The sequence below is a fragment of the Erithacus rubecula genome, assembly GCF_903797595.1.
Source record: "Erithacus rubecula genome assembly, chromosome: 4".
Classification (NCBI taxonomy): domain Eukaryota; kingdom Metazoa; phylum Chordata; class Aves; order Passeriformes; family Muscicapidae; genus Erithacus; species Erithacus rubecula.
In genome coordinates, this window is record NC_136686.1 from 35,669,821 (window position 1) to 35,813,999 (window position 144,179).

The following is a 144,179-nucleotide window of genomic DNA, read 5'->3' on the forward strand; positions in this document are numbered from 1 at the left end:
CACTGCACTTCCCAACCTGCATCCTGCAGCACATCCCAAAGAGCTGAGTTGAAAACAGACCTTCAAATCCAGCAGTCTGTGCTGGACCCCTGTCAAAGGGCTACCTTTATAGCAGAGACTATGGGTAATGATCTTCTACAATGGCCCTGGACTCTCTCATGAAATTCCTCATCTGCTCTGAGTTTGAATTAAGCTATTCATTCAACAGTTAAATTTTCTAACTTTGTGAAATATTGTCTGTTACTGGCAACAACACAGAAACACAAAAGCATGAAAAAAGCAACAAAATGCTTCTATTACTACAACTTTTAAAATGAGCTAAGAAACTAACAGAGAAAGATACTGTATAAACAAATTGATTTAATTGCACTACATGAAAGAGAAGGCAGGTCTTACTGAAGTGGAGCAGTAGACACATGCCAGAACAAAATTCCTCAAAGCAATGGCATATAAATATTGAATAAAATGCAAAAGCCAACTCTGCAGATGGCTCTGGGAAAAGCAGCCGCTCTGGCTGCAAGTATGTTTCAGAGAATACACCACAAAACCTGGAAATCTGCAAAGCCAAGGAGGAAATCAGTGAATAATCCACTAGAGGGAAATCCCCAGCTTCCACAGTCAAGTCCAGGGATTACAAAGACATTTCTAAATCAATGAGGAATGGGATGAGACAGAAGACTGAATGTTAGGATTTTGAGTTGTCCCCTTAGCATCACATGCTGCCATAGCAGGCATATACCTTCTGCTGGCCTTTGGATACCAATTTAGATATTTAACTTGGGGTGTTAATCTCCCATCAGAATAATTTAATACCATCTCTGTAGCCATTACTTTCTTCCAGAGGCCTTTGCAAAAGGCATTTCCAAGAGATTTAAATATCTGGTTGCCAATCAAGTGAGCTGCATCCACTCGATTTGCTCCTTGCCTTTTGCTCAGAGAACCAGCTGTACAATTCACTCACAAAGCTTCTGGAGCAAAGCAAGAGAGGATTTTGTTAATCTGGATTTGTGAGCCCCAAGCTACTGGTTTAAAATTCCGTGATGAATCTGTGTCACTGTGTATTTCCTTCTCCCTTGGGAAAACAAAGGATGGATGTAGAAAGCCAGGCTTCTTCCTCTTAACCATAAGAAGCTACCAAATAAAAATAAATGAAGAGAATTTGGCATCACCTTACTCAGATAACCAAACCAGCCCACACCAGCAGCTTTATGTGATTTGCAGAGTGAGAATAACTAATACATACACTAAAAAATAGCAAACAAGCCCCTGAATCAGACACACAATACAGCATTTCTGTGGGCTGCTGAGGCAAGAGAATCACAGTGGATGCAAGCAAGGCCACAGCACTGAGACATGAATGAGACAAAACACAGTGTCCTTTGCAGGACAGCTCTTTCAGAAGTTTGCAGGCTTTCCTCTGAGAGGCTGAGAGCTCACAACCTCTCAGCACCCAGTAGATCCAGCACTACTCTCTTCAGTAGGTTGAGACAGAAGGTACCAGAGTCAGCTGGAGAGCAGGCACCTTCAAAGTGGTGATGCTTAGCCCATAGAATTGGAAATTTTTCTTACAAGAAGTAATTTTCATCTACAGGACTGGAGATGCTTGAACATACACAACCAACACCAATTGGATCGTTCATACAGACTAATGTGCCAAGAAACATCAAGCTCCTTCCCCTACAAACATATTTCCTTAACTTCATTTGAAGGAACAGCTATCCCAGTGTGGACTGGGACCAGAGGACACTTCAAAACTCTCATAGCAAGTAAGAAGGGAAGCAGCAAATGACCTCCAGTCACTCTGCTGCTCTTGCCATGCATCACCCTCATCACTGGGCACCACAGTGTGTACAAGAGGTCTTAGAGAAATAAATTCCAAAACAACAATACAATTAATCTGAAAAGGACACTGGGCAATACAAGCAGGTTTGTCATCGTGCCTTGTGCCAACTAAGCTTTCAGGCTTTCAAACCCAGCACTTTTGTCATTCTCAGGAATTTCTGCTATGTGTTAAAATCACAACGAGCCCCAAGGTATTGACACCTAATACTGAGAATATCAGAGATTAGTACAATGCACAGTGTGTTTAGAATTGCAGAATTGTTAATGTAGATTAGAGTGCTCTGCCAGTAATCACTCACTTTCCTGATGGAGCCACATGGCTTTTCTTTTTTGCTGCACTCCAGCAAAAGCCAAGCTGTACAGCTGGTCCCGGGGGGGACATTGTGGGGACAATGACAAGTGCCATGAAACTGCCCTGGCCCCAGCCCCTGACTATGGCACACAGAATGTGCTCTGGGAGGGTGCCAGAAATGCAGAACTCTGTGTGCTGAGCAAAAGGACTGGAGCTGGGACTCCCATCACACACAGCCAGGGGCTGGGGCAAGCAGAGAAAGCAGGTCCAGCAAGACTCCATGCCCACAGTGCCATGTGTTCCCTGGAGCATCCCCCTGGGGGATGGTGGCACTGGGATAGGCAGCTCAGCAGCGAACACCCACAGCCCTACAAGGAGCCCATGCCCTGCTCTGGTGGGGTGAGTCACACCAGAGACACACAGGCTCTCCTCAGCAAGCACTCAGGCACTGCACTCTTTGGGCAAGCTGCTGGTAAAACATGTAAAACCATTTCTGTAAAATCCCTGCTCCTTACAGACTGCAGCATTAGTGAAGAAGGTAGCTGAGAAGGGACAAAAAAACTAGGGACTGAATACCACTGAAGCAATAAAGCTAGATCCAGTATTTAATAATCTTTTCCAATAACTGTTTCATTTTTTTAGAAGTATTTCTGAGAGATTTCTACATTTTAGCACAGTGAGTGGATGATGATGAAAAGTTTTCTCTAGACAGAAGGTAAAGTTCGAATTTTAAAATTAAGTTCTACACAGTGGGAAAAAAAACCAAATCAGCACAATGTTACATTTGTCTTAAAGATGAAAGAAAAAGAAAAAGAAAAAGGAAAAAGAAAAAGAAAAAGAACAAACAAAACAAAACAAACTCCCAAGAGTTAAAAGTCCCAAACCAGTAAAATTTTATTATTTTGGAAATATGCTCTATCTAAAGTAAATATTTTAAATATTTAATATTAAACATTAGCAAAGATCACTTTGTGGAGATGGAAGTAACATCATCAAGGAGTTTTATAAACTGTCTCCATTACTGGGTAGCTACTCTTCAGCACTAACAGCACAGCATATTTGGTGCAGTGTAGATTTTCTTGGTTTTTTTGGTAGAATATACTTATTTAGTGCCATAGCAGAAGAAGCAATTAGCTGGCATTTCACAGGGCAATCTCCCAAGAACCATCCTGAGACAAGAGCAGCTCCACCACAGATCAGACCCTGGAAGGAGATGCAGCTGGGTGCCCCCGCAGACCTGCAGGTGTGTCAGGTTGCCCCACCTGAGACCTTCTTGCAGGTTTCTCTTTCCCATGAGCAGCCTTGCCACTCACAAATGCTTCTTCTTTTTTATTGCCTCTGCCCTGACAGCCAAGCTCTTGGCACAGATGGTCAGGACCACGATGAGGACTCCAACCAGGAAAGTCACCACGGGCCAGAGGAAGCAGTGCAGGAGAACAGTCTCATCGTGGGTGCGCTTCAGCATCACATCATCCGGCCTGTGGAGGGGGTCAGGAGAGGGAGAAAACACAGATCAACATCATATCAGCAATTCATCATGAGGGGAAGTCATCTAACATGGTAAGAGGAAAGGTGCTTTATTTGCCAAAGTGTTAGAAAATTATTAAGTGGGCCATTTCATTCACTGCTTGCATTTGCCTTTTTATCACCAACACTCATTGCAGATTGTGAGAGCTTTCACTTGCAGTGTTTACAGACTGACAAGTCCATTTGGATTTAAAAATAAATAAAATTTAAAAGAAAGAAAGAAAAAAAAATGTTGGTGATTTACATCTTCCAGGGAATATGGCCATCCCAAACAACCATGAGAGATACAGGATCACACTGACTGTGGATTGCAAAACCACTCTGGCTAAAACATAATACAAGGCAGCATTTATATATACCTACCCCAAATGTTATCAGGTCCTGTGAAATGGATTTAAACAGTAATTAAAGCTTTGTTTTTAGCTTTGGGCACTGGTGTGTCCATGGAGCTACATGGAAGCTCCTGATGAAGCAAGTCCTGGTTGTGGTTTGGGTCTGGGCAGGAGCTGGTCCCTGTCCTCAGCACAGGGCTGCTGGTGGCCCAGACTAGCCCAGCTGCTGACAGACAGCAGCCTGCACAAAATCTACCCCAACAAGGACTACAGCCTGTCCTGGGGTGGCCAAGGCTCCCAGCTCAGCTCCTTCCCAGCAGTGGCTGCTTCAGCAATAAACTGTGGTTTGGGGCTGCAGACAGCAGTGCTTCAGTAGACTCGAGTAGGCTCCCACGAAGGTCTGAACCTCCTTGCCTCCACCAGCAGCATCTAATACACACTCAGGGTGGGGTCTGTGAGAGGTTTATGCATTTCCAAGGATAAACAGAGGGAGGAGGAGAATGGCAGCAGAAGCATCTCAAGAGATTTGGAAATTTAACTGTGCCATGTATCTGAAAGATCTGCTGTGCATCTGTCTCTTCCAAGTCTGGGATGTTGTTTGGGAAATGTGATGGCAGGTTTTCCTCAGCTCTGACTCTTTCTGCTCTCCCTTGTAGTTTAATAGTTATTAAATCAGTCCCATGACATTTGCACTTTGCTCTTGCTGTCCTATCTATAGCCAGAGACACACAGTCTGCTGGAAAACTATTTGTGAAGGAGAGAAACAGAACTCTCTCCAATTAAAAAATATCTATAGTCTTGACTCATGTTGGTCCTCACTTACATTGAACATTCCCACCACTTGCTGCTTTGTCAATGCCATCTGACACTCCTTGGAGCAACAATCCTCACAGCCTAAAATCCTGGCAACACAGGCTCATCCAGTAACATCTTGGGAATCCAGGTCCCCTAACACATGGCACATGGGAGCAGACACCTGTTCAATGATGTGCTGTCCCTCCCTCAATAGCTTTGTCCTGATCAGAAAGTACCACTGAGAAAGAATTCTCTGTCAGGGAAAAAGAAGGAATTCTTCCTTCACTGAGAAACAGAATGGAGATTCTTGCAAATCTATAGTTTTACCCATCTTTAAGGAGCTACTGGTGCCAGACTGCCAAGCTACACCTGATGCCAGATTTAATTACATCTACATTTGCATTTGGGGGTCTCTCACCCAAAATTACTATGTGGAGAATCCTCTGCTCTGTGCCAGTCTGAAAGTCCCCAAGGTCAGCACCATGCATCTCTCATTGTTTCCATAGTAAGGAGCAGAATAAAATTCTGATTGTGAGCAGCTTAGCTATATAAAATTTGAAATTCAGCAGCATAAAAAGATATCAAAAGAATCCCAGGTGTATTCAGTAGTGGAAGGCATGAACTCTGCACAAGCAAAATCCTCCAGATATATAAGCAGGCACAGGTGGAGACTATAAATTGAATAAATCAGTATTAAATTGATGGGTACAACCTCACCAGCCTGTGCACCTAAACAGAGACATCCTTTCAAAAGAGGTATAATGCTCCCTCACAGTTACTGTATCATCACCCGTGAATAGCAGTGTAAGTTGGCAAGGATGACACACTCAATCTTCACAGCTCAGAACTTATCATTGAATTTTAAGTATTTTTTAAGTAGATGTTAGTTGAAAATTTGGGGACAAGCAAAAACCTAGAAAATTGGACTGTGTTAAAGGAAAGACAGTGACTGGGGAAAGTAAGATATCCTTTTGACTGAATCTTTAATGTTTTGAAAGACATGGGTACCAAAATGCAGCAGCAATGGATATCAAACACTGATTATATATATGACTGTGACTTAGTAACTTAAAAGGGTTTCCCTTTTGGAAAAGAGTTGGACAAAGTCTTTAAGTAAATCCTGAGCTGAGGTTTGGGTTCAGATGGGTATTACTGCTATTTTTAGGTCCAGCAAGAGTCCCTGCCCACTGGCATGGCCTCACCTAGATTCCTGTGTGCAGTTTTGGGTGACACAATATAAGAAAGAGGTTAAGCTGTTGGAGAGCAGCCAAAGGAGGCACATAAGGAAGGTGAAGGGCCTTGGGGGGAAGCCATAGGAGTAGTGGCTGAGGTCACTTAGTTTGTTCAATGTGGAGAAGATCAAGGGGAGACTTGTTGTTGTTCCTTCCTCACAAGGGGAAAAGGAGAGACAGACACTGATCTGATCTGATCTGATCTCTGTGGTGCCCAGTGACAGAACCCAAGGAAATGGCAAGGAGCTTTGTCAGGATAGGTTCAGGACGGATATTAGAAAAAGGTTCTTCACCCACAGGGTGGTTGGGCAGTGGAACAGGCTCCCCAGGGAAGTGTCACTGCACCAAGACTGAGCTCAAGAAGCATTTGGACAATGTTCTTGGGCACATGGAATGACTCTTGGGAATAGTGCTGAGGGTCATTACCTGGATTTGATGATCCTTGTGGGTGCCTTCCAATTCAGAGTATTCTGTGATTCTGTGGCACTTGAAGCACAGTAAATTAACTGGTTTGGGTTTGCTTGGCAAAGCTAGCAGTTTTGACTTTTCATGCTACTTTTTTAAAGGTGAACCTGCCTTTCACAGTCTGAAGGTTTGTTGTTTTATTTGGAAACAGAAGAGGAAAGGTGGTCTGTCCCCAGGGGAAGACTTCTCATGGTGAAGACCTGTCTTTGCTGGAAAGCCTAAGAGCACCACTCCCCTGGTGCTGGGGCAGTGGTGTTGAACCCAAGGGAGGTACATCATGCCTAGAAACACGTTTCTTTGCCCTGTGAAAATCAGCAGATATAGTTAAATTTGTTGCCTTGCTCCTGTAAGTACAGTGTTTTAATAAACTCATCTTTGCTCTGTGACTTTATATAGTACTTCAGTTCAAAAATGTTGGCAGAGAAATTATGCATATTCTCCCTAAGCTTTGATTATTGGCAGTCTCTTTTTCCTAGCAATGCTGCCATTCAGGTTTCCAGTAAATGCAAAGCCTCTTGAGGGAATGCACCCAAAATCCTAACACCAGTTATTTGTGCACAAAACAGTGGCAAAGGTAGTGGGACAAAAGGAGGAAAACCCCCAGTGACTGCAAACCAAGGTCAGGCATTCAGACCTGGTTCCTGCTGTGAGCAGTGATGGCCCCTGTGCAGCATCACCACTGCCCAGCAGCAGTCCCAGGGTGAAACAGCAAACAAACTGAAAAAAGAATCCCTGAAGAAGCCTTAACCCTGAAAACACAGCTTTCCCTTTCACTGCACAGGCAAGGAGTAAAGAATTTTGTTTTTATTGCTAAAAGGTGAGACCAGGGTTTTTAGCAGAACCTTGTGCTCAGGCCTCGACCCTTGTGGAGCTTTGAGCAGGGCTGACTGGATTAGTTGCATTTTGCAACACATCCCTGTTAAGTTATGCCAGGTAGATCAAATTAGATAAAATAGGCCTCCATCAGAGCCTTCAGAGCAATTGCTGAACATCATGGGGAGAATTGCAGAGATAACCAAAAAAGTCATGTAGGACCAAAAGGTCACAGGCACATAAACATTTCAGTCATCACTTCAGAACCACACTGTGAACCTTATGCTGCATCACAATAGCTGACAGAGGTGGAAGCTCAGGATAGGGAAACCTTACAAACATTTTGTATTGAAACAATCTGGATTTAAAGACATTTGCAACACACTGATTCTTTTTCCCCACAGATATTCACATCCCTTCACTCTGACAAGCAGCTGTGTTTCCCTTATTGTTGCAAGATGCAGAGATCCTCAGCTGGATGGCTGCATGCAGAGGCAGCACAGTGTCTTACTAACACTAAAGACCTTTCCCCATCAGACCCAAGCTCCACAGGTGGAGGGAATTTATTTAGAAAACTGTGAAGTAACAGAGCAAACTAAGATTTACATTCCAACATTCTATGAATGAGCAGCCCTACTACCTGAGCACCCTTGGCTTACACACATAATTATTCTGAGATAAGTGGGACCCCTGCAGGGCACCCCAACAACATACAGGTTGTCACTAATCACTTGAATAGGGTTTGCTCTTCAAATCTCAGATGAATTTGTGTACAGCATCCTGCAGCAAACACAGAGGAGTTTAAAGCATGGCTGGCTCATCTGCTGTGCCACAGCAAAGGAAATAGAGTTCTTGTGTATGGGACAGGCCCAGAGTTAACAAGCAATAGCACTACATAAATCAGCCACTAATTAGAAATTACTTGTCACAGATTGCTCTGTCTGTCTCTACATGGCATGAGACAGTGAGGTCTGAGCTCACAGCAATCTTAGTTTCTCTCTTTCTGTTCTTGTTGTGGGTGTCAGTGAGACCTGGAACATGAGAAATAAAGAGACAGGATCTCCCCCCTCCTGCCTGTTCCTGCAGCCTCCCACTTTAGGGCATGCAGCTGTGGCCCTGGTTTGCATGAGGTCCTGGTTGCAGACTCCTGGGACACTTGGTGTGAGATCCAGGACACCAAAGTGCTGGAGTTCTGTGCCTTGCCAAACCTTTGGCAACAGCCTGAGAACTTCATCCTTTTTGAACTGTAAGAATGGCATCCCTTGTTTTCATCTTTTCAAAGAAACCTGTTGAAACCACCAAACTGAAAGGGAGGTGTTACCCAACAGTACATTCTGCAAGCAGCAACAGTTCTGACAACAAAGGTGAAGAAAATTTGAAGAGGAGATGATGTTCATTTATTGCCTGTGTATTTACCTAGAATTGTATTCTGCTGTTTCAAAAGAGGGAGTATTAATATTACAAATAGTACATTCTCTAAGGAACTATTTACTGTATGTTTGCACAGACTGACAGAGCAGTTAGCTTCTCCACACAGTGAAAAAAATACTGTCAGAAAATATGCACACTTCTATTTTGAAGGGAACAGATTTCTCTCTCAGTTTGTTATGGGTTCTTTTTACTGCTTTGCAGGCTGCTTAGTCATCATTGCTCTAAAAGTATACCCAAGCAAGCACATTCCTAGTCAGCAGAACTTATCTCCCAAGGCTCATTGCTATCTCCAGAAGAAAATAGATGGTGCACACATTTCAGCTTAGACTGTCTTCTCGTATCTCTGGCAGCGAGCCTCTCTTATACTGTGTATGAATTGTTGTATGATCAGCAAAAGTCAGTGTTTCAAGGCAGTCATTGTGCTGGCAAGAACTTTTAGCAGTACAGGATTCAGCACCTTTAGGGAAAAAAGCCCTTCCTGAGTGCTGTGCAATTCTTCAGTTCCAGCTTACATAAATGTCAGACACTAGGCTGCATGCAGACTCAGAAAAGCTTTGTCTTTGCTTCACCAAAATCTACTGTGAGAATCGGCTCACATAGCTCTGGACACCTATCACCCTGCATACCTTTACAGGAGAGAAATAAACATCTCTTGGCATCTGACTTGTAGCAGGCATTTACTTTGGGGTAAGTTTCTCTCCACTGACTAAAAAAGTTAACCTTCACATCACCCTTTCCACATCAGTTTAGATGTATCCTAACCAAGACTTCTCCTGCAGACAATCCCTTGTTTCTGACTCTCCTGCTCCCTTGGGCAATGAGTGCTGCAAGTCCCAGTTCTCAGGAGTACAAGGAACTGGGAACACCTGCCTGTCCATAAACCATAATCATAACTCAGCTCCTGGTTACCAGATCCAAGCATGGGCACCTTGTGGACAAGAGGATTCCCAAGAAGGTCCCTGGCAGGTCTGATGTCATCAAACTGTGCTGTAAGTTTTAACCTCCACATGCTGTAAACAGCATTTCTTTCCCCCCTAAAGGAAAAAATTTTGCTATAAAGTTTTGGTGGTATCCCCCTGCAAAGAGTTAACCAGAACAATGAACTCATCCTGGACATGCTGGCTGGGTCTGCAGTCTCTCCTGTTACAGCCAGCCTAAAACAAACCTGAAGCCCCCAGGACACCCACAGGACAGTCAGGCATTTCTCCACCTGCCATCCATTTTCCTCCTGTTTGTCTTTCTGAACTTAAATATCTGAGGCCAACACTCCAACACTGAGCCCTGAAAGGCACCTGCAAGTCACAAGCTATTCCCTCATCTATTTAACTTCCAAGTGTTTGTGGGACAGGACTAACCTCCTCCTGCAGCCACATTACCTTTTATTTCCTACCATATCACCATGGGAAAAAGGCAGGAAAAACGACTCCCTCCCCTTCCCTTACTGGAGGAAGGAAACCACACATCACTCTCATACACATGGAAGTCACATCTTCACTGGCAGTAAAAGTAAGAACTGAAACAGAAGGGGTTACAGCTTTAGAAGGGCTTTAGATTACAGCTTTCTACTCTGCAAGAATGTATGATACAGATTTGTTTCTGTATATTATACATATTTGATCCATTAATCCTCTATGAACACTGGGTTAGTTTGTAGTATTAACTGATCTCTCCTTCTCTTCCATGAGCACAGTAAGGTTTCTTTTCTGTAGAGGAAAGGAATGTTAATATCCACACCAGAAATCTGTCATTTGAGTATTACAAGCCAAGATGCTATTTGCCATAAAAATGGCATGTTTTAAGGAAAACTTTTATATTTTATATATATTTTTACTTCAAGTGGTAAAAATATTCCTTTCCTTTCTGTATGGCTTTTCATCAACAGAGCTGCCTTGCAAAGTTCTGCACTGAGCTCTGTGTGATAAACTGCATTGCTCTGGAGGGGGGTCTCTGTGTGTGGATATACATATGCATGTATTTATATATATTTTCAAACAGAGCCAAGGGACAGATGTTAAGCAGATGCATAAGCACTCCTGCCTAGCCAAACAGAGATTACTCACCTCAAGTGCTGGTTAAAATAGCATGTAAATGGTTGAGAACCCACTTTCTCTTTCCAGTATTTCTGCTTGTACGTGACGTTCTCAGAGTTCTCCTGATCATCTCTTGCACAGGGAGGGATGTATGAACACTGCCAAGACACATTGCAAAACTGAGTTACTGCTGTGCTCAAGAACACAGGGCATCACTTCTCTCTGTGATTTCCTCACAGTACCAGCGTGACTGAAATGAACAGGGAATAATAAACTAAAACTCCAATGAAACAGAAAAGAAGTATTAGCTGAACTTAAATTGCTAATTATTCTGTTCAGGTACTGGAAAAGAACATAGTAGCATTCAGAAAGAAAATATAGACTTTACCATGTTTGTTCCACTCTTAAAGCAAACCACCTCATAAAATCTTGGGGTTTGGCATGATGAATGTGAAAATGATCATTCAATTTTGATGTATTCCCAGCCAGCTGCATGGATTGGATTTGAATAACTTCCTGTTTTCAGTGAGGCACGTAATCACAAGGTTTGTTAAATATCATGCTAATAAATGATCCAGAGTCCAGCAAGCTTTCCCAGGTGATGGGATATCTGGCTGATGTCCACTGATAAAAGAAGCTATTCTTCCACTGTTACAACACAAGGAAAGAAGAAAAAAGTTCACAGCCCTGCTTCAGCAGAAAGGTTCAGCATCTGCTTCTGCTGTACAGAAGTCAAGGGGAGTTGAACACGCAGCTGAGCTATCTGCAGATCTCACCCTCAGACATCTGCTTCAAAGCCCAGAAATCAAGGGAAATTCCTCTCCCTGTTTGGTGGCCTTGGGACTGGGTTTTTAGAGGTTTCCCTTCAGGTCACACACACACACACACACACACACACACACACACACACACACTCAGACCTTGTTTCCAAGTCTTTGACACACCACCCTAAAGTCCTAGGCACAGCAGTTAAACAACAGTGCACTGAATCAAGTGTCAGCACTATCAGTGTCCAAGCACAATCCCTCTCATTTTTACCAGGCATCCTTGTAGGAGATCATGACAGGAGGTGTTGAACCCCACTGAGTAGCACAACTTAACTTATCCTCCCACAACACAGAGGCCTTTCACCCTGCAGGACACACGGACACCAAGGCTCCAGTGCACACACACTGAAATTTTAATTCCTTTAAAACTGGAAGCTGCAAACAGGAAAGAAGTGTGACTTGGAAGGTAGCTAAAAAGCCTCCTCCTTAGGAAGGGTGAGGAAGCAGGAGGTGAAGGGTATAGGAAGCCCCTGAAGGGGGGCCCACATATGATCACAACATTAATTTCTCCTCAGTATCCTGAAGGCAGTAACAGCAGAGAGTGAGACCCTCTCTAACATGAGAATGAAGATCACCATGTCTCACTGTGCCCAGTGAATGCTTCCTCTCCTTCTGCTGAGGTTTCACAGGGACCTACCTTGCCCCCAGCTGCACACTACACCTAAGATGTACAGACCTATAAGTCCATGCTCACCATACAACAGCCTGAGGATTTGCCATTCAAAGGGCAAAGGAGAAATCTCAGCATTTTATTTTATGTAAAATCAGAACACAGGATTTATCACATACTGTTATTGCCATCTTAGATAACATTCCTTGGTCAGCAGAATTTTTGGTTTGATTGCCCATTTTGGAAGCATCAAACACCCCCCTTTTTCCTCCACACTCCCAGTGCACAAACACATCTGTGCAGCAGCTGGGCAGAGTCAGCAAATTTGGCACGAAGAGACCTGAGAGCACTGCAGGCTCTGCTCTGACCCCCTGACAGCACCAACATGCTGCATATCCCAGCTGGTCCCCTCCTCCCTGCCTGGCCCAGGGTCCAGCATTTCCAACATCCTCCACTCTGATGTTTTCCTTTAGGGAGCATTTCCTGCTTTGGATATGGCACCATATCCCACCAGTTGAGCACTCACTGCCTACATCTGACTGTAATCACCATCTGGCTCTTCCTGAGCTCCTAGCTTGTAGGTAGCCCCAGGTTTAGGGGCTCTAGAAAGAGTTCCCAAACCAGCCACTATTTAGCCAGCACACAAAATGCAGAACTTGGCAAAACAGCTGAGTACCAATAGACATTATCTTGCCTAAACTCACCAAGCTATCTCAAAACTCCTTTTGTTAATGTCTCCAGTACACATATTTCCTATATCCTCTGAAATGTTTCTTCCTGCTGGCTGAGCCTACTGCTGTCCTCTGCTATGAAAGTGCAGCTGCCCCACCAGTCCTGGTTAAACTTTCTCTGGATCCTTCAGACACCTTCCACCACCACAAAATATTACTTGAATCTTCACAAAGTTCAGGACCTGGTGAACTCTTTGTTAGCCCCTCCTGATTTTCAGGCTTGGAAACAACCAAAGAGGTCTCTTTACCCAAGAGGTGTCATTTTGAACAGGCAAGTATCAAGCTTTAACACTCTCCCAGGACATTCTGTCACAGAGTGCTTCACATTTTTCCCCAGCAATCCCCATGCTGTTAGCTCAATATAAAGATATTAAAAATGAGTTTTCAGGATAGGGATTTCTCTTGGTTTCGTAGGAAACACAAAGGGGACAACCCAGGTCTTGCCATAAATTGAAGTGGCCTCGCTGCTTCAGCCTGTTGAGGATTAATAATCTTGAAGAGAGGAGTGGTCCCTGTCCAAATATGAATCCCAGTCCCCCCCTAAAACATCAACTCAATGTGACAAAGGCCTTAAAACACAGAGAACACCCAAGGTGCAACCCCAGTGTGAACATATCAGCTGCTGCACAAACACTGGAGCTTGTTTGCCTCCCCAAGATGCCAGCACAGTCCCCACCAGCCCAAGGTGCTTCTTGTCCCTTTCCAATCCACATAGCAGGTGGATCTCTCTTTACTCAGCCTCCCAAGCACACTCCTGGGGCATTTTCCTTGACCAGCTCTATCAGACTCCAAAGCAAATCCAGCAGGCAGATTAAAGGGAATCATATCCTCACAATTTTTGCTGCTGTGAGTTGGTGGATGAATGTGAAATAACTTCCACTTTGGCAATATGCAGTTTCTGAAACATCAATTCTGTAACCCTCCCTTACAAGACATGGCACGAAATCCTGGTGTCAAAACATAAACATGTCAACAGAAAGCAAGCTAGGACACCAGTAAAAATGTCAGTGAACAGCTAATAGATCTTTACACCAAGGTTTTGTAGGATTTGTATCTGTGTTTGCTGCTGGATGCTCCCACTTCAGTGCCCCTGCAGATGCCTGGGAAAATTCCTGGTCCTTTTGGACACTTAATGGGCAGATATTCTTCATATCACAGAAAAACAACAGGTGCATGAACTCTTGACTATGGTTTAAGTTCCAGGTTGCATTTCATGCTTTTCTAAGATCAATTCCTGCCTAATCCAGTTTTTAATGAAAAAACAAACAAACAAACAAAAAAAAAAACAAACCCAAAAAAGACAGACTACATAGACCATAAGACGTCCCAAGAAAGTTTCAAATGCAAAGAGACATCCCAGCCCAAAGCAGAAGCAAGTCAGCCCAACAGAAGACAAACCATAGTTCAGGAGCAAGACTTCAAAGTCAGTTCCAAGTGACATGTGGAGGAGCATCCTGCTGGCTCCTGGTGATCTATGGCCAGAGCATGTGCCATTTGTTTGGTGTGGCAAAGCCCCACAGCACATCTGGAGCAGAGATCTGCCTGCAGCCCAGGGTGGACCCCACAGCACAGCACAGGGATGCCCAAAGGAGGCTGTGGCTCTAAGGGGAGCCCACAAGGGAGCAGGGTCCTGGCAGGACCTGTGACACTATGGGAACCCCATGCTGGAGCACTTCAGAAAGAGCTACAGCCTGAGGGAAGGACTCACACTGGAGGAGGGGATGGAGGGAGAGACCCTACACTGGAGCAGGGAAAGAGTGTGAAGAGGAAGGAGCGGAATGTGTGATGAACTGACCACAGCCCACATTCCCTCTGTGCCAGTGGGAAGGAGGAGGTAAAGAAAATCAGAAGTGAAGTTAAACTCAGGAAGAAAAGATGTTTAAGAGAAAGGCATTTTTAGATTTGATTTTATTTATGTAGTACCCTTCTCTGATTTAATTGGCAATAAAGCAGATTAATTTCCCTGAGTCAAGTCCATTTTTCCCATGACAATAAAGGGTGAGTGATCTCTCCCTGTCCTTATCTCAACCCACAAGCCTTTTGTTATATTTTCTCTCCCCTGTCCAGCTGAGGAGTGACACAGCAGCTTGGGTGGGGACCTGAAGTCCAGCCAGGGTCAAACCACCACACCAAGAAATACATGAGCTACTTCTAACTTTGTGTGTGTGTCCATTCATTCCTGAGTTACCTTCATGTCATGGAAGGGAGGAAGCACTGACACAACCATCCCACTGGGGCAGGTTGCTCCATCAGTATAAAAATCTGCCCCTTCCCAGCTGAGTGTCCTGAGGGAATTGGAGCTGAGCACCCAGTCTGGTTTCCCCTGCATCTGTCAGTGCAGATGGTCATCATCAGCACAACCCACCAGGAGTGATCAAACCCATGACCCCTCACAGGGGCTCGAGGCAGGGAGTGGTGCCTCAGGTGAGACAAGTGGAGGGTTTATCCAGGGCCCCTGGCCTGCTTCCAGAGGAATTGATAGGCAGCATCTGCATAGTTTGCCTGTGTCAGGTACCAGCCCAAACACAGATCTGAATGCTTCACCAGAGGCACCAGACTCTCACAAAATTATTGTGAAATTATATCCTCTGCCATGGATCATATTTAAGAGAGTCCAAAAATTTAGCCCAGTTCTATTTGCAAGTGCACAGAAGAGATGACTGCACATCATCCTGTCAGGTGGAGCCATTGCACAGAGCAGTGTGACAGGAGCAGGGGCAGGTGTGGAGTGCAGACAAGGGGCAGCAGGGACAAGGATGGGGAGAACCTGCTGCACAGCTGCTAACATCTGTCTTACCAGTCACTCCCCTAAAAGCTTCTTTAGCAAAACGGAGCAACTTCTTCCAGCCCTACACTTCACTGCAGATGTAGAAAGGGAAATGTCTGAAAAGGCAGAGGGCAGAGCTCTGCAGCAGCTGACCTGGGCCTGTCATTTTCCCCAGGCAGAGCTGGTTTGGTCCCTGTGCTGGCTGTGTGCACCACTGACATGCCCAGCGGCTGGAGAGTGATAGAGACAAATTGACTTTGGAATTAATCCTGCTTAACCCTTATCTCAGAGATTATTATTGCTATCAAGGCAGCTGAAGAAAGGCTACTGTCACTCCAACAAATTTCTTCCTCTGAGACAGCAATCAATAAAAAAAGAAGAGAAAGAAATCCACAAATCACTCAGACTGAACACAAATGTAATCGTGTCCGGTGCTTTATATATACATTCCTGGATTAACTCTGACCCAGCTATATAATCTTTTAAGAGCTAAAATGAATCCTGGGCTGTACAATGATGTGATTATCTCAGAAAGTAAGAGAAGAAGAAAAAATTTCCTTTTACTGCATCTAGAAGAAGATTTTTCCTCACTAGAACAGACAGATTCATATCTGTGATCTGTTTATATGTCAGCCCACTCTACTACAAAAAGCAGAAGATCTGTAATCAAAATCAATCATTGGGGATTTTTTGGGGGAGTGAAGCTGCAAACTGATTTAGTATTGTTGTGTATTGTAAGGAGCCTGAACTATTCCTTTTCCACTGTTAATTTATAGGAAAAAATTGCTACCCTATAAAGAGAAGCAGTAAAGCATTTAGTAAAATTTTAAACCTGTTCAAAACAAAGTCTTTTTTATTTCTTCTAGCTAGTTGGAACTGATTAACATGTTGTATGTATGTCCAAGTGCATGAACACAAGGAAACATAGTGCAAAAGTAGGGAAAACAACTAGAGCACCTTTTTTTTTCTACTCAGTTTTCCAGTGAGATAAATTCAATTACTACCAAAGAATACAGTTACGTCAAAAAAAATGCATCCTTTCTGCTTGGTCACGTCTGGTAAATCAGATTTAATCCTCAGCAATCAGTATCCCAGGATAAACAGCCCACAACTAAAGATGCAAGGTGGAATGTAAAAGAAAACAGATTATATGTGTAAAACCAGGAAAGTACCACACTACCAACAGCCTTGTTTTCTTTTTAAAAGTTAACATAAAATTAATTGTCAAACAAAAATAGTTTTTTGAGTGACGTTTACAGACATTACTTCTGAAGTTCAGAGTACCTCCCTGCAATTTCAATTCAGCCCCTGGGCAAGTGCAGTTCTTTTCTTCCCACCACACTTCCAGAAAGGCAGAAAAAAATAGGGTCAAGAAGCAAAACCAGAACAATATTAAACACTTGGACTGCTCAGAAAGGTGTTGTGGTCACGGTCCAATCTGAAAGCCACTGCTGAGCCTGCAGGTGCTGCCAGAGCTGCTGAGCCCAGGCACTGTGGGGGCAACAGCACTCACCTCCCTCCTTCCAGCTCCCAGCTCCCATCCCTGCTGGAGGTGGCCACAACAGAGCCTTAGGGCTGTGCTGGGGGAGAGCCACCCCATATCAAAAGAGTGGCTTTTCTCCTGCATTTTACCAGTTCTCCCCACCCACCTGAAAATGGAGAGGTAGATACGTCCTAAAAGAGAAGTTTAGAGACAGCTAGGACACCTCTGCCACCACAGCCCTCTCCACAGGGAGCCTGGCAGCAGCATTCCCAGGAAAAGTCTTGCAAAGCTCCCTCACAAGCCAACATTTCATCTGCTTTGCAATCAGGCTCCATCCAGCACTGCAGCTTCAATCACTCATCACTTCTGAGCGGTGCCAACAATTTAATCCAAATCCTGTCAGATTTACCATCCTGCTACTTACTCTGCTGATTTTTACCCCAACCACTCTTCCAAGCTGCCAAGGCAAAAAAAGCAACCCTCAAACCCTGAGGGTGAAACAACTTGCCTTCCAAGGGATGGAGCACACCAGCTCAAGTATGACTGAGGAGATGTGAGGCTGGACACCCCAAGTGGACACCCAGGCGTGCCTCCCAGCCCCTGCACAAACCCCTGCATCATGCTTAGCATGGCCCTTGGCACTGTGTTATATCCACATCTTGGTCAAAGAGCTGAAATTTCCTTCTCCAGTACACTCCCAGTTTCAAGTTCGTTCAGGAGTAGGAGGATTCCGGCACATTTTCTTTCCCTTTTTCAAACTGCTTAATAAGGTCTCATGCGCTCAAGAGCGTTCTGTCAAGGCTGTCTTTACCCAGCATAAAAAGAAAAAGGAGAAGGCAGAATAACTGCCTTTAACGAAAGAGAAAGCACAAGTCACACATTGCTTCAGACTTCCCCAGTTTGCTGGAAGATGCAACTTTCACGAATTCTTCATTTTCTCCTTTTTCGTGTAGGTGACGGAGGAGTGAAGAATCCAAACAGCACGGAGGAAACTTCTGTTGTGGTGCAGTCCCTTTCTCAGTGCCCCGGCGGCAGCGGCTCCATTAACATTCCTCCGTGCGCTTTGGGGAAAGGCGCTGCGAAGAACTCCGCTCTGCGGGACCGCAACTCTCCCGGAGCTCCGGACGGACGGGAATGGGGCTGGCCGCGAAGAGTGAGTGTGTGAGAGTGTGTCTGTGTGTATCCGTGTGTCTGTGTGTGTGTGTGTCTGTGTGTATCCGTGTGTGTGTGCATGTATCATACCAAGTGCGGTATACAGCACAGTGTAATACACTATACAGTATATTGTACATTATACACAGTATGTTATACCATGCTATACAGGATCACAAAATATCCCGTTTGGAAGGCACTCACCGGGATCATCAAGACCAGCTCCTGGCCCTGCACAGGACAGCCCCGAGACACACCGTGCGCTTAAGAGCGAACACTTTGTGAACTCTGTCAGGCTTGGTACTGTGACCGCTTCCCTGGGGAACCTGCTCCAGTGCCCAACCACCCTCTGAGTGAAGAGCCCTTTCCTAATATCAAGCTTAAACCTTCCCTGAGATGCTGTATATACGTATATATATATACATACACACACAAATATACATATATAAACACAGCATACAAATATAGATGTAGAGTGTATAGAGTTTACAGATTTACACTATAGACATATATAGACTTTCCGCTGAGCAACAAGCAGAGCAGCATTCAGACGGATGCTCCCCCACCTCACTTAGCCCCCGCTACCTCCCAAAAGAGAAAGCCCCGCACCGAACAGAGGGCAGGCGGCGGGACCACCGCCCCATTTCGGGAGGAGCGCCCGGGGCTCACCTTGGGGTTGGTGCGCAGCTGGCGCTCGTCCTCATGGAGCAGAGCGGGCGCGGAGGAGCGGGAGGTGCGGACCAGCACCTGCAGGCAGGGGTAGCGGGCGGTGCCGCGGCAGGCGGCCCCGCAGGAGAAGGTGCAGGCGAAGCGCTCCCCCAGCTGCCGCACCGCCAGCACCGTGCAGTTGGCGGAGCCGCCGCCGCCCCGCTCCTGCAGCGCCGGGCGCAGCCAGCAGCAGCCCAGACCCAGCAGGGAAAGCAAGCCGGCGGCGATGAGCAGGAAACCCAGCCGCATGCTCTTGTCCTCCGCCTCCGTGTACTCGTAAGCCGCCCGGCTCCTCGCCATCGCCCGGCTGCCGCTGGCATCCGCCGCCGGGCATCAGCCACTGCCATCGGCTAAAGCTCCCGCCGCTCCCCGCCTCCCTCCCCGCCTCCTCCGAGGCTGACTGCGCGTGTAACCAGCACGGGGAGAAAAAAAAAAAAAAAAAAAAAAAAAAAAAAAAAAAAAAAAAAAGGAAAAGAAATAGATAGATAAATAAATAAAATGCAAATTTAATCCCGTCTGACCTAATTCAGGGCCCTCCGGGGGTGGAAAGGGACAGCTTGCAACGGGATTATCTGACCCTGGAGATTTACTGTGTGGAGGGCTAGTCCGGATTAATACTGGGTACCATCATGCAATGTACGATATCCAGAAGAGGGTGGGTGGGTGGGGTCCTTTGGGTGCATTGTGGATCCCCTCCAAGGCAACATCTCACCACTGGCTTGGTTAAGTCCTGGAGATCTTGTCCTGTTTAGTACCCCCAGGCATCAAAGTCTGCTAGGTCTCTATGCACAGAAGAGGAAACTGAACTGAAATGAAATTAAATATCTACAAGTGAAGGCAGCTTCTATTTTACCTTACTAATTGAGAAGCGACATAATGGGAATAGAACAAACGTTAACCTTTTTTGGGTGCAGGGCACAGTGTTCTGGCCAGCTCCAAAACCAGCATCCTGCACAGCAGGGACAGATAACAGGTAAGATGACAGCTATCACACACAGGAATGGCTTTGAACAGGAAGGTATTGACCTTTGAAGGTTCTCCCTAAGAAGTGCTCTCTTCCAAGAAGGCTTGCAAGAAAAGCAGCTGATTCAAGAAAATATATTTATTTGGCAAATAAAATTTGGTTATTACCCAGCATTTCCCACTGTGGCAAAATAAGAAGCTCCTTGGTGCCAAAATACCATATGCAGTACTTATATTTGCATTCTGTCATCTTTACCACAGGCAATTAGGTAGAACAAAGTGTGAGTCTCAGAGCTGATAGCAGAACTTGATGACACAGCAGACAAGAAGGTAGAGAAACACAGAAAAAGTTTGGGAAATAGCACTACCATTTTTCAATCACTTCCCCACTGCAGAGTGCAACGACAAACTTTTATAAATGAAGCTGATCCATAGGTTCTCCAAATGCACTACTGAGCAAGGTTTGGCAGGAAGGCTATTAAGAATGTGCCATGAATATAGATGGATGTAAATACTGTCCCTGCTTGCACAAGTGCACTACCACACTCCTCTCAGGCCAGCTGCTTTGCAGCAGCCTGCCTTGATTATCAAAGGATTTCTAAAAAAAGTATACTAGCTCTGAGTCTGGATTATGGTTTTTTTACTTAAACCTGCCATAGGTGTTTATACTAGAAACTGAACCTATCTTGCTCAGTCCTTGTCTCTGTTCATCCACTCCCATCATCAGGTTTTGCTGCCAGGACTTTTGGTGACAGCAGTCTCTAACGGTGGAGACATTGCATAGAGTTTTCATAATATAAAAAATAAAATTATAATCACATCAATTGGTCACCACCTGAAAGGGAAGCTCTAGCTCTGCTTTCTCAGTGTAAATGAGCTATAGCTTATTTCTGTCTTACCTCCTCAACAGCTGGCCTTCCATACTTGGTTCAACTCCCTGCAATCCCTTGTACATAATAAAGTGCTGTCAGATGGAAATTAAGGCAATAGCTCATTGAGTGGCAAAGCAACCTTGAGTTAGTCCTCCTGCGTGCTTCCAATCCCTACATCATCCACAGCTGGGGAGATGCTGAAGCTGTATTTTAACTGGGATTAGCATTCACCTCAGCATTCACCAGGTGATCTCATAGATTTTGAATTTCTGCACAAAGACTCAGTCAAGACAGTTTATTTGTATCAACTGGAAGTGAAGTGTTATCATCAATATGCAGCAGAGTAAAGGGCCTGTTGTGAAGAGTTTAGCTCTGCTGTCACCTGCTGAGGGCAGGATTGGGGATGCTGGCTCCAGAACCACGGGCTGCACCAGGAGCCACAAGGGCAGAGAAAGCTGGCATAGGAAGCTCAATGTCTGTATGAAAACTTCAATAGCTGAGCAGGTTGCTGCCTGCTCTTGTGGGCCCTTCCTTGCCCCACAGCCAAGGGACAGCCTTACCTGTGGCCAGCTGACCCACCTGGTGTGGCCAGTGCTGAGACACCTCTGCCTTGGTCAGGCAGGTGGAGCTGGGCAGCCACAGTGCAGCTCTGCCACCACACCCCCCCAGGCTGCTCATCAGGATGGGGCTCACACCTCCCTGCTTCCTTGCACGAGCCTGGGGCTGGTCCTTGGGGTGCTGACTGCACCTCTTCCAGCAAAGTGCCAGTAATGAACTGCCTTTTACAGTTAGACTGCAAACGTCTATAGAAACAAGTATTGGTTTTTAAAACCAATACTGTGATGCTCACCAGAAAAGTAAACTCGCCTTCCAAGTCAAGAGAGATCTCTGGAACAACCAAACCAACCCTTTAGTGGAGAATAACAGCTTAGGGAACGCTGAAGGTTTTCCACAGAGGTTAATCAATATCTGATGAGAGATTTTAGGATATCTACCTCCCTTCCACTCCTCATCAGGACTGTTTACAGATGATGCAGGATGGTCCAATCATGAAAACTGGCTACTTCACTGGATTGTTTGCTGACCCAGAGGGAGTTCAAGAAGGTGATTTTACAGAAAATTATTTTGATAGTTTTAGCAGGGAAACCCAACATATACCCACATATATTAGCTCATTAATACCAAGACAGTATAAAACTCAAAAAACCCTGAAGCCTAGAAAAATAATACATCAACTTGGTTAGCACTGCTAATCCAGAAGTGAGCTGAATCAGTAACAGCCAAAACTATTGTTTGATGTGCTTTAACACTACTTTCAAAAAAATAAAAAGTTTACCTCTAAGAGTAAAGTGGTTTTAAGTGATAAAGCTACTGAAACGATTAAAGCCAAAATTTTAAAGCAAGTTATTCAGCTGCAATTCCTCAGGTCTTTTTAATGTACCGGAAGCTTTCAGATTTACGGAAATGAGAGCACGCATGCTTACCATAGAGAAAAAAAATCCTGAATTCACATACTGCATAAGAAAATAAAAGCATTAGTTGTCAATCTAGACTAACTTCTCAATCCAATCTGCATTACCAAAATTCAACTCCTAATAGCATTGATTTTGGGCAGTGGCAAATTTTGAGGGATGAAATGAAAAGGTACTTGAGAACTAAGCACACTGAAATTTAGCTTTAATAGCAATTGTATTTAAAATCTTAAACCAAAAGCACTGTTTAGCTATCCCATGCTTAGGATGGCAGCTGTGCACTTAGAAGCTTTTCTTGAGTGTGATAGATAGCAATGAATTTTTCCTTTTTGTTTCATTCAATGTCCAGCTATGGAAGTATTTTCAATTGGAAGTCACCAGGAACTTGGTGGAGGAAGTTTCTTTTAGGTGACTAGTAACTTCAAATAGCATTATTTAGAAGATGGACAGCCTTCTTCCATAGCCATGGCCACCTAGGAGTCACTCAGGACCAAGCTGATGGCCCACACCCCTGTTTCCCAGCACTGCCTAGGTCATGCCAAAGACTGTTTCTGGTCTCTTCATGGTCAACAGAAACAGACCCTCTGCAAAAATCTTGCATCTGACTACAATACACAAATTCTTATTTGGGAACATTCTCCCTTTTTTCACGGAAACCAAAAAATGGAAACAGATGAGTACAGCAAGTCCTGGCTTGGGGACAGAGAGGATTTCAGACACCACGCAGCCAAGTGTCCCAATCACACATCTCTGAAGTGTAGAAATGTCACAGCCATGAGGGAGTGGTATGGTCAGTCCTGAATCCCAACACAGGTGCAGCTGACACTTCACTGAAGATCACAGTCACGTGAAAAATGTTTTTACCCATGTGAGCATCTGCAGGCTTCCCTGGATTACTTGGGCCTTCAATTAGATTAATCAAGCCCATGAAGGTTCACATGTGCTTATGTATTTGTGGCATCAGGCACTAAGGTGGAGGAGATTGAGTGCTAGGTGGTTTTTCTGTTTGTTGATTTTTAAAAATCCCAGTGGAGCATCTTTAACTCTTTCCTGCATGACTCTCTCATGCCCTTGATTTTTCCACAAGCAGGGTGGTTTGAGTTAATGAGCAATTGTTAAAATACAAAGTGTCTTCTACAATACCAGATGTTATTGAATCACTGAAACTTATGTTAAGCCTGGTAGCTGAAGGTAGTGGATTTGCAGAGAAAATGGAGCTAACTATTCAATAAAGATTTGTGAACAATATGCAAGAAGGACTATGAGAGCATGACAGGCCAGAAATACGAATACTTCTTTCCAAGAACACCAGGTTTTCTACTCAGAACTTACCTTGCATTGTTGTAGAAAACTAGTTATGGGGGAAAACACCCACCTCAAATAAAGGTATTTTAAAAACAGCACTCTAGTATCTCTCTATTTATAGTGTTAAACATATTAAATAATCCCCAGACCTTAACTGTCAGTCTGAAAATCTGCAGGGCAATTCAGTCACCCATTTGCCATCTGAGTATGTAAATGAGGGCTGAGGTTTTCTTCCTTTCACTAAAAAAAGGGGTATGTTATTTTTTTCAATTTTGAAAATTTATATGGTATCAGTTAAGAAGTAGTTTCAATCTTGCATCTTGTTGTCTGTTTGTATTTGTTTCTCTTGCTTCAACCCAGAGTATAATATTCACAGATTTTAAAGTATCCACATATACTTATTTAATTGATAAACGAGAGCCAGACTGCTCTTCCACCGGAAAAGGAGCAAAGCACCAGCTCCATGCCCACAGATGAGAAGTTTCCCAAAATCAGATATTTCACATTTTTGAAAGACTGGGTAGTTGAATACAATTGTATGATCTAAATACAACTGTATCATCAAGTCTTTTTTGGGAGAACTTACGTTCCCAGTTTCAGCTTAATTGCTTTCAAAGTGTCATAGGTATTTAGTATTTTAATGTAATTGATCTTGCTCCCTTTACCATATGCTGTTAATTTCCATGAACATGAGAAATAATTACATTTAATTTGAAGAAGGAAATATCACTTCAGGAATCCTTACCCCCCCCAAAAAAAAAAAAAAAAAAAAGAAAAAAGAAAAAAAGAAAAAAAAAAAAAGAAAAGGTCATAGTGAACCTCTGTCAGTAAAAAACAGGTAACATTAATTGTGGAGAGAACAGGATGCTTTTGGAAAATCATAATTCTGAAAATTTATAAATTTATGTCTGGATAATCAAATATATGTTTAAATCTGCTCTGGTTTGAGGAAAAAAACTACCATCTTCTTCAGCTGTGTTAGTTATATGGTTTATAACCATTCTCTTTTTTCAAGGTGGGAAAACTTTGCTCTAATAATAGAAAAAAGTATAATCAACATGCTTATAATTTTACGTTTACCATTTTAAAATAGGTATTAAAAAAGTTCAGAATTTAGAATTCTCCATACACCTGATAAAGAACCACAGCAAGGCCACTAATGGTCCAATTTCCAAGCATAATTCAATTCATGCCAACAAGCTGCTTTTGCACTACACAGAAAAATGGGTCAAAATTGAAAAAAAATAAAAAGCCAGGATTCACTAGCGTGTCTTTTCCTGCTTTGGTAATTTCAGGTATTTTTCAATGATCACCAGAGGCACCACAATGAGAAGTGGCAATCATATCTAGAAAACGACAACCATCCCAACAGTTCAGGTTTTTCTTTCTCTGCTCAGAACAGTTACAATTCTCAGAACCAGTATATGCTCATGTTTATTTGCATCTGGAAGTTATAGTGATCACCAAATGAAATGTATTTCTGTTTATGTGGGAAAACATCAACACAGAATGAAGCTGTGATCAGTTCTAACCCAAGCTTCTCCCAAATGACAAATTCTTGAAGCATCTTTTTATCATTTGACATGGTACCCACCCATCTTTCTAGAAGTTATTTGCTCTTATAGAGAGGGGATCTGAAAGCAAGGTTAACCAAAGCGTTTGGCCGTGGAAACTTTACTGTGGAAAAGAATATTAAATTCTCATAAATTTACTTGTCAGCAGCAAAAAGACTCTTCAAGTGTCTTAACCACTGTACAGCTTGATAGTTTTAATACTTCAATTTTTTTCCATTTTTCATTGTTGAAGAAATAATTTCACAATCTCAAATCAAAGTCAACACTGCAGTGAGGAGAGCTTTTCTACTTTATTACAAAGAGAAGAAGCCTTTATGTGGTCAGAAAATACAAGATTGATCTTTTTTTTTTTTTTTCTCTTCCTATGAAACGCTGCTGTTCAAACAGCCAGAGTGAATTGTCTCAGTTCACTTCTTTAAGTCCCATCACATTCACTTGGGTATGGATGTCCTTGGCTGCTGAAAATCTGGCCCTTTAGTGCACAGGGCGACAAAGAAGTCCCCTGACCAGCAGTTCCAGAATGTCCCGTTTTCATATATTGCATCCATGCACACCTCCTAAAAATGAGGTACAGCAGGGCAAACATTTTCCAAAATAGATGTCATATATATAATATATACACATTCGTACATACATACCTTTATTCATGTGATGTCCAAAAATTTAAAAAAAATGTACACATTTATTACAAAATCGTAACAAAGACTGGACAGTGTTTTGCTCATTCTGGAAAGATGAAGCTCAGTAATACACAACTCTGGAAACTAACCAGAGACTGTGGCAATATCTTTCTTCTAAACAGTCAGATATTCTTGCATTAAGCTTGGCGAAAACTGCCTTTCAAAGACAGAAGGGGAAGTAAAATGAAGGAAGCAAACCTTGCTCATCTTTCCAAATGAAATACGAGAAGGATCTTCACATAAAAATGCACAAACATTTTTTATTACCAATAGTGCTACAATGAACAATGCAAATTTTGTTGTCTAATTTTTTGTCTTTTTTCTTTTTTTTTGTTTTTACATTTTGGAAAACTAAGTGGTAAACTTTTGTCAGTGTACTCGCTTGTCTTTACAGACCCAAGCTTGTCTGCTGGCAAAAAAAGAAAACAAAAACAAAAATTCAGACCCTGCTCAAACTAAAGAAAAACAATTACAAATTTAGTTGTTGGGCAGCACATAATTAGTAAGGCAGGACCTCAAATGGTGACCCTTCGCATGAGCCAATTGCCAGATCCTCAAGGAATTAAAACCAGGATGCCTGAGCCACATCAGTTCTGCAGTTATGTTGAGTATTGTGCTGAGACAGCCATACCCCAAGAAAAGGGAAGTCTTTAGAAGGCTTGCTGAGCAGGGTTGTAGTTGAAGGTTGATGGCAGATGAGGCCTTTCTTCTAATTTGTCATATTCCAGGTGGAACTCCTACAGGGAAAAAAAAAAAAAAAAAAAGAAAAAAAAGAGAAACCCAAATAAAACAATGTATCATTTACTTGTCAAGACCTGGTCTACCAACCATACTTGGAAAGCACAAATACAGTACTAAGTAATACAAGTAATTACAATACTAAGTAATACAAGTACTAAGCAGAAATTTCAGAACTGTTCTTTAGGAGTACTTCTTGGTAATTCAACAACAACAGCAGCATTGGACATGCACAGTAATTTATTTTACCTAACCTGGTGGAGAACCTCAACAGATAATCCTCTCTATCTGCCAAGCAAACTTAGCCCACCATTTTCACTCAGGGATGAAAACACACAAGTAATGAAGAGATTATTTTAGAACACTCTCTAAAGTGTTTCAACAGCATAATTATTTCTGTACACATAAATCTGTACTAAATTAATGCAAGAACAGAAATAAAATTGAGGAAATCCAACTCTCAGACGTCTCTTCTTTCAAGGCAAAACAAGGTCCATTTAGCATAAAAAGAACATTCAGCATGGTAAGGAAACAAAGTAGTGGAAAATATGAAACATTCTGTCCTCCCCTGAGAATTATTGGCCCTAAAACTGGAAAACCCTAGCAAATCCTATGTAAGGTTATAGTCATCTGCACTGAAATGTTGCACATGTGCTTAATTTCTAGTTTCCAGCTCTACTCCAACCAAAGATTTTTTACGTTGTTTTTGGTTTTTTTTTTTTTTTGGTTGGTTGGTTGGTTTTTGGGGTTGTTTATATATTTATTTAGGTGGTGTGTTTGTTTGTCTGGGCTTTTTTAGTCATATATATGCAAGTGAATTGCTTCTGGCATTCCTAATAAAAACTTAATGCCAGTTGGTGCATGTTCTCTTTTTCTGTAGATGCACACACTGAGACTGAAGAGATTCTGCTCCCTCCTTGGGTAAGAAGCAAGATCAAGGGGTACAAATCCATACAAGTCCATATATATATGTACATACACATGTCCATACTTGGTGTCAAAGACTGGATTAAGTTGGGTGGGTCTTAGGGGGCCTACAGAAGAAGGGTGGAGAGGGACTTTTTGCAAGGGCATGTAGTGATAGGACAAGGGGGAATAGCTGTAAGCTGAAGAAAAACAGCATTTAGACAGGTATTAGAAATAAATTCTTTACTATGAGGGTGGTGAGGCACTGGAAAAGGCTACCCAGAGAAGCTGTGGCTATCCCATCCCTGGAAGTGTTTAAGACCAGGTAGGATGGGGCTTTGAGCAACCTGGTCTAGTAGAAGGTGTTTTTGTCAATGGTATGGGGCTTGAACTAGAGGGTCTTTAATGTTTCTTCCAACCCAAACTATTCTATGATTCCATGATCTCCAGTAATTCTGCATTCATTATATAAAAGAGAAGATACTACTCAAGCTTTCTGTGCCTTTCAGGGCCATCAAAGTATGTATCAAAACAGAGACAATTTGATTTTAATTCCTAATAGTTTAGGAATTCCCATTACTCAGCTACTTTTCTGAATTTCTTTCTTCAGTCTATTATCTATTAATAATATAAAAGTAGAGCCTACAGTTTAAGAAAAAAGATAAATACATTATTTGATTTTTCTTGAACTAAGTTATTCAGCCTTCTTTACTTTTGTTAAAACCAATCCAGAATACTTTATCACTAAATCACAACTGGTTTATACTTTTACAAATGTCAGTCTTGAGATTTAGTTGTGAATCTAAAGTAAAGTGCTGTATTTCACTGCAGCAATATTTCATACGGCAGTGCAATTTAAAATAGGGACAATAAACTCATAATGCAAAATACACTATGTCTGCAAAGTACAAGACAGAGTGTGTGCTGCCCGATATTTGAGCATCTACTAGAACAAGAACCAAATTCATAAAGCACCTTGAAAGATAATTGAATGTGCACATATGAGACAGTAATTTATAAGCAAGTATTCCTGTATGCCTGCTTCAGGAAAGGACAAGTGAAACTGTTAAGCAGCAAATATTATTATTGTGGCCTTCTAAGGAACTGATATTCCCAGCATCCACTAATAATGTAGCAGTAATAATAAGAGATTGCAATTTATCAGAATTATTTTTGTTCTAGCTCCTTATAGGTCTAATTTCCTGCAATATTTATTAATTACTTCTGCTTTTGCTAGAAAAAAATTACTTGGCCATACATGAGTCTGTATTAGTCTTCCTCAGAGAAAATGTCCACTCCAGAAATTAATATCAGAACTAATAACATTACCATGGAATGCTAAGATCACACCACATGCACCTAACTTCTTATTTATTAAAGGTGAAAATGTCACAGAATTATTTCTAGTATGCAACTCCTTTTCAATGTAACAAAAATTTCCATTTTCCCCAAAATAATTCTCTAGCTTCCTGTGATCAATGCTCAAATTGCCTGCTCAAAGTTAAATAAAATTGTCAAAATAATATTGAAGTTCAATTTTTTTACATTATGGAATACATAAGCCTAGAAGAAAAGATATTATTGCTTCTTATGGATATTGGGGGGAATAAATAGAATAATCACATTCTGTGTTGAAATACCACTGCAAGTGCAGAACTTTAGAAAATTCTATCCCTCTCCTTACTAGCTATCAACTGCTTCTCAATGTTGGGGGAATTACCCTCAGCATACAAATAAAAAGAAGAGAATCTATGTAGATCTTGTGAAAAACCATTCAAAGAACAGTAGTGTTTCTATCTCTCCAGTATCTCAGGAATGCAGAACAGAAGGATGGAGTGTACATCACTCAAGCACTAGATGCTGAGTTTCAGAATAGCACTCAGGATTCTAAATAGAGACAATATGGTCTTAAAAAGTAATGCTGAGCCTCTAATAGCAGCTGCATACATTTACTACAGGTAGAAAAAGGAGAGACTGAAAAAAGTTATTATCCTTATGCAATGGGCACCACTTCCTCCTAATAAAAAGAAATGCTTTGTGTCCATACAAGCTAAAACACAATTCCATTGATCCATGAAACTACATGAGGCTCGTTGCTTGTAAATAAATGGAACACATTCAGTTGACTCCAAAAAATAAATCTATCCTTTCAAAAAGTAATTACTTCACCTCTGATTATCTTAGGCAATAATAAAATAGTTTTAAACAGCATCTGGGGGAACCTAAAGAAATATACCATGCAGCAAATTAATAATTCAAGTAGAAACAAAAACTTTCCTTTTCTTTGGGTCTTCTTTTTGAGGAGGGGTGTTTTTGTTTAGAAATTTTGGAATTATCTTGCACTTAGGAAAAACCATAAAAGCAGGACTCGTCATTAAAACTGTCAGTTACAGACTGTTGGGTTTTCCTGTGGCAGCAGAAAGGCAGCACAGGCAAGGAGTCACACTTGCTATGGGACTAAAGAACCTCCTGTATCCTTCAGGGCAATTAGAATGCTAATTCCTGAGGGGAGTTTGCACAAACTATGCAAAATTATTGCATGGAGGGAGTAGGGGAGGAAATAAAAATAGATTTATTTATTATTTATTATTTATTTATTTAATGTCTAGATGGCAAACTGCTGTATAGACAGAGAACACTGAACTTTACTTTCTTTAAAACAGATGTTTAAAAGCAGATCAACAGACATGTAACTAATACAATGCTCCATAATGTCCAAGTGTACAGATACAACTTGTCCACAGAAATTAAATGCCTTTTCAGCAAACAATTCATAAGTTGGACTGCAGCTGAAAACTTCTTATTCTATGAAATACCTAAGCATGTGGAACCACAAAATACAGTTACAACATGCTGGAACCACATCTATTGAGTTCAAGGTCAACCTGATTTGATCTGTTGTTTTTTAGAGAAAAAAGAGTGTGATAGAGTATTCTACAGATGGTCTGACATAGAACATTACTGACAATATTAATGGACAGAATGGGACAAATATATTATGAGAGTTGAGAAGGGAAAAAGCTATAGCTTTTTGATTTTTTAATGTCTCTTGGTCTACAGTATAGAAAACAAGCACCATGGAAATATGCTTCCTCCTTAGAAGATGCTATTTATTTATTTTAAAGAACTCTGATTTTCAAACAATAGAGCATGGAATTCCTAAGTATGGCTAAGGACAGACTGTACCCAAAAACCAAAAAAGCATTCCCTGAACCCATCCCACATCCATTTTAAATTCCTAAGTGATGTGTGATAGCATCCTATTTAATTTTCTAAAGCAAAGTAATAAAATGCTTGCAAATACAACTTCTAAAACACCAAATAATGCTTTTCACTCATCAACTCTATGGTGTGGGAAGAGATTTCAATTTTAACAAAACTCCTGAAAGAAATTTTATGTCCCTCTACCTCCTGAAGAAAACTGGAAATATGAGAGACAGCTCCTTATTTTCCACAAGCAAGCAGTGTTTCAATCTTTTTCCCTCAGACATGAAAAATGAAAGTAATGAACCTAAATATCAGATTAGAAGGTCTGAGATTTTTGTGAAGATCTTTGTGTTCTACTCTTGTCTTTGTAAAAATACATGGTCAACAGACCTAAAATATCTCAGAAAGGGAAAAGAGATACCTTAGCTACTTTCCTCCAGTTAAGACAGTCAAAGAAGTAATATGTTCCCCTCTCGTACGTATTGGTTTTCATTGTTGGCTCCATGCCGGGTGCCCTGGTGATCCATACTCGTTCTTCTTTGTGGTATCTCCAATCCCGGTTAAATCTTTCATTTGCAATAGAAATGAAAAGTATTTCTTAGTGTTAGTTATCTGAAATTGACTTAATAAACTAACTTTAAAGGTTTCAATCAGAACTGTACCAATGCACTCAAATCCCAAACAAAATTTCTATGACATGGTTAAACCTATGATTTCATACCTCTTCCATACAGTTACTATACCTCAAACTAAAACACATGAGAAACTTCAAGTAAGGTAGGTTCTAACAACAAATGTTTTCATGAGTATTTACTGCTTCTTATTTTGTTAATGACAGGTAAGTTACACATTCAATAATGACTGGCACCTGCCATTTTTTCCACAGTGCTACATAACTCAAAATAAATGAGATGGGCTTCTGATTTCCACTACACAAAAACAATAGAAAAAAATCTGTACAATATGATGACAAGGTTGGAGGAGGTATTTTAAAAAAAGATTTACAGTTCAAGATTGACTAAGCCTCTTGCTTTCACATCTAACTAGTTTGGGTGCTCTGTTTTTTTGCTTAGTTTTTTTTTTTAACATCTGCCATTTCATTATTGCAATAGATTAGCTCATATAAGACTGACAAAATAGTTTGAACGTACAGCTCTACTGCTGCTAATAGCTGTAATACATCTCCTCCATTCATGTAATAGAGATAAAACAGGAGATCTTCTCCATATCGGCCAAGTTTTATTGCAGCCAGCTGCAAAAGATTGAAGAAAACGAGGATGAAAAATCACAATAGATAAATGTTTTAAAACACACTACCCCACTTAAATAACACAAGGATACATCCAGAACTTTCATCCTTCCATTCTAAGTGTGTTGACATAATACAACAAGAGTAATAATTATTAAAACAATCCATTTTTCTTCACTTTTAGTTAACCTTTCCAAGTTAAAGGATACAATAGAAAAATACATGTAACAAACCAGCAAGACAGAATTTTCTCCCTGTATTGTGTATTCCCATCTACTTACTTTATTTGAAAAAGCCAAAAAAACCAACTTCTGTATGTACTCGCTGCCTTCACACCCTATTAAGCAGCAGTACTAAAATTTCTTATGCTATTTTTCAATGAACCCTACAAACAGTTGAAAGAAAATATATCTTAAAAATCCCTTTTCATGTAGTTATGGAATGCAACAGATAAATGAGAACACAATTCTGAGCTTATCTCAAGAACAGCTCCATTTAATTTGCTGTTTGAATTATATAATAAAAAGCCTCAACTACACATGAAGGGCAAACTCTTAAAAACATATTGTGTTTTTTAGCTATTGTTTTGCATGCCCATTCTCTTTTTGTAAGATATAATGGGTGCTTGATGTGTCCAATCAGCCTGTTAACACACTGCTTCTAGAAAGACTGAGGACATACACAAAACAGACTGATTTTGAACATTACCTATCTGAAAGAAAATTTAGAAAATTACTGGTAATAAATTAAGAAAAAATGCAGGCACACAGACACATGTACTCACCTTATCCCTAATGTGAATGTTAGTTAAGTATTCAGATGGAACATGGAAGTCTAAAAAAGAATCGGAATTGATGCAACTATTAAGACATGTAAATGAATATAATTTGCAAATATTAATATTGAATATAATAGTTATTTCTCTCTTACCTATGTCTTGAGGTCGACAAGGTGATGATGCCCATGGGGATGCAAATTTGGGATAAAGATTTCTGAAGAAAAAAGAAAAGCATATATAAAAATTAAACTCCAAACCAACCAACAAACCAAGCCCCTCCATAATCAATTTTACAAACCTAATAGCCAAATCTCTAGCTGGGTGAGAAGAAGGAAACTTTCCTAAAGCAATTCCATTTATTAATTTTCTTTTTAATATGCAGAGCAAAGTTGCATTTAAACTTCCATGGGAAACTAGGGGGTCAAGATTCCTTTTAAATCTATCTTTCCCTAAAGTTAGGCGACAGAGGTCCCATCCCTTTTTCAGGTATCCAGTGTTATTCTGTAGGATTTCAACTTAACTAGGAATAGTTGTCACAAGCCTGGTGGGTTCTGATTTATTAGCCTGTGACTCAAAAGGTGAGGAAAAATTTATACTTGCAGGTTGCTTTTTAAAACTAACCAGGTAAAGGTTTTACTCTTCTTCAAAACAGGAGTTAGAAGGGATAATTTAAATCCCTAGCAATATATACAGAATTATAAAGTTTTGTTTCCAAAAGAACATTCACTTTGCTAAGTTTTTATGTCACACAGATATTTTTACCAACCAAACTACCACACAGGCAGAAAAGCTTGCCTTTTCACATGTGATATAGTTTTAGTTTTTCAAACAACAACCCACAGAGCAAGTGATGAACATTTATCATAAGGATGGCAGGCCAGACACCAAGGTCTACATGGGCTGTTTGCAAAGCTTTTCTGCAGCATAAAGTAAAACCAGCTTTATAGCACAGAAGTGTCTGCATCAAATGTTAACCCTATCCTCTCCATTCAAGAGCGTAAATACATTATATACAGTAATTAAATACTAAAAGTACAGTTATTTACAACATAGCTGCTAAGAAAAGCAGAATAAAAGGGAGCCATTTTTCCTGTGCTTGACATCCAAACTCATGAAATTTCCTGGATTACATGCAGGTCCATATAAATTTATGAAAGATGGAAGCTATGTGTGTATGCTGTCTGGTCTTTGTTTTTTAATATAGTAAGTGCAAATCTTAAAATACATATAGTACTTGTCTATAAGGTTAACATTATATAAATCTGATCAAACAAAAAGGTATGAATTTTCAGCTAAAAGACAGAGCACCAGAAATTAATTTTTTTCATAAGTCACCTAAAAGACACCAGTTTTGTCCAAAATTATCTGAGTTCCTTCTGTAACTAGTGGAAAAAGGGAGGCACCCTGGGTTGGCTGGTTATTCATCTCACCTGTCTTAAGCACTTCTTTTCCCATCAATGCAATCATTAACCACTTTTCTCCCCACTGTCTCTAGAGCAAACCTATATGACTAAACTGGTTCACTTTAGTGAACTGAGCCACTGGAAGTTAACTGTAAAACTACACTTTCATTTAAACTAATCTTCAGTGCAGCCTAACCTGCAGATGTTCTGTTCATCATTGCACTGTATCAGTCTAATTTATCCCCAAAACTGTTGAGAATTAGATATCCCCAAGGAATATTATTATTAGAAAAGGAATGTATACATTACATTTATAAACAATATAATGTGAATTTTGAAGAAAGTCCTAAAGAACTTAAGAGAATAAGCAAAGCCACTAGGTTTATTGAAAGCTTGCCCTGAAGCACAACTCTGTTAGTTACAAATATTTTATTTTACTGTCATTACATTTTCTGATTTTATCTGGCAAACCAGCTTGTAGGGTTGATAGTCAAGTGGAATCAAGTGAACAGACTATGAATGACAGCATAATAAAACCAAAAGTGAAGATAGGATTAAAACCCAGCAACTTACTCAGGAGAGTTGAGATTGAGACCTAGTGTTGTTAGATCACTTCCTAACGCAAGATGTACCATTCCTGGATCTGTCTCTGCTGCCCTGATGAATGTTAACAAGCCAATCATTCCAAACTGGTCCGTCACCATCCCTTGAGGAATGTTGGTAACCCGACCTGGGCAAGAACAAATTATTAGTTTTCTTCTTTTAAGAAGTGGAGGAATCAACAAGATTATCTAAATGACTGTCAAAACTTTTAAAGCAGAAGAAGTGGAATGACACATACCATCAGGTAACACCTGGATCCCTTTTTTCTGCTGGTTGTTGTTTTGCGTAGTTGAACTTTTATCTCCAGGAAACTTGGGCCCATCTGTGCTGGATGATGTTTTGCCTGATGTACTCAAATTCTATTAAAAATAATTTGCAGAGTTGTTATGATGAAAACAAATCAAAATGGAAATACTTATTGACCATATCTTTTTAGTCAAGCACTCTAAGCTAGTACATCAAGTCACTCCAATAAATGGTATCAAGCTGAAGCCCCTGAGTTCTGTTGATAAACCTTATGTACTACTTACCATTTTCTCAAGTACATCTGTCATGCAGAATTACTATTAATAGGCTAGAATTTTGCAGTCTAAAAGAATAAATTATTTTACACTCGAGTTGGAATACACAGTGGATATCCCAAGTGCCTGTGACTAGAGGTTCTTCTGGACACATCACATTATGGATTCTCCCCATAGACTTGTTTCTTCATAACACTCCACCACACAGTAACAGATAATACTGAAGCCAATTTCAGGTATAAGCAACACACAATTGGCACATCTGCAGCTATCAGGAAAGACATGTAAACACTATGTCTGATATAAACACTATGCCAGACTATGCTCCAGAAATCTGTGTACTGACAAAATGTATTTGTCATACATATAATTTCTAACTCTTTAGTATTGTTTATAACAAGTCTACACTTATACAATTAATCACATTTACTCTCTCTCTCCTAACTGTACACAGTACTAACTGTGTTTTCCTCATGACAAACCTGCCCACAACACTTGAGAGCCAGACTTCCTCATGTGTCTTTTTTTGAACAGTTCATTTTTTAGTTCTCATGTGAGTTTGTAGTCATGTCTACTACTTATTCACCAGTATTCATGCCACTGTCATTACTGTATTTTTTGCAATTAAAACTAATAAAACAATCAGAAACTAGAACATTATGTCAAATCCTGTAAGAAAGTGTCCTCTGCCATCCACATTTTATTCACCTCTTATCTGCATAAAACAGCATTTTTTATTACAAAGATTTCAGAGTAAATAATGAAGAAACGCCCATAATAATACAGCTCTAGTAACAATATAGCTCTAAGCTATATATCTAATGCACGATAATTATACCAATACTACAGATGTAACATACCTCACTAGTCTACAATATAGTCATCAATGCTCTCTATTAAAAGAGCTTGTTCCCTCTGAGCCCACATCTCCATTAAGCATTTTACCTTAAAGCGATATTGTACTACCTAACTTTTAACAGACTGGACAACACTGAAGGAAAATCTTAAAATGAATAGGTTACTACTACTGATGAGAGGCACCAATAGCAAAAAAAAAAAAGAGATACAATTGCTAGGAAAAAAGAATTACATATTGAAAACTAAAAAGTATTATCAGTTCTCAAAAATAAGTTCAGATGTGTCCAAGCAGGGTGACTGTTTGGACCAAAAACTTTGTTGAGAAATTCCATTTATGTTATATTTCAAATGCTGCTTATACAAAATCTCTCATTAATTTAGAGGGCCAAATTTGAAAATCTCTTATTACAAATAAAATCACTGACCATTTAAAAATACAATCATCCAAAGAAGCATGAACACTGAAAATAACAGAAGATTTAAGGTATGCTTACAGATTTATTGTCATCATTACTCGATGTTGGATCTTTGTAGCTGGAGCCTGGTAATGCTGGAAAATCTTCATTGTGTATTGAAAAGTCCTGGGACTGCTCACTTGCTGGTTTTGTTACCATTCCAACTATCATCAGAATGAAAGCAAGTACAACATTAAATGACTGCTAAGTAAAAAATTTTTCTTCTGCTGATCTTGCTTACTGTCCAAGTTTGCTTACTGCACAAGCTGTATAGCAATGACTTAAAAAACAGGTAAAGCAAAACAAAGCATATTCATTCAAGACATCCACACATATTAGACTAAAGCCTCTTATTTAAGTGTGAGCTGAGAAACACTCCAGGTTAAATTCATAGACACATCCCCTGCACCTGTTTCGCACATCTAAATAATCAAATCATATTTACAGGCATTGTTAAAGCTGCATTTAGGTAAATCCACTGATGAAGGATGTACTGCTTTTAAAAGCATCATACATTTTTTCTCTGTCCCCTAAGTGCATGAAGAATTTTTTTGCATAATCTCTTCAGAAGTATGTATTCTCAAAGGACAACTAGCTAACTTCAGCAGAACATGTCAACAATGCAACACTTGCCTCTGACATAAAAATGACTCCAACTTTCAGAATGAAAACTGAAAACATTTAGCCTGCAACTCTCATTGATCCGATCCTAACTTAAAAGAGAAGTAGGCCAGTCACACTGGAGCAAGGATTCTGACAACTGAACAGGAACTTTTTTTTTATGCCAGTTCAAACCAAGCCAAACCAGTCACCACACCACACACACAAAAGGTGACTAGACTTTGCTGAGAAATAATACAGTGATTTGGTGGCAAAGAACACTGCACTAGAGGAACAGAAGACAGAAGAAAGTCTAGGTCCTGTTCTTTGAAGATTCTTAGTAGACGGGTAAGACTAAAATTGTTCAGTAGAAGACAACATATGACTTTCTTCAGTGCATTGGAATTAGAGATCAAAGTTCCTTTATTTAAGAAAAAACTCAATACTGAGTTAATCTTGTTTCTGCTGTTCAGCCTTTTCATCCAGAGTTATTAGAATTTCTTTCACTGGAAGAATAAAACTGATAATGAATTAACTTTAATGGACATGCTTATTCCATCTAAAAGTTATTTGAAGTATAATTTTCCTGAATAACTAAGCATGAGGAAAGTAGGTCTCTGCTCTATCTCAAACCTTTTCTTTCTTGTCCACAAGCAAAAGTGTTCTCCACATTTTGTGCTGGAAGACAACATCCAAAGTATTTCACATTTTTATTTTTTGATTGTTTCTACCCCTGTACACATCTGCTGCACTAAGTAGATGATCAGGGTAGCTCTTCAGAGAACTTTATTTTATGGTTTATCATGCAGTCATGCAAACAGCTATGCTAGCACCAAAATGGGGAAATGGTATAAGCACAAGAGCAGTTACAGATATTTTTATGCTGCAGTGCTGTTTAATATTGAATTCAAGCTTTGTGCTGGAAGTACATCTGTGTGGACTTCCCTCCTATCTTCTATCAATTTTTCACAACCTGTCTTCTTTTTTCAGAGCAGGAACTAGATGGTCTTTACAGTTCCTTACAACCCAAGCCACTCTATGTTAGGCAAAATCTTACAGAAGCCTCTGGCTGTATTAACTCTCTGCTCATGCTTGGTGTGAGTTTTGAGTGTCTTTTTTTGGGGGAAGTCACTTTTTTTCTGTGTTCAGCAATTCAGTTTAACTTGTTAAACTCTTTGTCATGGCTATCTTATGCAGAGGGCCCTAGCTATGCCAAATCCATGAGGCTACTTTCTCTTGATAAAGCAGTATCTATTTTGTCCAATTAAAGTTGGTGCTATCTCTGAAAACCACTAGCATTTTATAGTTAGAAAACATTAGGTTATTTCTGGTTCAAAATTTGACAAGTCACAGAAATAACTTACAGTTATAAAAGCAACTTTTCACAGTAGCTGATGCAACATGCGTAACAAAATCTACTAAAGCAGTAACAAAAAAGAAAGTTTTGTGCCTCACACTAAGCTTACCTGAATATTTTCAAGACCCAAATAATAAGATTTGCATCCACCTAACGGTTTTTCCTTTTATTATTTTTTAACCTGTACAGCAAGAATTATATGACACATACTTGGAATCTGAGTGATAATAATTGATGCTTACAGGTTATTTTTTGAAATCTGAAGTTTATCGTAAGGGTGATACTGAACAGTACAACAGCAAATACTACCAATAAACAGTAAAAGTTTACAGGATGTTTACAGCTTATGACTTTCTACACAATAACACCTCTACTAATAAAATACTGTTACTGCAATTTGCTACCCAGACATCAACAGCTCTTCTATATATGCAATTTGCTAAAACCTACTGCCAAAGAAATTTTTAGACTAAGAAGCCTCAGAGCAATCATGCCATACAGACCAAAAATCCTAACAATCCCTAGTGACAGTAAAATTAAAACAGATGAGTTCTAATATTTATGAATGGGAGTCTCCAATCACAAGTATCGATTATTCATTTTTAAAAATGAGTCTTAGCAGCTCATGTCTGGCATTTTTGAAAAGACTGTTTATTGACTTATTAACAGCAAAAGGTGAATCAAGAAATTTCATTTCACTTGAAGAGCTTTCAAATGTATCATCTTACCATAGGGTGCCCTTCCAGCTAAAGGGTTTATTAATGGAGTTGGATTGCCACTTCCTTCCCTTCTGTTTCTGTCTGCTAGTGCTGGAAAATCTGAGAGGTCCAGTCCTGTCACATTTTCACTTCCATCTACAATAAAAACAGGCATTTTTAACTCCCTGATGTATTTTTTTTTCAAAGACGTCATCACAAATAAGACAAATGTAGGACAGATTTTCTTTCAAGTTGATCTTTTTTCTCATTCTGTAATTACTACAAAAAACTACAGCTTTTGTGTTACAAGAACTACTCTAAAGAGCATCTGTATGTTTGAAGTTTGTTTTAAAACAAAGCTTGTCAATAGCATTTAGTAAGGTCTACTCCTCCTGAATTAAAGACTACACATAAAATACAGGCAAACTATCAAAATTACAATTCTAGAATAGGTATTAAAATTTGTTGTAAATCTGTTTTGAATTTGAAGAATTATCAAGAAGAAATGACCCATATTAGCAGCAGCATCAAAGAGTTCTATTGTCCTTAGATTAGGTAAGATAAAGCTGAAGCAGCTGAAAAGCCAATGCAGTGCAAGTTACATGGGAACATTTTTTGATTTGCAGCAGGAAATGCTACATAAGTGAGGCCAGAGCTGCAGATCTATAAAAATGTCACAATGTCTTAGGGAATGTCCAAACCCTTCCACTCTTGTGACATCACCAGCACCTCAGGTTGCTTCATACACGCAGCCACGTACAGAAACATCAGCACACGTTAACCTAAATCATTTATGGATGAAGATATTTTCCCCTCTCTAGTTCATTAAATTCAGGTGAAGAAGTAATTCCCAGAGAAAAATCACAACTTAAACTATTGGCTGAAAGGATCACATGATAAACCAGCTGTTCAAAAGGAGTTTGATATTTGAAAAGCAATGCTTTCCCACAGTTCTTACATACCTAATGTTTTTATAGAATGTGGATAAACCTTTTCCTCCCCAATACCCTTTTCAAATTCAAGAGCTGGTTTGCACTTCTAACTGAATAAGTATAATCTATAGGCATGTGACATAAAGCATATATACTACAGAACTACTCTCACTATGTCTTCAAAAGTATTGAAATCCACTGCTATAAAGTAGTACCAATTATCTAGCACTGCTCTTGAAGCAGCATTTCTATGGAACATCTGAAAATTATTAGAAAGTTGCACTCCAACAGAACAAAATATTTTCAATTAGACTTATTAAAAAAAAATCTCTACTGTAGTTTACGGTGAACATTAAAGAGTAAACTCACCCGTTCCATTAAAAATGTTACTTGATAAGGAGTTATTCATTCCAAATGCCTGATTCCTGTTCATCCCAAATCCAGACATACTGTGAAGAAAATCCAGGAAGTCAGACAAAAGGATACACATACTTTGTATTTCCAGTGGAAGATATTAAAGGGGAAAAAACTGAAATTATTTCAAGCCTAAGCAGGCCATATTAGCCTAAACTTGGTTTTTAATTATTTTCTGAAAACACTGTGCAGCATCAACAGGCACTGCTCAATCAGGTCAACTGGAATGACTGACTTCAAAATAGCTTAGTTTTTTAATAGCCATTGTGTATTAAGACATCTCTCAACAAACAAGTTATGACTAACATGATCATTACTCAATAATTTCATATACAAAAATGAAGCAGCATTAAATGCAGTAGTTAAAAGTCAAGCTGTAATCCATTCATTGGCAGGTGGGAAGCTGGATCATGAAAATCACCAAGGTGGCCATGACTCATTTATAAGCTGAACAGTTATGGTGTGCAACACCATGTACACAAGGCATTATTGTGAACAGAGGGATGGTCTCTGTCATGCAAAGACACAAGCTGTAGTTTCATACAGTCAAGCAAAAATGTTTGAAAACATCTATATATCATACAGAACTACTGTGGTTACACAGATAGCTTCACAAATAATCCATTTCATCCCCTGGGAGCTGGAGATGTCGAGAAGCTCAACACCCAACTGAGTGAAATTCTGAATGTCTGCCCTGTGGGAAATCACATCCACTTTTCACCTGTAACAGGAGAGAAGCTAATATTTTGGAAGTTTCCATAAGCAAAAATATGAAATGATTCCCTGGTGGAAATTTCACCTATCCAAACTTTTTACAGTTACGAATCTGAAGCATTTAACTCTAATTTGAAATACCTTCAAATGCTGCATGTTCAAAAACCTAAAAACCTTCTTTGCTCCAACTAAGCAACTATTCAGAAAATGCTTATTGAAAGTTACATAATTCATGCACCTGACAAGCAAATGCTGTCAATTCTTTTCCCCAACAGTAATTTCAAAATTGTGTTAAACACCCTCAAATAGCCATTGGATATGTAGCACTACTGTATTTCCACAGGTTAATAAGAGCCAGTCATTGTTTCAGAGATATTTCCTTCTCAATTTGTAAAACTTGTAACTTATTGAAACTGACAAACGTAAAGAGCAAAATAAAAGCATTTTAATTCAAATGTTCCTACACACAGGGATTTCATTATCTATCCTACAGCTGAATGATAATTAAACAAGTAGTTTGTATGCATGTATCAATATTCAATATAATTGTCCTCTATACATAAAGTTTTAAGTATATTACTATTTCATCTGTTTGTGATCTCAAACTTCAAAAATACTTCAGAATATATTATCTTTTAAAATTATCAGCTCTCTTGCCACTAGACAGGATAGAAAAGGCAAAGGCTGTGTAATTAGAGGCAAGATACGAAGTCTTTTCATGCTCCAAGACCACAAACTGCTATTACAACATCACTATTTGCTGTGCTTGAGCACAGTACCTGTATGCCTATACCAGTGTGAAACTACAAAACTAAACAATCTGATTGAGATTCAGGTAACTGTGACATTAGTCTTCACTTCCCTTTATCTATTTTGTAAAATACTAGATTGGGTTAGACCTGACCATTGTGAGCTTGTTTGTGTTCTGTTTAAGTCACTCCTCCAAAGGGCATGAAGGAAGAAAAAGGACTTAACTGGGAGCACAGAGATCATGAGGTAATGGAACCAAGCTTCAAAAGCAGTCAGCCATGCTAAGCTGTGACTACACACATTAAATAATTAGAATTAAGACAGTGCTTACTACAAGTTTATCAACATGAATGAAGCATAAACACAGCACTGTAACACAGTTAAAGCCTAATGATTTATGATGTTAGTATCCTGGCCAGAATTAGAGAAAGAGAAGTAATTGAGAAACTTTAGGCATCTAAATGAGCGCTAAATCCTTAAATGAATGGTAGGCCACTGTTCTCTGTACCACTCCAGAATTTAAAGAAGTAAAATATTAGATCCTTACTGTGTCTAAATAAGTTTACCACTTTTCCAGAATAACTATCACGTTTTAAAATTTTGCCTTACTTCTTCCCAAAGCCCTAGATGAACAATTTTAAAACAGATGCAGATGCTAAAAATTCAAGGTATGTTTCAAAAATAAACTTGGGAATACATGAGAAACATCACATACTTTAAAGTGGATGCAGCAGAAATTCAATAGCCAGAAAGAGAACTTAGCTCAAAGCCCTCAAAGACCTTATAAGAACATTACAAGGAGCTTCCAAGTTTATTGCCCAGACATGAATATTAAGGTTTTAAGATTTATTCTAATGGATAAAAAGCTACATTCCAGAGTAGCATGTCTATATACAGGGATGTTCCAATTAAAGAGCCTTACCTGTTCACAGTAAAAGGTTGTCGAGAGGGTTGCTGCTTTGGCATACATATTATGCTTGGAGAGCTTCTGTTGGGGCTGCCTAACCCTGAACTGCTCATGCTGTTTGTCCTGCTGGGAATTCCAATGCCCTGACCAACCTGGGAGTGGTTCATCATATTCCTAGGATTCATAGGCAATATCCCCCTGAAAGAGAAAAACCATCCACAGAGATGAATCTGTACAGTAGCATTTGGCTACTCATTTAGATTACTAACGAGGATGGACTCCAAATTGTTGCAACTTAACTTGCTTTCAGCAACCAAACAGTGTGTTTGGATTACTCTCTATAATTAATGCAGCTCTGGATTTCTTCAGAAATTCCAAATGACCTATTACATGCTAACCAAGTCTTCATCAGATTTAGATAAACACTTCAGTATTATACATATGAAAAGGTGTTACAGCTTTTTTAATGATTAACTACTATATTTATATTCTTATGCAGTGTATGACATCAAAGCAAAATTTTAACTGTACAATCAAATAACAACCTCTTACATTCTGAAGCAGAATTTGCTGGCAATTTGTCCCTTACAGATGAAAATAAAATATTGTCTTACAGTAAATCCTTACTTTTTTATGGTATTATATCCCTAACACAGGCAGTGGGCCACAGAAACTACTTTTCTCCTTTTTAAATTTATCAGACAGTAAAGTATGAGGCAACAAATGCCGAACATTTAAGGAGAGCTCTGCAGAAAGACACAATGGCAGAAACATGGGCTATGGATAAATACCTGCTCGGAGATGGAGGCGTGTGAAGTGACATTGTTGGTACCCCTGTTGTTGGCGTTACGTGGCTCGGTAACTGAGTGCCTTGTGATAAGCTGCGATTTAACTGAGGGGTATTGTTGCTCATTCCCCTCATTGGAAGGCCTAGTGCACCTATTGAAAAAACAATTCAGAGGGGTGGAGATACAGAGCAATCAGGAACAAAGTCTTCTCCATCAGGTATAGATGGAAACAATTTATGCTGACAATGTAAAAAAAAAAAAGGTGTAAAGACTGAAGGAAAGTGCAGTGTAAAAACTAAGTCCTTGTTTGAATAGTAGAAACTCAATCATCAGGTTTAGCCCCATTTCTTTTCAACTCTGGAAAGGCTCTTAAAGGAATTTCTCTGAAGTCACAAAATTTTGTCTCCTTTGAGACGATATACTGTACATGAAGGGTAGAATTTTAAGTTTTTTGATAAGGACATGAAAGTCTACTAATTATCTCAAAAGAAGGCAGCATTTTAGGAAAATCAGTAACTGCACTCAAGAAATATGCTAATTACTTTTGAATAAATAAGTGTTTGACCAGTATTTAGAACACTGATTTGTCTTGCTAAAAATTAAGCAAATCTCTGATTAAAAAACAAAGTGATGGATCTTTAATTAACAATAACACTGTTTTTAGGACAACAAAAGCAACATTTGAGGCCAATTCTCTCTTTGCAGTTCAAGTTGCTTATGGCAACACTACTTGAACATCTCTGATCAAGTTTGACCTTATCAGAAAAGAAAGGAAGCAGAGTTTTAACAGCCCCCTATTAGCATTTAAAAACATATAAAATGGTTTTAACAATGTGATCAAAAGTATTTTCTACACAAATAATTGTGTGTGACAGAATAAAAAAGCACTTCAGTGAGGTAAAAAATTAAATCACTTTAACTGAGAACAGCAGAAAATAACCAGTTACTGCCCTGTTTCAAAATGTTGAAAAACTTTCATCACTCTCACATCACTTTTCTATGTTTAAGAAGTTTCAGAATTATGTTAAAAGCCAAGAAAAGTCGTTTAGTGCAACATGTCAATAGTAACAAACTTAGCATATAAAAAATGATGGCTGTGACAGTTCTCACTGCTTTGACAGAACTGAGGCAGACTGACAGAACTCAAAACCTTATCTTGCAGACCAAACAAACGAAAATTCTGATGGATCAGCACTCTCCCATGGTACAAACCCCAGCAGAAGAACTGAATATGCCAATGTAATATGCCAATGTATAATGTGGTTAAACACTAAGAATGCAAAGAATAGGCACAGCATATGCTCAAATTATTATCATGAACAAGGTATTAAATCTCCCACTCATTCAGCTTTTACACTATTAGAACTGCAGTCTCTGTCCCACCCTACAGTTTGCAAATCCAGGGAGATTTTACAATAAAACTCGTGTATAACACTCAGGTTTATCTCTATACATTCAGATTAAGAGGTAGTGTGACTTGATATAACAAGCATCCTAACATTTTATTAAAAGTTGATTACATTGAAGAGTTCCCTGTAAATATTTTGGCGATTTGCTGCATCAGAATAATTTCAATGAGAATAAATATGTATTATAAATAATATTTCCTGCTGATTAACAATTATATAGGATTTTAAAAATAAAACAGTACAGAAAAAATATATACAATTCCAAACTAGATACAGCACACCAAAAAACCACAATTAGGATATTCAACTTGATTTTGTGCATTTGTTTTAGCAAAACCAGCTTTAGACTGATGATTATTTCCTCTTATTGGCTTTCTTTAAACTAGATTTTTTAAACTGATGAGGGTTGTTACAGTGAAAAACCATATTCCTGGCAAGGAGGAGCAGTTGAAATATTCACTGAAAGAAGAAAATAAAACCCCAAACCGTTTTTTCTTACACTTTCTTTTTCCACTTTTCTAATTGAGATGAGATCTACAGGGGCTATGATGGAGGCAGGCCAATGAAATGGCTGATTTCCTTCCTACTGGTCAAGTTAAGTTACATTAATGCTGTAACATGACATCTTGCTTAAGGACTGACAGCCACCAATCATTAGAAGTGGATAGGCACTACCAGCTTTGTTTTTCCTAAAGAGTATTTTAAGCATAATCATGGCTTCAACAAAAAAAGTTTCTTCCCTCTTTTTCTCAAGATCTGGTAGAAACTCACACCTGATAATATCCACTTTCAAGGTTTTAGGCATAAATGTCTCCATGCTAGAGATTACATTCTAGGCACAGCAACCAATTGAATGTAAAAACCAAGTTAATAAAAAAAGATAACCTCAAAAAACTGTGATAAACAGAATTGAATAAACTACTTCAGTATCTGTATACAGTAAAGTCTGAAAGGTTCAACAGTGGCAGAATCAGCACCTAAAAGACAAGAGCCAAACATGACTCTCAGACTGGCTAGAAGCTGCTCATATAAATCTCAGTAGCAAAATAAAATGGCAGTTTATATTACAGGATCATTCATCAACAACCACTGAGATAGGAAACAAAAAAAACTTCCACAAAAACATCATCACCAAAATACAAACCCCTCCACAAAAAAACTCCACTGTATTTTTAAAACCATTTGAAGAAAGCCGAAAGAAGTTGGGAAGGCCATGCATCCAGCAAACAAAGCTTTTAGTTTGTCTAGATAAAAAAGCCCAGACTCCCTAAAGTACTCTGAAGACACTTTTTCTTGGAATCTGAGTCAGATGCACTTAGCAGGACAGCAGAAAACATTTAAAAGCATACAGTGACAAATGACACAGGAGAGATGATATTCACAACCAGTTTAACTTGTGGAACTGTATCTAACTCGGATATTCTGAGTCACTGCCTGAGTGCACCTCTCAGTTACCAGGAGGTTCAGTTCTCAAAGCCAGCCCTAAGTCAGGTGGTCTTTAAGTGGGCATTACACTGTGACTGTCACTCTATATCTCTTCTATTGCAGCGCTGTCCGTATGACTGGCAAACACAAGAAATTCTCAAGGTACAGGAAAGAAAAACAGTGATTCAGAAAGCAATAATCTTAATGGCATAGCTCTTTGCCAAATGCAGGTTGCCAAGCATGTACACAAGATTTACTGTGCTCCTGTAGAGCATGAAGTATCCCTTATATTTAAGGTATAATTTCCTTCTATTCCTTACATAGTTTTATGAACTAGGCTCATTTTTTCTCAGCTAGCTTTTTTTTAGGTTTTCCTTCAGAAAGTCTGTTAAATCACAGAAAATTTTTACAGTAAGACTGTATTTGGATATTTAGCAGTTATAAAGTGACAGTATGATATTTTGCATACTAAACACTATAAAAATGCATACCAAGCAAAGCAAAAATGTATCTTAAAACAACTGTACACAAGTAGACATGCTGTCATTTTTACAGTCACCAGAAAACAAAACCATCTGCACGTTCCAGAGTGTCAAACTGGAATATATTTAGCTTAAAATAAATATACTATTAATAAAAAGAATTCTTACTTTGTTGCCCGTATAAACTTGCCCCAAACTGAGATAGCTGACCTGATGTTGATGGTGATGCCAGCATCTAAAATATAAGAAGAATAGGAATTTATTAAAGACAAAGATATTGTGCTATCTTGCTCTGGAAGTATCTAACATTATGTTATGGCTAGAAAACCAAAACAACTGAAAACTCGTTCAAAGTAATGAAAAATTTTAGAAACTCCCCAAAATACCTTCACAGTAACACCTGTAGCAGTATATTACACATCAATAAAAATTACCTGTATAAACACAGTTTTTACTTGCAACAAAGTGCACAGAAGATCTAAAAGCTTCCAGGTTTTCTACCCTTGCAGCTAGAAGACCCATTGTTACAGAAAAAGAAATACTCATTTAATTAAATCAGAGATCATCTTCCTCTGTGAAACATGCCTCATACAAACAGGTCATTTCCTTCTCAACACATGAGAGTTTCACATTATCCTTTACAATATGAGTGGATAGGTAGCAGCCAAGTATATACAAACAGATATAAACTTCAGGTAAGATTTCAATGTTAAAATTATAATATACTGCCCTAAGAGCTGGCTTCATACTTGTTCACAAATACGAACAGGACCTATAAATATCTATTTCCTGCTCTACCAAGCCCACTTTAGAGAAATCACATATTACCAAGTATTTCCATTAAACTCTATCAACATTCAGAGAGCACACCAGAAATGTGACAAATGACACACTCTTGGGAAGAGTAACAACTAAAAAACCCTAAATAAAACCAAACCAACCAACAAAAAAAAACCCCATGAAACAAACAAAAAAAAAACCGCACAAAAACCCCATCATCACCCTCTATGAAAAAAGATGGAGATTTGGGTTTGCATAGCCCAGAAAGATGGCAACTAATGTAGGCACATGACACCAGATTTGCAGTCATTGCTCTAAGACGAAAACAAACTGTTCTCCATGCTTCTGAAGAAATGTAAAGAATAATAAATTTGAGAAACAGGACCTATAATCTAAACACTTGGAAAAGAAGCCCATTGTAATCTTAAAGGAAGTTAAATATTGGAAAATCTATCCCTGTACACTTCTTGTTGATAAGCTGTTCACCAACAACTAGATATAGCTGATTGTCCTCCTGTTGCAAGAGGAGTTATTAGCTGATCTAATCCCTCCATCCAAAACAGAACATGCTACTTATACTTAGCAACACACAGGCAAATAGCTGCTTGTTTAGTGAATTAGTCTGGACTTGGACTGAATTTTAGGATAGTTTCAAGGAAAGGAATGTCTGAATTCTTAGACATAAGGCAATTTCAAGGGTTTTCAACTTGAGAGTAAAGAATTCAAATCAAAATAACTTTACTGTGATAAACTTCAAACTGCTGTGTTGAAATAATCTAGGCAGATGCAAAATTCAAATAAACCTTATAAATTGAAACTGCTAGTTTGTCTATATTGGGAACAAATTCAGATGGTAGAAATGAGAAAGAAGACATGCATACTAAGTCACTAAGTACCAAAAGTGGCATTCATATCTGTAAGTCACTAGGTATTTATGATTTTTTTAAAATACATACATGAAATGAGAAATTACAGGAGGCAGTTACTGCAGATCATCAAAAATATATCATAACCTAACTCGGCATACATTTTACTCACATGTACTAAGAACAAAGTGCAGGTACTTGATGGTAAGGAATTACAGAAACAAACAACCACACTAACACACAAAGAAGCTTGAAAGAGCAAGACAAGATTTTTTTCTTACTGAAGAACTCACTGAACAAAAACTCACTTAAATTTTAACACCTAGTGGCTTCAGCTCAGCATTCATATAGGTTCACAGGCCATATCTGCATCAACAAGTGATGCAGCTAGAGGGAAGCACATCTGTGAAAAAAAAGCTGATTCTGGGGGCCTACCAACTATTATATGCTTTCCTAACTAAAATACTTGATGCCATGGACTAGATGCCCATTAGTGAGTGATACATGCCTGGTGCAGTGCTGGAGCACCTCTTCCAACCTGTTCCCATTCAGAAGGAATAAAATTCACTCACACTAATATTGCTCTGCAACACACACCAAAGCATGCTGAAGAGGAGACACTTGGAAAACAAGATTTCAAATGCACACTAGTTCCTCCCCCCAAAACTAACAAACACTGATAAAACAAGCTGACACAGCAGTTTTTAAGAAAGGAAAGAAATTAAAAACAACATTCTAGTTTGACAAGTTGGAAAATCTTAGAACATACTGCAAGGTGTGAAAAATTGTAATTCTGTGTGAAAAAAATGAGAGGCAGAAAGTTATAATACACCTCCTGAGACTCAAGTTTAAAAATAAAAGTCAACACACCAGACACTGCACTAGAGACATCAGTCAAAAAGTACTACCAGCTTTGGGACAGGCAAGCAAAACAGCTAAGCCAAAAAAGAATAACCCATAAGCATAGCTGCTCAGGGAACTAAAAAACTGCTGTGATGGCATGTGATGTAATAAGCAGAAGATGGTACAGACCTCAGCATAAAATATTTTACTTATAATGTTAATTTGGAGGAAAAAATCCCCATAATCAGAAAACCCCAAAGAGGCAATAGATTACTTTAAAAAGAGAAAAAAGAATCTGACCTCCTGTGTACAATGAGTACTACTTGATTTTTAAAATTCAGTTAGAAGCAGTAGCAAATAATATATATTGAACACTTCTTATAATAAAGAGGATTTTCTTTTGAAATATTGCAAAGTAGGTCATATCTATTGTGTGACTTACTTTTACATGAAAAGTTAATTGCAAAATGACTTGTAGAGAAACCTTTATATAAAACCATAATAAAGGCCAAGTGTTAAATTCAGTAAGTCTGATAATTTAATGTCGTAACACACTTTGAACATCAAAGATAACAAACCTCAAGAAGAAAAAAAAAAAAAAAAAAAAATCAATGAAAAATCCTGTGGATCTGTTCCAGGCAGATTAAATGCAGCATTTCTCAAATCTTATGGACCAGGAAGATGCTGTATGGGTATCTCACTTATTCTATCTTTACTTTATTAAACACCTTTTCCTGTCATACCTAAGTAAGGAACAGTTTAAAATTGTTTGGGTTTTTTTTTAATTATTTCCATACAATTTGGATCAACAACAAATATTAAATTCAGCAAAACCTTCATCTATATTACCAGAATCTTGAGTTGCATTCAAAGTCACTGAGTCACCATTATAGTCTACTCCAACTTGGTCTAGAGCAGGTAATGAAGATTCAAGATGAATGGTATTAATAGTACTAAAAACATTTCTTCTGGCATTTTGCAATCATTATTTCATCTGACTGGGCTACTTGCTACATGACACAGAAAACATAACAACTTTCCAAGAGCATACATGCAACTGTAATTGGAAGCCACTTGAATTTCTTTTTGTCTACAACAGCCAAAAGTTGTAACCTTAATAAAAATCAAAGCAGCCTTAAAGTGACTAAAGCCTCTTCCAGCAGTTAAAACCTATTAAGCTTTAGCCAGTTATGTCAGAATCTTAAGGAAAAAACACTCAGACTTATAGTTGCAACAACCAAAATCAATTTGCTAGTGGTTAACAGCCACAAAACCCAGTATGGGAGATTTCTGCTTCTAGTCCAAAGTTATATCACCAAACTAGGCAGATTTTTTTTTTCAATTAGCTTTTCCTATGTCGTTATGAGCAGACAGAGAAGGCCTAGAACTTGCCTCTCCCATGAGACAGGGGGACTACTGAGCAAAAAAGACCCTGTGTAACATGAAGGCTGGACATTTTTTTGCCAGGATATAGGAAAGACCAGTACTGGCAGGCTGAAAGACTGAGTCCAAGACACTTACTTAAGACATGGACATAATTTTACTTGTGAGTCTCAAACAGCAGCAGAGCAATTTTGATCATGGAAGACTATGCATCTAAACTCAAACTAACTGATGATCCAAGTGGCCTGATTTTTCTGCACTGGTACACACCAAGAATCAGTAAGCTGCAAGGGGCTATCAGACAACTTCCTATCCCTAGTCTGAGAGATTTTACTGTAACTGCTTTCATTACTCTTGATCTGTTTACGGCAGTAAGTTCATTTGAGAGTGTCAACAAATATTAAAAAAAAAAAAACCCAGCACCACGAAATGCTTAAATTTGCCAGAACTGTGAAGAAAACACTGCACTTTACAACCTTCTCAGGAGAGTGGAAAACATAGACTGCAGCCTTCCTGAAAGCAGAGGGAGGTGGTGGGAGGGAGGTCCACCCACAGCCCTGGCCAAACAGGCTCCTGCCTCTTCCAAGCAAAGCCCCAGCTCAGCCTGGGGACAGCTGCCTGCCACCATCACTGCCATGGTACCACATGGCAGCAGGGTGGCACCAAGAAAACTCAATAAAGCAGTTCTGGGAAGGCTGCTACATTATGTAGTTATAGCCTAAAGCCACTTTCTTTAACACGAGGCAAGCTGTAGCTAAAATACATTGATTTAGAACTACAAAGTCAAATCCTAGAACAAAATGTGTTAAAATAAGCAAGTTTGTGAGTAATATCTGGCCTGATAAATGATGGTTTCTTTCTCACAGCTGCAAACATCAGCATCATTTTGTATTTACATTACTTTATTTCTGGTATCTACCATCTGTGCTGCACTATTTTATAATAACGACATCTGATCCACCCACAGCCTCCAAAGAAAAAAGTGTTACACTGAAGTAAAGAACAGTAGTAAAACGAGTTAGCAAATAACAGATAAAAATACGAATTTTTCTAGACTCTGACAGTTTTTAAGTACTGTTATTAGTCTTCCTCTTTACACCACTTTTTAATACGTGACAGCACTCACAAAATTCCCATGTTACAAGAAAGTTATTTCCAAATCTCAGTATCATAAATCAATGAAAACCATGTATACATATATAAATACAGGGTATTATCTGCCTGTGAAAATTTTTACTCCTGCAAGTAATTTGTGAAATAGAAACCCAAATATAATACTATAAAATAAATGAAATTTTATTCAGTCTTTCATATTTCCTTATTTCAGGTTGGTTGTGAACTTCTGCCTCCAGCAGCACTTGGAGAGCACAAGAAGGTAGGACCACAGTGTGGATGGCAACAATATTTCAAGATCTTAGAGACAAGATGCTGCTTTTGAATGACAATGCCATTATTACTGTGAGGTTAACATGGATACCCAAGTAAAAACAAACTCTCCCTGTGTACAGACAGTTTGATAGCACAGTTTACCAATGACTACTGAAAAGCTCATTGAAAGATGCTATAAAAAATGCCAAAGCAATTAAGAACTAGCACAACAAAACAAATACTTTATACCAACTAAATAACCAGCTGCATACAAAAAAAACCCAAAAACTAAACAAAATGCCCACCACTGAGCTCATAAACCACCAATATTACAAAACAGAATGTTAAATGAATTGAGTTATTGGGTAAGATATCATCATCTTCCCCTTCTATAAAATGCACATGATTTTATGCGTGGAATTAATCTAGTTAAAGGCACCACTTCAAAAGCTAGAACTGACATATAAAAATTATTATACATTGTGAAGTGGAGATGCAGTAAAATAAAGCTTCTAGATTAAGTGAAGATGAAGCACAGAAAAGTACAGAACACCTACCATGGTCATACAATTACTCTATAAAAAGTCTAAGTACAAATATAATCACAGTGAAAACATACTACAGTCATCAACAGTAAAATTAATTTCCTTGTGACAGAATTCCAAATTGTAAAGAGATGTGAACTAACATATTCAGATACACATTTTTCAGATACATACTTGCATACTGTGTGAAAAAGTATGAAACCACACTTTTGTCTCCAAGCAAAATTAGTTTATGATGCATTGTTTTATTTGATAAATCCATTCAGGCGCAAACTTACAGGCAACACAGTAAAGAGCGCATTTTGCATTTGAAACTTTTTGTTCTTTCACCATACTTATAACTTTCTTATGAAAATGCACACTATATGCAGATGATGACAGGCTCTGAAAGTGAACTGCATTAAAACACAAAGTTCCTTCAATTGTTACTAATCTTATTTCCTGCGATTCCTTCCAACTATTTTTTACCACTTTTTCCACTATCAATGCCATTGCAAATTTCATATGTTTAAAGTTTGTTTCCATTAGGAGTTTGGTTTTGGTTTCTTTTTGCCTTCTGTTGGTTGGTTGTGGGGTTTTTTTTAAAAAAAACCTTATTGCATACTCAGTAATACATGCAAGGAATGTTTAATCACTTTTCTGGAAGGTGAAAAGTAACTCTGTTGCTTTGTAACTCTCACTTCAAAGAGTGAAGCCTAAGCCATTTGTTTCACAAAGCAAGCAGAGCAACCAACTCACTATTCAGTCAACTCTACAAGAATGTCCACATGCAAAGTAATGCATGTGAAAATATCTGTTTGCCATTTTATAATTAAGACATTAATCTATTTATTTTTCAAAATAAACTTTAGGGTCCTTTCTCATTTCACAAACAGATCAAAACTATTAAGACAATTACAAGTTAGGTTAATGTACAGTATCTCTATTCAGCCAACCAGCATTAGTGTGAATGCTACAACTGCTCCTGACATAAGGGAGTTTCATGGGAATTCTTAAATACATACAACTCCATATGAAGCATCTGAAGTAATATTATCACTAAGGCAAGAGAGAAACCTTAGGAAAGAAGGCACCATAGGTTTCCTCAGAATCCTGAAATAACAGCATTAAAAAGTCAGCATTTCATCTGGATCAAGGAGGTTTAGCAGCCCTAAAGACAAAGCTGTTTTCAGAAAACTAACTAAACTCTTTCACACTTTGTTTCCAAAACTGAGAAAGATTCTGGGTATCAACCACAATGGCAAGCTAAACCTTCAGGATTTTCTCTCTTGTGAAAGTGCCATCTCCTTACAAGGCCAAGTATTTCAAAACAAAGTTCTATAAATCAGTTTGATAGAATCACAGTAAAAGGCCTTTGAACCCCTCCTTTGTTTTATCAGCATCACTGAGATCTACCTTTGTGCAACTGTCTCACAACAGAGGAACCCCTGAATTTCATCCATCACAGAACATGCTTCAGCTCAGAATGGAAGAAACCTTTGGAAAGCAGGCTCCCAGAATCAATAACCAATTTTTCTGTACTCAGTATCCAAATCTGAGGACTTCCTAGTGCTAGGGAGCTACATAAACAATTGCAATGAGACAAATCTAATCTTCAATCAAGATCTCACCAGCCACAATTAAAAGTACAAATCTTTACTACCTTACTGCAAGTATTCTACTAGAATCTGTTGAGCAACTTGAAAAGAAAATGAACACCAAAGGACTGGGCAAAGATTTGAAAAAAATGTTAAATGAAAAAAATCACCTAACTTTTCTGACTGGGTAGACCTTCACTGAAATGCATGTGTGTCTACTGTCTGATTTATGACTACAGTTCAGAGCAACAGAAGATGCCCTGATCTTACATACTCATGTGCAGATTTTTCAGTGGATTGGGCTAGACTGGTCAAACCTTGTGGAGCCCTTCTTACATTCTCATACATGAGAAATCGAAGTTCAGACTGAACCAGTCTAATCTTTTCTCATCTGCATTTTTGTTTCGTTAATTTAACAACTGTAGTTTCAAAAGTACATGAGGGCCTTGAGTTAACAATATCTACCAGTCACTCCATCCAAATAAAAATATATGTATCCAAGTCCTGAAAATTATGTTTCTGAGTGCACAGACAGCTCAATTAAGTTGGTGAAATTAGCCACAAAAGTAAGCTCTGCAATTGTTTTGTGGGCACCCAGTGCATCATCTTGCCAATTCACATAACAAGGATACCGCTTGCTGCCAGCGAAAAGTTAAACTATTTTCTTAACCTGTTCTGTGTTTTGAAAGTTCTATAAAACACCTAATTTCTTTGCAAAGGATTATTCACCTGGTTATAATGCATTGACCAAATGCAGAAAAATTTACAGAGTTTTCATTCATATACTCTACTCCTCCACTTAGCTCTGCAATCATGTAATGATTCAAGTCAAAGCAACTTATTTAGTAAAAAAGAAGCATAAAATGGCTTGAGCAAGATATAATCTCATCTAAGAAACCAAAATTGTGGGCCTAAAACAACCTATCCAATCAGCATCTGTATGATCTTGGAACCACTTGTGCAGGGAGTAACATGCAACTGTTCCATTTCAATTACCATATTAGTCCTGTTTATCTACAACTGCTTTCTCTAATGAAAAACAGGTAATTTAAAAGAAAACTTTTAGCTCTTAGCTACACTGAGGCTGAAATAAAAGTAACATGTCCAAAATTATTTACTGCTAGTTCTTTTTCCATGTCAAAAGTCCTTGAAATTTAAGACAGGATTACCTAAAAGGTAATCCTTACCTAAGGATTACCTTAAATACCTAACATAGAATACTTCAGCAAAAAAATTACACAAAGCATTTTCAGAAACTAAAAATGGCTGAAAATGTAAAATGCAAAACCACAACAAAAAGCCTGTAGGCGCTGCATGGAAGCACAAGATATAATCAATAATTCAATTTAAATTACAAATACAATATTTTAAGATTAAAAAAAAGAAATAAACAACACTGGCAAGTATATAGCTGAAGTTTACATTAATAAATTTACTGAAATTAAAGCACTTGCCACCAGAAACAGCCACATAGAGCTTAAAGCTAAATGAAAGTCTTCCTCACATACATTTCAGACTTGAAACTATCTCAGTACTGACAGGAGAAAAAATAAGCTTATTCAACTTACATCTTTTTCTGACCGATGTGGGAACATCGATGATTGGCTGTAGTACATGTTCTCATCATGGTAGTCACCATCAACCCCCTCTACAAACTTCTTCCTTGAAGCACCAAACATGCTGTTTGTCACCTAAATAAGAAGAAAATTTATTATATATCATATATTATTTGATTTGCTACATAGTTGGCATGAATTTTAAATACATATATGGAAGAATTGTCAAAAATCTATTACTAAATATCTGAAAATTGTTTTAAAATTACTTGCCATATATTGCCAGTGTTCTTTCAAGAGAGATTTTTATATGACACAAACTCATATTCCAGAAACAAGTGGGGTGGGGAAAGGGGGCATGGTTTCATGTTTTTGGAAGGATGTTGTTACATTTATTTTTTGAGTTTCATGACCCTACATGCAAGCTTACTTAAAATTACAACATGTCAGAAAATAAAAGAGCAAACTCCCCTAGTTTTCCTCTCCTCATGTGAACATTTTCAGCCTAAAAGGAAATAATAACGAATAGTCCTTAGAGCTCAGTACCTTAAAAAAAAATAACAAATATACAAGAGAGATGAAAAAAAAAATCTGTTAAATCTTCCCTGTCTCATCACCAGAACTTGGAAAACCATCTTTCTACTTGACCCCACTCAGGCTCCATGATTAAGTAAGAAGGTTGAGCTTAACCACACTCAACAACCTCATCACAGGCCAGCAAAGTTACTGCACACAGCCCATAAAAACCCACTAGATTTTATTTTACCCTTCCTCCCAGAAGTGCACATGCACACAGAGCTGCTAATTCAGGAAATGGAAACCAGAGAAACAGCAGCTACACAGCTGGTCACAGAACCTTAATTCATTACAAAATTTAATCCTGCAGCAAGGTCATACAATGTCACTAAAGCATCTACTGCACACCGTGAGTACTTCCATACCTGACTCTCATTTAACCATCTGACTGTGAAGCCATATCCCAGCACAGTGTGCACTAACCAAGCCCTGTTTTAACCAAACAGGTTAATGTTCAAACCAGCGAAGCGGCACATGCAGGTCAGCACAGAGCAACTTACCCAGTTTCTTGTACCATACAGGGAGATGAGAGAGTGCAATCAACAGGGTGATAATCAACCTTGAGCTACTGCCCTACATCAAACTTATCTTCACAAGGATCTTTATCATCTTGAAAGGTAACGAAGCTAAGGTAGTTAGCTTATGAAATGCTCTGAACCTAAAGATTTACTATCTTCACTACAGCATTAGATAAACTTTAAAAATACATGATTTTTAAACATTTTTTTAATAAAGAGTCAGTTTGCACTACCTTAGGTTCTTGCTTGAAACTGAAATTTCAAAATACTTATTTTGGTTGGCTGCAAGAAGAGCTACTTTCAGCCAGAAATCCTCTTGACAGAAATCCCTGCTGACACAAAATTACTGTGATATTCCTCACAGTGTGGCTTATTCAAATTTCACCTTTACTGATGAAGATTTCCAGGCAGTGTTTAAAACACATGACTGTTCTTAGACTGGCAACAATTAAACCCCATGATTTCAAAGTTATAGTACTTTTGATTAACACTAGTCAACACCTGGGATGCATTTAATATAGCTATACTCCACGGAATGATCTCACAACATTTGGCTAAACAAAAGTCTATTGCACTATTCCTACAAGAGGATTTCAGATATTCAGACTACCAGTATTCCAGAACAAATTTAAAATCGGTTACAAATATGTGAAGGATGGCATTTAAATGTACTGCATATCTTCCCCAGATGAAACTTGTCTTTTATGTTTTTCACAAAATATGTGAAATATAAGGTCCCCAAACACTAGAATGCAATCAGCTGACTTTCACACTTATAGTGAAGCTTTCATTACACTGTAAGCATATCCCACTGTGTTAATCCCCTTACAATGCAATTATCACCTACCAGATGGGATGGAGCATTTAACAGGCTAAGGGGATTATCTTGTCCTTTGCTCTGCCTGAGTAAAGTGCAGAGAGATGAGCAGTTATCTTTAACTGCAGTAAAAAGAATAGTGAAATGCTTTGGTGAAGCTATCTTCAGCAAGGAAGAGAAGCTGGAGTCACTCAACTAATGACTGCTCTTGAGAAGCAGGAAAGCTGCTTCTCACAAGACCCAAAGAATTCTTTGGTGCTCCTTTAACAATACCTGGGATAAAAAAAGGATTATTTTTTTGCCCCATAACCTTCTCTTGTGACATATCATCAGAATAACAACTGAATTGTTATAGAAAGCAAGTCACTGATGCATACAGGGTACTGTACTAATGCAATACACAACCCTGAGCTACAATACAGGAGCTATATAAGGGAGAAAACTATTCTGCCTTTGCAGAAATAAGATCAAGATCTACAGGGTCAAAGGTTTACATGAGGCTGGCTACATATGCACTGTAAAGATTTCTATGTCAGTTGACCAGAGCTCTCAAAATATATGTCTATAGCTGCTGCAAGAAACTTAGTATGTCCAAATACAGTCTTTCTACAGAAAAATTGAAAGATATTTCAAATTCTCCATTAAATTCAAATTTTCTAAAAGATTATTTTCTATACTGATTATCATATATGACAGTGGCCCAAAAAAACTAATCAAGACTATTCCCTGAAGACTGATGAAGTACAATGATATTAATATGGAGTCTGTCAAGAGCATGGTTATAAAGAAATTAAGAAAATCAGAAAATTTTTCATAATTAGATAGATATTGATATTTTTATTGGAAATCTGTATTTCTACATGACACCTAACAGAACTGTGCTGATGAACTCCAGAGAACAGAGCAGGCTGCAGCTGTAGGGGAAGAGGGGAAGACTGAGGAGTCTGCAGTGCTCCTGTCTGCTACCCAGCTGCATCACTGCACCCAACTACCCTGAAAACCTCTGAAGACTTTTCACAGAGACTGACACATTCTCACAACAGCATTTCTGCACTTGATTTTGTGTTGCTCAATGCTGCCAAGTGAAGCAGTTGCATGCAGTGTTCAAGCTGTCCAAACTCCCAGTGAGAGAAGTGGTACAGGCACTGGAGGACATTCTGGCAATTGCCTGCACCCCTAACAGGACTCCACTCCACTAGAAAGAGCTGTCACCTGTTCTTAGGGTGAACCACAGCAAAGATCACAACAGAGAAATGTGGTAGTCCAATTCACACTGCTATCCAGCCCCGTCACAAAACTAACAGCACAACAACAGAGGCAAGCTGCTAAAAACCAGTAACACAGTGAGCAGGAACTGGGATTAGAGACGTAAACTGCAGCTGCTGTAGCCAGGTTGCTTACTTTGTGCTCAGTCTGAAGCTAAAACCAGCAGCCAATTTATTTCCTTCCCAATAGTCACTGGTGACAGTAAATGGCTGGCAGACTTCTGAATCAGAGCACTTATCCCCATGCCGACTTTTATATACAGCAGGTTTATGCAGTGACAGTATCATACTGTTGCCAGGTTAGCAGCAGGCACCTTCTGATCCATGTTAACTTGTTCCAGTATTCACTAACACACTCATTAGTCACTCATACTAGAAGCATATGCACAGATATTGGAAAAACACTGTTGTGGTACTCTTTGTAAGAAGGTGTGAGAATAACTGGGTCCATGCCAAATGCAGGCAGATCTGCAGATGGAACTTAGTTGCTTATTTTCTAGGACAAGAAGTAACTGGGAAACCTCATACATAGACTGGCGCTCCCTTTTCACAGACTGACAGATCACTGCCCAATCAGCTATGAAAGTAAATATAGCAAAGTTCATGAAGACCTTACAAACAGATTTTAAACCCTTTGGAAAGTAACAAGAACCTGAGGTTTTGGACCTTCATGTACAGAGTCTAGACTGGTGGGGTGAAGAAAGGTAGAAAACAGCTCTTATATTTAAGTTCCTCTTTCATATACATACATACACATACACACATATGCTAACACAATCTCACAGACGTGGTATGCCAATTGCATGGCAATTTTATTATGCAAAGAATTCTTGTTTCTGAGACTAATGTCATGCAGATCCTCCTCCTAATCCTCTAATTACTCTTCCTGTTCTACTGTGGGAACTCAGTTCTCTGTTGCACAAGACACACTAGCAGTGTAACCATTCATTTAAAATGTAAAAACAGTGCACTTAGGTCAATTCATTCTTCAGCGCAATGTTGCAAAAGTACTTAACACTCCCACTGGTAGTCCCATGCAAAATATTATTAGAAAATGTTCATGGTGACAGAGGAAAGAAAGGGGAGGAACTGCATGTTAGGATGGAGTTAAGAGAACTAAGCAGACACGTGGCCACAAACCACATCCACTTCTGATCAAGTGAACACACTTCTTTCAAAGCATGAGCTGCACCTGGGTCAGGGCCACCCTTGGTATCAAAGCAAGATGGGGGATGAACAGACTGAGAGCAGTCCTGCCAAGAAGGACCAGAGTGCGTTGATGAACGAGAGGCTGGACATGTGCCAGCAGTGTGCATTCATAGACCAAAAGAGCAACTGGATCTTGGCTATCCAAAGCAGTGTGGCCAGCAGGACCAGAGGGGAGATTATGCCCCTATGCTCCGCTCTGGTGAGACCCCCTCCTGGAGTGCTGCATCCAGCTCCAGGATTCCCAGCCTGGAAAGGACATTGCCCTAATAGAACGAATCCACAGAAGGGCCACCAAGATGATTACAGGGAGGGAGCACCTCACCTATGAGGAAAGGTGAAAAAAGTTACTTTATTCAGCCTGCAAAAGAGAAGGTTTGGGAATATTTTAATTGTGGCCTTCCAGTACCTGAAAGGAGCCTACATAAAATACAGATCACGCACTGACAGGACAAGAAGGAACAACTTTAAACTGACAGCAAGTAGGTTTAGACGAATGTTAGGAAGAAATTCCTTACTGTGAGGCTGATGAGGTACTGCCATAGGCTGCCCCAGAATTTGTAGATGCCCTATCCTCAAAGTTTTCAGCTGGATGAGGCTGTGAGCAACCTGGTCTAGTGGAAAGTATCTCTGCCATGGCAGGGGTCTGGAAATAGATAATCTTTAAGGCCCCTTCCAGTCTAGGCCATTCTATGATTCTGTGTTTAAAACTCACAACTTCAAGCTAACGTTCATCAACCTGATAAGACCTTTAAATTCTTCTGTGGAACATTTCCTAACAATCACTACAGAAGAACAGAAGCACTGTACAAATGTTATGAACTCAAAGCATTTAAGAACCAGTTTGCTGTGTTCAACAACCTTCATCCTTCAGCTGAGAAAATAACACAAAACATCAATACCTATTTAAAAGAAGATGTAAAGAGAAGTATTTTTAATTGTGAGGAGCACTGCAGTGCATAATTCAGCACACAAAAATGTCTCACCGATAACTGAAAATATCTTACTGAAACTGAATTTGTATGAAAAACTATTAAAAATTGTCTTAAGCTGCAAGAAAATCTTCTTCAAAATTTACTTATAAAGTGGTACTATGATTGTATATTAATGCTACTTTAACAGCCTGAAACAAATTATACCATTAAAAAATGAACATTTTTTGTTTTGCCATATTACTATAGGCAGTGCCCAAGGAGAGATCACTCACACCACTAATATAGCCAAATCTAAACTAAGATGATACTATAAAACCTCGCAGGAGAATGAATACTTTTAATTTTCCATAGAGTAGAAAAAACAACATTGAACTACAGCTTATTAAACTCACATCTTCATGAGAGATTAAAACCATTCATAGTAAGACAAGGTGAAAAAAAAACCCAAAAAACAAACCTGTTTTAGGAATTCTAGCAATATCTTCCCTTTCCTGCCTCTCCAGCAATTACAGTATTAGTCAACAGACACGCTACCATTACATGGAAGCAACTGCAAGTTGTAATCTGATGTTACAGAGCTCCTACACATTTGTATACTATTGCTTCTGATGTTGTTGCCTAGGTTTTAATAAGCAAAGGCACTAATTTACTCTATTTCTTTTCTGTCACAAATCACTGTTTTCACAGAAGATAACACACTCGCACATCGGAAGTATCTGCAAAAGTGACCCTTAATCAGCTTTTCAGTGAGAAATAAGTGTCTCTCAAAATGCCTACCAAAAATTGTATGAACCACCAAATGAGCCTGCAATTTAAGGCAAAATAAAGAATCTGGAATTCCATCAGTTGGTTTGCAGGCATAAATTCAATGTATAGTAAAAACTACTATTGTTTATGGTCCTATTTTTTAGTGTCAAAGATAATTCCTATTTAACCTTAAGTGGAACTGATATACAATAGAACATATATTACCAAGTTGTTAAATCCAAAAATCTTTCAAATCACAAGCCTTCAGAAATAGGTTAAAGCTACTAAAAATATGAGAAGTACACTGGTACAAACAGATTTAATTTTCTACACAAAAGACAAAACAAAACTAGAAGTCGAGATCCTTTGTTCTCTCATTTCATAATCACAGTCTGTCTACTTCAAGGTGAATGACAACCTCTACCAGCACACTGAATGATTATACTATAATAGTCCCTCAAACAACATCCTTGTAGTACCAAAGAACATTATCAAGGCAAACAGAATATTTCACTATATTTCTCTTTTAAAAAAGGTACTTTTTCCTTAATTAGCTTAATACTGGCACAGTTTTCTACCCATTGTAAGAATACAATAGTGTAATAGGTATTCTGTTCATGTTTTTTTTCTGTGTGACCTGCTCTGAGTGACCCTGTCCTGGCAGGGGTTAGACAAGATGATTTTCAGAAGTCCCTTCCAATTCTAATGATTCTGTGATCTTTAACAACTGGCTTCACATTCTTTTAAGTTATGTAGTCTTTAAGTTTCTATCTCAGAAACATGGAAGACTAAAAGATCGCCACAACAAGAGAGACAAATCTGTCAAAAAACTTTAAAGTTCATAGCCTTTAGAATAAACTCCAGGTACTTGACTCATATGATAAATTGATTATTTTCCAAATTCACACAGCTTTGTAAAAAATAACAGCAATTACAGACTTACACAGGTCAAGTCTCCCAGCAGTTGAAGATGTAACTAATCTCCTTAAAACACTGCACAGTCTTTCCTTTTAAAAAGTAACTATGACAAACAAGATGCACAGAAATCTACACACAGGAACTCCACATAAAAATTTTGAGCATCAAAGAAATAAAGGACATACAGAGTTATGATTTTAGATTACCCTCCATATTCTCAAGAAGAATCATCTACAGGATGAAATTTTACCAGTATTCTATGAAATATAATAATGCCTTCAAAAGCTACACTAAATCTGTCAATCACACCAAGTAATGCAGCCCCTAACATCAAACAAGCCACAGAAATTCTCCTAAACAAGACCAACACACTGTTTTAAACACTATTTAACTTGTGTGAAATAAACATAACACTCCTGAAATAGAACAGCACAGGAGGAGTAGGAAAAAGTATCCTACATTAAAATAAGATTAAACCAAATGCAATTACTAGAGCTGAACTTTGAAAATCATGATTACAAGAAACTTCATTTGCTCTTGTAACATGGTTAACACCATGCCCATCCTGGGACAAAGTCCTGCAGGTCCTCCTCCTGCTACAGACACAACACTTGGAATATATTAGAAACCAACAGTAGTTGGGGATATGATTTTCATTAAGCTGGATGCCTTTTACGGGTCTGATCATTGAGTTTACATGTAAGGAAAATAATCTTCTGACAGGCCATTCAACAAAATCCAAATACATACAAAAAAAACCTTTTTCAAATACAAAAAAAGGCAGCAATAGATCTGCGGAAGTGAAAAGGACAAACAAACTCACACTCTGTCTAGGGCAGCTTGGGGAGAAATCAAGACGATGCCACATGCATTTCACCTTAGTGATATGACCTGAGAAGGAGCCATGTGCCTCCTTTGTAGACATGGCCATGAAATCCCAAGTCCTGACTACTGCACATATCTGCACATGCACATACATACTGTAAAACACACAGATGCATTTTCTGTCAAGGACACGGTTTAGGAATTTTGTCCATTCGGAACAATGACTACTTGTCTGATATTATTGTAAAAACAATTTTTTCCTATAAAAACTGGTACTTCGTTAATGTAAGAATGGGTCAATCTTAGGAGAAATTCAGCTGTAAAGTTTGTAAATAAATAAGCAAAAAACCTCAAATTTCCATTCCAGAAAGATAATGAAATGTCCTCAAACACCCTCATAACAAACTTACTACTACAGCAGCACTTTTGGCTCCTCAAAAATTTATTCTGCCAGTTTCTCTCAACCAGTGTTTTGTATCTCAGCAATAATAAAAAACTCCCATTGGAAGGTATCAGAATGGCACCTTCCTACCTTCTTTTGCTTGATAACCTTTGACTCATCCCATTATGTAATTCAGAAACATACCGGTTGAAAACTACTTGCAGTTTAAACTAAAAATGGATTTTGTAATTGAAAAAGATTGCATATTGCCATATGAGTTGCATTAGTGCTTTTGAAGATTTCACTGTTGACACAAGAAGTTTTGCTGTTTTTCAGAAATTACCCTTTTATAACAAATTAAAATAACCTCTTATTTGGCAAGTTTATCTATTTGAATTTCATTTCCAGTTTCTTACTTGGGCTTGCCTTTTTTGTTCATTTGTGGCACGTTCTTTTAAAAATAAAGACACTTTACTCAACTAGAAATTTTAGATCTACTCAGATACCCTTTGGAGACTTCCTTAACAGAGCATATACAATTGCAAAGCCCAGTTTTCAAAGATCAGAAAATCCCTACTACACTAAGTTCTTCAGATATAACAAAATCCTACCATTCCCTCCAGGCCCCAGAGAAAGAAGTTGGACTGTGGCATTTTCTTAAACACTGCAATCCTCAGAGCAAACCGACAAAAATGCAACTTCTGTGTTCAGCAAAATTCTGCTGCAGCAAGCCGTGCATGTGGCCAAACTCACATGATGCATGTGCAGTCTAAAAGCTGAAAGGATCAGGTAACTGGAGAAATGAACCCATAAAGTAAAATCACACTAAGCACATGCACCTTGCTCTGAATTACTTAGAAATGTGACAGATTCTATAAATTTCTCATGGAAGCAAAAAGGAAATTGTGACCAAAGCCAACAATTCAAAGAAGGTTGCACTTGCTACTCTAAAAATTCATTTCTGTATGAAATAAGTCATAGAACTGGTAATAAGTAACTTCAGCTGAATACTCAAAAGAACGGTGCCAAGCCAAGGCAAAGCAGATATAGAGAATAAGAAGCTTGAGTCTGAAAAACTTTGTTGTAGCTTGTACTGGCAACAGAAAATAGGATTTTAACAGGGACATACCATTCTCACCTCAGAGTACTGGTCCTTCTTCAGGTAGTACTTCTCCTTTGCTAGAGTGCACCAAAACAGGGCAGTCGTTTAACACATGTTTCATGACACGTGTATGGGCATGTAGCAGAGAAAAGATTCTTAAGGGACATAAATGCACTCCTATGAAGAGAGCTAAGCAGGTTAAGTGATAATCAGACAGGCCATAAGCCAGGTTTGGAATTCTAGCATCTTAGCTCACTGAATCCCCAGACAGGTCAAATATGCTAAAAAATACAAAGAAATACAGCATGATTTTTGATAAAAAGCTTAGAACAGTTCTAAGAGAAGAAAAACACTTTTAAGACTTTACATTCATCCCTGGTATTTAATAGTCATATTAAAAAGAGACATTTTAAACAGCAATTTTAACAGAAGTCAACTAAGTAAGATTAAGTAGTTTGGACTCCTGCTTCACAATTAAGAGAGCTGCAGTGCTAAGTACTTTTTCTATAATAAGTGTTACTTACTTACTAAGCTTTGATATCAGCATGACATACTTTGCCACCTTTGATGTTTGGTATCACTCACAGCTGCTCCAAAGTATTTTCCACAAACAACAGTCAATCAGAAAATGCAGAAATGGACCATCACAGCTTAAACTGGCAAACAAACCAGATCCTCATTTACTCCAAGCCAGCACTACAGTCTGACTTCTGAAGCAGAGGTAACTGCTCCCAGTATAAAAGACACGATATAAAGGTTTAATTATAAGGAGCATCTCAAAAACCTTTTATGCTGATGAATCCTCTAAGAAGCTATAAAACAAAAGAAAACCCCTGGCAGAGTAATATGCAAACATTGACACTGAAATCAGAATCTGCCAAATCCGAAATTTTTACAAGTAAATTTAGTTGTGAGGAAAGAGAAAACAAGAGGAAACAAACCCGGATTTTAAGGAAGCTGATCCCTCCGGGGGGTCAAAAGTGAAAATGACCTGCATCAAGGACACTGCCAGGGCAGGAGGTGGTAGCACAGAGATGGGAGTGGATGAATTGGAAACATCAAGGTCAGCTGGGCCTCACAGGCAAGGGAAGATGGTTGCAAGGACAATGTAGATATGCTTGTCAGTGAGCAAGTACCATGATCACATGCCTGCTCTACTGCTGCAAGTGTTTTTTTTCCCATTTCTCTTAATCTTACTGTGGTCCCTTATATTCCACCTAAACCAAACTGACAGAGTTTCATCTGCTAAGTGCCTCCAGCTATCTCTGTAGTCATTACGTACTATACTGTTCAAGCAATATTTAACACTTCCTACACACCCAAATTACTTGAAACCAAAAATGCCAATTAAAAAGCTTTCTAGATCTGTATTCCTACAAAATATTAAGCATTATTAGAAGACGTATGTCACAATATCTATTAGGTATTCTGCATCTGTTCACTGGACACTGTTTTTGATTGGTTCATTTACTGTTTAAAAACATTTGCACTACATATCAGACATGGAGATAAAAGCTTGAAAATGGCAAAAACAAACTTTGAAGTGTTAATTCAATTTTGATTCATAATCACATTATTTAGGTGTTTTCATCATGTCAAATCTCATTTATTGTACAATAAGAATAAAAGATAAAAAATTATAGAAGAGGGTTCCTTTGACTTGTTATTTGTTTCCAGCTGAGACTCTCAGCCAGACTCTTCTGCATCTGTGCTTCCGCTAAAAGGGCAGCCATTGCTCCAGCTGGGACACTTCCACAGTGATTTTGAACAGGCTCCTCTTTCCAGGAATACTGCAGCAATTTTTTTTTTTTTTTTTTTTTTTTTTAAGCACAACACCAATCCCACTAACTTTTTAAGACAGCTGCACTGCCTTCCTAGTTTTTCCTGGATAGAGTCATAACTTTCATGTTCGGTTTACGATATTTTAAAGAAGCCCTGGTTTCCTGAGCATATCCTGCAGTTAAGCACTGTATAGTGAGATACAACAGAATATTTTTTTCTTTCATTATTCTGATGGAGTTTATTGACATTAAATAAATCAGTACTAGGTCCATTTCACTCCTCCAGCTTCTGCCAGGATAGGGGAAGTTGTGCTGTTGGTGTTTTGGAGGGGGTACTTTTTGTACAGGGAGCAGAAAGTAGATAAATCTTTAACTGAGTAAGAGAGCAGCTACTATTTATCTTCTGTTAGTACATTCATACATACAGTATTTAATGTGAGCTTTTGTAAACCATGTGTTTGAAGACCTCAAGCAAGAGGTAATAACAGTATTTTTAATTTAAGTTTAATTTCAAGAAATACAGGCTTCCTTTGGTTTGGGCTTTTTTTTTTTTTCCCAGAGGTATTCTAAAAATAGAAATAGCTGAGAATATCCTGTCCAAAAAATTTATTCTGCACACACAGCACATCAAACATCTTGTTTTACCTTCAAATACAACTGGAAACATTAAGTATGTTTAATATACTGAATCCTTGAAAGAAAATAAATATTTACGAGCTGCCACAACCTCCTGGCAGCACACTTGCCTCTCAGTGACTCTCCTTCTCCAGACTAATGTTACAGTCTGCAAGAGCAGAAACATCTCCCAAGAGCACAGACAGGTTAAAGTTGAATTCACTTACATGTTTTTGGACTGTCCTCCTAAAACATAAGTATGAGTCTGTGACTCTTTAGGGCAAATGCAAAAACCAAAGTCAAAATTACAGACTTTTGCCCTTTGGTTATTTATTTATTTACTCTGGGTTTTATTAAATGAAACTCTTCAGATGCTTCCTAAATATTCCAGGGCCTGTTTCTTGTAACCTTCTGATTACACAGCCAGGCTATGCTGTGATTACAGCTGTACCAGGTTCAGACATAAACTAAAGTGTGACAAAACAACTCTGAATGTTTTTACATCATATCTGAAGTACAAGGCCAAACCAATCTTTAAAAATTTTGCTGGCATTTTTAAAAAAGATAATAGAAAAGTACTAGAAATATTTAGAAATTCAACTTTCTGAGCTGCAATTCCTCATTATTTTTTATCATCTAAGTGTTGAGTGATGCTACTCCACAGTGGAAAAGATAAATTATAGACTGAGCTTCCTACCATGCTATCACAAATGCAATCAACAAGTAAAATTGTGGAAATGGTAAATGTAGCTATTGTGCCTTTCCACTGTACTAATTTTCCACACGTTCAATTTTAACCTCTCTAATCACTCTGCTGTCCATTAAAAGTGTCAAAAACTGAATTAGACTAGCTATGCACCTTCTCATTTATGCACATGGACTCTGTCAGATTCCCACAGTGCAAAAAACTGGCTTTATGCTGTAAACTTTGTGCAAATATCAGGAACTGAAATAACATAACAGTTTTAAATTAAAAGCAACTCTTCTTGGAATGGACAGACTTTACACCACAACATTTTAAAACAGAGTTACCTCAAACTGGCAGTCTAAGCTCAGACTGCAAATGTTGATGAGACCTGGCCCAAGCCCTAGACATGGGATGGTCCCCTCTATCTCATACCTTCTTCACAGTTTCTCAGAAAACAGTTGTATATACTGTTCCAAAACAGCACAGCAATGTTTAGTGCCTCAACAGCCTGGTAAAACAAGCAAAAAGCCATTGCTTCCTGTTATTCTGGTCTCATTAAAAAAAAAAAAAAAAAAAAGTGTACTTTTACTGAAATTGGGACTACTCAATCTTCAGCTAACAAATATAATTTACTCACAGTTCCTACTTTTGATTTCACAAGATTTAGAAGTTACCCTGACCAGCAGGATTACTTCACTTTCATCCAAACTCGCAATAGCAAAACACTCAAATTAATTTAGTCTCAACATATTTTACCAGTATTGCAGATGGAGAAAGCAGAAGATTTAAATCACTACACCACAATCTGATGCCAAATTCTTTGAAGTATTCTCAGGGTCAGCCAAGTCCTGAAAGAAGTTCTTGCTTCTTGAGTGATACAATCCTGTTCCTGCCCTCCCCCAGCCTGCATAATTTTGAAGCAAAATCTTAGAAGTTTTGTTAAAAAAAAACAAAATTCCAGAATTAAATCTTGTTCAGGAAAAATAAAAACTAAGTTTTTTACTATATTTTCAAAATCTAAATGAATACAGTAAAGTCATGAATATGCCTTTCTCCTTAGCACCAGGCTGTCAAGAATATGGAGGGTGATACATTCATCACGGACCTATATACCAGATAACTGGAGGCAGCTACATGTTGCATAACTTTAAAGTTATTCTTAATTTAAACAAAATACCACCCAGAAACTGCAGCTCTCTTGAAGTGACTGAAGTGTACAGTAACTAGCTCTCAGAAACTACAAATGTCCAAAGCATTTACAAATCCTAGAGCATTCTTTGTGTTTGATCTCCTCCAATACAGTAATTTTTTAAAAATTGTTTATGTCTCTCTGTGGTGCCATATTTTTCTGTTAAATATATTCCTTGTAGCTTTTGTTAGTATTTTCCATTTTTTTAAAAGAGAACTTACCCAGATACTTATTGCTACAAAGAATAATGTTCCTGGAGGCAGCATAAATGAACAGCCTATAGAGTGAGCACAGCACACAATTTATAACTCCCAAAACATAGACATGCACACAAAAGTACATTTTCCTAGCTCTGACCAGCATTTATCTTCAAAGTAGTTAAAAAATGGCAACATTATTAATGTATATAGGTAAGTATGAAAGAGCCAAAAATATGTATTTCATATAGTGACTGGATATATATCATACATCAAAGGCTTTTTGCTTATTAACAGAAAAAAAACCTTGACAAGACTAACTATATCACCCACATCTAAGTAAAATGCAGAACAAGAATTAGACACAAACACACGATTTCTTTTTTTTTTTTTTTAAGAATCTGAACTTAAACAGCTATCAAACAAATTCTAATGCACACAAACCATTTGCCGCTGACACTGGAGATTCCTGGAAAGGAAGATCTACTACTTCTAAAGTACTGACATGAACTTTTTTAAGCAACTGCAATGCAAAGTTGAGATGATTCGATAAATTAAATACCTAACAAAAGCTTTGAAAGCAGAACAAGGAAAACCAGGTATGTTACAGATAGCTGGTAGAATGCTGATCACTTGAGTCTCAAAGCATTATTTGAGAGTAAGACTGTTTAGGATACTTTAAAATTAGTTTAAAAGTGACAGTAAATCAGTTACAGGGAAGGTGGAATACAAACAACCACAATACACTACAGACTGCAATAATAAAATTTTAATGAATAGCAAGTTTTTGGATTTTGAAGTGGCAGAGAGAAACCTTCTACACATTCAGTGGACAATTCTTACATTCAGAAGCTAAGTTTTATACTAAGGTTTTGAAAAGGAAGATTTTGACTTGTGTTTTCTAATGAAAGATTCAATACAGTGTGACTCATCACTGAGCAAAATTTTCACAAGTGTTTCATAGTGTTTCAGAGCAGTGAAGTCTACAGTCCTGCTCCTGGCTGGCTCTTTAAGTTTTTAGCCAGCTGGGTTCTTGGTCCAGCTGTGCTGTGTGGTTACAGCCATGGTTACACTATGCCACAGCAGATGGGACAATGTAATAGCCACAGCCTCAATTTACAGTATCTTAGCCAAGAAATTGTATCTGAAGATCAAGGCAAGCACTCTGTTGTCCATATTCATTTTATCAAAAGGATGAATACTTGTATGATGGAAAACACTATTAAGAAAGCATACAATAAGTAACTGATCATCTGTGATGCTAAAATTGAACTAGGGTGAATGAAGTTGCCATCCTAAACTTTTCCATCATGACTGTTCCAGAGGGCTGCTGGCAAGCTGCAAGCACAAGTAGCAACTGTGGTACCACTGATTTACTTCTGGTAGGTTATACTGAAGTTCACACAGGATTTGCTACAATACCTTGTCCAACCATTCCTACAGCAAATACAGACCCCTCTGGGACAGGAGCAAGAGCACAGCCAAGGGGGGTAATCACATGCACCACCTCACTTCCCCTGCACAGTGCCAGTCAGCATCCAGCACCTACACATGGTTTTCTTCATTTGCTCAATTGTCTTTTCACGGGGAGAGAATGACAACAAAATGCTAATAAACCCACAGGTACTAAAAGATCTTAACTACTGTTACCTTCATGCTTCCCATATATTGTCACAAATTAGCCCCCAGTTTAAAATATCAATATTTACCAATGCCTGTTAAGTAATGATTCAAAAACACCAAAGAGAAATCATCAAAGCAAGTCATGAAGAACATACAGAGAAAAGATGCATGATCTGAAGTGCCTTTTTTTTGTTAATAAGGATAAACTTGTTAAACTTTGGATTAAATGCTTAGATACCTAGTTTGGGCAGACATAGCTCTAGATAAGCAGATAAAATTAAGAAGCCATAAATTTTCTTTTAAAAAGGATTTACAAGTTTCTACATTTCATGTTATTGAGGAAGAATTAATTCTACTAAGACTTCCACTATACTATGGCTTTGTGCACTTTGAAAGTATTCTCTAAATCCTTTGTGTATTAATTTCTATGGGCTTCCTGTGAAGTCTATAGTCAGACTAATTGACAAGAGATTGAAACACAAACCTTTAAGTTTTCTAATTTCTGTGTAGAAAGTTCATCCTTGGTTAGTTCTATTTTTCTGCTTTTGTTATTGTTTTCCAATTTGACAGCCTTCTTTTTTAAAATGTTGATAAATTTCAGAGGAAAATTATTTCAAATGTCAATTATTTATAGTGATCCAACAAACAAGGAAGAAAAGCTGTGACTTAGCCTAGTTAGAAGAAAGACAGGAGGCTCCTCTGAGAACTTTGTTACTTCCAATACTTATCTATCTTCCACTCTCTACTGATGTTTTTGTATTTCTTCTCATCAAGAGCAAAGTATGGATGCAGCTCTCTACAGCAATTTTCCAGTCACTTTCTGTGAAGATTACTAAATTTTATAACTGGCCTTCCACTTTAACATAAAGTAGAACTCTACAGTTTGCTCCCTCTTCCTATATATGTTCATAGGGACAAATATATCTTCTGACTCAGGAGCTCTGAAACATGACTTTTGCATTCTTGTTCAAATCAAGAAAGGATTTAATACAAACAAAAATCTACATATGATAACATTCTTACAAAAGCATGCCTTAGTTCTAAGTTCTGTTCTAAAGTACCTACTTTTACAGGAAGCAAAACATACAGTCTTGGATGAGAGGCTTCTGTAAAATTTGTTGGTACAAAAAGTGCTAGACTGGAAATGAGAGACAACATGGATACAGAAGTGCTCAACCAAAGAAGGTTTCTTTTACAAGGCAAACTCATTTTAATGCTTTGGAAAGAACAAAGCTGAAGATTACTCTCAATAAATGAATGACTTTTCATCTGCAGATCCAGTTTTTCAAAACAGGTCTGTCTGGTACTCCTTCATGAAGTATCAGATCTAGCCCAAATTTAAATAAGCTGAATCACATCCCATGGGGCTCTCAAGCTCTACTAGTCCTTATTCCTCCTACCCTGGCACCTGCATGTGTCTCAAGCACTACTGACTAACAAGGGATCCTACTGCTTGGTTCAGAATATATAAATTCATGAACAAAAACACTCATCTGCCCTCCTTATCACAGCAATTAAGTCAGGACAACAACTTCTGTCATCCTGATACCAAGGATATCTGGAACTACAACTTTTCAAACCCCTCATTTACCAGTCTACCCACACCATCGCTGCACTTTAAACACTGGCTCTCACCTGCACAGGGAACTGCAATTCCACCACAGGCTTCTCTGGTCTCAGCTTCTTTTAAGCACTACATGAGAGACTGAGAAGAAACACATCACCACAAAAATAATTTTTAGAAACTACTGGTGAAAGCCACAGTCCCTAATGGCAAAATACCTACCCTGCCTTGCTCTAGGAAAGCCAAAACAATCTAGAGACTGTCTTGGATGCAAAAAGAGCACACTGATAGATTACCCTGAAGGACAAGAAACCAACCCATGCCAAGCATAGCTTTTTCTCAACCATTTGGGATTCTGGGACAAGAGCTAGGAGCCCATAGGAGAAAGTTCACATTCCTCAAACTGAATTCTAACTGAACATAACAAACAATACATGACAACAGAAAGGAAAAATTCTTCAAAATCACTTCTGGGACTTTCCATAGTGTATCATTAAATTCAAACAGATATTGCCAAAATGTAAAACAGAGTCATCACAAAAGCAAGCAATTCTTGAGGTTTACCGACTCTGCTGCTCATCTTAGCTTAATGAATCCCAAGCATGTCATGACATATTCCTGGGAACGTGACCATGCTACTTTCAAACCCAATTTGGCAAAATCCCAAAGCTAACTCATCTGTTTTGAACTTCATGCTTTATCATACTCACTTTTTTCCCCCAATAGTTTGTCAGCTTTTACTGATCCAGAGTCCAATCCACCCAAATTCCTCCCTTATTCACAAGAATGTAACAAATTTTACATTTTAAATGGCATAATACCCAATTTAGAAACGTCACCTCCTTCCTACTCTATGTTTAGGCCATAAATATAAAATCTGGCTGCACTGCATAGCACCACTGTTTAAGACTTGCAATAAAAAACAAAGCCACTGAAATTCTACTTACTGATGTTAAAAGAAAAAACAAAACAGTCCTGAAATTGAATCTTTCATCTTCAAAGATAATTTTATTAAATTAAACACAATGCTATCCCAAAGTATTTCATCATATCATTATTAACAACACACATTTCTGTATGAGCAAAACCAAAGGGGCTTTTCGTGGATCTTTTCAGCCATTGCCATTTCAGCTGAAGGAACACTAAGGATTCCAGAGAATGTTTATGTGTAAAGCAGACTGTTAATACGAAGGATTTTTTTTTTTTTCAAAAGGATAAATGAAACATATTTCTTATTCATATTCCAAAACGCAGAACTCAACCACTCACTGTGTGGCAGAGCTGCTTCAAATTTACAATCACAGCACCTCAACTAACTTTTGTTATGATTACAGACTGCAGTAAATGATATTGAAGTGTAACAGCTATTGTTCAATGCACTGAATGTAGTAAAACCATCCATCAAAAACTGAAGATGCCAAACCACTTCATAAATTAGTAGGGTTCGAATTTGGGAAGACTATCACTTTTGGGAACACCATGTTTACAAATCTTAAAAAAAGTATTTGCAAAATTTTAAAGTACATGTAAGAGAGACTTTAAAAAAATTTCTCTTGGCCACTCAAATGCATATACACAACATTCCACATCACCTTTTTAATAAAAATTCAAAAACGTAGGGAGCATATCAATATACTTCAAAGCCAGTTCCTTCAACACCTCATTGCTGAATCTACTACCTAAATATTTGAAAACCCAAAATCTTACATTTTGAGAGCTAATCCCACTCCCTTAGAATTAAGGTTCTCCTCAAAGAACCTTAAGCACACTGAAAAATTCAACCTACCTACACACTGTACTTTTGCACATTTTTTGTTTCTGCTCAGGTAAGCAAATTTTGACTGATGACCACTTCCTGTAAATGTAGTAGATTGATAAAATATTATTAGCAAAATATATTGTTATCTTCCAACCTTCTTCCAATTCCTACTGTTCTATAAACAGGAAAAAAAATCCATTTGAAAACATTTTATACATTGAAAATAAAACAGGAATAAACTAAAAAGGTCCTGAGTAGTTTTAAAGCAAAACCTAAAACTAAACCTCAAACTAAAGCAGGAGTCATTATCTAGAGGAATTTCATTTTAGAAATCAAATTATTACTCAGTTGAAGATATAGGAAAAAAAATGGATCAGCAATAAGTGCTGTGGTCTTCTTTCCCACACAAAAAAAAAAAAAAAAAAAAATTAGTAAAGCCTGCAGAGATCTAGATCTACAGTGTCTAGAGACCCTTTCTCCAAACAGAAAGCTATATATGTCTTGATCCTGTACAGACAAGTTATTCTAGTAATACAGATTTGCCTCATAAGTAAACCACAGAAGAAATCACAAATGCCCCTGAAGTTATTTTTAATTGTGTAATTTATTCTCTGCTAACCCCAACAGAACTTGAATACTGACAACTCTTTCTATCATCCATCTAACAGGGTACTTTTCCTCCTTACAGAAAGGCAGAAAAGCTTCCAAACCCAATGCTCAGCAAAAGAACAAGCTCAAATTCATGAACCAACAGATTTTCAGAGATGACCGGAAAGACAAAACCAGAAGCTGAAAGCACAGAATCCCTATTTCCAAGTCCAAAGGAGAAGAAGGAAAAGAAAAACCACTCCCAACAGAAAACTTAGTTTATTGAGAAAATAATGGAAAGGAAAAAAAAAAATTAAAACCAAAAAAGGCAAACACAAAACATCACAAAAAAGCAACTGGGAAAGCAGATGGTGACCTTTCAGGGTCTAGAGAAGGAACTGGCCATTGCACACAATCACAAAGTTGTAATTTTTTTTCCCCAGAAAGTCAAACAGAACCATCCACACTCTAAGGGTGATGCCCAGAAGAGGCATAACACAACCAGGTGCAGGTCCTGCAGCTGCATGGTAGAACTTCACCCAGCATTTTGCATCATCCCTTGTACTTTCCTACAATTCTTTACCTCAGAAAAGTGGCAACATTTCAAAGTATATTTGCTAACTAATTTGGACATATTCTGCAAAAATTTTTAAGCAATTCAACCAAAACATTTTAGTGAAATTATTTCCAAAGCACTGACACTGCAGGGGACCTACTCAAGGAGGTACCAAACACAGCCTAGAAAAAAGCAACCAAATTGCCCAGGTCCACAGCAGTCAACCCTATGGTCCCTGAGCAACTCAAGTGCAGCCCCAGGTCCACTGCACTATGCAACACAACCCAGTTTGGCAATGGTGGGGCAATGGGAGGAAGAAAAGCAGGACAGGCTGCTATCTCCAATGTTGCTACACCACTGTACAGCACACTCAGCCTCATTACATCCAGCAAAAAAACAGCAGGACAGCAGGCAAATTGCTGTCTTCCTCATTCCACTTACAAAGGTTGCAAAGTCAACATGCACCACCAAAGTTTCAGATGCCCCTGGCTCTGCAGACGAACCTGGCTTCCTATGTTACATAACCAGATAATCCAGAGACACTCTCCCTTCACCACCACTAGCTAGCAAAGAGCAGTACTGCTGCCCAGAACTTGGCACTGCTGGATACAAGTGTACCAGCAGTGGTACATGTGTCCGACAGCTGGATCTTCATCTGACAAAAGGAGGTGGTATCAAATACTGTAGAAAACCCCTAAGTGAGGAAGAGATTTCTGTAACAACTTTGTTGGCTATAAAAAAGTACAAATTAGACTACCTAAGTCCTACAGGAACAATCTTTCTGCCTGGAAAGGGACTGGATTCTTCAGGAGCTTCAACATGTAGGCCATCAAACTTAACAGCTTCTGCAATTCCCTTCCGGGTAGATTCTAAATTCACCTCACACTCCCTAATGCTGCTTTCTTTACTTGCCTTAAAATGTTACAATTTCAATTCTAGCATCCCTATACTTAACAACATTAAGTATTCCTTATAACACTTTAATCATTAAGACTGTATTAGATTTATTTTATTTAAAGTTCAGATTTGCTATACATGGAATGGCTCCTGTCAACGAGTCCTATAAACCTACTGATGGAAGCATGCACTGTAGCTGGCATGCAAATAATAATGAAGATGTAAGAAAAAATTAGGGAGAAAGGATTATGTTATTTTCCTGAACAGATCTGTCAACTTAATCACTGCATCAGCAACTGGTATCAGGGTATAATCCCTAAAGTGTTATAATTTCAACACAAAACTAGACTGCTCATTTGCCTTGCAGAAAGGTAAAGGGCTTGTGTTATAAAGCCTCTAGGCAGTGTCACTGAAGGACCTGGGTTTCACTCAGCTCTTTCTCCTCTCTTTACAGCATCAAACAACTACACCAAAGCAGCCTTTTGTTCAGTTCCAACAGAAGAAAGGCATCTCGCACCAATGCAATGTAAACTTTACCAGACCAATTAAAACAGTACTGCTGAAATTCTGCAATACTCCAGTCTTGTCATCCCTAGGATAGGGATTGATAGAGTGTGAGTGGGACCCACTCAAGTACCAAAATAGGTAAGACTTGAGAGCACTGAAGCCAAATCAAATCAGAAATAAATACCTTTTGAATGAGAAAATGCCAATCTTCATTATTTTGTTACATATGTAAATAATGTCATATTAAGAAGACAACATGCTTATCCAAATATTAGTCTATTTCACCAATACAAACACAAACTCTATTCTCATTAAAATCACCCTAATTTCACCTAATTTTCCATGTTTTATAGGAAATAGAATTCTTCAGCCCAAAGGCTATGCATCAAACTGTATTCTTTTTTTCCAAATTAGATGCTAACTTGATTAAACATTTTGCAGGAAACATAAGATTCTTCCTAGCAAAGACATACCTCGTACTCAAGAGGAGCAGCTGCTGCCATATGGTAGTTTCTGGCTCCTTATCTTTCAGTTCTCCAGAAGGCAGGAGGCAGTACCTACTGGGTAACACCATTAAATGGCTCTCGAACCCATGAGAACCCTTATACCATGTTCCTCAGGAACCTATCCCCAGCATCTGACCACACCTATCCAAATTCTCTCCAGCTTCCTAAAAACCCTTTTATTCAAAGCATTATAACAATATTGTCCGTTTCATTTTCCTCTCACCTTCCTTTTGCACAGCTTCATTTCTTCCTCTCTGCATTTCTGGTCCAAACTGCTAGAACCATTCCTTTTTAGTCTTTGTAACAGTTAATATACTTCTTTAAGTACAGTGTTCCATGTGAGGGCCTAACTGTAATTCACTAGTGTTTGGACACAGGCACTCCTATGAATACACACCACAACAGTGCCAGGTTTCCCTCTTTCCCTCAACAACATACTGCAGGTTTGAATGTCTTACTGCTCAGTGCAAGCACTACCTCCTTTCCTGCTAATTGAGCAGTGCTCCTCATCATATATTTGTACAGTTTGACATTTCTGTATTTGCCTTTTTATGCAAGGTGCATACATTTACTTTCTACTCTATTGGCCATTAAAGTCAGGAAAAGTATTGACAAGTTCTAGACTCAAAAAAATGCATATGAAGTATGAAATTTCCCTACAATATCATAGTGTAATATTCATACTGCAATTTTCCAAACAACTTACAGAAGCTGCAGTCTATGACATACCACCTTACCTCCATTATGTAGACCACATACATACATTTTAGTGTGTGCCAAAAGCTCTTGTTGAAATATACAGGATCTTCTGCTTCTCTACTCAAATATTCTGCTCCACCATTGGAGAACACCATTGTTTTAGCACAGCTTGGTTTTGTACAAAACCCTTCAATAAGCTTCAAGACTAACACCCAGACTCCATCTACAACCTACGTTTAGGCTTTAGTTTTACAAACCCTAACAAAGTGACTCACCCTCCATTATAATAAACTGAGAAAAAGCATTTGCTAGGTGTTTAAAAACCTTAAAAAAAAATTATTAAAAACCAAAGAAACAAACAAAAAAAAAAAACCTCTAAAAAAGACATAGACACTAAGAACTATCTTATTTAGAAGAAAGTAAGACAGAGTAGAGGTCACAGAAAAAAATAAATTAAAATCTATGAAAAATATAAAGAAAAGATGACCATTAATATTAGACTCAATACAACAAAGAATTAAAACATTTTCTCGAAGAACAGCTTCTCTTTCTCCCTCCATTTAATTTTCAGAAAAACTATGCAGTATTCATACAAAAATCCCACCTTGAATCTCAGATCATACAGTCTGGACAACTGTCTAAACACAAAGAAGTATCAAAAAAACAAACTTAAACACACACGATAAGGGCCAGAAAAACGGGGAAGTATTCAAGCATTCCAAACTTTAATTCAAATTAATGCAAAGCAAAAACAAAGATGCTTTTGACATTGAAACCTTAGGTCACATAGAGCAAAGACAACAGGAAATATTTCACTATTGGAAAGATTTCATTATTTAATTTTCAAATTCCAGTAAAAATTCCAGTCAAAACAGTGTTTATACTGAAGAATATTAAAATATGCATGTCATTTTGCAAAATTTCCTCTGCACTGAACTCAGATATAGGTTTTTTTCTGCTTCTATTTGAGATACATTAGTTTAATAGTTGCATTTTGAATACTGCCTGCATTTTTTTTCCTGTAGAAGAATTACTTTGAAAGATGTTCCCTCTATAGCCTCAGAGTCAATAGTCTTGACTATTGATGGACAATTTCATTATTTTTAATTTTGATTTGCATTTGCCATAGTTCAATATTAATTTTATTCCAGCATTGTTCTTTAAATTCAAATATCCTTATACTGCTTTGACTTTACACACCTGAAAAACTTTCATCTGATCAGTGTTCTTAATCTCAGTTACTTCAGGTCATTTTCAGGAACAAACTGTCCAGGGAATTTTTTTTTTTTCCCTACAGAGAAATAACACTGTTCTCCTGTATGTACTAATGCATAAATAATAATTTTAAAAAATGTTTCTATAGATAATAAGGCCCTTTTGTATGCTCCACCAAGCCAACCAAGTCTGCAGTACAGGCTCTTTGCCAGTAATTGAAGAACTCAAACAGCCACATTAAGAATCCTGCTTTCAAAAGCAAACCTAGGTCTGCCCTACCAATAGGCAAGAGCAGTGTCAGGGAAGGAACCGCTACTGGAGTGATCTCAAGCCACTGCCTAGAAAACATGTCTGAAGAGGCAGGTGAATCAGATTTCAAACTTGTTGGTAGTAGGTAAACATAAGTGAGGCAGACCTAGTCACTGCATTTAATGGAGCATATTTCACATTTCCTTGGATATTACTGATTGGAACAAAGCCAATAATGCTAAATTTGTCACACCGGAATTCTAACGGCTCATGCCAATGAGAATACAATCATTTTATTTGTCACAGAAATATGCAACCAGATATTCATCTGAAATGAGTAACTGAACAACCACACACAATGAACTAAAATGAAGTTTGCCATTTACTGTATTTATCTGCAGGTCATTTACTTATTCTCTCCCATATTCTATTATTTCAACTGCATCTTACACTTGCCTAAGACAGCTCTACATTGACATTAGCATCTCAGGACACAGCACTTGAAGCCTAAAGTAAAACAGGCATCAATGAGCTGCACTTAGGACAATCAGAAACTATTTATAAACTGCTCAAACATGCAGAGTTTTGGCAAGAGCACAATATAACTACACAAAAGACAGTTAATAGAAAACAAACAGTAAGCACAAAGGACCAGTAATCTTGAATGATCCTTTACTATAGATACCACCACTACTGACTTGAGTAGGAAACAGCTCTCAAAGCAGAACCACCACTACTTGGCAGACAAGTTCACCTCTAAGTCTCAACTGTCACACTTAGTATGTACAGATGCACAGAAATATCTAAGTTAATCTTCTAACTATCCAGGTAAAATTAAGTAGGGAAAAAGAAATACTCAGAGCTTGTTCTAGCATCAGTTTTCCATTTAGCCACTAAATGAAATAAAATTGCCATTGTGCTTCTTTACGTATGTTAAGTCCAAATTACAACAATGATTTCCATTCAGAAAGAGTCATCACCTGATAATTATGAAGAAAAAGAATGCAGGATTATGAATTACTAACTTTGAAATATTAATGGAGAAATAATTCTAAAACATGCACTTTTCTGTCAAGTATACTTGCAAACAAAAATGAACCTCTCTACTTGCTACCTTACAATCACATCTTTGTTCACCTGCATCACACAGACAACCTAACAAGCCCAACAGAACAAAGACTCTCATTTCACCAAACTAAGGAGACTGGGGTATAACAATCCACAGATCAAGATATAAAGATATAAACAATACACACACACGTATAAGTACATGCAGATCTCAATAAAAAGGTCTCCCAACAGAGTATAGATTTCAAAAGCTTCACCAACTGGTTGGATTTTAATTTCTTTTTTTTTTTTAATATAAAATTCTTATAATGCAAGCTTTCTTTTATCCCTCCTGCCCTGAAAAGATCACAAAGAGCAATGGAAGAGTATTCAAATTCATAAAACTTAAGACAGTATTCAGTTTCTGGATAGCAATATTCACAATCAGGTGCATTTCTCAACTGCCTCGTTCGAAATTCTTCATTAGCCTGTATAACTTGACAACTCTTTTTCATCTTTCACTTTATTCCTCCACACAGTGGACCACTGACAAGATAACTAATATCAACATCTGATATCTGTGCACAAACTCATGTCTTTCTCAGCATTTGGGAGAGCATATACACCAAAGATTTCATCTGGAGAGTGAATTTCCAATGGAAAGACGACTTGTTTGCAATAAAGATGACTAAAAATTAAAAACCTTCACTTAATTAGATTTCAGATTGCAAAATGGATAAAAAGAGAGTCAAGTAAATGTCACCACAACAGTCCATAAAAATATAGCATTCCAAAGACACTGACTTGGTCCATACTGCAGAGATATAACAAAGGTTTCTTAGAAGGAGGAGTGGTAAGAATGAACACCAGTAGTCTTCTTAGACAATACATTAGCAAGAAAATCTTAATGTACAGGGAAAAATGTGAAAAGCTGTTAATTGACATCACTGTAATACTGAGCCATTTCCAGTGCTGAAGTAACCCAAAATGAGAATAAATATGCAGATGAAAGCAACTTCACACAGGTATATGGTCAAAAACAAAAGAGCAGAAACTCTGGTTTGGGCCAGCCTAAGTGTTTACAATGTCAATGAAACAACACAATTTCTGGTTGATACTACCTGATTTTATGGTCTCATTTCTTTCATCTACTTGGAAATTACAGCTACCCAAATCATTATCTTGTTTTACAGTGTTTTTCTTCTCAATAAGGATATTTCGAAATTGTAGGTGATCATTGTAGGTGATCACTAATTTCAAATTTTAATTCAAGAAATATTAGTCCAATATTATCCTAAAACCCAGAAGACATTACTGCTGGAAAAAGTAAAAACGAAAAGTATCTCCGGGCTTCCAAGGCTAGGCAGAAGCAAGTCCAAACAGGAGCATGTGTATTATTTAACAGAGCAACAAACTTTCTCACTAGTCTACAGTGTTCAAATCACAACACACACCACTTCAGCACAACCATGAACTGGATTGGTATTTCAATGATTATTCTCTGAATGGATCTATCGGTAGTTGTCTGTCTCAGAGGTCCAAATCTCCCACTCAGCATCCAGGTCATGAAGTGACTGAAACTTTTGCTAAGGTACTCACAACATCCAGAGCACAATGAAAAGCAAAACTCAATCCCCAATATGTTAAGTTATTCTGTCTTGATGAACATCCTGTGACTTTACAGCATTTTCATCAATACTGCTATACTACAGTAATATACACCACCATTGTCACCCAAAGACAGCAACTTCTCATTCCCCCCACTTGGCTGCAAGACCTGTGCATCCCACCACAGATTAAGTAAAACTAATCCTAATTAAACTTTACATTGGAAGGAGAAAGCTGTTATGAAAACAACCCTAGGGCCTTACTCCAGATAACTCCTGTACGTAAGGTTACTCCTTACTCCAGTCACCTGTATGCAACTGAATAGGACATTGGCAAAATTTCTGGGCACTGGGCCTAAAATTTACACTTCTGTTGAGAAGAAAAGAAAAAAAGGGTGCTTGAAGTCAACAATACAGTTTCTTGAGTCTCAGTTAAGAGAACGCTATTTCATTCCCACTGAAGAAGACATCATAACCATACCTTAGTGCCATAAAGAAGCCAATCAATCACTTTACTGTTAGCAGATCTGCATCATTAAAAAAATACAGACATTTTTTCTGTGACATTCACTTCCATATTGCCATTGCAGTGTCTTGAAATCAAGTGAGACACCAACTAATTTTATGAATGGCCAAGAGAACAGCCAGTCACAAAGCCTGAAGGAAAAGGGAGAGGAGATGAGTGCTTCAGAATAATTTTTTTTTATTGCTCTCCTCTGAGATATTAGAAAAACAGGCTGTAAAAAAAAAAAAAAAAATCCTTTCTGTAGTGCAATGAAATTTTATGAAGTAAAATTCCACAGTGACTACGGGAAGATAAAGGTAGTGACAAACTGAAGGACATGTATAACTGGTAAGACTTGTGGCTAAGTGCATCAAGAACAAGAGAGTGTGTTGTGGGTTTGGGTTGGTTGTCTGGTTTGGCTTTTTTTTCACTTTAGAGAAAGGAAACTGCAGGCAGAGTGGACAAAGAGGCAATATACACCTGCTGGGCCACCTACAGAGACAGCAACAGAGTGCATACAAAAGGGTCATCAGAGCTGGAGGTGAAGCTTATAAAGCCTTCAACTGTGACTATTTTACCTCAAGTCTGAGAAGAGAATAAGGAAAAACTGAAGCCAATGTCTCTAAGCAGTGTAAAAGCCATCTCATTTGGGAAAAAAAAACCCTAAAAAAATAAGAGGCAAAGGAAAGGATGCTATCAGCTAGCAAAACTGACAACATGAGAGACCATCTGTTTTCAGGTCAAACAGCATAGGCAGATCCTCTACAGCAGATACAAGTGTTTTGGCAAAACACAGGTATATTCCTGTCTATCCCTAAACCCTAACAATTAAAATTTCTCTGACTGTCAAGACAGCCAGACATGATGACAACATAAAAAACATCCCTCTAGAAAGCTAGAACTCCTGACCCTTCTTTCCTACTGGGCAAGATAACATAAACCAGCAGTGAAGCAGAGATGTGCTTCTGCCACACCTGCAGATAAGAACAACCTAGCCACTGCACACCATCTGTGGGGTTGTAAGATGTTTCCCTTCCCTCTTCTGTTTCTAATACACAGGCCATTGCTATGCCTTCAGGTAAATCCTAGAAGCAAAGCCATTATTCTACTAATACCTGGGGATTGTGCTGTCTCTGATAGACAAAGGTGACTGCAGACCTATATTGTATTATAAAGTTATCTCATTCCCAGATGATGTGGGAAAGAGAGATCTACTACTATGCCCTACAAATCCACAGTCTGGAGTACATGCTCAGACAGGTTAAATAAGCAAGCACCCATCTCACAGCTGTTGAGAAGCTTTTGCACCTTGCCACCATCTTTTGGCCCTGCTCTACAATACACAAGAGCTTGAAGAGACCACAAAGCCACTACTGCAGATGCCAATGACATGCAGGGCAAGTAGATTCGAAGTCCAGAAACTCCAAGGAAAAAACTGCACAGCTCAGGGAAAAACAAAAATAGCCAAGTGTTGTCAGGAAACAGGGGAGGGCACCAAGAACACTCCAGCTAAATACCACTTACAAACAGAAGAGGTCTCTAATTCAAATAGGTGTGAGCATACAAGGATCTCTGTGTGAACACATACATGACTCATGCCTCAAAGGTAAAGCAATCTCCACATCTGTTAAAAACCTGCAATTTTATTATTTTTTTTTTACAGTAATACAGTAACAATAACAGAGCAAAATAGAAGTGCAATTCATGAAAAACAGCTACATATCTCCTATGTAGGAGTCAGGACTACAAAGGTAAAGAGATACACCTTCACCCTTAATATACACATATACTGTAGAGAATCAAGAGCACGTGACTTCACTAAATACCCCTCGTGGACTTAATTAAACCATGAAATAGTGGTTTATGCTCTTATCAGCTCTGCTAGCAAAAGAATGCCAAATCATTGAGAAAAGTTAACTCCACGTATCACTAGCCTTCTTGCTTGTTTGGCTTGAGAGCGCTTTGCAGATCACTGGTTTCACTCTTACAGGCTCTTTGTGGTTCATTCACGGTTCCTTTGCTCTGCTCATGCACTCCCACCAACCAGTGCCCAGACCAACCAGTGTACAAGAGCGACAAACAAGGGCAACAACCTTGCCCCTGAAGAGACAGCAGACAAAACACTGTGCTCCGGGAGAACAGAGTAGCAAAATACCTCTGCTGGCTAGCAAACATTTCTGCTGCAAATTGTAAATCAGCAAGTGACATGCAGGGGGGAAAAAAGTGTATTTGAATAAATAAAAAGGCCTTGTGGTAAAGTATACAAAATGCATTACTGGAAAATATCAACTTAAATCAGCAGTGCCCTTTCAAACACTCTTCCATTCTATTTTTACACCATATACTCTTAAGTTAAAATGTTATATACACAATGGGCCTCACTGAAGTCAAATCAGAAACTCATTACTTAAATCAAGCTATGTTTAGTTTAGGACTGGGGCCAATCCCTTCCCCAAAGCAAGTGCATTTACACATGGGGGGATTTTACTGATACCAATAGGGCCCAGATTTCAAAATCTGAAATTAGGGTCTGAAAATTAAGTTGTATCCATACCCCTTTTTGTAAGGAGGAAAGAAGAATTGTAGAAGAGACTTTCACCTTTCCCTTAATTTTTCCCTTAAACAGACAGCAAAGGAGAAAAATTCAAGGAGAAAAATATATTTTAAAAAATGACCACAATATATAACTGCCCCATAATAACATATCCTTAATATGAGAATTTAAAAAAATGTTGTGCTTCACATTAAATATCACACCACAGTCTCTTGCAACTGAATGTTTAATTGAAAACTGTCTTTGGCCAGGTACACTAACAATTTAGACTTTACTGCTTACATTTAGACACTGATAAAAACAATTTAGTCTTTGCAGTTGCAATTGCAAACTTGCAATTCTCAATCAAAATTACAAAAATCTAACTGCACTCAACATGAAAAATAAGCCTCTAATTACTCCTCCCAGGGCCCATCCAGATTCTACACTCATTTAGTAAGATGGAGAAAGGTAGTACTGACAATGAAGCCAACTGCACATCTCCTCCAGCTGATCAGTGCCCAGGCTATTTTTCCTTTGATTAGAAAGCACCTTTTATTTCTGATTTGTAAATCCAAAGTACTCAGAAACATCAAGTTTATTCATTTCATCTCTCATAAACCTGCTCAGTTCTCAAGTCAGTGAATGGTTCAGCCTTTTGCTCTTTAAATTGGAATTGCTAAATGGCAAACTTTTCTTTTGATGTATTGCAGGTGATCATATGAGAACTCTTTGGGTCTAATTATTGCCTGTTGCTCTTCAGTATTGCCTATGCTACCCCACACTCAATTTCCTGATGGACCAGAACAGTAATTCCACTCACTACTTCCTAAGGCACTAGTAACATCAGCTAAAGGAAAAAAGCAACTTTTTAATGTAAGCACAGATACTTCTGAAAGCACAACGACCTTGTAATTAAAACAGTGTCGTTACACAGGCACACTCATAAATGCAGCTATACTAAGCATTCCTTTATTTTACCATATATTAAGAACCATCCTTTTAAGGTAAGATACACTAGAACATTTCAGACAAATTTCATTACTATAAATGTTACAATGTATTTTAAATCCTTCTGCAGTGTTTAATTAAGCATCTAGAAATGAGGACCCAGAGATTATCTTGACTATATGTAATTAAGATCAAAAGGTATTTATCATCCAAAAGCATCCAAAAAATACCCCAAAGTCAAGGCTAGAGATAATGATATTTACAGATTTAAATATAAAAATACACAGTATTTTTAGGACATTTTCTCAATAGTTTCAGCCTCGACTACCTCACATTCCAATACCTCTTGCTACCTATTTGTCAGCCTTCTGTCCCTTAAAAATAGCTGCTATAACAATACAGTAACAAAACAAGCATTTAAAACCCTTCCATGAAAAATAAATTTTTAAAAAATGCTGGTATAATCTCTGTACTTATATGCATCTGGATTCTGAGTATGTTTTAAGTTACAATATCAATATGCAAAACATTTTTTGAAAGCTCAACACATTTATAAAAAGTGTAACAGAACAAATTGAAAGATTTGAAAAAAGCCTAACAACAATTCATGTTTAATTAAGAATATGATTAAATAATAGGTCTCTTTTTGAGGTTTTTTTTAGTTGAATTGAACATGCCTATATTCATTTTTGCTCACTTTGACAAGAGTATAAAGAGCAACTGAGACAAGGGAAAAAAAAACCCAAAGGTCTCAGACAGTATCATTTAAATACTGAGAGTAACAGATTGGTAATACTGTAAGCCCCACTGACCCTAAGACTGGCAATCAGAATTAACATGATAGGAGCTATTTTTTCTTACTTTGCATATTAACAAAGAGTCTCTAAAGCTAAAATTCTGTACCAAATTTTTTTACAACTGGACAGATCTTAACCAACCGAGCATAGCAGCAAAAACAGAAGTTACAGAGGATTGTTAGCATATTTTGCAACTCCACATAAGAGCAAATCCCAGGTTTACACTCTTTACTGAAAGGCACGAGTTCCCTCCTTCATTCCCCCACTATGGATAGAATGCTAAGAATGCAGCTTCTGTCTCCATTTAAAGTTTGAGAAGTGAGACAAACAGAACTTACCATAAAAACTGCCATTCTTAGCAAAATAAATTCTGTAAGTCTATTCTGATGGATACTCAGCCTACAGCAGCCAAGAGGCTTGACTTAGGACTTGCTACTACTGAAAACAGACACTTGAGGACAAAAAGTCATTTGATTGTTAAGAAAGTACCAGAAAACTACCTTTGGGTAAGACAGGCATACAGATAAAAACTGAACAAAACCAAACTAAAAAAAAAAAAAAAAAAACAAAAACAAAAACTCCAATGCACATAAGATGTCAGATTTTCCTCCACAAAGTTTCATTTTGCCATCACTAATTTTGCAAACTCATCCCAACTAAACTGTTCTATTTTGGGTTAGTAGCTTATTAAGTGAAGTTCGTAAAATCTGAATTTATTCTGGAAATGTTGGGCAAAAGAAACATACTTGCTACAGACAGTTACAGAAAAAGGCATCCTATACAGAAATAATCTTGGACTTTATCTCAACTCAGCCAATTTCCAATGGACACTCCATGAAATATCACATCAGTCACACCATGAGCGGACCAAAAACATCCTTGTGCAATGACACATTTAAATTAATTGCAGAGCCAAGATCATCTTCCATCTATGAAATACTCCCATCTATGACCTCCAAAATCTAATTCTGTGAGAGCCCCCAAGAACAGTAATAACTTTCTAGACCATGCTTAAGATGGAGAAAAACACATCAAACTACCTGATATATCTCTTTAGAAACTGGTTCCTCTTTCCCTGATGTAGCAGTTCTCTAGTTCAACTGCCTTGCTGGAAATGTCAGATAACTGTTAGAGCCTATGGCAGTCCTTGCAAGCCTGTCTAGCAAGGAAGAGTTTAAAAATTGCTGCCCTCATTTATCAGAGCAGACTCTGCCAACCACCTTCTCCACTGGTTCTCACAGCAATGTTCAAGCCAGTTTACTCACTGGCCAGATCTCCTGTGTTTGTTTAGTTGCTCACTTCCCTGTCATACAGGCACCTGTGCTGGCAGACCATTGTTTGCCAGAAAGCATTTATGAAGGCACAGAAAAAGGAAGCACAAAGCTTTTTGTGCTGGTAATGATCATAAATAGCTTGCTCAGACATGGCTGTCTCAAAGCCATTGCTGATACTTCACTCAGAAGGCTGACACCACAGAATAGTTTACACTGTTCTTCCATGATTTCTGTCTAGGGGAAACCAGCATCTTGCATAAATGGTTACTGTGTCTTCCTTCCAAAAGGGAAAAATGTGACACTGTTCTGAACAGTCCACATTGTCCAAAAACTTAGTTCCCACAATTTTTCTAAAATCTCTCTATCCAATGCTTTTTGATTCTGTGATGGGTTGTCCATGGCTGGATACCAGGTGCCTACCAAGCTACTCTATTACTCTCCCCTCCCACATTCACAGGGGAGAGAAAGTAAAAAACAACTCTACAGTTAAGTCAGTTTACTAAAGCAAAACCAAAAGTTTGCACGTGCAGAAGTAAAGAAGAAAAAAGAAGGTTAATTCTCCACTTCCCATCAGCAAGCCACTTCCCTGGAAGTAAGGCTTCAGCATGTGTAGCAACCGCTGCAGAAGGCAAACTTTGTAAAATGACAAATGCTGCCTCCTTTCCTCCTCTTTGTCTTAGTTTTTTTATCTGAGCTTACTTCACATAGTATAGAATATCCTTTGGTTATTTTGGGTCAGCTGGCCTAGTTGTGTCCCCTTCAGGATTCTGCGCCCCCAGCCAGCCTACTGATGTGGGGGAACTGTTGAAGGTACAGCACTGATGCTATGCCAGAGCTGCTCAGCTGTAGTCAAAACACTGGTGTGTTATCAAGCCCTTTCTAGCCACTGATGCAAAGCACAGCACTGTGAGGGCTGCTGTGGGAAAATGAATTCATCTCAGACAAACCCACTACAACTGCCTGCAGAAAACACCTTTTCCACGCTATGAATAGTTAACATCAGCAAGCTCAAGAAATGACAGATAAGTAAAAATAATTCTAAGAGACAGAGCTTATTCCTCTCTGGCCTTGGAATGGTGAGCTAAAAGACCAGCAGGAAGGAATCAGAAAAATCACATAAACTAAGAACAGCTTAATAATAATAACTTCCACTACATAAACCCTTAAACAGCCTTCAGTCCTCTTTACAGTCTTTAATGGTATCTGTTTATCAAATACTAGTACCTTCCAGGACACTGGAAGCCAAAACAGAAGATTTCAAATCTGTTCTCCTGCTCCTAACTCGGCTGCAACAGTGGAATCCATGGATCTGAACTTTTCCTTTTCACAACAATCTTATGGCAAGTTCCTTGGAGTTAACTGAAGAAAGCTAAATTTCGTGCCTAAGTAATGTCTGTGTTAACGCTTTAACAGAGACCTTATTTACTTAATGGCTTTACAGAGACATGAGAGACAAGACCTTACTTAGAAAGTCCAACAGGTCAATTTAAGCATCCCAAAAATCCAAAGGTGTACTCTGAAACAAATAGGAGAAAGTACTCTCTGTCTCCTATCTGGACACAAGCTAAAAATATTTTTTAAAGGATATCATGCTTTTAATTTTGGTGTATTTCCTGTAAGAAGGTTCTATAAGGAAGACATTCACTTGAGAATTGCTTACTTAATTATTACTGGTGATACCTTACTTCAGTAAGGAAAAAAGGAAAACGTACCATATCCACAATCTCAGGCTGCATTCATCCCTCAAAACAAATCTACATGGAAAAAACCGAACAGTCCAATTGTGGAGTATGTACTTGATGGCATATCAGTTTGGAGACTGCAAGTCATGTTTGCAAATTAAGAGTAAACACACACTTTTCACTAAAGAATTAGCAAAAATAGAAAAAAAATCCAGAAATCTCAAGACTTCTCTGTAAGAGGATGAAGACATACACACACACAAAAGAAATCTTCACAACTAAATTTATTAACTGCAATATTGAGAAACTATTGGTTTTAATACTTGAAGTTACGTCCAGCGAGGCTGATGTGTAATACAACAGAAATTTCACCTTTTAAAAGAACTGACCCTCCAAGAATCTTTGTAACCATATGAAACATAAGCTAAAAGTTTAAAATTAAGTATGAAAGAGTGTCATGATCTTTTCTAATTGGTTTAGTTAGATAAAAACCCAAATGAAAGAACTTATGTCAGTAGAATACTTTCCAAGCACGCAATTAACATATGTCAGTTACGTGACCTATACAAGTAATGTATGTCTGCTGCCCTAAAGGATGCTCCCTTAACCATTCACATATCTATTTTCAGAAAATTTGATTTTTTCCATTATATTTCCTGATGCCCATAATTCTTTGAAAGAAAAAAAAATTAAGTAGCTGCTTATAAGCAAGTCCATCAGTTTATGTTACCCATCAGTATCAAGCATATTTTTACAGTTAGAAAGCCTAACAAGAACAAAAACATCAGAAAGATGAATTATCACTGATAAAACTGAGTGATTCTCGTGTATATTACATACTTGAAAAAAACTACAATAAAAAAGCCTTGAAAAAACTGGAAAGCAATGTAGCCTGATTTTGAACTTTGTTAGGACACAAACTTGTGGCAAGTATTACAACTCATATTTTAAGAAGGCTTTCACAATCAAATTCTACCTTGGTTAACTTCATATTGTCAGCATGATGGCCCAGTGGGGACCTTCCCACAATAGATCTCAAGAGAAGTGCACAACTGGAGAGGACACAGAGTCACTGAGCAAAAATTACATACTGCAAACTTTTTATTCTGAATGTTCTACTCCTAATTCACTTCCTACTGCTCTGATTCATTAAAAAAAAAAAAAAAAAAAAGAAAAAGAAAAAATAAAAGAAAAAGAAAAAGAAAAAAAAAAAGAAAAAAAAAAAGAAGGCATGAAGCTGTAACTTAAACATTTTTTAGTCACAACCGGTAACCATTTATATATGCATCTGAAAGGAGAAGCACACATTGAGACTGCAAAAGCAACACTGCACATCCTTATAAAATTATACATCAAAAAATCACCACATCTCTCAATCAAAACAATCTAAATAAATTTTCTGAAGTACAGACACTGGAATTGCCAGACAAAGAAGGTTGAAGAGGAAAGATCCCAGAAGCACTGTGTCTAAAAAGCAAGCACTACCAAGCAGCCTGTGAAGAGCCAATAAACAAATCATAATTCAATACAGGCCCTTCACCAAAAAGAACAAGCACAACAATATATGGAGGACAGAGTGGGGGAGAAGAAAATATGGGTCCAGAACTGATCACTAACAGAAAAACATACTAACCATATACTCATTTGAGATCTCTATAATCACTATTCACACAGGCACATAGAGGCAGTCTTCAAAAAATGCACAATACCATAGGGATCCTACTGACTCTACACTGTTGCATGGGGTTTGGTTTTAGGTTTTCGTGGGGATTTTTAAGATTATTCAAAGGTTTCTCATTATTATACTGTAATTGCTATAGTGATACCAGGTTTATTAGGGCTCTTATGCTTTAGCACAGGTTTAGCTTCCACTGCCTATTTACACAGGAAGATTTTTACCAAAACGTTGGGTTAGACACAGAAACCAAGACCTGCATAATAAGAAAAAAATATCCCTATCTGGAAATTGAAGCATAAAAAGAGGAAGTTTTAATTCAGCAACTCACAATGTCAGCAACTCACACCTTTAAGTCCATCCTAGTGAAAATAGCTGATTATCTGTACAACGCAAGGAACTGGCTGTATGTGCATTGTAACAAGCAGAGTCTGAAAAGGAGGATAAGGGTACAGCAACATTTATGATGTCTCTGTGCCATAGCAGCTGTACTCTTTCAGTTACACATATTCATACACAGAGCAAACGCTCACTTCTGCTGTATGCATGCATTTTCAAGGATACTCAAGTTCTTGTACTTCTTTACCTGGACTTCCAGAGGCCTACATGCCTACCTATTAGCCAGCTGAAGTCAGAAGACTCAACAGCCAATAAAGCAATAAAACTAAGTGGAGAAAGATATGTGGGATAAATTTGGATCTTATAGCTGACACCTAAAGACTTACAGCTGAGTCTGGGTATTAAGTCTCACTTGTAAAACATGAAGTGGAGAAAATGAGTCATATATTCCTTAAATAAACATCTTTACTATTTTCACAGTAGTTTTAATGCAGGTGAACACACCAAATAAAACAAAAACCTTCACCTCACCTAAGAACATTCACTCTTTCCTGTAACACTTTCACTTTTAATTACTTCACCCTTTTTCTCATGACATAATCCTCCTATACCCTTACACAGAAAGTATCTTCATTTACAACATAAACAATGGTAGTCATTCCTTAATCATGAAGTTACAGCTAACTGCTTTCCAATTCACTTCTAAAAATATCAATAATTTTCCTATGGCAACAACTTATTTCCTTAAGTAATGCTTCCTTTCAGAAAAGAAAAGAAAAGAAAATTCAAGAGCACAAAAACACATTTTTAAAGCATTTAACTCCAGAGCCATTTTCAAAAGAAATCTTGGGCAGATAGCCCTCTTTGATAACTGCATATTTTAAAATTTGGAATTCTGAACAAAATCCTGCAATTTAAAGTTTAAGATAAAGTTTAAGTCTCCTAAATTTTCAAGAAATTTTCTATAGCTCTTCGTATGCTTCATGTTCAGAACAGCACAATAAATTGCATGCACATGAAATGCACTTTAATCTGGGCCTTGTTTAAAACTGCCTTCAAATGCACTACTTAGGAAGAAGAAAAAAAGCTACAAAAACATACCAATTCAGTCTTACTAAATTAAGACCAACTTAAACTGTTACAGAAAGCACAGGCAGTAATATTTTATTGTATAATAGTAGTTATTAAGACTCCATTCACTTGGCCAAATTACAGAATGCACAAACCTTCTAGGACCAAACACAACCTTTAACCATCTTTCAGGCCAAACTGATCAAATTTATTATTTTATAGAGCAGCTAAGATAGAAAATACATGCCTCCAGTTGAAAGCATTTTCAAATCTAGTCTGTTGGGATGCCCTAGTACTTGAATACTGTGCAACAGTGACAAGTACAGTATGTTTTTGTCTTAGGAAGCCACACCATACTACCACAATGAAGACCTGCTCAAATCTGCAAGGCTCTGCACCACCCTGGTCACCCAGATCGTGCAGGCTCTCTGCTGGTCTACAACACATTTCCCCTTCTTGCACAGGAGTGCTGTGCAATGGTGTGGATGTAGGCTTAGCCATGAGATAGCTAAGGACCTGTCATCCTAGGGACTGAGAAATGTTTGCCATTTTCTTAGACATCAGTTGGGTGCTATCAGGAGAATAGCTAGAACACAGAGGAGGAAGGAACCAGAAGAGAAACTGGAGTACATAAGACAGAGAGTCCCAAAGACCCAGACACTACAGCATGCAGAGCCTCAGATCCTAGACCCACCCCTTCTGGGTTTTCACATTCTTTTGCCCAATGGACCAGGGACCACTGTCAAGATTTACCTCTATCCTCTTCTAATTAATGACACAGAGACTACAGAAAGAAAACATGTCTAGCTAAGATGCTTAAATACCACATACATAAACCAATTTTATGTCTGTCCATTAAGGTTTGTATTTTCTTTTTTTTTTTTATTAATGCTGAAGGAGCCATACACAGATTTTCACAAGTACCTTCTGCTTGAAATATAGTACGAGTTGATGGATAAGCATTAACTATTCACAGTTTCAAATTAAATTATTTCTGTTACGAAATACTAAGCTAATGTTTCAGTTTCTCTATTTGTAATGCACGGCTATGACTTCAATGAGACAATATAAAAATATAACTTTTCAAAAATATATTATAAAGCACTTCCATGAAACTGTAATGAAGAAATTGGAGAGAAAACATTAATCCCATGTTTGCCTATAATTTTGGATAGCGTGATCTGAACAATGGGATTAAAAAAGAAAAGCCTCAGTGTGAGATCACCATGAAACCTCTCTAATCAATGAGACCAGAGTGCTCTGGGGAAAACACTATTTGATCAAAAAAAAATGAAACAGTGACATGCAGATAGAACCTGAGTTAAGATGGAAAAAAACCCCTTCATTCCAGCATTCCTTGAATTCAGACTCCTTTAAGTTTGCAATTTTAATAGCCTGTGAAGCAGGGTTTTATGTACTGAGGGAGGGGCTTGTTTGCAAGAAAACTTCAAACACTCATTTAAACAGTGACCTATATCCCTCTCAGTTTATGAACAGAAAGTAAGACAAGTCTGACATTCCAATACAAAAACCAAGCATCAGGAAGAACAATGAAGTGACCCAAAACTTCACTTTTCAATTTCTTAAATTGTGGAGGAAGAAATGAAACTCGGTGAGAAGAAGCGATGAAAGAGTAAGAAAAGCACAAAAAAAAACCCCAAAAAACAAATCAACAAATCATAAGAATACCTAAGGCAAAAAAGACGCATTCTGTGAATACAGGAGACAAAAAAAGGCTACCTGGAGTGTCTTGCATTTACCTAAACCCCTGTCTTCAGGCAAAACTTTAGACCTCAGCATAATGTGTCTATATGCCTTCATGACTTGATGGAACAGAGCTGCTCTTCTCCAGGTTTATGTACTAACCCAAATCAAAGCTTCTCACACAAAGTGAAAAAAAAATTTAAACTTCTAATAGCTAAGATTTTAAAGCATGTTTGATATTAAAGAACCAATACATGAAGAATAGGACCATCTCAGCAGTGTTCCATAGATTTCTATCATTTCAAACCTCAAATTCAGACTAGATTCTCACAACAGATGGTATCACAAGGTATCACCAGGAGTCCCATTCTTACTGAAGGGACACACTTTCATTAGTAATCTAACCATTTATAATTCTGATGTTTTGTCCATTTTACTTTACCAGTTTGGCAGTTTCCAGAGAAGTCAGATTGCTGACAGGAACAGGACCTGGCGACATTTCCCAGGAATGACAAGGCCTTGCTGTGGAACCCATTCTATTAGCAGCTATCTATTTTGTTTCAAGATAGCACCCTTACCACCCATATCCTTACCACTAATTGACTCTCACCTCTGAGAGGAAAATAGAGAGGAGAGAGGAAAAAAAAAGAAATAATTATATTGTGGGCAGAACCATGGCAGTTGTATTCATACAGAAGAAACACACCATGAAAAAATTTTTTCTCTTGCAAACCAAGGCAAAATTTGGTATGTCTTCTGATATTGACACTTGAAAGCGTGAGGGCAACTGATTAAGCAAGACCATTTTCACTTTTTTCCTGTTTCAGTTTGACAACTGAACTATTTTGAATGATCTTCATGCATAACAATTTCAGAAGCTTACCTTCCAAGCAAAATCTATCATTCTCTTGTGGTATTATGCACTTTTTGCTTTTCCAGTAAAAACAGTAACAGATATTTTAGCGTGTCACTACAATTATTAGTGACTAGAAGATGTTCACCGCCAAAATATTCATATCTCAGAAGGATCAAAACATACCCACACAATTCTATAGTGTGTCCTGGCAAGGGCAACATTAGAGGGATGTGAGCTTATTCTGACCCTGCGTTAATCAATAAAATAGACTATCCATTCATTCTATAAGCTGCAAGTCAAAAAAGTAGATATTGAATAAACCTCACCTAAAACTTCAAAGTTTTGCTTAATTAAACAGGAAAGGGAGGTTATGCCATCTTTCACAAAACTCTCAAGCTTTTCATAATTAGCAAGTTATATGATGAGTCAGGAATAAACACACTAACTTCACAAAGTGTTTAAAATAAATAACGTGCACTGATTCTGCAGACAAAAATAAAGGGCACATTCTTTTCATTAAACTCCTTTCACTTAACAATGCCTCATGAACCTGGTGATACCAACATTTTCCTGACAGTTCTACTCAAACCAGACCAAGAAGGCTCAGTACCTCATGTTAGCAGTCTTCTCATACCAAACAGATGACAGACAGCTGTGGTCAGCAAACTGGGATACACTCTTAAAAAGACTGGGCACAGAAATGCTGAAATACACAACTAATGCATTATTCTTGCATTTGGCTCCCTGAATTCTTACTCAAGAAAAAGAGGAAATAATACCAGACAAAAGAGAAGAACATATTTGCTATAACAATACTGCATTTCTTCTCTACAAGAACAGTACTGACATCCTAGGCCTGGGCTGACACACCAGGATCAGAACATGGCATGGTCTGCACACAGGCTCTTCCTCGCTGGGATGCTTCCCTCCCTTGCTTATCAGAAGTGTATGTCTGCTTTACCAGGGCTCAGCCACAGTCTCAGCTTTTCTACACAAACAACACAAAACCTATACATTAATTTTCAGAGGAAAACTAATAGAATAAAGAATGGTTGCCTCCATTTTGGCCTCAGACTTTGAGACGAACTTTCAATCCTCTAGTCTGAAATTTCAATGTAAAAGCTTCAAGTGGTGAAAAATGAGAACGAAGTTACTCAGATAAAGCTGTAATTCTTGATACATTTGATTTCTGTCCCTTAAATTATTTACATGTGACAAGTTTTTTCTGTACAGGTGTCATCCTATCAGCAAGACACGATGCATTTTATTATCTAATTTAACATGTCATTTGCAGCCTGAATTCAAAAAGCGTGAGAAAAGCCACATTAAAGAGATCAAAACATTGCTAAGACTACAGCAAGAGGTGCACAAAAACTAACAGAACAGTGTAATTTGATCATAAATGTCACCCTTCTTTTCAAGAAAATTTTGAGTTCGCTCTCAAAACTGCATTAATATGATTAACATCTCATTTTCATGTCTGCATTATCCACAGACTTTCAGAACTCTAACAACAGTTGCAGTGCAGAGCCAAACTAAGTGAGAGCTCTGAGAAAGTGCACATACCTGTAAGCAAGAATCCATGGAGTTTCTTTAGGGAAACAAATGTCTACTGAACTATATGGTACCTTTCCAACTGTTGTTCTGCTCAGATATGCAGAGGAGTATATCCCTAAAACTACCACTCATTCCTAAATCCAAGCTACTCTTTGCCCACAGACACTGACAGAGAAAGTATTTCAGATGTAAATACTCATAATCAAAGATTATGTAGGATGTGTCCTACTTCATACCAGTGGGGATGAAGCCTCTAGGTGCTAACAATACAAGATGTGTTACATAAGATATGCACTTATTTTTAGAAGCACATTACAAAATTAAGTACTGCACTGGAATCTGTTGCAGAGCTATGGACAGTTACATCAATATGAACAAAGAACAACTGCTCAGTTGGAGCAGAATATTAGATTCGACTCAGACTGAAGCTCTCTCCTGATAGTCCCAAAAATACTGGATCATCAGAGACCATACCATTTAATTTACATTCAGTAGACAAAAAAAACCCCAAAAAAATTAAAAAAAAACCCCCAAACTAAAATGCAAAAACCCTACTAATTATAAAGACCTTTGTTATGAGCAGCAGAATTAATAAAAATTAGTTTCTTAAAGATTTGTTCTATTTCTTAATATTTAAACTACGATAACCCTAACTTCCTTCTTTCCCAAATCTCTTTGTGACCTTCTCCCCACTTCAGGGAAAACAGTTGTGGTGCAGATGCTCTGAAAGTCTGCATGTGTTTACAGGATGCTAACCACCCGCCATCCTACCAAATACATACCAGATCATGTGTGACCATTTCTTTTCAAGAGGGTGCACTAATTTGAAATTTCTTCTTTCACCTAGACACAATTTTGTGAGGTCTGGAGGACCATAATTCAAAACTTAACTTCTCCTTCTGATTTCAGTTTCCATACAGAAGCATATTTATGTAAATTCAGTAAAATGCCTAACTTCAGAGTTAACTCAAAAGCTGAGTTACCTATATATGACTTATTTCAAATTTTTATGTTTCTTGCAGTTATAAGCATCAATTAATCCATGATGCACATTCTAATATCAACAGTTTATTCATTTACTACCACCATTTATTCATCTGCAGACACTATTACTCCTCTCTGGGCTCACTCCTAAGTACATTAACACCAGGGCCTGTGGAGTACCTTTAGTCTACTAAGTTTTAATATACACTGCACAAAATGGTTTTGCTTTAATAACTGGACTCAGCAGATGTAGGTATTCCTTAGCATAGAAAAGGCCAGCAGCTGGACACTGGAATACATTGTTAATGGGGCGTTAAAGATGCTTCTCCTAGTGAACCACTCCTGGTTACCAACCAGACTGACACTTGGCCATCCCAGTTTTCAAGACCTGCTGAACTCTTGCTATAAAATCTAATTCAGACTAGTGTGAAACTGAATCTACTCTGTGGACCATAAAAGAACTGGCAGTTACTATTTAAACTAGCTACATGTCTTTCAGAGACAATAAAATATTAGGATCACAACTAGTATTAAGAGTTTATGAATTCCTAACTAAAATAGTAATCCAAATGAAAATACTACCTGCCACCAAACATATACTGCTGATACTCACAACATACTCTGACCTAAGGTAAGATCAGAAAAGCAGCAAACTCCTAAAAACGAAATTTTATCCTTGCAAGGAATTTCGATAGTCCCTGTTCCATCATGTCTCACAACATTTATGTTCTTGCCTAACTATGCTTCCAGGAAATTGGGGCAAACAAAACATGCATTTATTGTCCAAAACATATCATTCTGAAAACGCCAAAGATTTCAAAAAGAAAAAACCAGAATACATACAAAAGAGAACACAACAAACCCCAAACAAACAAAATTAACTCCATACCACAGAAGCAAAGGAAACTGAATTCCTGAATTTACTTCAACTTCCACCATGAAATAAGTGATACTGACTTACTCTCATGAATAATGTTGAACTTAATCAATTTGATCTTACTGGAAATGTGCATCCACATCCAGAAAATAAGCCAACAAATTAAGGTTTCTACATACAGTACCTTTCTACTTTACGATGGTGCTTTTGACATGTCAGGAAAAGTACACCACACAGCAAAGTATCAGGACACTGCAATAAATAATCAAATACCTCATTAAAAAGATTTTTGCATCAAACAGTTTTACAGGTGGACACTGTATTGCAAGATACTTTAACATTCAGGACCGCTCATCAGTCATTTGTCAGTCTTTCAAAAGCTGACATTGCTTACAGCTGATTTCTATTTGAAAACCTTTTAGATTTCCACTTCTCCACATCACAACAGTACAGACATTCAAGAGCCAACTTTCCATACATTTTTTTAGCCTGCTCAGTCATTACCTGCTTCATAGCTATTTTCCCGTTTTATAACTTTTTCAAAAAATAGCTTTTGTATGCAACAAGTACTTTCCCACAAACCTCATCACTACTGAATGGTAAAAGACTTCAAGCAAGACTTCAAACAAGTCCCCTACACAGAAGAGCAACAGAAGGAAGATTGGCAGACATTTTTTCCATCATTATAATTCTCTGGCAACATTTCCTTTGCAAGAATAATTTTCACAATTCCAATAAAAAATGCTTACAAGGAATAGCCATTCTGCCCCAAACAATGCAAGGTTTTCATAAGCTGGAAGGGGAAAAATATTATTATATTAGATTGAAGCTCAAAGCAAAAACTCTCACAGTCATATAGACTGCAAGACAAGTATACAGTCCACTGACACAAGCATCAGTTGCTCATTTTGCACCAGGACAGATTTTCCTACAACCCCTTGACAGAAAACATAATATATGATATTACATTACCATTGTCTGTGTTAGACAGCTTCAGAAAAACTTGTTTGCCACAATATTGACTACAAATCTAAATGTCAACATTCTGTAATTTAAAATTTTAAAAATAGTTGGCTGTAATGACTGACTGCCTCTTTTTGATGCCTGAAAACTCCCTCCTACTGTTTCCAAATGTACACATACTTAGACTGTAATGAAAATATTGTGGACATCCCCTCCTGAAACATGTAAGGACAAATAGTACAACTGCCACCTACTGAACCTGGTATAGTGCCATTTTGGGGGGTTAACATTCCTTTTGCTAACCATATGTATTAACTGCTACTGGTACATGGTTCCACAGAAGTCTTGAACCAGGCAAGTAAAACACAGGAAATCATTATTCTCTTACCACAGACTAGAACTTTTCTATGAATTAAGTTAAATGACTTACCCAGAGTAACCCATCACTTCAGCAGGTAACTCAGACAGAAAGCATGGTCCAACTCAGCCTACTGGATTACTGTCTGCTCAGCAGCAGCAATGCAAAGTAAGAGTTTCCATTTTATGTACCACAAATACAGCAGCATTTTATACCAGTTTTCAGCCTAAATAAACTACATCTTTTGATGAATAACTTGACCTCAGCAAACTATATTCAAACATCATTGATTAATCTCAAGCACACAAAAAATCTGAAAGCAGGATTTTAAAAATGCTTCTGAAGTTCAATAAACCAAAGGAAAAAAAACCAAGAAAAAAAATCCCAAGTGATAGGGGGTAAAAAAATAATACTTAAAAATAATCCCCCATAAATTATCCCAAATCAAAAGGAAAACTGGAAGAAATAACAGTTTACTTACTACTGAATTTCTGATTAACAACTCTTGCATTGCAATTTAACAAGAGGAGGATGTGTCTGAAAAAAAAATCTTCATTATAATAAAATTTTAACCAGCACAATCTGAAAGAAATCCTCCAAGGAAATGTAGAGTTGTGAAATCACACATATTAGCACTGCAAAAAGCAATCAGATGGCAGAGTAGCCAAGTCAGGGGGAAAAAAATAATGCACACTTTTCTGTAATGCTACTAATAACCAAGGCCACAGCAAGACAAATTAAGGGTTCTCAGTTACCCCTCTGGGCAAGAACCACTTAGACCTTGACTTGGAGCCTATAACACAACCAGACCAGAAGATGAGCTAGTGCACACCCCTACAACAAAAACATTCTCTTTTATAAGAGTATTAAAAATGAAAGATAAAATGTATATTATAAGCACTATGAACACGTTATGGCTGGGATTTTGTTTAGGTTTTTTTTTGTCCATTTTTGTAAATACAAAATTAAAAATATTTTCAATCCTATGTAAGAATCTCTCATTGATTAGCACAGATTATGCTTGGTGTATACACGCCTGCTCCAAAAACAAAATAATTCCACAAGGACAATTTAAAATATCCTACTGTGCAGTATTTTCATTTGACACAATTCTTCCTACACTATTATAATGCTCAATAAAAGCATAGTTAGCTGTCAGAATACACCATCCATCCTGAAAACTCATGCACAAAGTTAACATCAGCATGTAAGCAGGTGCTTTTAAGTCAAGCAGACTACACACAAACTTTTAAGTGTTCATATGCTTTTCAAGGAACCTGGGTCAGGAGACCAACAAGACACACACAAACACAACATCTATGTGCTAAAGCACATCAGGAAAGAAATTTTTCAAAAGGGAAAAAAATGACAATTCTACTCAGAAAAGACAACTGAAACTAGTTGCATTGAATTTTCAGTGCAGTACAACTGAGACATAAATTTAAAGCAAATATATTAGCAGATTTCTGATGTATAGCAGAATGCTCACATACATGTTTTTACTTACTTATGTCTCAAAAGCTCAGATAAAGCAAAGTTAACCTAACTTCAACTTTTATGCTTTTGTCAATCCTTGAAATTTGCATTATTAAATTAACTGCGATTTTAAATTTAAAAAAAACACCAAACTATCATTTACAGAGGAATCATTTAAATCTGTTGTAAAAATACTTATTTGACTTCCCAAGGTACTGTACTTCCATAGAAACTAGTAAAGGGTTTTATATTTAAGCTAACATTTATAAGCACACACAACAAATGTGGCAAATATTCTGCCACGAATTTAAGGATTTTTTTTTAATAACACATTTTTAAGATGATTTTAATTTAAGCACCTTATAGCTTTAAGAGAAGACATAATTTAAAAAAGTTAGATACAGAGGCCTACTTCCTTTAGAACACAATTCTGTACTTGGTGCACCTTCTATACTACCTCATAGGAAAACAAGCCATTCAATATTTCTAATCAGTTTCCAGATAAAGTCAGAAAGGTGATAAAAACTTCTGTTTTAATTCAATACGGTGCATTTTTAAGTTCTATTCACTGCCCGAGTTCATAAAAAGAAGGAGGTGGAAGACATTTTTGAATAATCAAAGTTATGATACAAGGCCCCTTTAAAACCATAATGGGGTTACAACTTAGCAATTACTACACAACAGACCTTGCATCAACATGAATATTAGGGTAATTTTTAAGAAAGCTACAACAAATGCTAAAAAAGCAATAATGTTCCTGATTTCAAAGTTAATCTCTATCCAGACCAAAATGCATTTTAAAATATAAAAAAATAAAACAGAAATACTTTCTGAGATCTACCAGTCCACTGTGGGCACAAAGAATTTTCACATGAAGCAACTGAAGTAAAGACCAAGATTTTGAGGTGGAAACAGCCACTTATGGGACTATTTTTTAGCATCAAACTTCAGTACACACTAACTGTCCTATTTTTTCCACTAAATAACAACTAGCTAAAATTAGATTCTGTTAAAGAGAACTCAAATAAGTTTTCAAATATAATTTTCTGGGGTTTCCTTATTTTTAGTTTTTAGCCAAGAGCTTTTCTTTCATTTCTTGATAGAACTGGCACATAAATAGGTTGCAATAACAATGACTACTTTGACAGCAATATTAAGTTTCTAGAAGAGATGTGTAGACAAGGTTTATCTACTACTACAGTCTTTAGTAGCTTTATCAACAGCTTCCTGAAAATGAAACGGAAATACACTTGCAAGTCAAGTCAGTCAGCTCTCGATAAGTGAGTATTCAAATCCCTTTCTAAAATGAGAAGCAGTCAACGCCTTGATGTTTAGCATATCAGCTGAATACTCAACATAAACAACAGTGGAAGTTGGGGACAAAGTGAAGAGAAAAAAAAGCATGGGACAGATCCATCACTTTCAAGATGACAAAACTTGATCCTGTGAGCTATGTTCTATTAATACATCATTATAACAGATCTCAAAGTACATCAACACATGCACAATTCTTTCAGGTCCACAGGAAGATGCCTTTGCAATATAAATTTCTACAGTTAAATAACTCTAGCAGGTCTTCAAAAGTCTTAACAGTCTGAAACAAATTCAAGTTCCCCAAAACATAATTTTTTCCCATGACAGACATGACAGTATGTTTGATCATCTTAATCTACCTTTCCCCAACCGAAGAGTTAAGACTAGCAGCCAGTCACCAGCATCAGGAATTGCTGCTGTGCAGGCATACAGGAGCATCTCCTTCACACACACACACACACACACACATATATTTATGGAAGATACACAGAAAGTTCTTATTCTCCCCTGGGGATAAAATGGTGAGAAGTTGGAAACAACATTTTCCCTGATAAAAGAGACAGCAGAAACTAAACATGCTTATGTTAGATGTGGATAAGCAGCAGAAGCAACTAACACCTTACACAAGCATATTTTCATTTTCCCACATTTAAGAGCCTCCAAAACAAAGTTACTTGAACTTCACCAAGAAAAACCCACCAGAAAACCGAGAATACCCATTAGTTGGTACCTTGTTTTTACGAGGAGCATACATACACTAGACTGCCAACACTGATCCTTACATCTTTCTCCACCGCCCTACTGTCCCCCTCTTATCCCTAACCTGTCACCCTGTGCCACCTCCTCTCCCAGCACGGGTCAGGTTCACGCCAGAGCTTGTCATCGCCGCCTAGGCGGGCAGGGGAAGGCTGGTTCCTTCGGTCTCTTTCAAGTTTGTTTTACAAACACGTCCGAGAGAAAGCCAGAACCTGTTTACACACCGCCTTAACCGCCGCCAGGAGGAGAGTGAAAACAGGCGCAGTCAAAAAAAAATTAAAAAAAAATAAAAATATATATATATGTGTATGTTTTTCAACCGAAAGCCAGGCAGCAGCACCCCGTCTCACCCCGTTCCTCCGCCCGGGGCCCGTGGCGCAGGCCGCACGGCCGCTCGGCGGAGCGCGGGGCCGGCGCAGCCCCGGCCGTGGGCGGCAGGTTCCGCTGCCCCGGCGCCGGGCCCGGGAAGCCGGCGGGCGGGGGCCGGGCGGCCGTGCGGCCCCGCGGGGCCGGGCTCGGAGGGACGGAGGAGGCCCGGGAGAAGCCGGGGGAGCGGCGGCGGGAAGCAGCCGTTTCGGGCGGGCCGGGCGGGCCGAGCGGGCCGCGGGGCGAGCTGCCAACGGCGGCCGCAGGGATGCGGGGCCCAAACACCGCCAGGCCGCGGCCTCGCCCGGCCCCGGAACGGCGCCCGGGGGCCGCCGCCGCCCGCGGCCGCGGAGGAGGGCGGGGGGCGGCAGGCCGGGCCGGGCCTGCGGCTGCGCCCCCGGCTCGGGCGCCGCGCGTCCCCCCCGCTCCCCCTCGGAGACAAAAGCAAACGGAAACCCGGTGGGGCGGCCCCAGACCCACCGAGCCCCGCCGAGGGCCGCGCCGCCGCCCGGGCCTCCCACATCGGGCCGCGGCCGGGACGGCGGCGAGGCCCGGGTCAGCGGCGGGGCCGGGGAGGGGCGGCCGGGGCCGGACTCACCGCATGAATTTTCTTGTCCCGCGAATCCAAGATGGCTGAGTATCCAGCACGGAGGATGCTGGGGGAGCAACCTTTACCCTCTGACCCGGCCGCCGCCGTGACCCCGCCGCCGCTCGGCCCGGCCGCCAGCGCCGAGGGGCGGGGGCAGCGCTGCCGCACCGCCCGCAACGGCCCGGCGCTGCGGAGCGGCTGAGGGCGACGGAGAGGAAGGGGAGGAGGAAGGAGCAGCGAGGCTCCCTCGGCTGCGCTCCCTCCGCCTCCCGCGGGAGACGCGGCCCTGTGCTGGGGGCAGGGCCCGCAGGCCGCGGGGCTGCCGGGCGCCGCCGCTCTCCGCCGGCCCCGCTGAGACGCCGCTGGCCGGGGCTCGCCCGCCTCAGATCCCGTTCAGTGAGGGGAGAGGGCGGCGCTCGGGCCTGGAGCGCCGGGCTGGATCGGGGCGTGGGGGTGAGCAGGGTCAGCGCACAGCGGGGCTCCCGCTCCTCCCCTCAGCCCCCCGGGCTGCCGGCGCCTGTGGAGTCGCACCTCGGGCGGCCGCGCTCCCTTGGAAGCGGCCCGGCTTCCAGAGGGGGTGTCCCGTCCCGTGTGGCCCTGCTCTGCCAACTCTCTGTGGAACGGCCTGGCCTCTCCGCAGCCTGTGTGTTACCTTGTGGAAGTTCTAGGTCAGGAACTAGAGCGATGGGCTAAATTGTGTGAAAGTTACTGTTTTCTCTACAGTGTGGTATCGGCGGAGAGACAGGTCCTGCTGTCCAGTTTGTGTGTGAATAAAGTGGAAAAGCATTTACAAGATGATATAGGTGGACTTTTAATTTATCAACCCTCAGAACATGTATTTTATAGCAATGGCTTGAGTACTGCAAGCGCCAATGCATGAAGCACTCATGCAAATAATCCCCTTGAATTCAATGAGACTGTCAATGGTATAAAAGCTAAACCTGTGCAGAAGTGTTTACAGGATGAAGGGCAACATCATTTGTGAACTGGCTGCTCTGCTCCATCATGAAATACAATGGCACTGAAACCTTAATTTGGTTGTAAAATCATCATAAAGTTTAAAGTTTCAAGCAAAGAAATGAACAGAAATAGCAGGTTTCTTTCAGTAGTTTCACATGTGTGCTTTCTTCTCAAGGTTGATTTTGAACGTCCAAACCGAATTTAGGTTTGAAGAATTAAGTAGGTTACACAACAGTAATATTTTACAGAAACATTAGTACTACAGTAACATGTTGGTCAACATAAATATGTTTTGAAGATAAAAGAGCAGTCTTCAAACATAAGACCAGTTTCTTAACGTCACCAGCTTTAGTTGTGTGGTGAGCATGGCTACCATGTCATTGAAATGAATGTGTATTTACACCATCCAGGAAAGCACTGCATTTTATTATTCTAATCATAAACCTTTCATTTGTGACACACACTCATGCATTTGCTAGAATCAAACCATTGGAAAGTACCAAAAGTGACATGCTGTTTAGAGTATGAACTTCTGGTCCACTTTTGTTGTTAACTCTAAAAAATCCGACATTTCCTCTTACTACAAATCAAACATAAAAGTACTTTTAGACTGAAAAATACAATCAATGTTTTTAATCTTCAGTGTTACTAAGTGTTATAGATTCTTTTATATCTATAAACATTTTGCTTCATTATGTGTAATTTCACACTTTAGTGATCTGAGTTTCTTTTTTAAAAGCTAGTTTTCATTCCATTTTCCCAAAGAGAAGTCATTCAAGCCAATACCCAACAATATGATGCACATAAACTAAGAACCTGATATTGTCATGGCATCTACATGAACTGATCTCTCTGTCCATTACAAAGTTACAGTTTACATGCAAATCAATTAGCATTTATAGGACAAGAAGCCTGAATAGCTCAACAGAGCTAGGTAATGGGGGGAAAAAAAAAGTGTTATCTTGCTTTAGACTGGTTTGCTTCATATAAACAATCTAACTAGCACTCACAACGTGTGTAAATTGTGATTTAAATTCTGTTAATTGAAAAACCTAACCTGACTTTCTGCCTAAGACTGTGTTTTGTTGAGGAAGTTCATTACTCAAGCTGTAGTAGCTGTATATTCTACTTCCTCTTTTGTTTTCTTAAAGAAAGTGAAAGCATTTACTGTTCACTATGTTAAAATGCCATCCAAGGCCGCCAATAAAGAAGGTGTGTTGTCAAGTGTGTGTTCATACAGTTGCTCCTTTTAATCTTGACTCAGTATCTTTTGCTACAAAGGTGAGGCCTGTTTCCCATAGTTGCATCTGCTTAACTAAAGAAGTGCCCTGAGCTCATTTAACACAAGGATTGCTAATTTGTGTGGACAGTCCTAATCAATTTTGAGCCATATATGGTACACTTTTACCTCCTTCTTTAAGTCTTTGTCCACAAACTGATATGCATCTCTTATTTTTATTCTCGTTTAATCAATGCTCTCTTTCTTTTGACTTATTTCACGGGCTAAGCTGATACACATACATCTTAAATCAGTGTAAGAATGCCTGTAGGAGTTAATCTGAAAACTTTTGTCTATAGCAGCAGAGATGAAAGAGCTATAAGGCATGATTACAGAAAACCTGTCCTGCGTGTGTTCTTGTGTGCAGGCCCCTGCAGTCAACAATCCATGTGGTGCCATTGACACATCCTTCTACCTTCCTGAGAGCTGGGCCCTGAATGTGTGTGTGCTGAAGCAGTCACAACACTTGTCTACCAGCTGTTTGGACTTCAATGGCTAATGCCCCTGCTAATACCTACAGAAAGCTAAAAGCCTACAGCACTTTCCAGCAAAGTTTGGGAAGAGGTCATCAAGAGAGTCAGGTGTGCTTAGAATACCCAAATACTTTATGCATCTCAGTGTTCATTGGGAATTCTCTGAAGTTTTTCTGAGGCTGTGCTCCAGAGATTTTATTAGTGCCCAGTGACTCAAAATATCACCAGTAGATGTGGGCAATGCAATTGCAGAAGTGGGAGAAATTGCCCAGAGTATGTGTAGGGCAAGGTTAGGCTGTTCCACTTTACTAGAACATGAAATTAAATTAATCATAGTAAGAACACCATCCTCAGTTATGAGTGAAGGCAAAACATGATGAATTAGCAACCTTATAAGTAATTTTTAAATAGAACAAAAAAGTGAATTGTAACGCAGCAGGGGTCTTTATTTCTCCTACTTACTTATTATCACTGTATTCTTCAGGAAGAACAAATACAGTGCAGTCACTTAGAGCAAGTGTTGGCAGCTTTTCAGGAGTGGTGAAACAGGTTGTATTTTTCTTTCCCAGATTAGTGATTAAGTCCCTTGAAAGAAACAGCTTGAACCAGAAGACACTGCCCCTTGACTGCAAAGTGCATTTTAACAGCTAAAACAGCAAAATACCTCTTCAGCAGAAAGTGGAGGTTTCTGTTTTCTGCTGGCTTAGAAATGTGAGTGTGAGACTCATGAATTTGAAGCTACAGCTTTTCCCTGATGCTTTTCTTACTGAATGATGTCTCTTTGTTGCTTTCTTTGGAAGGTTGTAGGGTTACAGTACTGCTCTGCATTAATCTTCACCCTAGAAGTGGATTTTTTTCATTAGTATAGACTATTTGAATTTAATTATTTCTAAAACACAAGGGATAAAGGTGTGTCAAAACGTACACCATATTTAATATTTGAGATCTCACCACAAAGAGGTGTTGACAACACTTTTTTTTCCACTGAGACCTCACATTTTATTAGTGTATTTTCTCATAGTTCCTAACAATTACACTGAAATTGAGCACAAAATATTTATATTTGTTTAGATTTAGTTAGTTAGTTTGACTTTTGCAAGTTAGTCTCCAGTTGCTAGTATATTTAGGAAAGGTAAGGGAAGGATCAGCTGTTTCCATGGAACTGTCCTTATCTATCCTTTCACTCCTACAGGGGATTTCCAGGGATGGCTGCTGGCAAGGGAAGCCCTGGAAGTGCAGCTCAATTACTATTTTAGCGTTAAAATGCATCACAAGGTATCCACACAGATGGTTTCTCATCTGCTGGATTTGTAGTTTCCAGGAGGGAATATTGGGAGCAGAAGTATCTTTATCTCAGTCTTTCATATTTTTACTACCAGGAAACCCTTTCTCAGCCTTCTGCTCTAGTGCCTTCAGTGTCTGATTTAGTGCTAATTATAACAGAGTATCAGGGGGAAAAAAATACCAAGTTTAAAAAGAAGTCTGCCAATTCTGGAAAATAATATGACCCCAAAGAGGAGATAAAATGTAGCATTTTCCTAAAATAAGATGCTTCACATTGCTGTATAGCAGCTAAGAAGTCTGCCAGAGTGCTAGTTAATGAGAGGATAAATCAAGAATTAGAGATAGCAGTTTCAAGTGTTTGTTCAGACAAATAGAAGAATAATGATGCAGATGGAAATATGTTTTCTAGGGGAGAGAAACATTAGAAACACAAGCCAGCACCAGAGTAGGTGATGACTGACATTCCTGAACAACATTATCCCCAAAGAGATGGGAATGGCGAAAGAGAAACTCTTCTTATGCTAGTTCTCAGGATTACAGTCAGCTGGTGGTCATTGGAGAGCTGCCTGGTCAGAAGTGCTGTTTCTCTTTTCAAACTATTTAGTCATGGAATCAAGACCTTTAAAATCAGCAAGTCTAATTGTTAACCCAGTATTGCCAGGTTCATCACTAGCCTGTGTCCCTTAGTGCTACCTCCTCACATTTTTGGAATACTTCTGTGGTTGATAATGCCATCATTTCCATGGGCATCCTGTTCCAATGCCTGACTGGATTTTCAGCAAATAAATTTTTCATAATATGCTATCTAAACCTCCCCTGTTGCTACTCAAGGCTGTTTCCTCTTGTCCTCATTCTACTTGGGAGAAGAGACCAGTCTCCATCTGGCTACAAACTCCTTCCACGTAGCTGTAGAGAGGAGTGAGGTCTCTCTCATGCCTCCTTTTATCCAGGTTAAACAACCCCAGCTCTATCAACTGCTGCTCATCGGGCTTATTCTCCAGACCCTTCACCAGCTCTAAATAAACCTTCTCTAATGTGCTCCAGAGCCTTAAGGTCTTTCTTGCAGTGAGGGGCTCAGGATTCAGGGTGTGTCTTCACCAGGGGACAGTCACTGTTCTGGTCCTGCTGACCTCACTATTGCTGGTACAGGCCAGGATGGCATTGGCCTTCTTGGCCAGCTGGGCATACACTGGTTCATGTTCAGCTAGCTGTTGATCCAGGACCTTTTCTGGAGACCAGCTTTCCAGCTACTCTGCCCCCAGCCTGTGGCACTGCATAGGCTTGTTGTGACCCAGGTGCAGGACCCGGCACTTTGCCTCAGATAATTGGCCTTGGCCCATTGATCCAGCCAGTCCAGATCCCTCTGTAGAGCCTTCCTGCCCTTCAGCAGATCAACACTCCCACCCAACTTAGTGTCATCTGTAAACTTACTGAAAGTGCATTCAATTCCCTCCTTCAGACCATTAATAAAGATATTAAACAGACCTAGCCCCAGTACTGAGCCATAGGGAGCATCACTTGTGATCATGTCAAAAGATAGGCAATGTTTTATTTCAGGTGTTGGGGTCTCCTTGGCCTGACTTTTCCATGTGACTAACTGTTGTAGTTACAATGAATATGAGCCACATAGGACATTCTCTCCATTAAGCTGCAGTGTCTGTTGATAAAAACATAAACTTTAGTGTTTGAGATGGTCATAATTAAAAGTTTAGCTGGGAATACAGAGTTACTACAACATTTTTTTTTTTTTTTCAAAAATTGTGGGCAAATGTATAGCCAGCAGCCTGAGGAAAGCCATCACAGTATCTAAGGCAAAAGAATTATTAGTTTCCCTTATGATAGGTCTTGGCAGGGGAAGGGAACAGGAAGTGTTAATGAGCACAATGAATGAACTCTAACTACACCAGCTAACGATAGTCTGCCATCCCACCAGAAGCCAGAGGACTCCAGTATCACTGTCCCACTGGGCACTGTGATGAGCCCATGGCCCCTTGTCCTGTTCAAGCAAGCTGTGAGCATGAGCTACAGAAAACCCCAAGGGGCTGCTGTCTGGGTAGCCCAAATTAACCAACTCATTTCTTTATTAGAAGGTTGATTGTACTTGGGGAAGAGTACCTGTGCTCCTCAGTGATGCTCTTAACTACCTGTGTCACATGCTGGCCCCACAGCCTGCAGATAGTTTGACACGTGGTCAGACCCAGGGTACTTGTCTGCAGAAGTATTTGTCTGGGCTTTGCATTTTCTTGAAAAGGAGAGTCAGCTGCTAAGATACTTTGGAAGCTTTGCTGGGATGCTGATCATCACATTGGATGACTGAACATCAGCAGAGAGTCTGGTGTATCTTGTGTTCATCTCTGTAAAGGCTGAAACCCAGATTCTAAATCTAGAGCTGTTGCTTACCTCCTTAGCCAATTCAACCAGCAACATGTTGCTAGGCTGATGAGAGAGGGAACTTTCTGCATCAAAGCTGGTTTCTGTCAGCAGCCAGCACACTGAATTGTTTTATGTTCCATTCTGGCTTACATAAACCCAAACCCTGGCATTTCTGGGAAACTCCAGTAGCCATCACAGGGCTGCAACTGAGCCTTTCCAGCTGAGCAACACCACTGTGTCATGGATTATAGTGTTCTCCAATGGAGCAAGCAGCTACTTTTGACCTCTTATTCACCTTTGTTACACTGCCCAACAAGATAAATAAATATGTACAGTGGTACCCACAGCTGGTCTGTGGGCTAGAGAAGGTTAATAAATGAGGTTTGTTTTGAGAAGTATTTTCTGACCAAGGCTGTTGGCATGGAGACTAAGAAGTGAAAAAGGAGAAAAAGAAGATAAATAGGAAAAATACCCCACAGCTGTGGAAAGTATTTTTAGAAAGGTCTTGGAAAGAATAGGGATGGAGAACTTTCCACCAATGAATTTTATGTTGACTAATTGTGACCAATGATGAAAATGTAAACTGTGTAAAGAATATAAAAGACAGTGTATTGTTGTAATAAACAGATATTAGCCTTCTGAAGTAGAGTGTGTTGCACCTGCCTATACAACGACATATATGTGCACATCCCATCACAGAACCCTCCAAAAGTTTCCAAGTTTTGCTGCACCTGTACTGCTGTTTAATAAAGCTGTCCCAAATGCCTTGGATATCAGCATGGTTCCCTACTCTGGTCCCATTCAGGACCATAAATTCAGATTTTTGTTTGCCATGAAGCCAAGCTATATGCAAATTCTCATTATATAGAAATTAATCTGTAAATATTGCAAGCAAAAATATTTGAACCTTTCTCACTTCTTCCCACTCCAGTCCTGCTCATCATTTTCAGTATTCTTAGTGGAAGAACTGCTCACTTCTGAGAGCAATGGAGTTGCTCTGCACATGAAGATCAACTGACCATGATAGCTTGCTGCCTCCTCAGTCAGACACATCACAGCAGAAGTAAGCAGAATTTTAAATTCAGCAGCCTGCCATGCTTCCATCACCACTAGCAGAGCCCAGGGTTCCTATTGCAGCCATGCTCATTGCCCAGCTCTGCTTTTTGCTTGGATTGGCACTGAAGAAGGTGGCAGCATCTTCAGAGGTGAAGATACAAAGAGATCATCTCTTTCTCCTTGTCTCTCCTCCTCTCTTTCTCCCTGTTTCTCCTCCTCTCCTTCTCCTTCTCTCTCTCTCAATTTATCACTTTCTCTCATCCTGCTGTCTTTTAGAGATCATGTGCACAGTAATATAAATATTCTTGCAGTAAGCAGCAAATCCTTCTAGGACAAGAAACTAACCTCACTCCAGCTGTGGCTTCTGTGCATACAAACAGCTGTGCCTGTTTGTGCCTCTGCTTACAGATTTTGGTACAAGCCTGAAACACATGGCTCATATTGTGTAAAACTTATGGTTATGATATCTGGTTATGATATCAGGATGTTTCCTGTTTCGTTATGGATTGTGATATCTAGAAATGGAAGCATTAAAGCCCCATTTCTGCAGCAGTTTCTCAGGCAGAAGCTGTGGCAGGTGGTGCATGCCTGGGCACAGGGACAGGTACATATGCTTTCCCTTCTAACTAAGCAATGGAGTAAGGCTGGTTCCCACTGGTGACTGAAAGGATACAGTAGGATACAGCAGGAGTGGTGTGTCTCATATACACAAATATATTTTGCCTTATGTATTTTTGTTTGATGTTAGGTCAGATGAACTTGAAAGCTAGGGATATGACTCATTTCACCACCTTTAGATGTCTGAGAAGGAGGTGCCTGATCCAAGCTATTAATCCAGTCTTCCTACAAGTCAGTGGGGGGAGAGGGGAATTTTTACTCCTTCTGCTACCTCCTGAGGGTGAGTGTCCCTGCTGGTGTCTGGCATAGGTGGGATGTGTTGCACTTGGATGGCTGCTGCTGGCTGGAGAAATTGTACTATCCATTTCCTCAAATGAAAAGCCCTAACATTATTATTTCTACATATTCAGGAAGTATTCCTAAAAAATAAGTTTGTGCACAAGTACAAAGATCTGTTGCTCAGGCCTGTGTTTGGAAAGTATACACAAAGGTCTCTCTTTTGTACACTATATGGTAAAGTATGTGGTGAAATATTATGTTGGCATAAGAAAATCAGAAATCTCTTGATTGCAAGATTGAATCTAGTAGAAAAATCCTAGGTATAAAATAATGTCATCCTGATGCGTATTCCTAAAAAAATTCAAAAGGACCCTGTCTTTTTCAGGGCTGGAAAATTCAACTGCAGGAAAGCAATTTCTCAACATGAAATTGTTATTAACTTCTTCAAATGTAGGCATCAACTCTAGCATGCTCTATTTTCATGTTAAATTATATCTGGTTTTTCAGTATGAAGGTGTATTTACTTTAAATTACAAGCTCCAGAGATCAAGGTTCTAGCGTTATAAATACACAGCTGGACTGTCTTTCCTGAATGCTTACAGTCAAGACAGACAAGACAAAAACAGGAGGTGATGAAAAAAACTGAAGTGGCTTGCTAAAAGTCATTTAACAGTATCCTCTGCCAAGCTCCAGTGAGGGGGCAAAGCTGGTCTCTGGGACTTCATCCATGGACTGGATTATCCTACAGTTATCCTGGATTTCCAGTTCTCCAGTTCCCTTGAGAGAGAAACAGTACAAATCACAGTTATATTCGAAGATGGCATATCATGAGCAAGAATTTTTTTTCCTTTTAGTATTGTTAGAATGGCAAAATATTTTGTGAGGAATAGTTGTGGTTGCCATATCCTTGTTAGCAATCTGTACCAGCACACAGGTAAACTATTAGTCAAAGGCTGATGAGTATGAATTTTTTTTCTGAAAGTGTACAAATATGAGATAATCTGAGATATTTTCAATGGACAGATATACTCTGACCTAGTGCCATATTCCTCACTCAGCCTCCAGGGTTTCTTTATTGAGGACATTTATGGGTATTTCTCATGCTCAGCCAGTGAAAGGATAGTAGGTACTCAGAGCCCTGAAACCAGTTGAGGTTTGGTCAGAAAATAAATCTGACTCCATCATTCCCAATATTGTTTCTCAATAACAGTGGCCTTTCTTCTGTTGGCTATTTGCTTAGAAAAATGTAAATGGAATAATTTTGTGGCAGCAAGCCTTGTGCCAAATCAAGAGCCTAGCTTCATGCCAGACCATGTACTGTCCATCATTCAGCCATTGACATAAAATCAGGAAAGGTTTGAACTGGCTCTGTGTGGGTCAGCAAGCCCATCTGGGGTGGACCAGTGTGTGCAGTGATGCAGCATGAGCATCATGACATCACAGCTATGGTAGATAGCCAGATCTTGGGTTGGGGTTTCTTTTCCACAGCTGGTCACGTTGCAAACTGACAAAAAGCTGCATAGCCCAGGAACCCTAATAATCAGATCTCTGTGCTCAGCTAACAAAGTTGTGTTGTTTTCAGAGAAGATGAGCTGTGGGAGAGGCCTCACATCTGTCTGCAAAACATCAACTGGACCTGCCCTGAGAGCACTGCCTGGCATTGCTCTGCTGTGCAGGGAGACACCAGGAGTGACCTTGGTGTTTCTTCCCCCTTTTCCTGGGTGAAGTGTGAGTCACCCTTCACAACAGCCTTTGGGGTACTTGAGATGGCATTGCTCTCTCCTCTGGTGCAGATGTGGGTTTCACTGTCCCATCAACCATTGAAGCAGTATTTGTAGCCATCACTTCCAGTTGTTGAACCAACAATGCAATAAAAGGGAGTGAGTTGTGGGACACTCATTGCCAAAATTTTCTGGGTCTGAATTGAAACTGAAACCCCTATTGCTAGGCATTAACTTCTGCTGGCTTATCTCTTCATGAGTGAATTCACAATTCCTAAGGAGTTTTCCAGATGCCCTTGCAATTCCCATAAGCCTTCATAAGCAGGATTTGAGAAGACAAGATCCAATATTATCATTGGTATTATTATTATATTATCATTGTTATAATTGCTAATTACCTGTGGAAGAATTGTGTTTAACTGAGCCCAGGTTGCAGTGTCTTAGGTCAGGACCTGCCCTGAAAGGTTCCCTGAACAGCAACCAGCTGCTCTGGAGCCAGGGTTATCATTTTTCAGCAAAGCCTGGGGCAGATCACTTGAGCCCTGCCCCTAGAAGCAGCCTGTTCTCTCTGTGTTTCTCCACATGGTTGCTCTGCTGCAAATGTCCATCCTCAACTTTTCCATCCATTATCTGTGCCCATTGTAAATAAAATCAACTCATGATTCAATGACATTTTCAGTAGTTATCAGCAAGTAAATATCTTGAGTCTAGTGTCAAGTGACTTTTGTTTATTGGCCTCACAGTAGTTTCTGCGGATGTTTCTGATGCTGTAGATAAAATGAAGTTGGAGGAAGAAATTAACCCTAATTATAAAAATGTATCTTTACATGTTTTTTACTACCACTGAGCATTTTCATAAGTTTAATCACGTCTAATGCATTAAAGAATTTATCATTTGTAACATATAATTAAAATCCCTGTGGTATAATATAGCAATAATTTGTACAAATTAATCTGGAAAAGTGCAAACAATGGTTTTTTGTTTACAGTGTTATCAAACATTTTACATTTTATGGCAATTTGGGGAAAAGAAAAGCTATTGAATTAGTTTAGAATAATTCTTCATTTGTATTCTCCAAACTGAGCAAACAGTCTTTCACTTCTTTATAAGAACATTGAAGCTTTACCCACCCACAGCAAGGAAAATAACTAAGAATTGTGTTTCAAGGGCAGTGTCACATGCATGTGTGTCTTGTGTGTGAATACTGTACTGTTACAGTTCTCTGGAGAAAAACAGAGAATTTGTGGATCCTACTTTCTAAACTCAACTCCTGGGATGGAAATAAAAATCTTACTAGTCATCCTTGATGTTTCATATCACTTTTACTTTTTTTTTCTTTTGGGCTTCATGAGAAAAAGAGATGCTCAGTTATAATTTTCACACAAACATTGCCAGCTTGAAATTTTGGTATAACAATTAGCTGGAAAAATTGGTAAAATCAAAATATTTTTAAAATGCATTCTGATTTCTCTTGTCTGCAAGATACAGCTGGCATTTGCACTCATTGGCCAACAGACATACTTCTCGAGTCCAAGTTCTTGTTTATTTTAGACTGTGAACTTTTCCAGGGGGAATATAACCTGATTATTGTATGTCAGTGGTGAAAGTATTGAAACACTACTTCTACATCAAACTAAAATTTCCAGAAAAATGAAATCTACTTCACATACAGAAAGAGCCAAAATGCCATAACACAATAAAAATGTCAGAGACATTCACTTCCCTACATCAGTTGTACTGTAGATGCATTACTATTTTGTTTATAACTTACATTAAAATATTTTCCTGCTTACTTCCTCAAAGGAGTGACCTGAAGTGATTTTCTTTTCCCATCTTATGAAAGAAACATTTTTCATCCATTGGTACTCTCTAAGTCATATATTCAACATTGAATTATTCTAAATCTACCTTTCAAAATGAAATTCTGGTCTTGCATGAAATGCCTGGAGAGTGTCATAAGCTAACTAACTCAGAATTCTGTGCTGAGCATCCACTGCCTGCTTGGGTGATGTGTGCCAGCACTGACCTGTGTAGCAGCCAGCCTCTCCTGGGCTGGGTAACCCACAGCACTGCCTCTGCCATTGGCCCCTTCAGGCCACCCTCTGGATCCCTGTGTCAGTGTAGATAGTAAAGGTCTATGATATATAGGTATATAGATATATAGATATATATAGACATATAGATATAGACATGTAGATATATAGATCTCTGTATCTCCTAACTGTGTATGGGATGCTCCTGTACAGCTGTGCTGAACATCACTGGAGCAGTGATAACCACTGAATACACCCTATTAGTTTGGTTTGTGTTGTCCCAGAATCCAAATCTTGTGGAAACACTAATTCTGAATTAAATATGTTCAACTGAATTTCATTTTAAGCAGCATAAGAAATTTAACATATAAATCTCTGCTTGATTTCCTTACTGCATTTTAGTGTTATTTAGGATTTAGGTCAGTAAATTTTTATTGCTCATGACACCATTCATCATACCTCCTCCCCCTTCTTCTGGGATTCCCTTCTAGGTTACTCCCTTCTTTTCATCAGGGACCCTTTCTCTCTCCCTCTGGCCTTTGATGATTTCTTCAGCTCCATTTGGCTCATCAGTGGAAAAGGGCATTCTTGCCCATAAACCTCTGTCTTTTAGACTGTTCTTAATGTCTCAAATTTTGGCAAGCACTTTGCTAGCCTGGATGCTTCCTTGGACATTTGTTTTGAGTTCCCTGCTTGGAATGGTTCTGCATTTTACACTTGCCTCCATCCAGCCCTGTCTTTAGCATCCCCCCTTCCCACTGTGAAGTCTTAATGACCTTTTTAACTCTTGTTTATTCTTTTGCATGACAGGATTTTTATAAGCCTTTAGCTATGGTGCTGCTCTTCGAGGGAAGGTATAGTACACAGATTTCTTCAGTGCCATCAGAGCACACTGATACATCAGGGTTTGTTCTCATTCCCCACCATGCCAAAATAAGCTTTTGCATCTGGGAACCTCACCTTGGAGGCAACTGCTTCTTTCCAACAAGGACACATCATGGAGGATCACCTCCAAGGCCAAGGGTGTGGCAACTATCCATCCTGGAATGTCTCACTGTGGAGGGCAGCAATGAATGCTGCCTGTCATGAACTCCAGCTCTTCCCAGCCTTGGCCTTGCTTACAGTCATGCTTTGGTGTCATACGTGAAATTGTGTCAAAGGAGTGAGAAGGATTGCAGCTAAAATGGTGCTTGGATTAAAAAAAGCCTGGCATTGCTATTAGTAGCTTCACACACATGAGTCTGGCAACCCAGGATGTGCAATACTTAGATGAGCACAATTCTCTGCAAATTATGCCCCTCTTTAGCCATTCCTCATGCAAAAGGAGACTGGAAAAAGACAGAACAATAAAGACATAATCCACAGTAGGTGGCTCCTTTACTTCTTTTTGTCTGAAAGAACTGTGATGGGAGGGTTGTGTCTGAATAATTGCAGCCTTGCTCAATAACATAGCAGTTTTTCCCTGGAAATGCGTTTTATGCACCTCAGTTTCAAACTCTAGTGACCCTCCTAGTCAGATGGAAATATGGCATTTATGTTTAAAAGGTAGATAAAAGCTTTTGCTTTCCTGAAACATCCTTCTAATTATGAACAAACTGGGTGACATTTTTCCTTGAAAGATGCATTTATGTAGAGATTTTGGTTTGAAAGGAGAAAAATGTTCAAAAACCTGATCAAAATTCAGACACCAATCATGCTAGTCATTTTCTAGTGTGAAGAATTCAAACAGGATTTCTAATCTGATGAGTCTGAAGTGCAAAAAACCTGACAGCCTGAAAACCCTCCCAACAGACAAAACCCATGCCCAAACCTTCCCTGCAAAGAAATGTTTCCTCTTTGCTCATTTAAAAACTCAATATAACAGTTTCTCACATGCAGCCCATAAACTCCTATTTAAAATTTTTGGAATAATCTACTTCTGGCCTGGAGTGACACAAACATGCTCCTCTGTCCATGTGGCCCACCCGTTGCTAAACTCAGTCTAAAATCTTTAGCCAAGCACATTGGCACCAAGAGCTTGCAGGTGTGTTGCTGCCGACCCCGGTGCTGCTGCTCCTGGGATGAAGTCAGCCAGATCCCTGGCATGACTGTGCTGCTTTTCATCTGTTCATGTGGCATCCAGCCCACTGGCAAGGGCTGGTGCCAGCTTTAGCCATCAACCAGTGCCATAATGTAGGCACAGATATCTCCATCCTGTCTCAGGCACCACTGCGTCCTTAGGAACATGTTAAGTTCCTTAACAACTAAATATCATCTAGCAAAATGCAGAAAAATTCATGTGTAAGGGTGTTGTACTGAAAGATGTGTAAGATGTATCTGTATGGGTTTTTTTCAGTAAAACTGTTAAAAGCAGTCCAGGTTATCCAGACTTATCCATCTTGCATTGGCAGGCAATCAACATAAGTGCCCATGTTTGTCTTCTGAAATGTTTTTGTCCTGTGTTGTCAGCACTTGGAAATAACTTGCAAAACAGCTTAAGAATGTTAGATTGGTTTTTGATTGGTTCAGAAACAGGGTAATGGCAAACTTGTCAGATAACTTATTTGCCATGAATAATTTAGTCTTAATCAAGCTGAAGTTTTAATACATTTTATCTTTGACTAATCAATCTCAACATATGGGGAATCAAGATAAATTCATCCTTTTGATTAGAAAATCAAAAGCCTTTATATGCATATGGGTTGATGACAGGTCTCATAAAAGCACATCACCAAACTGCTGATGTTTCAGAACTTGTGTCTTACACATTGCAACTCATTGATTATGCAAGGTGTTTTTAATCAGGAGATTAAATTCTGCAAGGATGCCTGATGCCAGCTCAGCAGCACCTCTGGTCATGCTCTTTGGCTCCAGCTATCTTTTAGACATCAGTGGTCATTGCTGCATGGCACCAGGATGGGGTTTGGAGTGACAAGGCACAGGTCACACAGCACCTTATGGCAGGCTCTCATTTTTCAGGTGCCCTTAATGGGTTTGGTGGCTTTTCAAACAAAGAGATTTAAGATCTTCTGGGGAATGTGATCCACTTCTGGTAAGAGATGTAGAAGCAAAAACATTTTATGGTATTTTACTGCTAGAAATACCAGCTTGTAGAGAAGCATATTTCCCTTAACAGTGTGCTACTCTATCTTGTGTTTTCTGAGTAGCCAGACTAGAGAGGTTGGGACAATTGTTAAAAACATTAGCACAGGAAGAAAAACCCATCCACATAAATTAAAAATTACTCAAATCTAAGTTGTTTTTGAGAAAAATGAAATACTAAATTGAAAAGTAAAATCTTAAAAAAATTTAAAAGTAAATTGCAAAGCCTTTATCTAAATGGAAACTAAGTGAGAGATTGTTTACTGTATTAGGTTTTCCTCTGAAAAGTATGTATTATTTAGGAGTAGCTTCTTTGGGGCACATTCTGCTTCTCGGGCACAGTCTTCTTAATTTCCAGTTTACTTTGTAGGTGAACTGATTCTTCCTTGTGGTAATGCTTTTAATAGATTTTTATTAAAGAAAGAAAAGGAAACATTTTTCAATTTTTGTCCATCTGTGGATCACAGTTAGATATCGAGAGTCTAAAGTGTGCAATGATTTATCATAATATTTATCCTTATCCTGATAGTGGCCACAGTGTACTGAAAATGCTGTCCTGGGTTTTCATGTCTTGAAAACCTGAGCAGTTGCTCATCCTTAGTTAAAAAAAAAAAAAAAAAAAAAAAAAAAGGGACTAAAGATATCAAACTCCAGACTAACAGCTGAGCAATCTCCATGATAATTTTGCCTCATAGTGGTGACATCTCTTGCTTTCACTGTCCTGGGGAATCACAGGTAAGATGAGGTCACTGTCAGCTTACATGGGAGACCTAAATTGCTAGAGCAGAGGTGTTGGGAGCAGCAATGCAGGTGATTCATTCTGTGACACATTTCCTTCTGAGTCACTGTGGAATCAATGCCCTGGCAGGATGCTGAGAGGCATCAACAGGGGCTGTCTCCATCTCCTGCAACCAACAAAAAGTCACTTGTTAGCAGTGAGGTTCTTCAGCACTCCCTAGCTGACCAAGAGAGAAAACAGTGGTGAATTGCAAAATTTTTTTCTGACAGGAGCACCCTTTTCAGAACAGACTGTCTTTATTTTCTGCACCATGCTTAGGTCCCTGTAGGTCTCTGGTGTTGGCAGCTCACAGCAGGGTCTTGTAGACAAAACCCATTGTGCAATAATTTGGGGTTATGCAGTAGGCACCTTCCACCAGGACTAAATCCTGGCATCTGCTGAATTTTGCCCTGAGGTTTTTCATTATTGAAGATCTGACATTTAGTTATACTGTGTCATGGATTTTTAGACTGAGCTACTTCAGAAATATTTAATAATGGGAAGGACAGTGCAATTCACTGGTACTAACAAAAAGGGGCTGTAACTCAGACCTCTACACACAGACTTCCCAGTTCTAAGAAAATAAAATTCTACAGTACACTTATTTGATTATATAAGTACTGAAATTGATATTTGCTGCTAGTGAATCAAAAATAATCAACGATGCACAAAAATATATATTTTAAATTAATATTTAGAGCAAATTTAGTCAGGCAACAAAAAATCAGTTTTTTAGTAAATACCTATGATAGGTAATGTTTTAAGCATGATGCTCCAAAATCTAGTACAAGCAAATGCTTGCAAAAAGAAGGGATATTTTTGCTAAACAATCTGCAAAAGCTAGGAGAAACTTTTGAGAACACAAGTATCTCCATGAGCTCTGGCAAAAAAGGGTCAAAAACCCAGGGCTAGAAATATGTTCTTCTGATGTAACATTGTTAGACTGAGGTAAGAATTGTTTGTCTTACAGTCTGTGAATTTAATTCAGCTGTTTTAATAAATGTGCTATGCCTACCTACACACTTCATGGTAAGAAGTGAAATGGAAGCCATCACACATCTCATTGTTTACTTTAAGGGCAGTAAAATAAAATTACATTACTTACACTGATAAACTTGGCATTCTTGATGTTCTTTAACTGATGTCATGATATCTTCATGATAAAATTCACTCTACTATATTTAAAATGAAAGTAAACACGAGCATCCTGTCTGCAGAATTAAGCAGGAATTTGATGATGCCTAGACAATGCTTTGTCTTGTAGGTGGAGAGGCGACAATAAGAACGTGAACTGTGAGTTCTGTACTTTAAAATTACAACTTAAATAGTGAAAATAAATAGAAGTACACCAGGTCAAGTTTCCTTATATGAAAGATTTTGCATTTTAAAGGTATATTACTTCACATTATTATGTGTCTGAACACAGCAGATTAGGCCCATGAAGAATTCCAGAAAAAGCAGTTAGTTTTAGCTATTAAGTGAAGATGTTCTGGTTAGCTAGTAATCAATATTAAAAAAATACTAAAATTCGACATGGTGAAATCTTCTGAAAGACTTTTATTTCATCTTTTAGCTTTTTTTAAATTGAAACACTCCTGAAAAATATTTATATTTTAATGACAGAACACACTTCAGCCAAAATGCTTTTGAACAGCTTACACAGGCTATGTAAAAAAAAAAGAAAATATTGCAGAAATCAGTAATTTCAACATGATCAACAGCTTGCCTTTTTATTCAGTAATTGAGAAACACAGATAAACTGCACACAATATAACCTGAAACCGTGACATAATTCCCTGTTGTATTACCTTTGAAGTATTCAGTAAATTATTATCTCTTCTTTTTTTTCAGAAAGATGAAAGTAAAAATTTTTTCCAAAATGGGAAATCCCCTATAGGTGGCAATTTGGAATTCATTCACTCCTTAAGTAACTGCTTTCAACTTCTGAAGACTCAGTTTCAGTAACAGTTTAATGCCCTGCATTGCAAATAGGACTTGATGATGCTGACATGCATCACTGGGTGAGTAGACTGATGTGTTAAACCCACAAGAAGATATTTTGCAGAAGCCATTTATTCCTGGTAGTGGTCAGTGAAGTAAACCCCGCAGTAAATCACGCAGATGTGTGCTGCAGAGAGGACTGAGTTGCAGTGCACAGCAATTCTATGGGACTGGGATGTCTCCTCAGCAGCAGACTCTGAGCCCTCTAGTGGCCCTCTCGGTATTTCACTGGCCACCAGAGATGCCAGCTGGGCCAGGCGAACCGAATCTATGTCCTTCTTGTTACACGGTACAAGTGCAGGGAGTCTCCTCTCCTCTCCTCTCCTCTCCTCTCCTCTCCTCTCCTCTCCTCTCCTCTCCTCTCCTCTCCTCTCCTCTCCTCTCCTCTCCTCTCCTCTCCTCTCCTCTCCTCTCCTCTCCTCTCCTCTCCTCTCCTCCTCCTCTCCTCTCCTCTCCTCTCCTCTCCTCTCCTCTCCTCTCCTCTCCTCTCCTCTCCTCTCCTCTCCTCTCCTCTCCTCTACCTCTCCTCTCCTCTCCTCTCCTCTCCTCTCCTCTCCTCCTCCTCTCCTCTCCTCTCCTCTCCTCTCCTCTCCTCTCCTCTCCTCTCCTCTCCTCTCCTCTCCTCTCCTCTCCTCTCCTCCCCTGAGACTCCCCACCCAGTTGCCTATAAATAATCCCAGTCCCCTGTGATTACCACTTTATAATGGGGAATATTAGTGAGATAATTTCAGGCATCCTGCTGCCTCTAAACAGCACTTTGCATCCCATCACATGGATCTCTTCTAGTACCTCCTCATGAAAGTTACCACTGCAAAATAAATCCTTGTTCTGCTAATGCTAGGACAGCACATGGGAATGACAAATGCACACACCTCATCGTGCATCACTGGATAAACGTAGCTAAATTTGGCTGTGCCTGGCACAGTAGATAGGCACAGTAGAGCTTGGTGGCAACATCTTGGTGATATCACAGAAAACCTTTAATGAGCCCACGTTCAGGGCATCAGTGAAGGTTCAGCAAAGATGGAGCAGAGCTTAAAAGTATGAAAATGAAAATGTCATCTGTCATGTCAGATTTAAGGGTCTGTTTGCCAAGTGAGAACATGGAGCATGGCTGACTGAGCGGCACTGTGACATCCTGGGAGGACACCAGAGGAAATTCATGGACACTGCCTTCCCTGCCTGCTGCTGCCTGAGCCCACTAGGTCCAGGTGCTGGTGCTGAGTGGAAGGCACCATACCCTGCTGAGTCCTGGGACAAAATATCCATCCCCATCTGGCCCAGGATATCCTCCATAGTCCTCAAAGAGAAAAAAAGCATCCACACTTAAGCACTTGCACTGACCAAGTCAAGCTCTGCATCACCTCTCCAGCTCTGCACACCAGAGAATTTTTTTTCCCTGTTAAGATTTTTAAAAGTGAATGCAACAAGCACTTCATGTTAATACACACAGCATTTCCAGCAAATATATATATAGCCAAGCTATTTGCCTTCCCACTATTTTCACATTATTCTGTCTTTTTCTATCTTTTTAAAATGGAATTTGAAAGAAACAGAGGGATATTTTCCCTCCTCTCTAATTTACGTCCTACTTTTCCTAGCAAAAATTTTTGCAATCAAAATTTAAACAACCTCTTAATGTTTTTGAAGTTTTTCATGAGGAGAGTAGCAATTCTGCTGCTGTAATGCAGTTTAGATAAAGTAGTTCATCTCACAAACAAAACAAAATAGTCACCAATGTTAATGCATTGTAACAGATATGATACTGTGAAGTATTTTCCTGAAAATCTGAAAGACCCTTAAAATACTAGATCATATTTTTCAGCTGTGTTGTTGCTAGAATTTTGTAAACTGTAGAAAATTACTTGACTAAGGCACATAAAACTTAAGCAAGTTTAAAAATCCAGAGTATCACTCAGGAGATTTTATTTGATCATGCCTTGCTTAGCTTCAAAATTATTTTCTCCTTCAGTGGGCTTTGTGGAAGCAAGAACTTTATGGTGCATATCTGTATCTGCATTTTGAATTTCACACTAAACACTGCAGTTATATATGGTGATATTAATATTCATAATCTGCTCTCTCCATGGTGAACATGCTCATCTTAAAGTAAACTTTACTAATAAGTGACCTGATAAAATTTGTGTACAGGAGAGTGGGCTCTTTAGAGTGTCAGGAGCAGTATGTGATTGAGTGCAGTGATGGGATTATATCAAAACCAATACAGGCCTAGGAAATTTTCTGGATTTCATTGTGAAGAAAGCAATGGAACAATGACGAAGTTCAGTTGAATGGGGAGATTAAAAATGTGGGATCCAACCAAACAACCTTTGCAGTTGTAAAGGCAGAAGTGACTCAGAGATTTTGTCTGCTGAAATCTGGGCAGACAATCCATGTTTATTATAATTACTCTGACCTGGTGAATGCATTATACAGGGAATTACTTGTCAACATTTCATATTCCATAGATTCTTTTGGTTAAAGAGCACAGATTTTAGCTGGTTCATAAAGATTGACAAAAATATTTTTAAAAGTTAAATACAACAGTTTTGTATGTACATGGTTAGTATTGCTTTTGGCAAAAGAATCTGTAAATGCAATACTGCATCCTCTATTACCTTATATGTAACTGGTTTTACAAAAAAAGTCAGATTTAATAAACTCTAGGCAGAAATGACAGCAAACAACCCTCATAAAATATAAAGAAATAATTTTCCCTCTAAATTATACATTCAAATCACACCACAGTACATAGTGTTCTTGCATGTTTAATGAAAATAAAAATTTCAACAAGTTCCAGATACCACTGGTGAATAAAATACAAGTATTTTCACATATCCATCTAGTTAGATTCATGAAATCTATAGGCTATATATATAGAGCACCTGCTGCTACACTATTGCTGAATTCAAGGTGATGACAGCACAGACAGGTTTTCCAGCTTCTTACACACAATGCCCAGCATATTATATTGTAGACATCCCTTCAAATAGGAATACATTAGCTTAAGTGGTCTGACTGGAGCACAGCTTTACCAAAATGGCTTTGAGGAATTTCTAGGGAATAACCCAAATAACTTTTTGCTGCCAGAGCAGCAACAAATATTTCTTAGCTACCTCCCTAGAAGACAGGCATAAGGTAAACCACCTCAGGGGTGTCTATAGCTGTGGTGGACCCTCTTGCACACCTCCTTGGAAGTCTGGATGCTTGATTACCTCTCTGAAATGCCTGCACACCAACACACACAGCCCAGGGGACAAACAGGAGCAATTAGAGACTTGTGTGTATTGGTCACAGTGCCATGACCCCATTGCAATTACAGGGACATGGTGACAGTTCACAGGATGGGAATGCTGTCATGGATGGCTATGGATTTTTAGGTAAAACAGGACAGCAAGACCAAATGGTGGAGCTACTCCTTATATGAGAGAGCAACTGGAATGTGTGGAGCACTGCATAGGGGTGGATGAAAAATGAGTCAAGAGTTTATGGGTGAGAATTAAAGGGCAGGCTAACATGGGTGACACTGCTGTAGGTGTTGGCTACAGGTCACCTGGGCATGAGAGGAAATTGATAAGACTTTGAGTTTGCCAAGCAAATCACAATATTTGCCTGTCTGTGACAAAGACTGATCAGTGAGGTACCCACACCACTACAGTTCATTTTGTCATGGAAGTGATTCCCCCCAGATATCATTAGACTCTAAAATGCCTTAGAGTTCTGTTAAGGTCATTTTGTGCCTCATGATCCTCCAGGCCTGATCCTAATTCCATGAAGTTAAAAAGCTCAATACCTCAAAATGTGAGCTTTGCCATCTTTATTGTTAAGGGCAGAGCAGATATGTGGAGAGGCTAACCTGTGTGAGCAAGCAAGATGGTGTTTGCTTAATCCACATTGCTTTTTTCTTCTACACTCATGTAAAATCTCATATCTTGCTCTTTTATTAGCATATTTGTCTAATCTTTCATGGCTACATTCTGAAACAGACTATAAAGAAACATTGCCACAGTGGTAACAAAATTCTTATTTTGCAATGATGAAGTTATTTGTCATTCCATGGATGGAGGTGTATTGTTTTCAACTAACCCTTTTTAAATCCAACACCTTCTCAGTAGTTGGATGGTTCATATATTTAGCCTAGAATTCTCACAAAAATGACAAAAAGAAAAACAAAAGTAACTCCCAGCTTCCTAGCAATCTCCCACAAATTGTCTTTCCAAGATTATTGCATTAGCACAGCAGATTAGCTTGATAGATTGAATATAATGAGCTCTCATTTTAGCTAATGCTGCTTCACTGAAGGGACTAACAAACTTAATTCTATCCAGGCCAGGATTACCTGCCAGTGCTTACAGATAGGATGAAACAGATTGACTCTTTCCTTTGCTCTCCTTGCATTACTTCATTGGATATTACTTATCCCAGGACTTACACCTACGGTCTTCACTGTGGCTTCAGGCTGTGGTGAGGTCTCACCCCTGGGGGGGTTATCAGCCAGGTCCAGTAGCAGAAGGCTCATCAAAACAAACAATCATGTTGTAACTACATCTCCAGGCAGTCCCTGGCTGCCAGCAGCAGTGCTGTCTCTGTCAGACCCTATGTCAGTGGGCAGCCTCCCAGTCCAGACATCCTGTGGTTGCTGTGGGAGGGATTGCACTGCGTGGGTAACCTCACATTTACCATGCAGGAGACAGTCACATGTTAGCAGGGAAACACTGAGCCTGTGACAAGGTGCAAGAGCCAAATCCATCTGGGAAACAATAAATAACAGGGCAGTCACAGCATGAGTCGCAGGGCTGTAGCTGACCCAACCTGCAGTAAAGCAGAAACCACTGTGTGAGTAACCTTCCTTCAAAAGACAAACAGACCTTCTCATCACTTCAATTATATGGTGGCTACCAACAGTTTAAACAGCTTTTTTTTATATGTGTGTTTGGTTTTTGTTTGGGCTTTATGTGTGTGTGTGTGTATGCTCATCATTACTATGACCATGCTGTGGAACTTCATGCATTTCAAAGGCATTCTCTGCTGATAGAGACTGGAGTGGCCATAGCAAGGCTCCTTTGAAAAAGAAATTCTAGCAGCAAAAAAATTCTGTAGCTTGCTGCTGGCTTCAAACAATCTCCACAGTGTTAAAACTCAAGAGAGGACATGAAAGAGGAAATTCAGGCCACAAGGAGAGACTAATGGGAGATCAAATTGCATATCCTAAGAAGGTTCTTTATTTGAGGCTAAGTGACAAAAGGAGTTTCATTCTCAGGGAGTTTAAATTATTAATATCCTTGTAAAGAGGTCACTGTAAGGTCTTTTCTCCTCTCAAATATAGTAAAAAAAGTCAAATGCAAGAAGGTACTGGAGAGAAAAATAATGATAGCAATCTAGGTGGGATGGCACAGAAATCTCACTGGGAAGGAAGAAAATTCTTCATTGTGAGCTAAGTCTTATAAACCCTAAACATTTTTCTCTGGTACTTTTGCCCATGGACTTTAACTAGCTTTACCAAAGTTTTTTTCCATGGTTCCCCTATTTTACCAATGAGGAATCTTAAATGGATTGAACAGCTGGAAAGTTTTTGAACAGGTGATCACAGTTTCCTTTATCCAGTCTCACATCTCTGCATATCTTAAAATTTGTAGAGGATCACAGACTCCATCTGATTCATTTGTCTTGGAAGAGCATGAGCAGCGCTGGTGTAACCAAAATCACTCCAAATAACAGTAGAAGAGCCTCAAATAATAAATGTATGTCACAGTTCAGTTTGGCAGCCCTCCCCAGGGAATGTGTTAAGCATTACGTCTAATTGAGCCACTTTGGGGGGAAAACAAAAAAAAACAAAACAAAACAAAACAAAAAAAAACCAACAAAAAAAAAAACCAAAAACAAAAAAAGAACTAACATATGCAATAGCAACACTAAGAATGTAAATAAATGTTGAAATCTGATTCTTTTGGTCTGTCTTAAAATAGCCAGTCCTACAACAGTAATGCTGCTGCATTTGTGTAACTGACTGAAGGAACATCAAGCAGATTTGAGGTGTGACTGGTTCTGAGACTATTCAGTGCTCCTGTACATTGGCTGCTCTCCCTTTCTGAGCTGCCTGAATGACCTTTGGAGACTGGGATGTGCAGCCCTTGCAAGCAAAGTAGTGCTTGTGTTCCCACAGCCAGGCTGGAAACGTGAACTTTCTGTCATGTGGATGGGTTAACTCACCTCCAGCCTGCAGACATGCCTGGGCAAGACTGAAGTTGTGCTTCTCCAGGCTTCAGCATTAATTTGGTATTAATGAGTAAAGGATGCCAGGATCACTGACTTCTGCAGGCCAGCCCTAAGGACTAAGCACTAGTGAAGGGGTTGTGTTCAACCCTGAGAGGTTGTCTCTATAAGCAGTTTGATCAACACATACTTTTCCAAATTTTGTTCTTGTGAGCAGTTTGAGGTACTGACAACTAGCTTTGCCCATCAATAAACCCTGTGTAAGGAGAGCAAAGGTGCTGCCCTGGCTGTCTGCCCAAAGCCCATTGTGCTGCCATTTGCCTTAAGGAGGAGGTGTGGAAGTTTCCCTGCACTTCATGGTGAGCCTGCAGTGGAGACATCGTGGCACAAGGACTGAGACCTGCCCAGAAGCAGGGTGGGTGCAGTGGTAGGAAGCTGGGTGCAGGGGGTGCAGGGGGGAAATCAGGGAGCAGAGCTACAGGAACAGCTGGAGGCTAAAGAAAGGTATGGTCTCCAGCATTTTGTTGCAAACTATGAAATGGGTAAGGTAAAGCTTGTCCTAGACTAGCCCAGGCAATGTACAGATCACATATATCTAACAGCTTCTTTACATCTACTTCTTTGTCATAAACCAAAAGCAAATATAAGCTTTGCATTTCAGAGTTTTAATCTCTGAGATGCTCTATGTTGATTTTTCCTATTGGAAGAAACTACCTCATCTTCGGTGAGATTGTCCTCACAAGTCTCCCTTTAAAAAATAAAAGAAAGTTCACATACAGAATTATTTTTCTATTTTATGCATAGAAGTTTATTATTATAATTGAAACTTTCCTGACACCATTAATAAACCAAATAGTTTCTATGTTCTGATTCTTGTACACCAGCCTATCTTCTTGGAATGCTATATTGGGGCAGGATCAAAGTCCACCTTGTGCAAAGACATTATCTGATTGCCTTCACATTGCTAGCGACTGAAATGGAAATTTAATATTATGGGGAAAGAATGCAGTAGTTCCTGCTGTAAAACTTCTTTCCTAACACTGGGCAACATATATGGCATTTTAAATGCTGGTTAACATGCCATTGTATACTAGTTGATTCCAGCTGTTGCAAGTAACCCAGTATGCCATAGTGAGGAGCAGCTCCAAGAATAACACAGCTATGGCCAGATGCTGGAAGCCTGTATTAGGAGAAGTACTGCTCTGTCCTTCTGCATCAGCTGTGTTTATGCATCTTCCTTTTAAGACCAACTTTTTGTTTTCCTATCCATTTATGACATTGTGGGTTCTGATTCGTTTGTTCAGGGGAATGCTCTGGTCTCCCAATTTCAGTAAAGGAAGTGAGCCTTGCTTTCATATATCTGAAGGTGAAGATGTTGCATTTTGTAGGACCTGTAAATGTACTGATATTGATAGCAATCAATATATTTCCATATAGCAGACTGTTCCATTAATATGCATGAAAATGGGTATGCACCCCAGCAAAAATATAGATGGTTTGGGGCTTTTTTTGTAAATGTAACAGATCCAAATATACCGTTAATGTGGTCAGAAGGAGAGACAATACTTTGGCTAAAAGACAGAAACATGAGAGTGGTCCAAGTTCAAACTGGTATTTTAACCTAGCAATTTCTATTTCCTTCTGCCATCTCTTAAATGTGTCTTAAATTTTTTATTCTCTTCATTCTCTAGTAACAGTAGATACACATGGCAATATTTTCAGTGTAGCTGGATAGACAATGACCATGGAAAGAAAAAATATTAGCTTTTCATCTGTACATACATATTTCCTCCAACTTTTGAAACATTTCCCCAACACTTTGTTTTTTTCTATCTGTTTGCAAAATACCTTTGAAATTATTTGGGATGGGGATAAAAAAGTATATACCTACAACAATATGAAATTAAAAACAATTATAAAGATTTTTCTCACAGGTGACATTTAGGAGACTTGGAAATAAGAAATGTTTAGTGAATGAATTTTCTGTATATCCACAGAAATGGGTAGTTTCTTTAGTGTAACTTTGAAAATCAAAGAGTGGCTTTTAAAATTTAGCTTCAAGTCCGCTTTTCTTGTTTGAATTTACCAACGAGTTTTGGGATACATGTTTTATCGGTGCTATTTTCACTGATTTTCATATTTGGATATTTTCAAATATATTTCTTTTGTGGGAAGGGGAAGAGGGAGCCAACCTCTACAAATGAAACTTAAATTTTTTTAAATTTCACTTAGGGTTTAAGGAATAAGTGAGAGAAATACTGCATTCAATACTGAGAAACTTTTGGGGGCTTTGCAATGAAACACTGCAAGTTAGGAAATTGTTTGCATAGGCTCAGCCATATGAATCAACTTCACTCAAAACCTGAGAGTGGTTTATTTAGAGATTTTAGGTTACTATAGTTCTGATCACTCCTGGACTACCATAGGGATGAAATGGTAGAAAAGACACTTGAAAAATGGTGACTGAAAGTTTCTGCTGGCAGCTTCAGTTTAGCTGTTCACCAGAGAACACACAAACCTTGTGATGGATTAATTGACATCCTGTCAATCACAAGAGAGGTCAAGAAGCAGAGAGGATTTACACATCCATGCAGTATGCAAGTCTTGTTTTCCAACCAGTTAAAGACTAATTTTGTTTGCCTGCAATATCATCCTTTATGTAATGCTTGCTTTTGATGGGAGATTCCAACACAAGATGAGTTTATTGATTTTCCTGTCCATCAGACTTGAGTCCAAAATATTACTTTAAAATATAATATTAAGTGACCTTTGATGTGTTGTGGCCTTGAAGGACCACAGTCAATTTTTCTACATTAAGATCTAGTTCCTGACATTGCTTTCTGAGATAAAATAGTTTGCATGCTCCCCAAATAGCTTAAAACTCCACAAAAATGTTTGACTTGTAACTTAGATTATAAGAAGTTAGTAAAAAGAAGAAAGAAGCATCTGTATACCAAGACATGACCAACAGCACCAGTGTGGAGAGCAACATGAAAAAAATAAACAATAATTTTGACTCATTGTTTGGGCTTTTTTTCTCAAGAAAGATACTGAGTTTTTTTGACAGTTCTGTGCACTAATTTGTTGATTATATGCATATTCTTCAACCATTCAAAATATTAAGGATATCTTAGTTCATTGGCTCAGATTCATCTCAGCTGTTTCAGTGTCTGGGCATGCTCAGCCATCAATATGGGTCATAGGTATCTTCCTGTTGGCTGATTAGTCCACTGAAATTTCTGCATCAGCTGTTAAGGAAATCAAGGTGAATACATGCTTCACTTCAGTAGATGTCTCATTTCAACAAGATGTAGTTTGCCCCAGTGAGCTGCAGTCATACACACAAGAGCAGATTTTGGCACTGCATGGGTATGGTATTAAACCATAAGAACAGCATCCAAATTGATCCAGCAGGAAACCTCACAGTACTTAAAATGCTAATTAAATGGCATGTTGAAGTCACATGTCTGTACCACTACAAGGCAAAGGTTTAAAATGTTGTTCTATGAGGACTACTAAGTATAGACAGCCTTACTAATATAGAATTCATTATTAATCATGAGTAACAAATGAGACTAAAAAGCAATGCCTTTCTCTTGCAACATTGAACTTACTGAAGCCATCAGACCACTCACTGCAAGGCCATGTCTTGCTGCAGCAGCAGTACATTTGGATACAGATCAAACAGCTCTGCAAGTAGCACAGCTAGAAGCTCAAATTTACAAGTCTTAATTCACAGGAAGTCATGATTAAAACCAATCCTTATCAGCGATCTTAAAATTAAATTAATTGCTTAAAAATATTTTTTTATGTACATGAATAAACTCTAATAACTATAGATGATTTATCTTTTCACTGCCATGTATCTCTTTCCTTGTCCTAGTCCCCTTACATTTTTCTCTCATAGCTCTTGTGAGGAGACCCATAATCATGTGGGCTAAGAAGAGCTTTACATCAACATTACATCAATGTACTTTTACTCTCTTCCACTTTATCTAGTCAACTGAGAGCACTACAGAGTGCTTAGGGCCAGCTGCTTCCATATCCATAACCAGGTGGTCTATATCACCCTAACTCCTGGAGAACCTTAAATAAGTCACTTGGATCACTCTACAGGAAGGTTGGGTTTGTTGTTTGAAAACATACAAGAACTTGGCTGCTGTAATTATACAAGATGTGCACGTAAAGCACATTTTAATGTAATGATATTTGACAAATGTTGACTCCTGCTGATAGAGCTGCTAATTATATGCTGCAACCATGCTACTAGATCAGAGAGATTAACACATAACATTCATAAAAATTCCTATTCTTATGGACACCATGCATTAATTTAGTAATTCTTCATATATTTCTGGAGTCTAGTGAAACAAGGAAATATTGGCTTACTAAGGGCCTATATAGTAACACTAGTGTTTATAAAGATCCATCCTTTCAAGGACATCTTCACTGGTGCTTTTTATTTTCCTTTGGTATTTACATTTTCAGTGCAAGAACAGGATTTCAACCCTCATGCTGTGAAAAATAATGCACTGTTTATTGCAAGCAAATAAGTGGCAGGAACAAATATTGACACCTGAAGAGAGAGCTCAAGCCCTCTTCCTCCAAGCTGTTCCTTAACTGCAAGAGCCACCTCCAAAAGGAAAGGGATAATTCAGGCTACACATTCATTTACTACTTAGTCCTATAACTGGGATTGCAGACAAGATGGAGTTCTTGGTAATTTTTGCAATGCATCCAAATGTTCCTGGGGAATTATGTTGCCAGAACCAGAGTCACTTGCAAGCATCAATAAAGACCTGGGTGAATTTCAGCCTACTGCCTGCAGAGAGCTGAATGAGTGTGTAAATATCTGAGATCCCCAAGACAACCAGACTGTGAGGAACCCTGTTCATATAATCATTAAAAGTTTCCAAGAGCTTCATCTTGTGGAGCTTCAACTTTCTTGCTGCTGTACTTTTAATACAAACTATCATTGATGATGTCTCATCAATGCTCCAGGCACTGATAAAAAAACTCATTTTTCTAAAAGTCAGCTCCTAGTCCTGTAATGACAATCTCCACCATAGCAGGTGCTACTGGCTCCAGGATGACAATGTTTTCATAGGATAGACACATGGCCTGATTTTCCTATCCTCTAGGATCACCATATGGATGGTAAGTAGCTTCTCTGGAGTTAGAAGAAAGCTGTGAGTGCAGGACAGATACAAGTAAGCACAGAAACCAGAGTCAGGTGTTTCAGAATGGCAGCTTCACTAAATCCCAGCCTCCTTAAAGAGAAGTGATCCTTACAGAATGAATAATGGTCTTCTCTAGATGTTATATTTCTTATTCCTTTGCCAGCTTTTCCATTTTCCCAGACCTCTCCAATGTGAAAACTTTCTGCCTGGGGAGATGGAGAGCTTCACAGCATGAGTCAGCCTCAGTAGCAATCTCAGTTTGATGCAGTGACACAAGCACAGTCTAAACTGAAATATTTGGGAGTCACCATAAAGGGCACGTAAAGGGATAATTCCTCATGGTTTTCACATGGTCCTAAAAGACTGTTTGGCAGGGCTCTCATAAGGCTGTGGTAGCAGGCAAGAAGAGTCTGGCCAGCAAACATAACATATTAAGGAAACAATTAATCTTCATTCCAAATTATTTACCATTACTGACTGCATACCCATGCACAGTAATTAATCCCCTTTCTTGCTGAGGAAATGATTCACTACAATTTGACTTAAGTTTCTCCAGCCACTTTTGCTGCCCTCAGCAGCTTTGCTGGGGCTTTCTCCTGATCACACTCTTCTTTTTCTCCTCCTGTTGCAAAGTGCAAAAGTGATAGTGGAGATTCAAATACTATCCCAGAATAATCCCTTATTGAATAAGGTAAATATATAATCATCCAGTTGAAAAAAATCTGTAAGAGATTATGCAATTTGTTTCTGTATCCCATGGTATGTTGATACATTAGACAAAAATATGAATGATGCAGTGTTTGGAGTTATTTATAATTACTTATTGCTATCCTAGCAATAATGTAGGATTGGGAAATTGTTACCTTGACATTATTTATTTGGTTGCATTTTTGTAAACTGAGGTGGGAATCTATGAAAAAACAAAAAAAGTATTAGGTCCACATGTTTATTTCATTTCTACTATTTCAAAGTCAAAATTTGAAGTCTTGTTTCTACACATTTTAGCAGAAATCATTCTAGAATTAATGTCTGATTAGAGTAAAGCACATATCTATCAACTAATTATTTTATAGTTCAAACTATGATTGCCAAAAATGGAGGAGTCTCTTCCAAAATTAGAAAAACTCAGTAATTCTTCTGTGCAGAATAGAGTTAGCACAAAATAATTACTACAACAAACAGTCTTAAAATTATTACAGCTTAATAGTTGGAGGTACCCAGAACATAGGCAAGGAGGTCCACACAATTTGCAATTCCAGCTTTTTCCTTTAATGCTCTCAGTAGCATTTGTATAATTAAGCAAAGTGGTTGCAATATTAAGGAATGCCACCTGGGGAGGGATTGCTCTGAAATTGCACTCTCTCCTGTTTGTGCCATACAATATTGTTTTACACACAGCAGCTTACATGTAGTTAACCCAAATAACAGTTTTATGCTGATATCTACCACTAATATTTGGTTAATTATGAAGCCAAAATAGGATCATGCAGGTGTTACTTTGGGATCTGCAATGTTCTGAGATGTAATTTTGTCATTCAGCTATTAAGGGAAGTGCATGCTGAGGTTTTGCATTTCCTAGTTGTAAAGGTGGTATTTGTACCACTTAATTAGTGACCTGTCTGCTTTTCTTCTGTCTTCACTCAGAGCCTGGCTTAAAAACATGAAGGAAATGAATTTCCTTGTGTTTGGGTTTGGTTTGTTTGCTAAATCTTATCTAAAGTACAGAGAGTTCAGCAACACTTCTAGCTATCAGCTACAAGTAAGCAAAATGAAGGAGAACCTAGCTAGCTACAAGGTCTCTTAAAACTACACATTCCAATATTATTTTATTGTATATAATAATGTGTTATATATTATTTATATAACAGTATAATAGTTAATAAAATTAAATACATATAAATAATTCCTTAATAGAAGTAATTATAATTAATATATTATTATATTATTTATACTTTTGACCCAACAACCAAACCCCTGTGACCCACAGTGCAGCACTAACTGTCCAACCAGAAACTGCTCCCTGAAACCATGAAGAAGAAGGAAGAAGAACACTGAAAAGGAGAAAACACCCAAAATCCTCCATCTTGTTCCATACCTCTTACTATATTATAAAAACCTCAAATTTAAAACCCTTCACCATGTGAAATCACACACTTCCATTTTAACTACACACCCATGATTCTAACTCCATCACTCAAATTTGGAAGCCTTCTCAAGGCCTCATGTCAAAAGCAGTGGTCAGTGCCAGAAAGCACAGGAAGCTCAAAAATCCCAAGTTTCTGGGATCCAGCACCTACTCTTATTTTCCCAGAACATACTTTTTTGGAAAACTTCTATCTTCTTTTAGCTCTAAATGCAACCTTCTGTTTTGGCTAAATAATTATCCTAAATTAACTGTTAAACTTTTCAGTCCAACCATTCTTCTATTATTACTATGCAAGCATGAAACTAAAACTCAGTTTCATCCATCCTCAGACATTTTTTCCCAAATGCTTTCAGCTTTGTAAGAAAGGAAAAAGCGTCTTAAAAACATCTTAAAAATGAACAGTGTTGGGGGAGTTCCTGTATTTTTTTTATTAGTTTTGTCAGTAAACTGAAAAACCTGTCATATCACAATTGCCTTGATTTGTGAAAGCAAAAACAGTTTTAGCATTTGTTAGTGCAACTTAAGGGAGGGAAAGCAAAACATCTAAAGCATTGAAAGAAAACCAGAAACCTAATCTTGCCTAACCTTTCTTCTATTTATCAGTATTCAGTCAAGTGGATTATTTGGAATTATGCTGGAGAAGTTCAGATTGCTGGGGTTTAGCTGGTATGGGATTTAGCAGGAACATCTATCATGCTTCTTTTCCTGTCTGGGAGATGCTCACTGTAAACATTCACAGAGTATGGGTAAAATATAGCTTAGACTAAGTTGCCTTTGTAGAGCAACACAAAGTGACTGCACAAAGAAAGGCATGGTGAGAAACAGCCAAGAGTAAGTCAGTTCCTTGTTTGAAGCTTGCAGATCATATTGTGCATGACCAAACTACCATCCCTGACCTCACACTGGATTCACTGCCACTGAAAGTCTTTGGTGAAGTTACTACTGTTTGCTTCTGCTGGAATGTGGGAGAAAAACACTTTAGTGCATGGTTAAAGTAGCTCCAAGACAGCTAAGCTGGACTCTTAGACAAAGGTCCTGTTTGGGTTCTCAACACCTCAAAGCAGGTTTCATGTTTGCCCTTGGCAGAGCAGGGCTGCAGACTCTCCTTGCTGGTCTCCTCAACAGCACCTCCCTTTCCTCCCCTTCTGCAGCACAGGATGCTTGTCCACCCTGGGCAGCTTCCCAGTGTTTATCCCACTTCCCTAACTCTTCTGTTCCTCACCCCCTGATAAATTTTCCTTTCCCCTTAGGTATCAGGTTTTATCTTAACCTTTTTCCCTAATTTTCAAACCAGGTCCTTCATGTGCACTTTCCTGCTTGCAGGATGCTCCCTGTAACCACCTGGATCTACTTTGTCATCCTTTTATGGTCCCTTCCTTCACTCTCTGCCTGGCTTTGACACCTGTAGCAAACTTAATGGCAACCACATTGGAAATGTTCTGTAGTTCATTGCCTCTCTGCAGAAAAAAGCCAGAACAAACCTTCTGCAAATGAAACATTCCTCACCAGGAGGGCTTCAGGGAGCATGCCTTTTTTGCTTGGAGCTACATGGAGATTTATGGTATATTCAGTAGCAATGGCTCCATTCAGAGCCAGGAATATCCTGCCTAAAGTTACCAGGGGTCAGCTCTTTCTCACTGCTTCTGAGGGATGGCCAGGAATCTTTTTTCCTTCTCCTGATGTCACTTGGACCTTCAGGAGGCTCCCAGGGCAGGCTGCCTGAGTGTCAACATGAGCTCCCTGAAGCAGTCACAGCCCTCTTGGACAATAACTGCCTGTGAATAAAGGATCACCCCAGCCAGGCATGCTGGGGATATATTATTCAAATGGCAGCAATACCCAAAAAAGAAAAAGCCAGGCTTGGATTCTGTATAATCACTGGATAGCAATCAACCTCCAAACACACAGGTGGCTGCTTTCCTGGCACCACACATCTGGTAGAAGAATGCCAGGCTTGCAAGCCTTAATAAGTACTTAATAAACTGAAAAGGTGTAATTTACACTGCTCATTTACCTCTAGAGACTTATTCTTCTTGCTGCCTCTGTGCCTTTCCAGACTTCAGGCCTTCCTATTTTCCCTCTGCTCTAAACAGCAGTGGAGAGAAAACACAATAGCATCTTTAAGCTGGGCAAGACAGTTCATTTATTATGGTTGGTGACACTGTTCTTGCAGCTAGCAAGCTAAGCCAAATTCACATGTCTTTTTATATATAGCAATCAGCTAAATTGATTCAGGAGCTGTATTTCAGCAAAAATCTTTAGACACTTTATGTAATTATTTCAAATTGTTACATCTATCCAGAGCAATACAGTCCATGACTGTGGGGCAGGTTATATTCTAGTTGTTACATGAAATCTGAGGATTCAGGACTTTGAGTCTTACTCTGGCTGTGCCCTTTCTCAGCTTCACCAGAGCTGGCACCTTGCATGTCTCCTCTCCTTAAATGCAGGTTGTATACACAAAAATAGGTCATACATGCATACACATCTCTGCAGTCCCTCCTAAATGTCAGGAAACTCAGTGATTTCCATTTTCTCTGCAAAGACAATGCCTGGGATGATAAATCTTAGCTCACAATCCTTTTGTATAATGGGACACCAGACACCAAGCAAGGGGCATTAAAAAAAAATATTTACTCAGCCACAGACTGCTAAAAGGCTTTAACTGTGTCTTTATGTCAAGTGAAAGTATGAAGAATATTGACAGGCTTTCTTTTGGATGATACAAAAAGAGAGAAGATGCTAAATGCAATTGCAAGAAAATTAATGTGGAGAGCAGTTTTATAATATATGTGAAAGCTGAGAACAACATATAAATTTTCTTTCTGTCCCAGAACAGACATTTTCTGAAAAACTATTATAAAATATACTTATTCTGATATTACAGTAATTCTACTATTTTCAAGAAATGAATGCATCCACTTATATCTCTAAATACTGACTTTTACTCAGCCTTAATAGTGCCCCTGAATTAACTATCATTAAGCTTTTCAGCCTTGTCATTCTTTTCATGTACCCACAAAACTATACAGCCCTTTCAGCTGACCTTCAAAAAATGAAGCAGTATTGCAGACAAAGACCTAGAAAATCACAGTCAAAGCTCTTGTTGACTTTAGCAGTGTCAAGGTTTCATCCAGATGTTCTCTAATGCAATGCCTTTGTGAAGCTATGAAGGCACTTGATCATAGGTAACAAAGTACACGCTGATGACCTCCAGCTGAGATGCCAGTCCTTGTACAGTGTATTTCAGCTGTTGGCAATAGATTTGCATTCCATGGTTGTTTTTAACCCATATGTGTCTGTGGACAGAAAACCAAAAACCTGATCCCCACTGGAACAGCACAGACCCATATCTGAATGACAGGTTCAGCAAATGGCAAGAGCTGGTGGTGTGCAGCTACAAGGCTCTGGGGGCAGTCTTTGTACATCACTTTCTCTGGGGCTATCTTTTCCACTAATTTTGTCTTGCTGTTTCCCAGCATGACTGTGACATCTTCAGAAGCCACAGCATCATTTAAGAGTCTAAGTCTCCTTAGGTTTCACTCCTGGAAGACTTGCAACACTTCCAAGCATTGCACAGAGGTTTTTCCCAATTAGTTGCCAGAATTTAGAGTATCAAAAGAATGCTGAATTAGAGATTTAAAGGTATCTGAGCTGATATCTGCCTCTGTCAGCATAAGCTGATGCTGATCCTTTAGCAGTGCTTCTGAGTGCTGGCTCATCAGACAGACTTATTTTTCTGCTCTATATATAAAAATGCAAATGGTTTTGTATAAAACCAAACCAAACCAAAACGTTGCAAGGTCGCCTTTCCAGGTGTTCTGCCATACCCAGATACTTTATCTGCAGAGTCCCCTGTGCATCCCAGTCTGCCCACAGAAACAAATCAGCAGAGCTCTCAGGGCTCAATGCTGACTGAAGGAGGTAGAGGTGTTATGCTGGACCTGGTGAGAGGAAAGCTCCTCTGGTCTCCAGTGGTCATGGAGATGTCATGGCTGATGTAGCAGAGACGAGTTTGCAGAACACAGCCCTTTGGTGACCACAAAAGGAAATCTTTAATAGGGACCTTTGATGGAAGAGAAAGAAAAATTGAGTCCTGAGCTTCCAAATACTGAACTGAGATAAAAGAGAAAGGGCTTCATGGAAGTGACCATTAATCAATTTGCAACACATTCCATTATTTAAATCATTAATTACCTTTCTGCTAAATTAAGCTGAATCAGTAAATCTGCCTGCTGTAGCAAAATCCATCCTCATTTTCTGATCACTCTCCCACCCTGCTATGGGAACCACTCTGTGAGGTGAATCTTTGATCTAAAAAAAGTAAGTAAGCATAAATACTTTGGTTATGACTATCTCATTTAGGAACTCATAAAAAATAACACTGAATTTTGATTCATGATGCATTTGAGGAGCAGGATGATATATTCATCCTAGTGGTTTGCATCTATAGAATGACTTAGGCATGTTTATTTTTAGGTAAGCTTAGACATTTTTCTCTTTATTACATTTCAATTGGTTCTTTTTTGTCTCTTCTTTTTTCTTTTTTTTTTTTTTTTTTTTTTTAAGTAGAAACCTTGGAGGATTTTTCTAACACATCTTCCAGCAATTTTTTTTTTTGTTCCAGAACTGCCTGTTAGTTAATGGACGAAGTTTAACAATACATGTTAACCTCACTTCAGCCCACTAAGCTTTGAAAATAATAAAATATAGGGTTGTGATATGAATTTTAAAACATGGGAGCATTGTTAGCAGTCAATGCCAAGATATGAATTTTAAGTAAATTATGATCCAAAACTGATTTATGTTTTTAATGCTTTCTATTCAAATAATAGAATCCTATTGCTCTAGTTAAGACAACTAGTTTCTAGTTTAGAATGTAAACATAATCACTGAAAACTAAAAAAATAATTTCATTACTGGAGAATAACAGAAAACGTTGAGTTTCTTATGACTATGTTTGGAAATTATATATAAAATCAGATATTCCTGGTTTTGAACATTCAGCTGCATTGGCCAACAGTGTTCCCTCCCACCTGGGATGTTTCACTTTGGAGAGGTGTGAGGAGCAGAACTGCCTTTATGGGAAACTGTACAAACAAACAGGTGTCAGCACAAATCAAAACATAGTGATGGGGGGCTCAGGCAGGGGAGTGATCACCGTGGCATCACTGTGGCAAACCAGCTGTGTTTGTGCAGCTGATCCTCTTAACAAGCAAGGAAACTGGAGGTGGTGTTAGGAAGGGGCCTGCTCTCCCCTTCTCTTGAATTTCAACGTTTAAAAACAAAAGGAAGTATTTTCTGGAGGTTCCATGAGCCTCCAAGAGGCAGCTTCTGTGGGTGTTTCTCACTTCTTAAGTTAGGTCTGGTGTCTGTACTAAGACAGTACCTGAGCATTTTGGCATCTTTAAAGCACAGAGGACCACAAGGACACTCTGAGGAAGAAGATGCTAACAGGCAAGTGAAATCCACATGCCACAGTTTTATTTCCACATGCCACAGTTTTATTCCCATGCTAATATTGGCTCAAACGTTTCCATCAGACTTCAGTCTCTCACTCCTGCTCCCCATCACCTTCTGTGCCTCCCCAGCTGGTTTAAGAGCCACAGGTAAAATTGCATCAGATAATGGATTCACAATAAAAGCAGCCCTGCATGGAGGGAGGGAAGGCTTTGTTTTCCACCTGGAGCAGCTCCCTGGCGGCACTCACTGCTCAGCCCCACAAGCAGTGGTGGCAGCTTGTCACCAGGACCTGTCAGGGAAGGAGAGCCTGAAGCTGACACTGTGACTGGGCAATGTGAAGGGGAATCAAACACTGGCTTGATACCCACAGGCTGCACTGTGCCTCTCCTGGCTGAAAGCAAGGTAGCTTTACTTTGGTTTGTTGGAAATTTAGGGAGCATCTGTGTGCTGCAGCCTGCTGTGGTTTAATGAGGCAATTTACACACTTACCTCTAGTCAATGTGGATTAATTTCCTGAGGATGTACCTGTACATGAAGTCACTTTGCAAAGGGAGCCCCAGAGCACCCCTGTGTGTGCAGTACTGCTCCCAAAGATGCCCCAAAGCCCTGCAGCAGGGCCAGGGCTGCTCCCAGCCTCTCCCCCAGCCCCGGGAGCCCATTCTTCTCCTACATGGCTGCAGGAGGGCAATCCCAGAGGATTCCTGGGACTGGGATTTGCACCCTCTCCACCCAGTTTGTTTTCCCTCTGGCAGCCCATCAGGGGACACACTGCCTGTCACAGACAAATGAAAAGTTTCTGGCCCAGAGACAACTTGGCCCCCTGCAACACATCATGGAGGAAATTACTTTGTTGTAATTTTGTCAGTACCACATGAATTTACCATAATTATTGCATGCAGTGTGAATCCCAGTGGAAGCAATAATGATTTTCAGTTTATTCAAAAACGTTGCTATTTTCCCTGACAAAAAAAAAAAAAAAAAAAAAAAAAAAAAAAAAAAAAAGACCTAAAAATATCTCATGTATTTCTCATTACTTTAGTGACTGTAATGATATGTTTGGGAGAAACACCAATTTTCCTGTCTACTGCTTTTGACACAGCAACAATTAGTCATAAGCAATGAAAAAAAGACATTAGTTAAGAAGTGGTAAGAAATGCACAATGTTTTTGTATTCATAGCTATTGGATTATTATTTGATTACATTAGTCTAACTTGATTTGTAGAATCAGGGTTGTAGAAAATATGCCCTGTAAAGATTCAAACCTGTTGCTTGTAAAGAGGCAAAGAATTGTATCTCATCATTATTATCCTTCTAGAGGAAAAAGGCACTTTGGTAACAGCCAAGTATCACATCATGTAGTGAAAATAACAATGCAGTTTTTAGAAAACCAAGCTATCTTAGGATGGTAGTGTTTGTCTAATTACAGAGAGAGAGAACATAATCACATCATGCTATCTCTATGCCTTGTCCCTAAGTTTGGCTGCTCTATCTCTAGTTATTTAAGTAAATATATGGAAAAATATATTTGTAAATGTTCTCCTTAACCATTTATTTTATCAATATTTGCTGGCATGTTTGCTGGTCACTCATTCATCTATTTAATAAACATAAAAAACTGTTATGAAAATGGTCACTATTTAACAAACTTAAAACCTCTTCACTATGACAACTGTACTGCACTGATTTTAGCCTCTATTTTCCCCTTCTTTACTCTTCCCAAGTCCTTTCCCCTTCAGACACTGTGCTTTCACCTATTCTCTTCTCACATGTTATCTTACCCTTGCTTTCCAATGTTTTTCAGCATTTTCTGTGAATTCATCTTCATAAAAAATGTATGGGGGAAGAATCTTCAACTCTTCTGTCAGTCTCTATCCAGAGGGTTTTCCAGCACCCACAGGTGAGTCAGTGGCACACATCACCCTTGTCCTATAAACTGGTTCTCTCAGACTGAGCTGCATCTTTCTCAGCTTTTCCTGGCACCACGTGCTCATTATATAATTATGGATTTACTGCCTGTTA

General features: G+C 38.8%; 2 protein-coding genes across 4 annotated transcripts; both read right to left on the reverse strand.

Annotated features, from left to right (window-relative positions):
- Positions 1–290: 290 nt before the first annotated feature.
- On the reverse strand, positions 291–19,398 carry KCNMB4 (potassium calcium-activated channel subfamily M regulatory beta subunit 4). Its single transcript, XM_079304622.1, has 3 exons — positions 18,999–19,398; positions 10,790–10,917; positions 291–3,612 (listed from the first exon to the last, which is right to left on the reverse strand). Exons 1-3 carry the CDS (start codon positions 19,335–19,337, stop codon positions 3,444–3,446), a joined length of 636 nt encoding a protein of 211 aa, XP_079160748.1. The 5' UTR covers positions 19,338–19,398; the 3' UTR covers positions 291–3,443.
- Positions 19,399–25,494: 6,096 nt separating this feature from the next.
- On the reverse strand, positions 25,495–105,561 carry CNOT2 (CCR4-NOT transcription complex subunit 2). Of its 3 annotated transcripts, none has more exons than XM_079303284.1 (15): positions 105,230–105,561; positions 56,028–56,150; positions 47,266–47,332; positions 43,785–43,932; positions 43,009–43,191; positions 40,578–40,657; positions 39,307–39,432; positions 36,661–36,785; positions 35,026–35,146; positions 34,758–34,914; positions 32,934–32,995; positions 32,788–32,837; positions 31,906–32,006; positions 31,176–31,320; positions 25,495–26,640 (listed from the first exon to the last, which is right to left on the reverse strand). In XM_079303284.1, exons 2-15 carry the CDS (start codon positions 56,136–56,138, stop codon positions 26,554–26,556), a joined length of 1,563 nt encoding a protein of 520 aa, XP_079159410.1. In that variant the 5' UTR covers positions 56,139–56,150; positions 105,230–105,561; the 3' UTR covers positions 25,495–26,553. The 3 variants fall into 3 exon arrangements, with proteins under 3 accessions (XP_079159410.1, XP_079159408.1, XP_079159409.1); XM_079303282.1 differs by lacking the exon at positions 105,230–105,561 and adding an exon at positions 104,616–104,742; XM_079303283.1 differs by lacking the exon at positions 105,230–105,561 and adding an exon at positions 56,208–56,212 and having other exon boundaries at positions 56,028–56,151.
- Between the last annotated feature and the right edge of the window lie 38,618 nt (positions 105,562–144,179).

Coding starts and splice junctions, on each gene's coding strand:
- KCNMB4 (XM_079304622.1), bottom strand. CDS start 19,337: ATGGCGAGGAGCCGGGCGGCTTACGAGTACACGGAGGCGGAGGACAAG. Junction 10,918..18,998: donor AGCTGCGCACCAACCCCAAG/GTGAGCCCCGGG, acceptor GTGTCTTGGCAG/TGTTCATACATCCCTCCCTG. Junction 3,613..10,789: donor TATTTTAACCAGCACTTGAG/GTGAGTAATCTC, acceptor CCCCCTCCACAG/GCCGGATGATGTGATGCTGA.
- CNOT2 (XM_079303284.1), bottom strand. CDS start 56,138: ATGTTTGGTGCTTCAAGGAAGAAGTTTGTAGAGGGGGTTGATGGTGAC. Junction 35,147..36,660: donor GTAATGATGACAATAAATCT/GTAAGCATACCT, acceptor TATTTTTAATAG/AATTTGAGTACATCAGGCAA. Junction 26,641..31,175: donor ACTGGAGGAAAGTAGCTAAG/GTATCTCTTTTC, acceptor TTTTCCCTGTAG/GAGTTCCACCTGGAATATGA.